General features: G+C 36.2%; 7 protein-coding genes, 1 long non-coding RNA gene and 4 other non-coding genes across 15 annotated transcripts; 3 read left to right on the top strand and 9 right to left on the bottom strand.

Moving 5' to 3' along the window:
* Positions 1–10,092: 10,092 nt before the first annotated feature.
* Positions 10,093–13,475, bottom strand: LOC119999484 (cyclin-D1-1-like). 4 transcript variants are annotated; one of them, XM_038847078.1, is made up of 7 exons: positions 13,042–13,475; positions 12,830–12,916; positions 12,236–12,334; positions 11,949–12,150; positions 11,707–11,840; positions 11,508–11,620; positions 10,093–10,225 (listed from the first exon to the last, which is right to left on the bottom strand). In XM_038847078.1, the coding sequence occupies exons 1-7, from the start codon at positions 13,291–13,293 to the stop codon at positions 10,204–10,206; spliced, it is 909 nt and encodes a 302-aa protein (XP_038703006.1). In that variant the 5' UTR covers positions 13,294–13,475; the 3' UTR covers positions 10,093–10,203. The 4 variants fall into 4 exon arrangements, with proteins under 4 accessions (XP_038703006.1, XP_038703007.1, XP_038703005.1 ...); XM_038847079.1 differs by having other exon boundaries at positions 10,112–10,229; positions 13,042–13,473; XM_038847077.1 differs by lacking the exon at positions 10,093–10,225 and adding an exon at positions 10,276–10,964.
* Positions 13,476–19,858: 6,383 nt separating this feature from the next.
* TRNAV-AAC lies at positions 19,859–19,932 on the bottom strand. The gene has a single exon. It is a non-coding gene; the product is annotated as a tRNA-Val (tRNA).
* A 4,035-nt stretch (positions 19,933–23,967) lies between these two features.
* On the bottom strand, positions 23,968–24,537 carry LOC120000935. Its single transcript, XR_005468697.1, has 2 exons — positions 24,424–24,537; positions 23,968–24,310 (listed from the first exon to the last, which is right to left on the bottom strand). It is a non-coding gene; the product is annotated as an uncharacterized LOC120000935 (long non-coding RNA).
* A 764-nt stretch (positions 24,538–25,301) lies between these two features.
* LOC120000646 lies at positions 25,302–37,085 on the top strand. The gene is made up of 12 exons (XM_038848769.1): positions 25,302–25,454; positions 25,610–25,994; positions 26,913–27,071; positions 27,927–28,010; positions 29,519–29,608; positions 30,180–30,272; positions 30,444–30,587; positions 31,135–31,242; positions 32,058–32,109; positions 33,401–33,694; positions 34,527–34,694; positions 36,571–37,085. Exons 2-12 carry the CDS (start codon positions 25,644–25,646, stop codon positions 36,792–36,794), a joined length of 1,767 nt encoding a protein of 588 aa, XP_038704697.1. The 5' UTR covers positions 25,302–25,454; positions 25,610–25,643; the 3' UTR covers positions 36,795–37,085.
* A 144-nt stretch (positions 37,086–37,229) lies between these two features.
* LOC120001145 lies at positions 37,230–37,344 on the bottom strand. The gene has a single exon (XR_005468751.1). It is a non-coding gene; the product is annotated as a U5 spliceosomal RNA (small nuclear RNA).
* A 6,022-nt stretch (positions 37,345–43,366) lies between these two features.
* LOC120001147 lies at positions 43,367–43,482 on the bottom strand. Its single transcript, XR_005468753.1, has one exon. It is a non-coding gene; the product is annotated as a U5 spliceosomal RNA (small nuclear RNA).
* Positions 43,483–47,729: 4,247 nt separating this feature from the next.
* Positions 47,730–47,845, bottom strand: LOC120001146. Its single transcript, XR_005468752.1, has one exon. It is a non-coding gene; the product is annotated as a U5 spliceosomal RNA (small nuclear RNA).
* A 1,349-nt stretch (positions 47,846–49,194) lies between these two features.
* On the bottom strand, positions 49,195–52,090 carry LOC119999593 (protein PLASTID REDOX INSENSITIVE 2, chloroplastic-like). Its single transcript, XM_038847259.1, has 3 exons — positions 51,764–52,090; positions 51,571–51,666; positions 49,195–49,656 (listed from the first exon to the last, which is right to left on the bottom strand). The coding sequence occupies exons 1-3, from the start codon at positions 52,067–52,069 to the stop codon at positions 49,462–49,464; spliced, it is 597 nt and encodes a 198-aa protein (XP_038703187.1). The 5' UTR covers positions 52,070–52,090; the 3' UTR covers positions 49,195–49,461.
* Positions 52,091–52,235: 145 nt separating this feature from the next.
* LOC119999592 (pentatricopeptide repeat-containing protein At3g14330) lies at positions 52,236–54,359 on the top strand. The gene has a single exon (XM_038847258.1). It carries the CDS (start codon positions 52,297–52,299, stop codon positions 54,235–54,237), a length of 1,941 nt encoding a protein of 646 aa, XP_038703186.1. The 5' UTR covers positions 52,236–52,296; the 3' UTR covers positions 54,238–54,359.
* Positions 54,360–54,605: 246 nt separating this feature from the next.
* On the bottom strand, positions 54,606–69,552 carry LOC119999850 (DNA polymerase lambda). The gene is made up of 17 exons (XM_038847618.1): positions 69,517–69,552; positions 69,324–69,419; positions 63,505–63,565; positions 62,303–62,446; positions 62,069–62,206; positions 60,949–61,290; positions 60,667–60,745; positions 60,421–60,551; positions 59,648–59,710; positions 58,532–58,711; positions 58,379–58,432; positions 58,171–58,259; positions 57,584–57,674; positions 56,168–56,248; positions 55,916–55,983; positions 55,089–55,173; positions 54,606–55,005 (listed from the first exon to the last, which is right to left on the bottom strand). The coding sequence occupies exons 4-17, from the start codon at positions 62,411–62,413 to the stop codon at positions 54,907–54,909; spliced, it is 1,611 nt and encodes a 536-aa protein (XP_038703546.1). The 5' UTR covers positions 62,414–62,446; positions 63,505–63,565; positions 69,324–69,419; positions 69,517–69,552; the 3' UTR covers positions 54,606–54,906.
* A 6,241-nt stretch (positions 69,553–75,793) lies between these two features.
* On the bottom strand, positions 75,794–82,681 carry LOC120001034 (DNA polymerase lambda-like). Its single transcript, XM_038849248.1, has 12 exons — positions 82,567–82,681; positions 82,334–82,471; positions 81,214–81,555; positions 80,932–81,010; positions 80,686–80,816; positions 79,909–79,971; positions 78,790–78,969; positions 78,637–78,690; positions 78,429–78,517; positions 77,842–77,932; positions 76,427–76,507; positions 75,794–76,242 (listed from the first exon to the last, which is right to left on the bottom strand). Exons 1-12 carry the CDS (start codon positions 82,675–82,677, stop codon positions 76,147–76,149), a joined length of 1,455 nt encoding a protein of 484 aa, XP_038705176.1. The 5' UTR covers positions 82,678–82,681; the 3' UTR covers positions 75,794–76,146.
* A 15,125-nt stretch (positions 82,682–97,806) lies between these two features.
* LOC119999497 (DEAD-box ATP-dependent RNA helicase 22) lies at positions 97,807–103,301 on the top strand. Its single transcript, XM_038847098.1, has 8 exons — positions 97,807–98,250; positions 98,860–99,147; positions 99,301–99,414; positions 99,532–99,998; positions 100,979–101,306; positions 102,262–102,414; positions 102,715–102,766; positions 102,997–103,301. Exons 1-8 carry the CDS (start codon positions 97,924–97,926, stop codon positions 103,044–103,046), a joined length of 1,779 nt encoding a protein of 592 aa, XP_038703026.1. The 5' UTR covers positions 97,807–97,923; the 3' UTR covers positions 103,047–103,301.
* The last annotated feature ends 16,997 nt before the right edge of the window (positions 103,302–120,298 follow it).

Below are 120,298 nucleotides of genomic sequence, written 5' to 3' on the forward strand. Positions count from 1 at the left end.
GCAAGCATTGAACAGAAATGGCTATACAAAAACAAATAAATTTTTTTGAAGCACAAAGGAACTGTATAACTGGAAGTAAATAATGGGGGAAAAGAATTACCTTTCTAGAACCTGTTTACTGAAGTAACTTATACAATTCTTCGCGTGGAAAACTCAGCCATCTATTTTGTTTTCATCATTAAAACAAATTGTACGTACACACCTTTTATAGATATTATCTATGCACCCAGAAACGAGTTTGCATATCATTTTTCAAAACAGGTCCTAATCATTTGACTCAACCCCACCCGACTAAGCTTTAAGATATTGAAATGGTCCCAACCCACTTGCTCTTGGGAACCATCAAGGAAGAGGCATGAAAAACTCACTGATAAACTAAATCAAACACCATATGAACATGAAGAATACAAAATCTGATATTTGAGTGAATATACCATACCAGTTGCTTTAGGAACATTACTTGCCATGGCTCTTCGTCAGTGCAGCATTGAGTAGCACACCATCATTTCATTGTTTCGAGTGAACAAGGACATACAAGTCATACATACCTCGACAATACTTTACTGTATCAGAAATCATGCACAGGAAGTTCATAAATTGAGTTCCTTAATCACCTCCAACCTTCCATAGGTGTGGGCACTTTGTGCTACTGTCAAGTATCCAATGTTCTCAAAAAAGATGTGACCATTTCAACGCCCAGCTACACCTCCTATTTATGTCAGGAAAAAAGAAGCTTCTGGGCGGTATAAGCCAGTATCAATCAATTTCAATATCTTGAAATATGAACACAGCAAGCAACTCAGTAAAGTGGATTGATTAATACAATTTGCAGTCAATAAGGCTCTTTGGCATCCTAAAATATTCATGTTCATACTTTTGTTTTAGCTGAATCTAGACAAGTTACTAGCTCATTTGGTATTGAACCCACTATATGGTTGCATCCTTGTCCTTCGAATAGTATCCTCAATACTCTTCCATCACATATACTGTCACTCCTAGGACCACAAGTGACATTGGAAATTAATAATCAATGACCAAAGGAATAAAACTCAAGAGCCAAGACAAAACTGCATGCATTTATGCCAATGATATTGATAGAGAATTCCAAAGAGAAAACGAGAATTAGATATGAATTTTTATGCCATGCAAAAATACACCTATTAATGATCTAGGATTTTGATTCCATTGTGACAAGCATACAAACAGACAAGGGTAATATCATCAAAACAAAATACAAAGTCTTCTACTATGATGCAAAGATGTTGGCAGTGAATCAAGGCCAACAGAGTAAGGTACTGGTGAAGGTACGTACAAAATACATGTACAAACATATCTCTAGCTCCAACCCAGAATATTTATACCAGTTTCTTCAATGCAAAATTAGTATTATGTCTCATTGTATTAGATCAAAATGACCCATATTTTTTTTTTACATGCTCCGTGCAGTTAAGAGTCTATAAAGAAACTGCGGAGGCAAAATGGTACACAATTCTAAACTTAATTAAAATTGGTGTATCTACGGAGACATTATGGCTTCTTTCATGACTTCCAAATAAATAGGTCATTGTAGCTCCAGAAAAGAATATCCATACACATTCTTGACATGCAACAGCTTCAAATATCACCATAATGTAAACGGTAATTAATATAATATAAACAGTAATGACTCAATCGACGCTGGAAATATCCACAAATTCATGGGCAAATGAAATAGCGAAATTCTATCACAAAGGCACAACTCTATATCCCCTGGTTGGATTTGATACTCCAGCACCCAGCATTATTTTTTCTCAAGCAATTTGATGCAAGAAATTGGAGGACATTAACATGAGCATTATAATAGCTCCCTTAATGGATTTCACACGAAATTATCATAAAGAAAACTGAAAATATTTGTTATGCCACAAAGATTGTGTAGATTACAAAACTGCTCTGGATGACAATTGACACATGAACTGCAATTTAGTTAGACAGCTTGTCAACAAATAAAAATGGACCTGCAAGGCTGCAACAGTGTGAAAACTTTGAGAAAAATGGAGCAGAAGCACATGAGAATGGGCTTATGATAGTGCAACAGCCATGAGGAAAGAACATATGAAGGGCTGTGCACAATTCGGTTTTAACCGAACCGGACCGACCGACCGTTAACCGAATTTACCGGTTAATGTTAACCAATCGGACGGTTCGGTTAAAGGTTTGTGAGTGTTTCGGTTTTCGGTTAATGGTTCGGTTAACATAAAAAATTAACCAAATTAACCGAACCGAACCGAAAATATAGCATATTATATAAATATATAATATATATAATTATGTTATTAATTTTCCACATATTAATAATTTAATACTTATATTCTTCTAAAAAAATCTATTAATACTTATATAAAAAATTCAAAATAAATATAATATACATCAATTAATAAGTATTAATTCATGTTACCAAGTACCAACTTAGTAACTTACCATGTAATGTAACACCTTCAATATATTATATATTTATATTTATCAAGATTAAATATGATAATGAAATTAATAATATGACAAAACAAATACTATAAAAACCATTAAACCCTAAATTCTAAGGTTAAAGGTCCCAACAATATAAAACCTTAAACCTTTTGTTTTTTTTTAAATGGGAACCCTAAACCCTATAAAACCTTATGAATGTAAACCCTAAACCTTATTAACTATATAACTATAGTCATATTATAAACTTAAACCCTAACTAATAAAACACTAAACCTATAAAACTATACTCTAATAATATAAACCCTAAACTCTAACACTATAAAACCTTAAACCTTTTGTTTTTTTAAAATGGGAACCCTAAACCATATAAAACCTTGTGAATGTAAACCCTAAACCCTATTAACTATATAACTATAGTCATGTTATAAACTTAAACCCTAACCGATAAATCACTAAACCTATAAAATTATACTCTAATAATATAAACCCTAAACTCTAACACTATAAAACCTTAAACCTTTTGTTTTTTTTTTAAATGGGAACCCTAAACCCTATAAAACCTTATGAATGTAAACCCTATTAACTATATAACTATAGTCATGTTATAAACTTAAACCTTAACCAATAAAACACTAAACCTATAAAATTATACTCTAATAATATAAACCCTAAACTCTTAACACTATAAAACCTTAAACCTTTTGTTTTTTTTTTAAATGGGAACCCTAAACCCTACAAAACCTTATGAATGTAAACCCTAAACCCTATTAACTATAATATAGTTATAAATTTAAACCCTAAAATTATAAATCCTAAACTCTAACATTATAAATCATATTATATGCTAAATTAGTAACATGACTTTGGCCCAAAATATTTGGAATTAACCGAACCCACCGAAATCCAAACCGAAATTTTAGGTTAACCGAACCGATGGTTAACCCTCTAAAAAATATTGGTTCGGTTAAATGGATGAAATTAACCGAAAAAATTTGGTTAGGTTAAAAACATGTCGATAACCGAACCGACCGACCGATGCACACCCCTTTACATATCTTTACCTTGACATTTTAGGTTAAACAACTAACAATTGTTAGAATTCAGGAGCAGAAAACAAACAAGAAGATTGAAGCCACAAAAATGTCCCTTCAGCAAACTTGTTTTAGCCATCATGACGTGACAATCTCTCTCTTTAAGCTTAAGAATAAGAAACATAACCTTAATACCAGGATAAGATGGAAGAAAACTGTTTAAATTTTCTATATAATGCTTTCTCTACAATAAACTCAACATATATAATAGATGAAACTTAATACAAAGGGAAAAACTTAAAGAAGAGCACCAAATAAGAAACATGTTTCTAACGTGTAGCCATTGGCAAATATGGTAGACAAAAATATAAGTTTAGTAAGAGAAGCCGTAACACTTATTCTCAAGTGTGAAAATGTATACATTGTTGAAGAGAAAATTTTCAGGTAGGCTGAAAATATTTGGTAGGTATTCTTCCACCTTACACTCAAGAAAGCAAGGGTGATTGCATATGCTTCTTTCACCCTCACCATCATATCCAAAGAAACCAGCACTCACCCATAAAGGAAAGCATACTGTAGCACAAAATGTTCAAAGAATTCCATCAGAGACTAAATACTCAATTTGTTTCACCACAAATTCCACTACCCTAGGACACACTCTGAATCAGATTAAAGACCAACAGTCCGTCTATGGAGTAAAAAGGTTGCTGCGAGATTCTTCAACCAAATTTCCTGCAGTACCAATCCACTGCCTTTAAACCTCTTAAATAGTCCAATTTAACCAAAAACAATCATTGAAGAAAAGCATTAGACAAAAATCTAATAATGACAGGAAGTAAGTAAGCTTTTTAGTCGCTCATTTCCTCGAATAGGTGGTGTTCAAGTTCCACTTCCATAACTTAGTCAATCCACGATCACAAAGCTGATATGAAAATTGCTGTATACATGACCTCCAGACACCGAGGGGGGGAAAAAAGCAAAATAAGTGCATTCAAATTCGTACCGATCTAGAGCCACAAATTTAAACTTCAAAAAAAAATTATATAACAAGTATGAGTAATAATCCCATACCCATCCACACAAATCCAACATTAATCAAAGATTACTATTTACCAGACTTATCACTAACTGAACAAAGAAAAACAATATCAAGCTACAATTCAAGACAAGCTCCAAAAATCCGCAACAGAAGAATTAAGAACAGAACAATTACCTCGGCGCAAACCTCTATTACAAATAATTACACACCATACACAAATAAAATCACATATGCACATGCATAGGCACGTAGAATTAAAATTACAGCTACATACATGTTCGGCAAACTCGATGATTGGGTCAGGATATACGTGTTTCGGGGGAGGAGTAGCTCTGAGAGGGTTCTTGGAGAGTCGGAGGAAGATAGTTCGAGAAAGGAATGACGAGGAGAATGCAGAACGACACGAAGGTAGCATAGGGCGGGAGTTATCGTACGAGAAATCGGATTTATGGCGGGAGTCGATGCAAATATACTAAACAATAAACACAGAAGAAGAAGAAGTGCAGAAGCAGAAGGCCATTACCTCAAACCCATTACGATTCATGAGTTGGGCTTTTAACTTCTAAGAGGCTCGTCTTATCTGGGGCTCATGGCTTCAGACGACCAGTGTTGGGCCGTTGGCCCACTTTCAATTTAAAATTGAAGGAGCGGCTCATAGACCGGCCCAGCCCAGAATATATGGAAGCAATTGGTTTTTGGGTAGTCTAAATTTAGGGTTGTTATTGGTACGGTTACCGTTACCAAACACGAAATACCGTTATCATATCGATTCCTTCAGTAACTCAAAAAATGCTACCGTTACCGGAAGATTCGGTATACCGATCGATCAATGGATAATGGTAAATCGGTAATTGATAAATTTATCAATTCTTAAAACCAATTTATAAAAGAAAAAAAATACCTCAAGTAGCATTGTGCTTAATAGCCATTGTATGAGACTCTACAGGCACAACACCTTCATTTTGCCTATAATACCATTAATTAAACATTGCAGTACAATTCCATACTTCTTATTATACAATACTGATAATTAAACACTGTAGTTCCTTACTTTAGGTGAACTACAACGACACAAGCATGCACTAAAAAAAATTACTTGAATAGGAACTCCATAGCAAGAAAGCTAGAAGCAACAAGGTAAATAAAAGATAAAGACCACGGTGGAAAGGGAGAAGAAAAGCCTGGAATCAATACTAACAAAGCATTTTGTTATGTAACAAACACTGCTTTAAAATTAATGAAATTGGTACATGAGTGATATATAAATGATAACCCTAAAAACAAGCAATGGTCTAGATTAAATTAGATCAATCTAATGTTCATAATTAAATAAACTAAAACTAAAAATATTATTAATATATATGTCGGTAATCGGGAAATTTATCGATTTTAAACTTTGTTTACCGTTACCGTTACCGTTACCGAAGTCATCAGTAAATTTATCATACCGAAAAATTAGTAACGGTATACCAATCTTCTGTTATTTTTGGTAACCAATACGTCGGTAACAATATACCAATGGAGAATTTAGTGTACCATAACATCTCTAAGTCTAATCAAGTAGCTTCATCCACAAAGATGTTTTTTCTTTGGAGCGTGTAAAATAATGAACTAAAGGTCGAAAGCAAGTTGCCATAAAGCCATTCTATCTTTAACCTAATTTCAAAAGTTACATGAAAGTGTGTGTTTCTAACTTTCTATAAAACATAAAAATGAACATACATACATATATATATATAATGTAATACACACCCCTTTTTAATTGTTTAAAGCAATGTGAATCTCATTTCATAACCTTCTCTTTGAAGTTAAAAAAATAAAGATACACAATATATATATATATATATATATATATATGTAATGCATATGTTGATTAATATTTCCATCAAGTAGTTAAATCGAACAATAATTCTCCATATTGTTTGTACTTTCTTATCGATATATGATATTTTCAAGTAGGGATTGAGATTGCATATTTGCATGTCCTTTGAGAATGGCATTCTCCAGTAGAAAAAGCTTTCGGCAATTATCTTTTGCATAAATCACATCTTTTTATACATGGTTTCCCTTTCTTAGTTTCTTTTACTGACAGACCAAGGAATATAGTGAATTCATATTCCAATTTTGGAAGCTTTTGCGCTCTCTCTCTCTCTGTCCTTGGAATGTCAGCTTTTGCTTATTAGCTTTTGCTTAGCTTTGTAATTAATTAAATAAATTGTGCATTGGGTTTTGGTTAAATGTATGTTGACAACTGATGATTGAAGAGAGGACTCTTTTGTCACCATTTTCAAAATGGGGAGGTCCAGGGGGCTGGCAGGGCACTATCATGCACAAAAGCAAGACAATAAAGAAACCAATACGTGACGCTCCCTTGAGGTCGAGGGTAATACCTAAACCCACTCCCATAACCTCCTTTTCATGGCATCCAAAGACACAAATATATTGTCATGAGTTGGCAACCCACATGCGTATATATATATACATACTATAATATAAATATATATATATATATATGTATATATAGTTTTATCTTTGATAGTAGTGCCCATTCGACAACTCACATAACACGAGGTGGTACATTCATATCATCACGAGTACTTAAACACATGATCTTACTCATGGTCTCAAATAATTAATTGAGAGTGAAACTTTTTTTGTTCGTAACTGAAAATTCTTCAACTCAATATGTCCATCATCAGTGAATCCGCTCTAAACTCAGATTATCAACTCAGTCTACAACACGTTGGCGACAATTTAGACTGAGTCAAAATTCGTGTAGGGAGAACCTCCGGTGAGGTCAAAAGGAAATAACATTGAAATTGTTGGGTGTGGGAGTTGAATCTACGACCTCTCGCATTTATATGGAGCTATCACAATCAACTTCACCATCCCAAACAAAGTTTCTTTATTAATTGAAAGTGAAACCATAAAGCATACGACATGTTATTAGCTCGACCCACCCATTGCCATCTATAAGAGTACCTAATGTTAGCAAATGATGTGCAGCCATCCAAGGTCAGAAAACCACTATTGAAGAGACAAAACATTGATTTTTTCCCCTATATAAAGGAATGGTGTATATATATATATACATATATCTTTTTTTGCCTTATTTTTTGTTTTTCCCTCACTAGTACCCCCAATATATGACACATGATGACAAGTTGGGACTACTAGGATTGGTAGTGATGCTGTCTTGCATTCAGCATAAAATCTTTCAAAAACGTATCGAAAAAAATTGTGTTGTGTGCATATGATCATTTCAGCTTTTGAAGACTTTATAAAGTTTTTAAAGTCTCAAATGTATGGGCCTATAGACTTATTCAGCAACCCCACGACCCTCTAGTTTTATACCAACTCTTTAAAGCTGGAATTTTTTTTTTCAAGGGGTCCTACATTTTTGTCATAGCTAGCCAAACTAAAGTTGAATTTTTCCCTATGAGAAAGAAAAAAAAAAAGAAGGTGCATGTGTTGGTATTAAAGAACAAGAATCTGTTCCCTATAATACCCAATATGCCTAACTTTGGATATAAAGAATTTTTGGCTTTTGGGTTTTACTCTTAGGATTCCTCACTTTAAAGACCCATTTTTGTTAACTTAGAAAAAGCAAATATGCGTGGTGGGGTGTATAATAGATGATATGGAAGTATATATAAAGTGGGGGTATGGACCCCAATATACATATATTTCAAGTTTAAACTCAATTTGTGATATCTTATAAAGTAACCATTGGTCCTACTAGATAATCAATGTCATCTTTTTATTTGTTTGCGTATTATTTAAAAAATGACTGATTGATTGTTACTTGCTAGTACTAGCTAGTAATCTAGTATGATGATCTTGTAATTACAATAGTTGGTGGACTAATTAATTAAATTATGGCTACAAAAACTTAAAAAACTCGGATTGGTATTTTATATTAATTATAATATATATGGTGGGATCCAAATTGTTCACAAAATCCAAATTCCTCTTGGGTTGATTACATATGTATTTTTCATGTCCAATGACAAGCCCTCACGTCACACAAAGAGGCAAGCCTCCTTTATCGTTGGGTTCATTTTCAAGAGGTCGCATGCCAAACTTTAATTAAGGCCCCCCCTCCTCTTAGCCATTTATTATGTAATTATATATAACAATAAAGTTCTTTGTCAGCCTAATTAAGCTGTCTATTATACCTATTTATGTTGCAAATGTATAGTTTTTATAAGGTTTTCTCCATCTAAGGCATCAACATCCATCACCAACTACTGAGGCATGGCACCAATTAATAATGTTTTTGATTTTTTTTTTTGAAATGGTGAGGGGGGATTCGAACCCTGATCACCAGGGTGATACATATCATCTTTATCACTTTAATTAATCGCTCGGGTGCAATAATCTTCTTGATTAATGCAAGCTTTTATCATCCCTTACATAAATGGGTTTTTCTTAAACGAGCTAATTTATGTGCCATTGGCGTAAATGAATGACTGAGTCCAAATAGTATTCTTGGTATTCAAGTTGCCCCTCTCTTCTATACTATATAGTTTGCATCTACAAGTAATTAGAAAGATTAATTTCCAACTTCTATCAAATTAAGTTGTTTTCTGATAAAGACTCGACCTTTTTAGTGGGGCCTCATCGGTAATGTAAGTCTAAAACTTTCAGGCTCCCACCGGGCTGATGAGCTAATGAGGATATGCCATATTGCGTGTACAAAATAAGATCAAATCCCTTTAATGAACTTGGAAGAAAAAAATCACAGATGATTCAATATTATCTTGAGGTTAATGAGCAAGACAGAAAATGAATGTCAAGTTCATGGGATCCACAGTATTTGAATAAACATGGGCTAATGAGGATATGCCATATTGCATGCACAAATTAATTAAGATCAAATACACTTCAATGGATTTGGAAGAAAACCACGGATTCAAGATTACATTGAGACTAGTGAGCTAGACAGAAAGTGAATGTCAAGGTCATGGGATCCACAGTATTTGAATAAATCAAGGGTAATGTGAATGGATGCCCTAAAAATACCTTTTCAATATTAATTACAACATATGGTAGTGGTGAATATTATCTCACCTATATATGTATATGTATACAGTGGTCCTGACTGTCGTCTTGATCCAGGGCATAAATAATTGGATACAGGAGACATAAAAAAAAAATGTACTGACCACCAATTATTGTCATTATATATTACCATTCATTTTCACATAGCTAGTATGGTCCATCCAAGCAGAAGCAGTGTGTGTGATTGGCTTATGATTCATGACCATAAGCCACGTGCATGTCACGAGTGAAGATTGCATGGAAACCGAGGTTACACACACACACACATATATATCGCCCCAAGTGCATGGCTTATATGTGTACCAGGAGCGGGGGGGCCATTAGGCCCATTACTCCATTAGTAGTTTAGTACTGTAACGGTACATGCAAATAATAATATATATACTTTTGAAGGTGTTGGCTTTTCAATGCATTTTATATATAATAATATATAAATATTTCAGAGTCGGTAGAGCTGTCTATATGGAGAATGGTCAGCCACGAGAGGAGTCGTGGTTCGTATTCATGAATGAACAGCAAGACTTTATGGCTCGCGGGACCGATATCAGTCCCTTCAACTTCAACTTCAACTTCAACTAGTCTGGGTCTCTGGGGTCTGAACTGTCACAGTGCATGCATTGCCTCGCTAGCTAAAATCCATGTACACATTAGAAAAGCTAATTTTGCAGTAATAAAACAAATGGAAAAACTACAAAAGTCTCTGTTCTCCATCACGTGCTGACATCAATTTAAAAAAAGAAGATATGATAGATTGATAGTATACATATAATTGGAATTAACATTATTATTATTATAGAACAAAAGCATGTGAAAAGGCCCCAAAGACCTTTCAACTTCATAATTTATATATATATATATATATGTTAGGGTTTTTTTCTTTCCCCCTCTCAATCAAAATATATATACATACGCTGATACACACACGTGTATATCCACCACACACGCGTGAACTCCACTTATCAAGAGTTAAAAAAAAACAGAAAGAAGGTATGGTTAGGCCATGGTGGATCATCAAGGCCATTAGAAGAAGAAGAGGCAACTCCCGCCAAAAAAACACACAAATACACACTCAATAAATAAAAAAATGAAAGAAAAAGATGATGGACATTTTGTCTATCTTCTCCATCATCAATTGGACTTCTTGTGGTAGCAGCTGAAGAAGCAATATTGGTGGTAAGCAGTATGGGAAGCTTGGCTTATAATTACAGCATCACAAAAATCTTCAACCTCGATCGATCCACCCCCTCTATATACAGAAAAGGGGGGTCCTACCATGGATCTCCTCTTCGCTCGCTTTCATTCACTAATCAATGCTGCCATTGAAGTCAATCACCACCACCACCACCCCCCACCCACTTGTTTCTCTGTCACACCATTATTATAATTATTAAAAACTCAAATCTTTTTTTTTTTTTTGCCTTATCTTTCCCCACCCCACACAAGAATTAAATTAATAATCTTTATTTGAAAACAAATCCCCTTCCCCTTGGGAATCTGCGAGAGAGAGCAATACCATTTAATTACTCATCAATGGCAAAGCTCACCAACAAAAACAAAACCCAAAAAAAAAAATAATAATAAATCTCTCGTCTCTCTCCCCATACTCCTAGCTTGGTGCACACATGAAATTATTTATACTAAATAATCTACACATCACTCATATGTCAAATTACTCTCTAAACCCTCCAAAAAAATATTTGAGGATTCTACTACACAACTTGGACCACCATTACTTTTTTTTTTTCTTTTTTTTGATTATTAATTCAATTCCTCTCTTTCCCATACCTCACTCGGAGTTTCCTTTGTCATCTTCTACCCACAAACAGTTATTTAATTTTCTTCTTTTATAAGATGATGATGAATATGAAGAAGAAGAAGAAGATGAGGATGATGAGTCACTACTGGACCTCATTCTGGCCCGGATTGTCACTCGTAGCTGCGGCAACATTTTTGCGGGATTCCTTCTTTTATTATCAACCACCATATCTTGCATTAAACTGTAACACCTCATGATTTTTTCCTGCAAAAATATGGATTCATATACTAATTATTTAACTAAACCATATTATATATATCGAACCAGAAATATATGGCTAATTTTCTTACTTTGTTGAGGCCATCACACCACGATTCAGCATGTTGAGGATCAACAATAAGAGACAAGTTTGGTATTTCATTGGCTGCACTGAGTATCGCTGCTGCAGCGATGCTTGACGGCCAATACTCTACAAAGCTAGCCTCTGCTCACAATACAAGAGATATATATAAGAATACTACACCTTCATATACGTATACATACGTACACGTATATCGTATTTACATTTGTGTATATGTATATATATACGTACCTTGGACATTAGAGAAAATGATTTCAGTGGCCCTTTTAATTAGAAAGGCGACATAATTTCCTGTTGGATCGAGCTTGCATGCAAAGAAATTTATGAAGGTAAATGGTGTTATGGAGCGCAGCCTCCAATCCAATACACTCAGAACCAGAAACTCCATCCTCCGGATTGTTCTTGGTTCAAATATATATTTTACACCTTCAACCTACACATCACAATTAGTACAATTAATGTTACATTAATTAAGGATTAATTATATAATTACAATGAAAAGCTATATATATATATACCTGAAGGTCCAATAAGGAAGGAACCAGAGGTTCCTCCATCTTAGCAGCTAATGACAAGCAAGCCACGGATAGGAGTTGCATTGGCCACCCATTTGTTTGCTGAAACAGTAGACAATGCAATTCACATCATTCATTAATCGCCACTTATTTTACCAAATCATCATCATAAAGTACACATAATAAAGCTAATTAATTTTGTAGTTAATACACTAGTACAAAACTTTATAAAGGCATAATAAATACTCAAAAAAAAAGTGCCAACATCCACCTCAGTTGGAGACACAAGTACTATTACTCATTATAATACATTAAATTTGTCAGTAATGATAAGGATCCCAGTCGTCGGTATCTCAATTATCCAAATTGCTGAGTTGAAGGTGGGACATGAGCTTAGCGAGTAGGATAACTGGAATATGAACTCGTGTGATCTTTTATAATTTACAGTTACGTAGAAAAATAAATTAATATACACTATGTATTTATTAAAAGCTACCCAATTCTGTCCTTTTCACGTTGGAAAAGTAAAATTTAATAAGCCAATAACGTTTACTTTCGATGATCCGCGCCGTTACGGTCACGGTGACGGTTACTTACCGGCAAACGGCGAGAATAAAGGAATCGATCCAAGTAGTTGACGGATAGATAAGCCGTTAGAGGTTGGAATCCATAATATGCCTGCACCTGCAGCAAAAAAACATGGACTTGCGTTACGCACCGATCTCCACCACATATGAATCAAACTCAGATCCATCACCACCATCAGCTTTTAAACACGTTTGAAGGTGGCATTAACGTAACCGACTCACCTTAAGAATCCACGCAACGGATTGTTCTCTGGCGGAGGCATCGAGAGAGCAAGATTGGAACTGAGACAAGTAATCGACACCGGGGACGAAGTGTCTCTCATCTTCAATGTAACCGGCGATCGATTCCTCCTCTACGCCGCATGAGGAAGAATCGAAGTCCGACGAGCATTCCGCCGGAGACTCGTCGGATAATATGCCGGAGTCCTCACAACAGAGAAGGTCCGAGAAACAATCGGAGTACGAGACCGACATGATCGCCGATGATGATACTTCCTCATTCTCTTCCCATCGTTAACGGTCGCGATACTACTAGCTCACAGAAATGGCGTTTCTCTGCTTGAGGCCTGTTTGGTTGGGAGAGGGGGAGGGGGAGGGGGAGTGGGAGGGGGAGGGAAGGAGTAATGATAATGGAATTGATGTTTTTGTGTTGTGAGGGTTGTTGCTATCCCTGCCTCCTCTTGTGTGATATAAATATGAGGCGATGATATTTTTATTGGATTTTGATTTAATCTTGTTTTTTTTTTAACGGTTAATTTTTAGTAATTGAAACGGATTAACGAAAAGAAAAGAGAGAAGCGGAGGTTGTTTTTTTTTTTTTTGGTTTTCCCCGGGAAAATTGATTTCTAATTCTTGGGTTAGTTCTCTCTGACTCAGCTATCAACTTGACGGACCAGTCAACTCATGCCATGTGGGATTCCTTTTCTAGAATTAGTAGGAATGTTTTGTGTTAATTTGTCTTTGTCGTCGTTATAACAATAATTTTGCTGAGAACCACTTGTAACTCAGATGGAACTCATATATGTAGCTCAAAAGGAACTCATATATGTAGTATTTCATAAAGGTCTCGAATTCGACTTCTTTCATCTCTCTACCTTGTATTCGAAAAAAAAAATTTGGCTAGCGATGATGATTGGAGTAAGTAAACATTTTGTGCAATTAATTGCGTCTATTTGAAACTTGGTAAATTCTCATATGCTGAAAGGTGTCAACATCCAATTAAATCTATTCATTTATTTTTTTTATGGTTGATTCATGAATTGATTCTGGTTTTCATACTGCGATTCAGTCATTGAGAATTGAAGAGCAGAAAAAGAAATGAAAAAGAAAAGGAGCTCTTTCCCGCGAAAATTGGTGATTTTTATAATGCTTTTTGTATTGCAGCCATTTTGTGTCCTTTTATTGGCTAAAGTTACATGAAAAATAGGCAAGCAAAAAAACAGTATATAAGTTAAACCATGCAGTCCGCCGCCGTACGCGTGTCTAAAATGAATCTTAGATGTCAAATTTGGTGGGGTACCCTATTTAGTGAAATATATATATATATAGGTTTATATACTTTTATATAGTAATTGATATTTGATAGATAGCATTCAAATAGTGTGTGAGGGGGAGGGGGGGGGGGTATGGCAACGCATTTAGCACTTGGTATATGACAGCGCAATAATGTGTGAATATTTTCTATGGTATCATTATTACTATTGGATAAAAGTGCCAATGAAATATGAAAGTTATCTACCCCCACCAATGAGAGATATGAAGTAATTTTGGAATAAGGGGAAAAAATGGGAGGTAGCATAGAAATAAGAATGTTGTGTGGGACCCTCTTCGGAGGTTGCGGCTCAATTGCTATGATGAGCACTACATGCACTCCATTTTTAACTAAGTATATCCCATTCTAATGTATTTTTAAAAGGTTAATGGGGTATACTTAGTAAAAAATATAGTGCATATAGTGATCATCATTAATTGCTATTGAGCATATGTGTGAAATTACGATGTGTTTGCTTGACACGCGTGATTTTTAAATTTTTGTGCGAATTTCTGTAAGTTTACTCAATATGTACCCGAAAGATAATGATAGTAAATTTATGTAACACTAATTAAGAGTAAAAATACAAAATTCTTCGCAAATATTTTCTTTTAAACTTGGTACCTGAAATAGGTTGAAACCCCGCACGACAAGTAAGATTCTGAAATTTCTAAGACCAAGTCTGCTCTCATTATCATTCAATATGTGGTTTCAAATCATGGATATCCGTATTGCTGAGAAGGAAATACTCTCGTTTATTCGTGGTAATTCATAGCCACCTACCAAAAAGGATGATAGATATAAGATGGGGTATGCAAACAATTAAAAGTCAATCGATGGTTGTTGATGTCAACAAAATTTTTTATGATGGAACAAATGAATTACAAAATTTTTCCTTAAATCAGAGGGTTTTTTCTGCCCACCAGAGTGGTAGAACCCTCTCTATACATTATAGAGAATTAATAAATAAAAAAAAAAGTGAAATGGATCATCGTGATAATTAGATGATTATGGAAAGTAAGAATGATGTTGCATCTTATCGAAAATCATTTCAACAACAAAGGGTGCATATTTTCTTGTTAGATTAGATGGTGAAGTTAAATAAATCCAGATGAAATTTTGAGAAAATATCTTATTCCTGAATTAGAAGTCCGCCATATATGAATCTGTTCGACATGCAACGATGAATGGAGAACTTGAAAAATATGAAACTTCAGCCATGGTGACTCAAAACCAATCCAATTAGAACTAGTCTTCTCAAAACCAATAAGATCGAGCAAGGTCTAACCATCATAAGACTATTAATGGTGTCGATAAATCTACTTACAAATGTACTCACTGGGATCAAACTGGTTATACCAAAAATCATCGTTTTAAACTCGTCGAGTATCTAGATTGTGGGATCATAGTCGTTATCCACAAAAGAGGAATTCCAAGAAGATCTCCATTGTTGCGGTCGTTGAAACAAAGACAGAGGATGATGTTGTTGGTAAAATCTCAGCATTGGTAGTAGCTACAGGTAATGGTGGTAAATTTATTGATAGAAGCTCATATACCGCTATCCTATTGGAGAGAAGAACTTACCTCTGTAGCATTTTTTTATCAACCAAGTACCCTTTAGCACTATTGATTTCCAAACACCCCCCCAAGCTCTCATTGAAATGGTTGTCGTCCCAGCCATCCTAAATTTAGCTTCTCATGTATTTAGTTGTGTAGAATTTGTACACCTCTGTAAGTATCAGCACAAGTTGACCCCTCGAACATTACGATGTGTTTTTTCTAAGGTATGCTTCTTATCAAAAGGGGTAACCCAAAATTATCATCCTCCAATTGAATAGAATGTTGATGCTCTTGAAGTATACATCGCAAGACAATCCCATAAAACATGTATAATGGTCTCGTCTGATGATTTATATATGGTACATTTTGGGTCTCTAACAATGTGCCTGTTGAAAAGGAAAGCTTGTATAAGTAAAATCTCATGAACTGCTCGCCATATAAAAATTTTTGTAGACAGTCGAGTCACAAGGTTCCAAATATTCTTCCACATCGTAAGGGTGTTCAGTATAGCTGGATGTTGACGTAGTGGTCAAAACACGACTCCTGATCTCCATTGATTTGTGATACCCACTCCTTACATAATAAAATTCCATTATTTTTTGTAATGAAGGTGTCTATTTCAACGATTTAGCTACTTCTATGTTTTTGTGTTTTTTACCATAGGCAATCAAACGTGTTTTAGCGGTTATTTTTTGTTTTCTGAAAAATAAAAACAAATGCATGAAAAACAAGCATACCAATCACATATTTGTTTTGTGTATATCCTAACCAAGCAAGGTCAACATAATAGTCGTGGTTAATTTTATCACAAAGCATGATCATCAATTAGTACTTAAATTAGTTAAAATATTTGAAAATGCATGTATAGACTCACATTTATATAAAAAATGAGTTCTCATATGCGTACCAACTTTATGCACTTATTTTTCAATCATAAATATAGCGGGTCCCACAACAAATGCGTAGTCCCCATTTTATTATACTTTATTAAAGCTATTGAATTTTGAGTGCGTAAAGTTGATGCGTATGTGATAATTATTATTATTTTTTTATATATATATCTCGATGATTTTGAACATTGATTTCTCTCTCTCTTTTTTTTAATAATTGATTCTATCCTTGTATATATTAACTATTTGCCTGGCTTTTCAAAACTTAGATGTAACTTTAGTGCCCTCTTTAGACTTGGCTTCGAAATGGACCCATGAAAATCAAATTAAATGTGGTAAGAGTCTATCTTGTTAGAGGACCTTTAAGGATGATTTTGGTATTAGTTACCATCTAGGCATAGACCTTCAAAATGTATAATATAGGACCCATTCAATTCTTTTGAATTTGGTCGGTAAGATATAGATTGAGACCGATGTAGTAGAACATCCATTTGTTGCCCAATTAACAATGGCTTTGAATATTAGGTCTATATAGCTAAGCCTATAAGGATGTTCATGTTTTCTTCTTTCTTCCTTTCTTTTTTAATTAATTAATGGTACTAATAACGATGAGTTTAGACAAAGCAGTAATTAATCTAATTAATGTGTGGACTCAATTGTTTAATTAATTAACATATATCAACCCACATTCATGCATTTTATTTTGGCTCCCATGTTTGGTAGCTAAATTGTTTTAAGTCCATATGGTTCCATTGTATATGCGCCAACAATAATGGACCTATCTCCCTTTTTTGAAGTGGCTAGAACATATAGAATATTGATTCTCACTAATTAATTGAAAATGTTAGGTAAGTTTTATTGGGCAACTTGTGGTGATCTTACTAATGAAATTTCATCTTTAATATCCTACTCCATAATTATTATTTTTTTGAAAGAGCAAGCTAGAAATCGAATCGTATCTCATATATTTTATAGTGGTATATGCCCCTAACTTCTGATGTTTGATAAAGAATAATGTTCATCATGCTCGGCCGAAGCACGTTGACATTAGATTTCATTTTGTGCGTAATATCATTGATAAGGATGACGTTTCTTGAAGAAAGTGGATACAAAGTACAATCCAATTGATATGAAGAGGAATGCCAGATACCGACAATGAAGTTTAAGTATTGCTTGAATTTGATCAATATTCTACAAGCGTGAACAACTTTGAGGTATTGGTGGTGGCGGCCGTATCATGAGATTATTGATGATTGAGCTTTGAGGGAAGTTTAGTGTGAGATGGAGAATGTTGTATATGACTCTAATTTCTGATTTTAGAATGGTGGATTGAACTTGTTTGGGTCCCGACACGTATTCTCATTGTAAAACCCTATTAAGCAAAATGAATCCATGTAGTCATCAATAGATTTATCATCGTTGCCCGTGGATGTAGGTAAAATTGGCCGAATCACATAAAATCGTTTGTCTCTTGTGTGTGATTTATCTTGTTTTTCGAATTTTTTTTTTCGAATCAATTATATGCTAATCATAAAGATTGTGAACATCTTGGGCTGTTTCTATACACAATCATTATAAGGAATAACTCACTACTTATGCTTTTGGACATTGTGTTGGTCTATATATGATCTGACATTTTTTTACTACTTATTGAAGAGTTCCTGTTGATAATACAAGTCAAGAGAGAGCTTTCTTTTTCCCCTCACAACTTGTTTATGTGTCAACTTCATTGTTTTCCTCCTTTTTTAGTATATATATATAACCTTGAATCATATTGTCAATATTATTGACCTTGCTTATATATATAAATATATCAACGTTGAAAGAAAAATTAATTAACAAAATAAAACATGTAAATAAAAAATTAATCGGCTAGCTTGTCCGTCGTTAGAGCTCTTTTCTCACGTTTGGTTTAGGTTGGAGGACTAAATAAATAATTAATTAATTAAAAATTTTTAATTAAAATCCTATTAAAAGTTTTTTTTCGTTATAAACCAACTTACATAAAATGAAATCACAACCACCTTGAAAAAAAAAGTAAAAAAAATTAAAAAAGAATAGAGAAATTAATAGTATTAAAGAAAACACAACAATATAAGTACTTGAATGGACAAAGTGCCAACTACCAAAATATATGTACATGGTTTGACTATTCAGAGAGCAAGACTGTTCAATCACCTTGAGAAAAAAAAAAGAAAAAAAAGAAGGGATTGTAAAATCAGTAGGGCACAGCTTTTAGAGAAAGCTCCATTTACCTAATGCCAAAAACCATGGAATAATGTCCCCCCATAAGACTGTTAGTTATAGAGATTTTTCAAGCCAGCAAAAAAATGGGTAAGGTCACAAGAAAACAGGGTTAGTGGGGTATATTAACAGCCTAGCATATATAGTATTTTTCTTCTTTATATTAATTTGTATGTCTTACGTTAACATCAAATCAATGAGGGAGGTGTATTTGTGTATTGTGTGTATGGAAACAGGGGCATAGAGAATAGATAGAACATGTGGTGTAGTAACGTATTGACAAGGGAAAAGAGATGGATTCTTGGGCCTCCGAAATTGAGGAGATTGATTTGTTAGGCGGTGGTAAAGTTGTGGCTGTAGGGTATATAATCACATGAAATTAAAAGAAATATTCCTTGCAAATTAATATGTGTAAGCTGAGAACCACAAGTAATTCATAGGCAGTCATGTGTGTGGTATCTCCTAGAAATCTCGAGTTCGAGCTTCCCCATCCTCTTCTCCTGTAATAATATATATATGGGTAAGTTTGCCACTTGTAATCAGAAAGACCTACCAAATTTGAGATACTTGACCGTCCAAAAGATGGCTAAAATGATTGGACTTTTTGTGATATGGCTTGGCCCATGGGCTCAAAAATAAGTGGGCTGGACTTGGGTTGAAGGCCTATTTGGTGCCCATAGCAGTTGCCAGTTGTATCGCTCAAGCATAAACGGCCTGGCCTGGGCGTTAAGTTGCTGAGGTGACCCATTTTTGAATTGGGCCTTAAGTTCTTATAAAAAGAAGAAAATGCTTAAGAAGAATAAAAAATGATATTTGGCTTCGCCCGGGTTCGAACCGGAGACCTTCAGTGTGTTAGACTGACGTGATAACCAACTACACCACGAAACCTAATTGTTTATGGGGTTTCAAATAAAATTATATTGTAAGAAATTGTTTGCGACTAACGGGGTTCCTTACTTGATAACGAAAGGAAGAAAACTACAGTGTCTGAAATGAAATGTCATGGCAATTCTCGTTTCTGTAATCAGTTAGTGATTGAAGAAGAGAAACATAACGAAGAAGAAGCTCCAACGAGGGCAATGATAATGCTCAGCTCAACAAAAACCGTCTAATTTGTAACTCACTCTTGGATAAAAGAGTCGAGTATTGGCGACGAGTGTCTGCTCTAAGTAAATGAGATGGCGATGACGAGAAGGATGCGGGATTTTCTTCGACATTCGAGTCGATGGAGAGCAAGCCGAGTGGGTTCGGTGAAGGGAAGGTTTAAGATACTTCTATTGAGGACAAGCTGCTTGAAGAAATAGAGAATAGAAGGCGGGGACAACTTGCCAACAAGCTCAAGCACAATCCTATCCAGCCTGGCCCCAAGAAAGATGGTCCAGAAAAGAAAGGTCTGTGAATAGTTGCTGTAAAGTTCCATTGAATTGCAGTTGTTTTGTGTATCTGTATAATTCGAAGTTACAATTATGTCTCTCTTCTATATGTAACACTACTACCACCGAGGTTTTGCGTTTGCAAATTTAATCCTTCTTTGTTAAACTGTAGCATCCACAGTCGTGGCTCCAATTTCTAAATACTTGTGCAAAGTCTATTTTCACAAGTACTACTAGCCTTTTGTTTCACTGTGACAAATACTTTCAAGCACTCCAAAAAAATTGGGAGGGGAACAGAAGGAGAAGAAAACGGGGGAAAGAGAGAGAAAACTCGAGTCATATACTTTCGGCGGCATTTTCGGTTGGTCAAGGGCTGGGTTCAGCTCGTCTCAGGTCGGTGAGTCTAATGGTAGTGGCAGTGCACAGCGGTGAGGTCTCTGGTGGCCGAATTGGCCACATATGTGCATGGTGGCACCGCACGTTTCTGGTGCGATTCCGACGCTTTTAGCGTCTGTTGGCAGTGGATGGTGGCTGGGATGTGTTCATGGCAGTCCGACAGTAAGTTTCAGTGTAACGGTGGCCGAATCCATCATCGGAGGAAGAAGATCGCACATTAGTCAGAGTGAGAAAAGTTTTGGCCAAGAGAGGAAAAAGGAGCAGAAAGAGGAGAAGAGAAACACGTGGTATCAATTGATTGGTTGTGTGTGTGTGTGATTGGACCTCTATTTTGAGGTTCCAATGTCCTTTAATTAGGATGTTCTAGCACTTAGCTAATGTATTTGATTGTATTTTAGCTTAGTTTTACACTTACAAATGTTTCCCCTTGATTTTGTAGGAATCGGACTTTGTTCGGGCAAGTTTGAGCATTTTTTTGCCACTTTTTGCTGTGAGGTGTCGGGACACCTCCCAATGTGTCCGGACACTTACTGTCCGAACACCCACATTAGGTGTCCGGACACTTCCTTTGAAAAATGAGACAAAGCCTATAACGAAGACTTGATGAAGCCTAGGTGTCCGGACACCTTCCGAAGCCGTCCGGACACCTATCGCGGATCTACAATTTTCTGCACCAAAATTTCAAGGGCATTTGGGGTAAATCATTTATGTAACCAATGGGGAACGATTTTATAAGGGTAGTTAGGTACTTTCTATTGTAAAAAGAGGGGAAAACCCTAAGATTGAGGTTTCTTTCTCATTCATACACTACACAACATCTAGCCTCCATAGTTTCTCTCTCTCTCTAGGGTTTTACTTAGTTCTTATGATCTTGATTGTAAATATTGGTTTTCATCTATAAAATTGATGTTTATTCTCATTAAAATAAGTGGCTAAGTTCATTTTCTAGTTTCTAGTCCCGAACGGTGGGTGCAAAGTTTCGATTACTCAAGATATGCTCAAAGAATGGTAGCTTCGATTTTTCTCTTTTAATTTCGTGATAGTTGTGTGATTGGATACATAAGAATGACATATTTGATTGTATTCTTGAATTGTCTAGTCTAGGGATTGCATCTAATGTGTTTAGGGTTTAGGGAAATCCATTGCATGATTTCCTTAATTAATTGAGTTTTCCATTGTATAGCTATTAATTATGTGTATTGATGATGGGGTTTTGGGTTAATTTAGGAATGTGCATGGTAGAGTTATGGTTAATTGATCTTTGAGTGTGAAACTAGGGTGTTAGCCAAGCCAAGCCCCAAGGGGGAACATTAATCCATAATATTAGGTGCTTATCCCTTTGCGTTCATCGTAGATTAAGAAACCCGATGGCCTACATGTATGAATTGAAGTCTTATATCGCAATTCTCCTTGCATATGCATGATTGATAGTATCACACAATGCATTGTGTATGGTTGTGTGTGTTTGCAATGGTACCTTGAGTACGAGAACCGAGTAGCCACCAGGACATATTAGAGACTAGGTTTTTAATTAATTGTTTTAAATCTCTTATAAAAGGAAAATGATTAAATCTCTAAACAAGACATTACTTCGTATAATTTAGTGAAATAAATTAAATATTTATATTTTCATTTGAAATCATTTCAATCATTCAACTGAATTTAATATGTTCGAGAATATTACTCTTTTTTGTTTGATTACATAGAGTATTTCTCTCTTTTATAATAAAATCATTTATCGACATAACTCTTGATATAACCATGAAAAATGCTTGTAACATGTGATCCGCAAACTACATGCTAGTAATTTTATAAATGAAAAGGAAAAATGCATATATTATTTTGTGTGACAAAGTCGCTTAGAGTGTGTTTGGATTGAAGGATTTGGAGTGGAGGGAAAGGGAGAGAAAAGAAGGGGAGGGAAGGGAAGAGAATGAAAGGAATAATAATTTTTCCTCTCTCATGTTTGGATGGATAAAAAAATAAAGGAAAGAAAATTAGTTTAATTCACTAATTTATCCATATTTTTTTATGTTAGAGTGTTATGTACAAGGGTAAAATAGGTTTTTAACAAATAAATAACTTAATAAGTCATCCCTTCTCTCCAAATGACTCTATTTTGTGGATGAAGAATTTTAACAAAAATTTAATGAAATCTTCCCTCCAATTCCTTCCAAATCCCTCCCCTTAATTTTTTCTTAACTATCCAAACAAGGGAATTGGAAGGAAGCTCCCTTTCCCTTCCCTCCCCTCCAAATCCCTCAATCCAAACACACTATAAATCTATTTTTTTTTAAATTTAAGCATGTAAAAAGAATAGGCAAAATAAAAAATCACTAATTTATAAATACTTTTTCTTCAGACACCAAACTGAAATTTCTTTCGATATATTTTGTTTTTCACTTTTTCCCTATCCCTTATGGCGAGAAATTATTCAGTGGTTCGGACACACTACGTGACAAACTGATGTGGTGTGCTCGGGCCAATAAATTTAGGACACATAAGAAAGCTGTGACAGCTCAGCATAACACGTTAAATGAGCTACGGAGATAACGGAGTAGAGTCTCCGTCATGTTCTAAAGTTAAATTAAAACAAAAACAAAAATATTTCCCACATCAGCCCGCCCTTTTTCCCATTTTTTGCACCCATCTTCTCTTCTCTCCTCTCCTCTCCTCATCTGCCTTTCTATTCTCTGCCTCTCCTTTTGTTTTGGGATGACGAGTGGCACCCTTGTTGATCTGTTGGGGCTTCGACAGATTGACATTGATAGATCGATAGAGCTTCCCCTTCCCCTCTTTGTCAACTTCGATTTCATCATTTGATAGGTCAAAAGTCATCCGAGCTTTGGTTTGTTGTTCTTGTTAGGTGAGTTTGTTCTCCTATTTATGATTGAGCCCCGTTCTTAGTATATGTATGTTGTTTTTAACTACAATGGTTGTTCTTTCATGAATAAGTCTAAAACTAACTGATTATTGGCTTTATTTTTGTCCCAGATAGTAATATCATGTGTGATCAAACTCCAACTAGTGCAAACAACCAGAATGGTGAAGTTCAAATAAATGTGGGAATGATTTTCAACAACGCAAATGAGGCTTACGATGCATGTAACATGTATGCTATCAATAAAGGGTTTGGAGTTAGGAGGGGGAAAAATATCATAACCGTAGGAATGATTGTTGCACCAATTATATACAAGATTGTTGCCCACAAAGATCAGCCATGGAACAACTATTGGTTTACCAGAGTACATGTCATATGTATCTCCTATAACAACCATGTTCAACTATCACAACAATAAATTTGGCTAAATTTAAAGGATTCCTAGACTTAGAATCCATCTATTGTCACTCAAAATTTCCATCAGGCATTTCTCGGGCTTTTATTCATCCGGTTCAACGAGATTGACACCTTGAAAAGTTTCAACACAGAATACCCATAATCGCAATACAGCTCCAGAATCCCCAAAGAGTTGCACCCCAAAAAATTGTGGAACAATCTGCAAGAAATTAAGCCAAAAACATAAACCTACCATGGAATGGTTCAAATCAACCCAAAAGAAATACATAAAATCGCCACGAATAAACACCAAAGTTTCAAGACTTGTTGTACCTTGGGTCTCATAGAAGTAAGGTCTGGAGTCAAATCCACAGGTTCGTCGAAGCGATGGATTTTAGTAATGAAACACTAAAAAGGGAGAGAGGAAGAGGAAGAGGAAGAGGAAGAGCTGATTTTTGGTGGATTTCACTAACGAAACAAAAACACTGGAAAGAAAGCGAGAGAGGGAGGAAGAAAAAAAGGAGGGGATTGTCAACGGAATCACAAATGAAAATAGGTGGAATTGTGTGATTTTATGTTTAGATTTTGTGTTTTTGAATTTTGAAATTGACGGAAGACTCGTTCCTTTAGAGTGTGTTTGGATTGAGGGATTTGGAGGGAAGGGAAGGGAAGAGAAAGGGAGTTTCCTTCCAATTCCCTTGTTTGGATAGTTTATAAAAAATTGAGGGGAGGTATTTGAGGGGATTTAGGAGGAAGATTTCTTTAAATTTTTGTCAAAATTCTTTCCTCTCAAAATGGAGTCGTTTGGAGGGAAGATATTACTAATTAAGTTACTTATAAGTTTAAAACCTATTTTACCCTTGGACATAACACGTAAACATAAAAAATAAGGATAAACTAGTAAATTAAACTACTTTTCTTTCCTTTCTTTTTTTATCTATCCAAACATGAGAGAAGGAAATGCATTTTCCATTCCATTCTCTTCCCTTCTCTTCCTTCCCTTTCCCTTCCCTTCCCTTCCCCTCCCCTCCCCCCAAATCCCTCAATCCAAATACACTCTTAAAGTGAGAGGGGTTTTTCCCTAGGATACATGAGCTGTCAGAGCTTGCTTATGTGTCCTAAATTTATTGGTCCGGGCACACCACATCAGCTTGCCACGTGATGTGTCCGGATTATTGAATAATTTCTCCCCACACGGCGAGTCCAATTACAACCCAAAACCCACATCCATGACCCGAATTCTCAAAACCCACCCTAAACCCAAATCCTTGTTTCTTTCTTGAGTTCTTCCCCTACCGTTCTGGTTTACGAGGCTGGAGAGAACCTCCTGTTCTTTCCACGGCTTCATCAATTGTTCTCAACAGGTATTCTGCTCTTATTTTTACACTGTATAAAAATTTTCTCCCTCTTCTCTTCTACCTCCTGATTCTAGGGAGAATTGATTTTTGTCATAGTTCAATTGCTGTTACATTCACGCTATATGTTTAGGACATTTTTATGGGAATCGATTTGCTTTCAGAAATTCCATAAAATCTGGGGAATACTACTCGCTGATGAACTGCTTGTTACTCTTGTCTTCATGTGCTGCGGCTCTATTTAGAAAGAACACTGTCACTCATTTAATCACAAAGACTACTTTGAATCAGTGCTCTGCTTCAACATTGAAAGGGAAATTTGGGTGCGCCGGTCTCAGAGCAGAAATCAACAAGGAGTTCGAGTTTTCGAGATTTCGCGTTCAGTGCTTCTCTTCGAAAAGTAGAAAAACGCCTCGAACACGAAAGTTGGAAACCGAGCCAGCAGTGATGGAACAAGACAAGGACGACGGATTCTTTGTTGTGCGTAAAGGAGATGTTGTTGGTGTTTACAAGAGCTTTGCCGATTGTCAGGCTCAACTTGGATCTTCGGTGATTTTCTGCTCCCCTTATGATCTGTTTATCTATTCTCTTATGTCAGTATCGTCAGCATTTTTTGCTAATTTAGAGTCGTGTTCTCTATGGATACGGTAAACTGGCTACTTATATTTGCTTGCTCTTTCAAAATTCTGCCTTTGCATCATTTTTCCCACATTATTTTGGCAGTCTCTTGGGCAGGAATTAACTTCCTGGTCATTATACTACGCATTTCGAGTTTCTCAAGGTAAAACGAAGAGAAAAAGAAGCTCATCTGTGTTATGTTTGTCAATGCAGCAGTTCTGTTATATTACTTTTTTCATAGATAACTTGGTGATAGATGATTCTTTTCACAAGAATTTTACATAATGGCATAAAACAAAGAAACACCATAAGACTGAGGCTGGAATGCCAAATATCTATCATGTTTGGAGGAATTTAAAGCCTTGCCTCAGCCTTTATATATCATCTGCTTTGTGACATAAAAATTGCAGAAATGCTTGCGGAGTGGGCACAAATTGACCTTTTTTTTAATTTCGTTTCTTCCTTCCTCCCTACCAAGAAAGTAACGATAACACAAGTTGTTTCTTTTAAATCTATTACTAGCATGATTTGATATACTATTATCTACTAAAATTATATGATGATCCCTTTTGGATAATTCACTGGTATGCTTAGTATTTTGGAAGAGAAAAAGCCATAACTGCAAACTGAATTGTACTATTTTGCATTTGTTTCGAGTTTCATATCTTTTTGAAGATTGGTATATTTTTTTGCTTTTCTTTTTTTCTTCCTTTTTTTGCGTTTCCTGCATTTCTTTCATGAGTGATTTGGATACTTAAAATATATGTTCCGTATATATGTGTAATGTTCCTCAACAATTTGATATTTGACTTCTTATGGGCTAACAAGATGTTTGCACTTTTGTGACAGATATGTGATCCTCCTGTCAGCGTGTACAAAGGGTACTCTTTGAAGAAGGAGACTGAGGATTATCTGACGTCCTGTGGGCTTAGGGATGCTATTTACACTATCAGGGCTGCAGATTTGAAAGATGATCTCTTTGGTACACTTACGCCCTGCCCCCTCCAAGTAAGATATCAAAAATGTGGTTTATAATTGAAAATTACTTTGTTATTGTTTATCATCTAAACAGTTAAGATAATCTCAGTCCACTGCTTATCAACCTCCCTCCGTCCTTCCCTCCCTTCCTCCCTCCTTGTATACTTATTAAGATTGAGTTGCAGGGGTGCAACTTATAAGTCACAAGTTCAATTCTTGGAAATCACCTCTCCACATATTATGTGGAGATAAGATCTGCGTACATCTTGTCTGTTCCCGACCCCTCCTATTGCGAGAGTCTTGTGCACGAGTGTTATTTACCTTCTTTTTTTCTATAAAAGGTACACATTATAGGCGAACATGTGGCCCAGTGGTAGAATTGAAAGAGTGCAACCTGTAGGTCTTAGGTTTAATTCCTGAAAACAGTCTCTCCACATATTATGTGGGGGGTCTATGTACATTTTGTCTGTCCCGGACCCTACCCACTATGGGAGCCTTGTGCACAGGTGTTGTTTACTTTTTTTTTTTAATTTTTTATATAAAGGTACACATTAGTTTTGGGTTTAGATAGGATTATTAAAGGTTTCAAACATGAAAATTATTTCTATTCTTTTCTGTTTTAAAATATTGTTTAGTTCTCTTTTTAAAAATATTCCCTGACCCCCATATTTGAGCAAACTTTTGATTATTTATGAAGAAGTACCAGGGGCAGTTTTTTTCCGCTTGTTTTGAGGACCTATAGTGGTGCATCCAGAAGTACAACATAGAAAATAAAGTAGTGTCTTTGTCATGTTGGCGCAGTCTTAATTAGAATTACATGCTTGTTAGTTCAACAATGAATTTTTTAATTTGGTTGCTGATGATGGATCTTTTCCCTTTAAACAGGAGCCAGCCTTTTCCAAAGATGAGACATCAAGCAAGGATAGGTCTAAAAAGAGGCCTTACGAGATGGGTGGATCACAAAACATCGTAAGTAGGGATTTTCAATTTTTTCTGAGCCATATATGACATTTGGGCATTGTGAGGAGTCTCCAATGTCAGTGGTAAAATAAGATGGTTGGAAAATCACTATATTCTGTGCATGTGAGTCCCTCTCTATGTTTCTACATTGTATGTTGTTGCAGCCATTGATTAGTTTCCATTTGAATCTTAATATTGTCAACCTGAATTAACTATGACGTCTGCAATACTAATGCCTTCATAATGATTTAAGAGAATTATAAGGTTCTTTTAAGCTGCCATAATCGTTTCTCCTTGTGATAGTGTAATCCCTAAGGAAACTCGGCAATCTAATTTTGTGATTATTGAAGCCTATATTATTTGTTAAAAGATGTGGGTATATTATTTGGCATCTTAAGGAGTTATATGGAAGGGATGAAAAATTTAGGAGAATGTAAGTAAAATATAGAGACTGAACAAATATTGTCAGTATTTGCATGACAGAGGAAGCAGCAAATGACAATACACGCAGCAGTATAGCACGGAAACTTATTAACTGCTAAAATCTAGGCAGCACCGACTCGGATACGGTGACACGGGATGCGGGTGCGGGGACACAGCCCTAAGGAAACTTGGCAATCTAATTTTGTCATCATTCTCCACCATTATAGTTTACTCTAGGATGAGTAAGGAAGAACTTGCATTCGTGTTGTTGAAGTTCAGGATATAGTTTTTTTACTTATATCTTTTTATATATTTTACCTTTGTTTAGCTAGGATAATATATGTGGTGTTACATATGTAGTCTATGATTTAATACTACTCAGGAAAAAAAAGATGATCGACTGCTGAATCCTTCTCCTGCTAGAACTTTCTGCTGTGTTCTCTGCTGTGCCTTTCTCCACCTCTCTTTCTTACTCTATTCTGGCCATCTCTTTGTTATTCTTTCTCTACTACTTGCCAGTTTCTTCTTCTCTGCACATCATCTGCTGCTGTTTTATTGTTTAACTGATCATTTGATATTATGGATGACTGGTCATGGAGGGACTATTTCAGTAGCGGCTTTTGGTCAAATGGTTGCTCTGTTTTGCAGCCTGGTATACTATTTTCTATCTGCTTTTGGTGTTGTCGTTGATTTCCTACAATTTCATCATCAATTTAGAAGCTACATTAGCTACTTTCCCCTTTCTTTCTTTCTTCCCCTTATCCGTTCCATAATCCCTCATTGTTTAGTGCTCTTACTAGTGCTGCTATTGAATATTATTGGTAGTTTTCGTTTGATATTTATCAAATGTTACTTGGCTGGATATTAACAGTTTGTGTTCTGTTTGGTTTATGCTACTGTAACTTTTGGAAGTTTGAATTCTATTCCATTAGTTCTCCATTACGTATTCTAAAACTAATATTGCATTATATTTCCTGCTCAAAACTAGCAATCTATTATGAATGACTATGGAACCTGTCCTTTGCTTGTTGATCTATTTATGTTTCTTATGCATTTGCAACTGAGGAATATCACGATGTAATGATGATTTGCAGGATCCAGTTTGCACAACATCTTTTTCGACTGATTCTTTAAAAAAGCATGTGAAGATGGATGCTGAGGCTCATGAACCTTCTTCTGATATTGTAGGTAGATAGAATGGCATTGTCTGGTGGACAATAACATAATTTTTTTATGGCGACAAAAAAAAAAGAATTTATTTGCTTTTGTATAGTCTTATTCCTAGCCAAAGTTATGCTGCATCAGCTCCGTCCTCTGCCCTTGTGCACTTTATCCTGCAATGTCCAGATCCCGCAAACCCCATGGTGTATAATTAGGGTGTTTTTGGAAGTTTAGATATTAACATAGAAAAAAATTCGTACCTCTACACTTCCCCTACGAACATGTGGCTTAGTGGTAGAGTTGCATGGTGCAACCTAGGTCACATGTTCAATTCCTGGAAACATCTTCCCACATATTATATCTGGGTAAGGTTTGCGTAAATCTTGTTTGTCCCCGACTCTGCCCACTGCGGGAGCCTTGTGCACGGATGTTGTTTAACTTTTTTCCTCGCTACATCTCACCTGCCTATATGCATTTGCATGTCATTGACAGAAGAATATTTCCAATTGCATGAATTGGTTTGCTGATGTGCGTTGTTATTGAAAGATGCTTCTACATAAAAACATCTGACCCTTGTTTATGTATACAATCAAGCGTTCCTGTATTCTCGAGTTTGATGGTGCATCAAAAGGGAATCCTGGACAGGCTGGTGCTGGAGCTGTCCTGCGAGCTAATGATGGAAGTGTGGTATACATTTATCTTTTGGCGTTCTTTTTTTTTTTTTCAATTTTTTTTTCTGGCTTTATCTTGTGGTATTCGTGCATATGTTGTGTAACCATTCAAGAAATGCTTTCTTTTCTGCTCAAAAGACGTGTCCTTTTTATGAAACCTGAATATAAGTAACAATTTTCTAAACAGATCTGTAGGTTGCGTGAAGGTTTGGGCATAGCTACGAATAATGTTGCTGAATATCGAGCCATGATTCTAGGGTTGAAATATGCTCTTAAAAAAGGCTATAAAAGTATCCGCGTCCAAGGTGACTCCAAGCTTGTCTGTATGCAGGTTATCTTTTACTTTCCTCGATACAATTTACTTGTGAATTTGCTGCTCGTACTTTCCTGTTTTTCTTATCTTTCCTATTAATATTGATGGGGAAAGAAATCTGGCTGCCAATGGAATAAGATCTAAACGAATGATCCTTCCCCAAAACCAATTTATGCAGAAACATGTTTAAGTTGAGTCACTTCACATGCCCATTTATATAAGTTCTGGTTACGGGGCAGATGTCTCTGATTCATTTTTGTTCCTGACATCCTCTACTCCTAATGGTTTGAGCTATAATATTCAAATAAAATATATATGCTGGTTTAAGCTTCTTTTGACTTGTAAACTTGTGTCAACTCATGCTTTTAGTATTCTAACTTCTAAATGTATGACTTCTAACCTACAGGGCCCAGTACCAAAGGCTATATAGTCCACATCGGATTTAGTTCCCCACAGTTTTTATTATTTTTCATCTTCCACCCCACTCTCTCTCTCCTCTCCTCTCTCTCTCTCTCTCTCTCTCTCTCTCTATTAATATTCGTTTGGATGATACTTCATGGAACAGATTCAAGGTTTATGGAAGGTCAAGCATGAAAACATGTCCTGGTTGTGCAAGGAGGCTACGAAACTGAAGGATAAATTTCTTTCCTTTCAGATTGGTCATGTTTTCAGGGTACGTTTTCATAATTATGCCTTAATTGTTATGTGCTATACTGCTATGTTAACTTTTTGATGTGTGTTGAATACTGGTTTTTGTCAGTAGTGGCCTTTAAATTGCCAACTACAGATTCTTAACGTTCAAAATATTGTTGTTAATGTTATGCCACCCTTCTTGAACCTCATATCCAACTTGCCCTTTTGGAGTGCAAGTCTTTTTACATATCGACTGTGAAGGCATAATCAGCCTCAGAGGCTCAAACCGTTTACATTTGCACTCGAGCCATTCATTTCATGGCTTGTCATAACATAATTTCTGGTTTCCAATCAATCTAGTGAAATACTACAGTAGACTTATTTTTATAAAGGTTTATTGCCAGTATAAGCATAAATGGCACAAACGCTGTGCTTCCGGCACCATATAATTGGTTTGTAATCAAAATGGCATTTTCTTACCTGCTACTTTTACTTGGTCCTTATATTGAATAGGCCTCTTTTTCTCGTGAGTTTCAACTTCTTCTGGTCTCTTACTACAATCCATCTGATGCTCTTAGGTTCCTTCTTGATGCATATCTAAAATCATTTGTGGTCATACTTTTTCACACGCATACTGTATGTCTTTTCATTCTTGAACAAAACCTTTATTGAAATGGCCGTTCTTTATTGATTTCTTAAGATAGTAATGAAGTAATGATAGTGTGTATTAGTGGACATATATGTCATTAGGAGTTTCTGTGGCTGCTGCTAGTCCTGCCTCCCCTTCTTTCTTGCCAAAGTTGTTTTTTTTTTCTCCTGATTTTTGTATCATTTTTTTTTATGTGCATATCAAAGGATCTGAACTCCGAAGCAGATGCTCAAGCAAACTTGGCCATAAGTCTTGCCGGTAAGGTTGTAGGATCTATAAGGCCTTTCAATTTTAGGCTAAATTTAATTTAATTGCTTTTGTCATTCAAACAATGCATTGACGTTTTTGGGATGCGTTTTGTGTTACAGATGGTCAAGTTGTGGAGGAGCTTGGAAAGTAATTGAAATTATGATGGGTGCGGATGTGTTTCAAATTCGTATTAGATTTCATATGTAATGCAACCGAGGATTTGCAGTACTCATGGGCTCAAAATTTCTTCGCCATGCAGGTGATCTTTGAACGGGGGATCAAGCTTGAGATTGCGGTAAAGAAAATATGTTATTTGAAGTGACAGGAAAGCATGGCTTGTTAACCACAACTTGATTATTCTTTTTAATATATATATATATATATATATATATATATATATATTCGAGGGATGATGAAACAATCTTTTAAAAGAAAGGCCTTCATGGTTGCTAGGCCTTCTCATATTTTTGTGACACAAGGGATGATGAAACAATCTTTTAAAAGAAAGGTCTTCATGGTTGCTAGGCCTTCTCATATTTTTTCAACTATAGCTTTGGTTTCATTTTTGTCCTTGGACATTTTTTTTCCTCTTAAAATCGTTTCCAAAAACCTAAATTCCCAAAATCCCTAATTCTCCTTCTCCCTTTCTGTCGCATTGCTACCTTTCTCATCCCTGGACCCTTGTCTTGGGCTCCATATACGTCGGCACGTTACATGCTCCCTTCCTTGTCGATTAAGCTTTATTCAAATGAATAGTTTAAGCATATAAAGTGTTGACCTTAATAGTTTAGGGATACATTTTTTCGTTTGTCAAACTTTGTCAACTAGGAATCTAGGATTACTTTGATATGTCAAATAGATGATATGTTAGATTTTTCAGCTACTCTTCTCACTTGAAGGATGAACAAGATGTTTTTCAATAGTTGAAGGAAAAAGTTCAGAGCAAAAAAAGTTTAATGGTATAATTGAGGGATCAAATGTTATATTTTGTCAAAAAAAAATTTCTTAGCTAGCCTTCTGAATCTTCACTTACTTCACGAACTCCAGAATTTTGGGCCCAGACTTGCCCTCAAAAGTTACCAAAATGGTGCTAATGAGAATCCATATTGGATCCACAACAAAGCCCAGGCCCAAATCCTGGTGATAGTTATTGCAACGCATCGAGTGCTTACTTTGGTGCAACGGATCCGACTTGGAAGCCAAGAAAAGTAGCAGAGTATCATAACAATGCCTCCAATTAGTCCATTTTTTCACGCACATAAAAACAATGGTTTGAATTTCGAACAACTTTTTGTCTGAGATTGGACGATCAAAATGAGAACGAAGAGCTTGATTCGAGGAGTTCGCTACTTGACAACTACACCACCTCCACCTCCACCTCCATTTTCTCATCGTTCTTTCTCTTCAACGTCGTCATCGTCTTCCTCACCATTACCTTCAGGCGTTCTTTCGGCTGATGTCGCCGATATCTCTCCCGAGGAAGCTCTGTTGTATCCGGTCTCGCCTGTTTCTTCGGTCGTGAAGCTGGAGGTACCCTCTGTCCTTCAGCCACGTGTCGTCGTCTATGATGGTGTCTGCCATCTCTGCCACCGCGGTACTCTCCTAGCCCCTTTGGTTATCCTTGTGAGAGATAGGGTTTTTTGTTTTCGTTGTTTGATTCTGTAATCGAAATGTCGATACGATTTTATTCTCCATTTTTCATCCTGAAAACCATTAATTCCCCTGTCGTAATTCGTAATGCGATTTTATTATCCTTTTTTCTTGTATTTGGTATTGGAATTTTCTCTTCCTGTGTTTTTGTCATGCTTTATGATCCAGAGGCTCTTATTAAACTGAAAAATCCAAAAGCCATTCCCTGTCATTGCTATGATGTATGATGAGAGACTGTTACGCGACTACAAAGGTACCAGGGCAATTGGTGCCTTCTTGTCCATTGTGCCATGATAAGTATCCCACATCGGTTAGGGTGAGTGGGGAAGTGCAATAGATAAGTGAGGGCTCTCCTCTCACTAGTATCCAAGGTTTTCAGGGGGCTTAGCCCACTGGGGCCTTGGTACAGCCGGCCCATATGTTGGGTGTCGGTTGGGCCTTGGTTATGCGTGAGAGGGGTTGGTCTGATGATCCTATCATGCAATATTGAGAAGAATTGTTTCTTCTCTTTGATCTTGTTTCCTTTCTTTTTCCGACCCAGGGCATCTTCATGTTTGGTATACAAAAATATGCTATATGTTCATCACATTCTCACCCTCTGAACATTCTCACCCTCAATTGTCAGATTCTTTATCTCATGCATGAAATTTCTGCTATGGCATTGAATCTTGTGGGCATTAACGTAAACTTTTCTTTCATCTTGTGGATATTTTTATGTTTTCATCTTCTTCTTCTTCCTTTTTCCTGTTCTTTTTCTTAAAACTGTGTATATACAGGGGTGAAGTGGGTCATTAAAGCTGACAAGTATAGGAAGATCAAATTCTGTTGCCTTCAGTCAAAGGCTGCTGAGCCATACTTGAGACACTGTGGCCTCAAACGTGAAGATGTTCTCCGTCGATTTTTGTTTGTTGAAGGCCTTGGCTCATACCACCGAGCATCCACAGGTCAGATTTCTTGCCATAGAATTTTCTAAATTGGTTTTGACTTGCCCTGCTGTGCATTTTACTGTGTTTATGTTTTACTTGCACGTTCACCAAATAGTTAGGGTTTCTGTGTAATGTTACATTGACATTTTGTGACAAGCTTGTAGTTTATATTCTCATTTAGTAATGGAGGTTTCTCTCTTTGTGTTTTTATCTTCTCTCTCAATCATCAAAAGCTTGCTAGAGGAAAAGCAAAGTAATCCATCTACAAAAAGATCCCTACTATCGGCATCTTCAATGATCCTATGTCATTCTTTTTATTTGTTTCTTTTGTATAAGGAAAGGTTGGTTGAGCTGGAAGGTTAATGAGAAAAGCTGCCAGGGTCACCAAGTTTAGTTCATTTAACTGTCAAGTTTATTCTTGTCTGGTTGGGCAGTCCTGTTTCCAATCTATCTGTGCCTAGTTGAATATGTATGTGTTTCAACCGGATGGCCAATGAAAGCCGCGTAGGGATCATTGACGATTGAGAGTTTGTTGAGATTCCAAATTTTCTTCATACAGCTTTTTTTTTTGTCATTCACTGTTTGTTTTTCAATTACTTTTAGTACATTAGGAAGGAAGATGTTCCTAAACCTTGAAAATCTAAGGGAACTATGCTGTCAGTTATTGAAAAGAACAGAGATAAGATTAGAAGGGTAGGTTTAGTGCTTTATTGCGACATAAATGAACATTTTTGGATACTTATGCTTGTTTTTATCTAAGAAAACAGAAGAAATACTTCTTTTCTTTCCAGGGATTCTATATTTCTATTGTCTTCAGCTCCTCATATATATTTGTTTAAGAGAAGCTTTTCCTCATTGCGCAATTGAGACATCTTGGAATTAGTCCTCACTGTGCTGATGGCTCTATAATGGACGAGAATATGTGAATGGGAAGTAATCTCCCTGCTACCCTTTGTTTGGCCTTAGGTAATGATTATTATTATTTTGTTGGATGTAATAGGTTAGTATACCAATGAATATAGGCCCATAAGAATCTAATGGAAAGAAATAAAACATCTAATGTAGCTGGTCTGGGGATGGTTCTTTGAATAACTCAGGGATTCTGTACCAAGGAGAGGGTTTGGGGAACACACAAAGTGCATCCACCGAAGAAACAAGGACACGCATTCTATCAAGTATCAACCATGCTGCTCTATGTTCTAGGCTACTCCCATTTTCGCTTCAAATAGGAAGTTTTAGATATTTGAATCTTATGTCACAAGAGAATGTGGCCTGTGCTGGTTCCATAAATACCACAGCTTTTAGTGATTGTGATCCCCCTCTAAATAACGAATAGGTAGTTTGATACCCTTCTATTCTTGTATTCATAGTGAACTGATGGGGGAATGTGGGGCAACGGGTTGAGTTACCATATGCAGAAAAAAAGGTGTAAGCTGTAAGACCTGTAATGCCCCAGAAAGAACTACTGAAGCTTCAATTTAGATTAACAAGTCCCTGGAAATGCTGTTTCAATCAGTCTGCTAATGCATATGAAAGGTGCCTGCGATTTAACCCTCATTTTTCTGCTTTTGAACATGTGCAATTATTATGTATTTTAAAGGTAGCTGACCTTTAACAGTCATTCCTTCCCCAAGTCAAACTTGATAAATTGACTGGTTAAATTTGTGGAGCTGCATGCCATTTTCTAAGCCAATATGAAGTTCTTTCGACTTCTGTTTTTTTCTTTTTTAATTTCTCGGTCCATAGAGATTTGAAGAATCAAAGTTTTTTTTTCCCAATTCTCTTATAGTTTTAAGAATGTGGCAGTCTTCTGGCAAACTTGGGGAGGACCCTCTTTTAGACTTATCTGCAGAACAGACTACTCATAATACGTCCATTTTGTATGATTTTGCAGCTGCGTTGAAGGTGCTGTCTTACCTGCCACTTCCTTATTCTGCTTTAAGCACTCTCTTGATAATTCCTAGCCCTGTTAGGGATGCCATCTATGACTATATTGCCAGGCGACGCTATGACTGGTTTGGAAAGAGCAATGACTGCATAGTTCTGCAGGAGAAGGAGCTGTGTGAGCGATTCTTAGACAGGGACGAGATGGTGGACCGTAAGCCATCTGATATGTAGTTAGGTTATTGTTAGAGAAACCCAGCAGCCCTGTTCTCGTGGGAGGCCTCTCCACATGTATTTCTCATTAGGATGTTACAATGTTAACTGTAAAGAACATATGCAGTCCGGTATGCTAGTTTCAAAGGAAATTTAGCCTCTGAAATCGATCCTCCTAAACCCCAAACTAGTGGCAAAGAACCTCTACAGTTTTGCCTCATCAAGGATATGGCAGCTTTGGGGAATGTAGATTACTGATTACATAATGCATTCAAAATATCCATAGCTTTGTCTGTGCCATGGCACCTTCAATCGATTCGAGTAACTTGAATTGTGTGGTATAAGTAAAATGATAAAAGCCAATATAGGGAGAAAACAAAGAAATTGTTGCAGAGTTCTAACCAACGTAGGCCAATCATAAACAAATCAATCTTTCAAACTTAATTTTTAGGGCTAATCCAGTAAAGGAAAAACCCTCCAAAAATTGGCGTATGCCTCTTTTAGCAATGAACACACGGTATTCTTTAGTAAAAGGCGAAAGAATAGTTCGCTTTGTGCTCATTGCGAGGCTGCGTGATTTGAAAAGATTGTGAAAATTTCATATATATAAGAGGATCTTCCACAGCTCATTTTCATCTGTTTTCGATGTGGGATTCAGCGTTTGCTTGTCTGAGTTAAGGGCCCTAGCTGTTGCAGACCGGCCCAGCCCAATAGCTGAAGTAAGATTGCGTGTATTCGTACATACAGCTTTCATCTCCAATAACTAAACTTTGGTTACACGTTTCTATAGTCCACATCTGTGGTGTAATATGAAATCATTTAGCGCACTCTATACATACCTCATACTTGTCATGGTATTTGGCTTTCATAAGTCTTATTATTATTTTGCGACTTGTTCAAAGTTAAATGTATGTAGAGATAAAGAAACAGCTTGATGTTTATATGAATTCGATCCCAGCCAAAGTAAGAGCATAATATTATTTACGAAGAATTTCATTTTGAATAAACTCGCATTGAAAAATTCATGTGATTACAAGAAAAACATAAGGGTTGTCAAGCAAAGTTTTTCATACATGCAGCATCTTGGACTTACTCTCTTACGTTTCCTCACTGTGCTGATGACTACTCTATAATGGATGAGAGAATATGTGAATGAGAAGTAATCTACCTGCTACCTTTTTTTTTGGCCTTAGGTAATGTTCATTATTTTCTATCTTGTTGGATGTAATAGTTTAGTATACCAATGAATTACACAGGCCCATAAGAATCTAATCGAAAGAAATAAAACATCTAATGTCACTGCTCTGGGGATGGTTCTTTGAATAACTCAGGGATTTTGTTGCAGGTATGAGGGTTTGGGGAACACACAAAGTGCATCCACCGAAGAAGCAAGGCCACGTATTCTATCAACTATGCTGCTCTATGTTCAAGGCCACTCCCATCCCCATTTTCGCTTCAAATAGGAAGGTTCAGATATTTGAATCTTATGTTACAAGAGAAATGATTTTTTGATAAATTTTTGTCTTGTAAATTGTGTTTAGGTGAGAGTTAAAACTGCAATCTTAAATACAAAGAAATGATTTTTTGGTAATTGATAATTAAAAATAAAAAAATGAAAATGGATTGATTTGACAATTGCGTGTACAACTTGTTATTGTGAAGGGGAATAGGAGTCTAGGAGACTTCTTTAACTAGAAGACAACTTACATAATAGGTTAAGGGAGCGGTTAAATACACCGTATTTTTGTTAAATATCACTCCAAAAACTGCGGTGTATTTAATCGCCCCCTAGGTTAATAACTAGCTTTTTAAATACCACTCCAAAAACGATTTTATTGGTCATTTAACAAAAATTACGATGAATTTAACCGCGCCCTAGGTTAATAACTAGCTTTTTAATTATTGTGGGCTCACAAAGTCACAATTGTGTATATATATACAAAAAAAAAAAAAAAAAGTTTGGGGCTCAAAAATTTGGGGCCTAGGCGACACCCTTAACTGCCTAGGGGTTGAATCGTTCCTGAATGGGTTGAGTTACCATATATAGAAAAAAAAACAAAAAAAACAAAAAAAAAAGAAGAGTGGGGTGTAAGCTATAAGATCTTTAATGCCGCAGAAAGAACTACTGAAGCTTCAATTTATATTAACAAGTCTCTGGTTTGCGATTTCTGTCAACCTTCGATATGCAATTTCAACTTTCAATTACTTTGTTAATGCATATGAAAGGTGCCTGCGATTTAACCCTCATTTTTCTGCTTCCTCAACATGGACAATTATTCATTCTGTTTGGCGGAGTGGATCCGCTTTGCAGCCCTCCCCGCCAAACAGGCGAGATTCGCTATCATAGTAGCAGCAGATTTGTTATGTGTTTTTTTTTGGATGGTTAAATGCATTGTTGTTTTTGTTAAATATAATACCACGTTAAATACAGCACAACATCAATTTAAAATATATGCGTTTTTATAAATATACTACACTAAACTAAACTAAATTTATTATTATACCCTTAATTATTTTGATTAAAGAGAGAAGATGTAAGAACATAACTTGAGAGAAAGAGGTGTCTTTTCAACCTAGGTCATTTTCCATCTTCAATGAACTTGCAAAAAATCACAACATGTTTTTGATGAACCCGAGAAGAAAAGCTCTAATTGAGTACTGAAAAATTCTTTGCATTGAATTTCGAATTTCGCTAAAATTAGACCAAACCCAACTGCAAGTTTACTTACATGAATGCTTAGGAAACATGAATGCCTAGGAGATAAGCAGCAAAGAAATGTCCACTTTCATGGAAAATAATTATCGTTGACAACATAGAAACCACCTCCAACACAGATTGAGCATTCTCGAAATTTTCATAATCCAATCCAGGAAAAGCTCCTTATCTGAAATCAACCCTCCCTAAACCAAGCGATTTTAGGAGTTGAATAATCAATCGAAGAGGATAAAGATTTTAATAGGTCGGTTTTAAGTTTCAAAGATGTAGAAAAAGATTCCCCACTACCAATGAATTTTATGATCGACAGAATTTAGCGTTAACATCAAGTCCTTCTTAAAATACTGGGTTTTTAATCATTTTGTAAAAAGGTATTATTGTCCAAAAATTATAAAAAAAATTTAGTGGTGTATTTAACTGTCCTCCTTTTTTTTTTTGTTTTTCTTAATCATGGGGCCCACAGGAGGGCCCAGTGTTTATACTTAAAAGGGGCTAAATCATATTTTATGCCTTTGAAGAATCCTGGTTTTCTCGTTTATGTCCTTCAAGTTTAAAATTTTTCTTTTCTATCCTTTTTTTTATAAGCAATAAGCATTTTCTTTTCTATCCTTGATGGTACATAAATGATAAACCTACCTATTTGTGTCCCAATTTTACTATTCTGATAAATGATTGCTGGAATTTGCACATGTGGCAACCGGAATGTATGCATGGTTTTTACTTAAAAATAAATATTTAAATCCAAATTCCACATCATTTTTACAAAATCCAAACTAGCAAAATCCCTAAAAAAAATTCCTCTTCCCTTTTCAAAATCCAAATCAACAAAATCAAAATCAAAATCAGCCATTGCAAAGCCATTTTCATCATCTCTCTTCCTCATCTTCCCTCTCTTACTCCATGTTGTTGTCCCCCCAAACTCGTAGGACCATTTCTAGTTGCAGCCAGAGATGGAAGAATTAAGGTTGGATGAATCGATTCTCACAAATTAGGGCTTTCAATTGGATGGCGAGTCTAGTGAGTCCGAGGGTTGTGGATTTGTGGTCGCTTTGAATGGATCCTCTATGTGAGCTGATAAGTGCCCATTTTATTTCCTTTCACCTCTTGTAATGGTGGCTGACATCATTATACATGGGCAGAGGAAGCAAAATTGAGGATGCAGTGTTCGACGATCCCTGAGTCTTTGTGTGGTCTCCACCATTGCAAGGGAGAAAGATGGTGGAAGGGTAGAAGTCGTTTCAGTCAAAGATGATGAACTTCTTGTTATCGAGAACCTATATTCTCATGACAGAGAGAAAATCAAATGGTTGCCGCTTGTGTGTCAAGAGAACTACGAGTTGAACTTCGTGTTTTTGGCAAGAAGATGACGAATTTTAGAACTTTTTATCTGCTGAGGTGTTTTTTGGTTTTTGTGATGTGGATATTCTAATTAATTTTGGTTTTTTTTAGTATATGACACGGTGACTTTTCGGTTACCACATATGCAAAATCTGTTAAACAATCAATAGAACTGTGAAGTCATGATAGATTTAGGTTGATTTATGTAACATCAAGGATGAAAACAATAAATTTTAAACTTGAAAAATAGAAACAAGAAAATCGGGATATTTAAGAGCATAAAATATGATTTAGGCTACATAAAATTATATTTTTAATAGTGGGACCCACTTTATATTAATATCTTTACTAATATATTACGCGAAAAAATTTCTTTATATTATTATTTTACTTAACCAATCTTTTTTATTAACATTTCCTTATTAATTTTACTAAAAAAATTATATTATTTTTTATTAACATTTTTAATCTCATATTACATAAAAATATATTTAATTTTAAAAATACATTATTCATACGAATTATATAAAAAAAATACAATTATTTGTTTATTTACTAAACACTATACAATTTAATCAGCAACTTATCCACTAGCATCAACTTTTAATTCACCAAACACCAAATAACATATTTCACAATTTTTCCATTAGCATTACAAATCAATATTTCCGCTCTACCAAATGCACTCATTATGTATTTTAAAGGCAGGTGGCCTTTAACAGTCATTCCTTCCCGAAGTCAAACTTGACTAATTCTTGTATATAGGCCAAGGGATAAATGGACTCATTAAATTTCTGGAATTGCATGCCATTTTCTAAGCCAATATGAAGTTCTTTAGATGGTCCCCCACACTTCTCTTCATACCACCTAGATTATGGACACTTATGGACATCAAAATTATGGACATGTAATGCTTCCGTTTTGAATAAACTCGCATTGAAAAATTGATGTCAATGATGTCATTACAAGAAAAACCTAAGGTTGTCAAGCACCAAATTTAATTCGAGGCTTCGATCCATAGTAACACATAAAATGGGTGAGGAAATTGGCCTATAAAAACCTATATAAATACTTAGTGGCACCAATTAGAGCATGCCTGGCATCTTTATTGTCAGTTATATAGCTAAAACCATTCCATTGATTGTCCCTCCAGAGGTTGAATTCTTTGCCTGCACCTTGTTACACAAGAGTATGAACATTAGAGATCGATTGGCGGAGAAATAAAAAAACCCATAAAAACCTAAATCCAAATCTCAAGTACTCATGAAAACTCAAATCCTCACCCATCTCTCCATAAACTTAGGCCGTGCAAGTTAATGGAGTAGGTTGGGTTGCCATCGTTTGAGAACCAAAGGCCTATTGGCCATATGCAACAAACCTCTGTTACCGCCAATCTCCTAAAAATGTCACTCGTTATCAAGATCTCTTCCTTCATTGTCATCGCCTTCGCCTTCGCCTTGGTACGACGGCTATGAAGATGATAGAGAGAGAGAGAGAGAGTAGAAGGGGGAGAGGTGGAGAGAGTAGAGAGAGAATGAAGGGATGTGTGGAGAATAGAGAAAATATTTGAGAGAGAACAAAAATAATTTACTTTTTCTTTTTTATGTTGCTTTTACTTATATGCCTAGCTAAGTGTAATTTTTTATTTTCAAATCTTTTTAAAGTTGTCATGTCAGATTGCTTATGTGGACTGTCACATAGGTTATGAAGGTTCATGGATGAATAGTTTAAAAACATGTAGCACTACTGATTTTCTTTTTTATTATGTATTTGACCATTTTGTAATGGTAAATTCGATTTAGAAAGAGGTCAAATTGCTTTTCACACCATGAAAATAAGAAAACTTTTAGGTTTGAAATTTCGTTAATAAATGTTTCACATATGCATGCATATAATATTTACACAAGTCTTTTTTTTTCTAGCCTATGTATCCAAATAATGAAAATGTACAAAATTAAAAGCATGAAACATTTATTTTTGGTAAAAACCTAGTCGCCTCCTCTCTAAAGTTTCTCTCGTAATACAAATATGAGGAGGAGGAGACCACCATCTCCATAAGTTATTGTTAGAGAAACCCAATGGCCCTATTCTTGTTGGAGGCCTCTCCACATGTATTTCTCATCAGGATGTTACAATGTTAACTGTAAAGAACATATGCGATCCGGTATGGTAGTTTCGAAGGAAATTTCGCTTTTCAAATCGATGCTCCTAAACCAAGTCCTAAACTAGGGGAAAAGAACCTCTACAGTTTTGCCTCATCAAGGATATTGCGGCTTTGGGGAATGTTGATACATGATAGTCAAAATGACCTAGTGTTAGGAAGATGAGCCAATTTAGGTCAGGAAGAAAACAGAAAAATTAGAGGTCTTTTTAGCAGAGTTTCCCACGAAAGTTTGCCAATCAAAATGTTTTAACTTCAACTTTTAGGGTCAATCCCATTAAGGATTAACCCTCCAAAAAGTGATATATCTAAATGTTTTAACTTCGACTTCTCCAAAAAGTAGCATATCTAAATGTTTTAACTTCAACTTTTAGGGTCAATCCAATTAAAGATTAACCCTCCAAAAAGTGGCGTATGCCTCTTTCTGCAACAAACACACGGTATTCTTTAGTAAAAGGCGAAAGAATAGTTCGCTATGTGCTCATTACGAGGCTGCGTGATTTTAACAGAGTGAAAATTCCATTTATATATAGGAGATCTTCCACAGCTGCTTTTCATCCATTTACGATGTGGGATTTAGCGCTTGCATATCTGAGCTATGTCTTCCAAGGGCCCTAGCTGTTGCAGACCGGCCCATCTCATCCATCACACTGAAGAGCTGGAATTTGACAGCGGGGAGTGAAACAACTCCCCTCCTTACAATGGATTCCCCCTACTTGTGGGAAGATGAAATGGAACGTGGTATGTGGATGCGTCAGCGGGGGGAAACCAGGACCAACTGATATTTTGGAGGTATGAATAGAGATGATAGAGGAACCTTGTTGTGCCTATTCTCATGTAGTGTGGATGTATGTGACTGAATGAGGCAGAGTTTCGAGCTATCAGAAAAGCAATAGCTCAAAATCATAAACTATAGAGACAGACTCGAAGAATGCATATACGTGGACTGTTAAGGATGATTTGGTGCCATGGAAGTTTAATCAGATAAGCAATGCCATAGTGGTGGCAGAGATTCGGCTAGCAAATGTTGAAGTGAAGCTTATTCCCAGGCAAAGAAACGACGTTACTGATATCCTAGTAAAAGAGGGAGTCAGAAGGAGAGTAGATTTTGTTCTACGGCTATGATGGGTTGAGCTTCTGATTGTCTCAATTGTGTTATTTTTTGCTTTTGTTATGGTTCTATTGTTATTTTCAGGCCATCTCTTTGCCCTGTTATTCTGTTCCTCCTTTCCTGTTAATTATATCTGGTGTTTAATACGTGTATAAAAAATAAATATAAATTCTGAAACAGTTTCAAAAAAAACTATAAAACAATTAAAATATCACAACACGTTCTAATTAAATTATTTTAAAGACAACAATTTTTTATGAAAATGCTAAACCTCCCTAGGCTTTTTATCTATAAGCATACATAATGTAAGTGGCATGCCAACTCAGCATGTCACTAGATTATTTTTAAAAAAAAATAAAAAATAAAACTTAAGTTTCCTACTTCTCTCTCCTCAAATATTGCATTTTTTTTCTCTCTACTCAAAGATTTCATACCTTTTTCTTTTTCTCTCCCCATCATCCTCTCTCTTTATTCCTCTTTTCTCTTATCTCTCTCTCCTCACCCAAGCTCACAACTACCCAAATAGCATATTTGCCGTCCAACCACCGTTCGTGACGCAAAACCCAACAAACATCGACGAGTTTCGTTCATCGTAATTTCCAGAATCATGATTGAAAGTCCATGACCACTACTAGGAAAATTGTTTGATCTAGACAATGCGACCATCTTTGGAGGAAACCGACACCACCAATGGATTCATCTCTTTGAGGAGTATCTGCCCGAAAATATCGTTGGAATTCAACGAGTCGTGTGGACTCGAATTTGTCCATTTGGGACAGTGTAATAAGACAGTGTCTATTTGAAACAGTGTAATAAGGCACTGTATTCATTTGGGACAATGTAGTAAGATATTGTGTCCATTTGGGATAGAGTAATAAGATAGTGTACCTAGCCAATGCCTTATTACACTGCCCATTTGTGACAGTGTAATTAGGCACTATGTCCAATTTGGGACGAGATAATAAGACACTGTTGGGGACAATCATCATAAAATCTTATAAAATAAGTATATAGAAAACAAGTATTTATGATTCCTTGAAATTTGAATTTAGTGTAAAGAGGACAGTGTAATAATTTGGGACACTATAATAAGGCATCGTGTCCATTTATGACAATGTAATAAGACGATGTCCCAAACAGATAATGTCATATTACATTGTACTTTACTACCCTATTTTGGTATGGCACAATACTCTATTACATTATTTTTAAACGTAATTAAAAAATCCTTAAATAATGTAATAAGAAGACAAAACATAAAATCCCATAAAAATTCCCACAACAAAATGTCTTAACAATTAACAATTATTCCCAAAATGTCATATTCAATAATTTGTATACTTCGCTCTTGTTATTGCTATCTTGAAATAAAATAAAGTATACCAATCAAAACACAATGTAGTTAAGACAGTCAGAGGCAATTTATTGGACAATTATCTAATTACACTGTTGTCACCAACAATGTAATTAATTTACAACCACTATCAAAATTTCATATAAAATTAATTTCAATCCATACCAATGGGTTCACAATGACATTATTACATCACCTATGAAAATCCAAACTGAGGTATCAAAAACCATGAAAACCCGAACCGAAATCTCAAATACTCATGAAAACCCAAATCCTCACCCATGTCTCCATAAACATAGGCTGCGCAAGTTAATGGAGTAGGTTGGGTTGTCATCGTTTGAGAACCAGAGGCCTATTGGCCATAGCCTATTGGCCATATGCAACGAACCTTTGTTACCCCTAATCTCCTATTCCTTCACTGTCATCGCCTTCACCTTCTACTTGGGCTTGGTACGAAGATGATAGAGAGAGAGAGAGAGTAGAATGAAGGGATGTGTGGAGAATAGAGAAAATATTTGAGAGATAACAAAAGTAACTTACATGTTCTTTTTTATGTTGCTTTTACTTACATGCCTAGATAAGTGTAATTTTTTATTTTCAAATCTTTTTGAAATTGTCATGTCGGTTTGCTTATTTGGACTGTCACATAGATTATGGAGGCTTATGGATGAACAGTTTAGAAACATGTAGCACTATCGAATTTATTTTTTTTTATGTATTTGACCATTTTGTAATGGTAAATTCGATTTAGAGAGAGGACAAATTGCTTTTCACACCATGAAAATAAGAAAACTTTTTAAGTTTGGAATTTCGTTAATAATGGCTCCGTTTGACAGATAATTTTGTCAATAGCATATATACTAGCATATATGATGATAGCAGACGTGCTACGCAATAATAGTAGCAGATATACCGTCTGAATGGTTAGTAGTGTTTGGTTCAATTTTTGCTGGTAACATATATGCTGGGTAATAGCTGGGTAATATTCTAAGGCAAATTATGCACAAGGGTATTAGGCATTTTAGTTATAACAGATGCATATAAATGTCAGAATAAATAACAATTAATTTATAAAATGAAGATAATTAATTAAAATATTTATAAATAATTAAATAGAAGAGTGTCATAATATTCCGTCCTACAAATATAAAAATAAATTCAAATAAGTCCAATCAAAGTTGGTTTATCAGAGACAATAAAATTTCCCCAATAACCCAGAAGTACGTAAGACATCATTTTTGTACCAAAAATTCCTAAATCAAAAAAACAAAGAACCCTAAATCGCACATCAAGAACACTGTCGATTAACAATGTCAGAACCAAAAAAAGGGAAATAAATTGAGAAGAAAGAGTGGAGATGTGAGAATGAGGCAGGGATGAATGAAATCTCACCAGTTGTTTCCAGTTGATGGTCGCTAGCGGCGCACAGAGGTATGCAAGCTTGGTGCCCTAAAATCCAAAAGTGAGAACAACACGAGAGTGTGAGAGATTCATAACGTGATGTTACAGATAAAAAGGTAGGGATATTTTTGGCTATTCAATAAATAATTGGGGACAATCTCGATAGAAAAAACGAAATGGTCTCAAAATTGTATGAAAAATGATCATTTTCAAAAGACAATATTATTGTCTCAAAATTGCCTCGGTTTTAGGGCCATAAAATGACTGTTTGTTTGCATCAAACAATATATTGTCTTATATCGTCTAGTAAAGCATATATTGCCTCCATAATATCCAAATAATGAAAATGTACAAAATTAAAAGCATGAAACATTTATTTTTGGTAAAAACCTAGCCGCCTCCTCTTAAAGTTTCTCTCAACCAAAATTTCTCTTGTAGTCCAAATCTGAGGAGAAGGAGACCACCATCTCCTGTAAGTTATTGTTAGAGAAACCCAACAGCCCTTGTTCTTGTTGGAGGCCTCTCCATATGTATTTCTCATCAGGATGTTACAATGTTAACTGTAAAGGACACATGCGATCTGATATGATAGTTTCGAAGGAAATTTCGCCTTTGAAATCGATGCTCCTAAACAAAGTCCCAAACTAATGGAAAAGAACCTCTGCAATTTTGCAGCTTTGGGGAATGTAGATACATAATGCAAACTTCAATCGATCCTAGCTTGTCAGCGCCATGATAGTCAAAATAGTGTTAGGAAAATAAGCCAATTTAGGTTAGAAGAAAACGAAAAAAATTAGAGGTCTTTTTGCAGAGTTTCCCACCAAAGCTAGCCAATCAATAACAAATAAATCTTTTAGACTTCAATTTTTAGGGTCAATCCAATTAAGGATTAACCCTCCAAAAAATGGCATATGCCTCTTTCTACAACGAGCACACGGTATTCTTTAGTAAAAGGCGAAAGAATAGTTCGCTTTGTGCTCATTGCAAGGCTGCGTGATTTAAAAAGAGTGAAAATTCCATTTATATATAGGGGATTTTCCACAGCTGCTTTTCATCCATTTACGATGTGGGATTTAGCGCTTGCATATATGAGCTATGTCTTCCAAGGGCCCTAGCTGTTGCAGACCGGCCCAGCCCAATAGCTGAAGTAAGATCGCGTGTATTCATACAGCTCACCATTCAGCTCCAATAACTAAATTTTGGTTATACATGTTTCTTTACTTCACGTCCGTGGTGTAATATTATTTACGAAGAATTCATTTTGAATAAACTCGCATTGAAAAATTCATGCCTTCACAAGAAAAACCTGAAGTTGTCAAGCCACCAAATATAATTCAAGCCATGGTAACATATAAAATGGGTGAGGAAATTGACCTATAAAAACCTATATAAATTACCACTGACACCAATTAGAGCATGCCTGGCATCTTTATTGTCAGTTATATAGCTAAAACCATCCTATTGATTGTCCCTCCAAAGGTTGAATTCTTTGCACGGATCTTCTTACTCAAGAGGATAAACACTAGAGATCGATTGGCGGAGAAAGGAATCTTGCAGGTGGTAGATAACTACTGTCCATTCTGCTCAAATTATCCAGAAACAGTGGATCATCAATTCTGTCAATGCAGTGGACCATCATTCCTCTGGTATAAAATGGTAGAATGGTAGGGTCTGTCGTGGTGCAGCTCAGGGGATATTTGCAATTTATTTGAGCAATGGATTAGTCAGGCAAAAAATGGACAGTAGAAGAAGATATGGTCTGCCATAGTGTGGTGCATTTGGTTAGAAAGGAGTGAAGTTCTATTCAGAGGCAAAATGGTGGATTGGAGTTCAGTGCTGTCGAGCATCTTTGCTAGATTGCACCTTTGGTTGTCCTTCCTTAATGCTATGTTTCCCATATTCCTGTTATCAGCTAAGCATCTCATCCATCACACTGAAGAGCTGGAGTTTGGCGGCGGGAGTGAAACAACTCCCCTCCTTAACAATGGATTCCCCTAGTTGTGGGAAGGTGAAATGGAATGTGGATGGGTCAGCGTGGGAGAAACAAGGACCTGCTGGTATTGGGGGGGGGGGGGGGGGGGGGGTATTAAGAGATGATAGAGGAACCTTCTTGTGCCTATTCTCATGTAGTGTGGCCGTGTGGGTGTATGCGACTCAAATGAAAGAGTTTCGAGCTATCAGAAAAGCAATGGAACTATCCATCGGATCACAGGCAATAGCTCAAAATCACATCACTATAGAGACAGACTCAAAGAATGCATATACGTGGACTGTTAAAGATGATTTGGTGCCATGGAAGTTTGATCAGATAAGAGAGAGACTCGAAGAATGCCAGGATGATTTGGTGCCAAAATTGAACAGCCTCTTTGATGGCTTCCAAGTTAAATTTCATTCCAGGCAGAGAAACTATCCTGAACATAATGTCACAAGACTGCTAAAATCAAGGTTTCACTCGCTATTGTCTAGCATCACAATCCCTTGACTTTATCAGAAATGCACAATAAGGATCAAAACTGCTTTCATGAGCCCTTAAACCTCCTATGTTACAACAGAAAGACACAAAATCTATTGTCTGCTATCACATAAAATTACAGGAGCAGCTCCTTTTCAATTGCTATCTCCTCCGGTCCATTCATCCCAATCATCATCCAAATGATCCTGAGCCCATTTGACAGCTGCACGAGCAGCTTGTGGTCCTCCTGGCAATCCACGCTCATCAATAGTATCAGCCATGTCAATGAAAGTTACCACTAAGAGTGTCCCAGGACCACCATACTCAGTGTGCAAAAAAGTACTGAATATCTGTTACAAAACAAGTTAATAAGTTAACAAGTTACGCTAAGGTAGTCTTCCCAAAAATATATGCAAGTACACATGGTTCAATTATCCCCTCCCAAAATCAATGGTATAACCAATAACTTATAAAAAAAGGGGGGCATGAATCAAAGTTATACAAAATGCATACACAACAAGTAGCTTCTGAAGGAAACAGGTTATCGCCGTTCTGTTTCTAAGCAGGACCTATACTGAGTAACTTAACATCTGAGAACCTCAGAAATCTCTGTATTGTGATGCCTTCAAGACTTCAAACTGAGGACAGCGCTGTAGCAAGAGAGCTGACCCCTGACATGAATGTCTTAAGAACTAAGTAGCTCGAATTCTCACCATTGTGAGGCCATCTAGTCATCCAAACATGAAGGCACCTGATCTGGTGCAAGAACATATTTGACAGACATATTGGCAAATCAAAAAAGTAAAGGGCAAAACCAGCAAAACCGAATGACCTAACATGAGCCTCAAGCACACCATTGTCTATCAGAAGCCATTTGACGATCCTCTATTTATAGTGATTTACAACTATCTAACTATTTTTCGCCTCACGGATCATTCTTTCTCCTAATTTTTTGTAATTTGTAAGAAATGCAATTTCAAGCTACATCTCTTTCTTTTATAGGCAAGGTATTTGGAGGAGGGGACTTGAACAAACAAAAATACTACAATACTTGACACAATTCTTGAATTTAAGTAAATATAAACTTTACTTCTGCATCTTAAGAATTTAAATATAAATTTTAAGGCTCGCAGATGATAAGAATTTACGTACAAGGCACGATACAGTAAAGGTATCATATACTCCAAAGATTGGTGACCCCAATTTCAAGCTATATATCAAGATTGCCTTTTTACTCTGTGTTTTTCCTTCTCATATCACTTGCGAGCCTTTATCCCAAAAGTTTGGGGTCGGCTATATGAGTCTATGAGAAAATCAATGGGAATCCACTGCAATATATTCGTTTCGCCATTCATTTCTATCTAATAATCCATATCCTTTTGTACTATGTCAAGCCATGTAAGATCTATTCTATTTATTCTCTTTTTGTCTCTTTTCATGATGATAATAAACGAAAAAACAGGAGAAAAAAAGAAAGAACTTTTTGGTTACTGGGCATCATAGCGCATCAAAATCCGTTAAGTTATGGCCAGATGTTAGACTATTCTTAAGAAGGTTTTTTCAATTGTTACTTAAAAGCTATCCAAACAGTTAACCAAATTAGCTCTTGCTGCTACAATGCTTCTTATTTGCCCAGTCATGAGAAATCTGCTTAGGAACTGGAAAACAAGAAAAACCACTGTTTAATCTTCATTGAAATGGCTGATCAGATCATCCTAGCGCTTACAGACAAGGAAAGTTCTCTTAATAGCAAGTTTATGCTTAATAGAAACTAATAAGTAGAATCAGCTCCAGCAAACATAATTCCACCTTCCAAAAAACAGAATAGGATCCTTGACAATTGGGTTGTTACGAATAGTGAATGTAATCACTAATATTGAACTCATTGCCACCAGCATTTGCAACGGTATGTTATTACCTAAGTTAATCACAAGTTACCAAAGTTTCCTTAGATACACTCAAACTCCATCAATCATAAATAACATGCCTTAATTTCCCTTCCTCCATCCATAAGGCCAAAATATTGATATAAAGACTCCTATTTCTATGCACCCTAATATAAACAGATTGATATACCAGGTGAAGATGAGGGGAACATCAAATCACACCAAAACAGAACAAATAAAATGCCCAAAACCAAAAACAAAAAACCTATTTTTCCGACTAAACTTAGAATCATATGCATCCCCATACTCTCAGCATCTAGAAATAAAAGAAAACGGATTTTAACAACTACGAAAAAAACATTGCAGAAATGTAAGTACCTCAGTGCAGATTTCAACCACCTCTCCGAGTGAATCTCCAAAAATATCTTTCTTAGAGAGTCTCTTGAGGAGATGAGCCTTAAACTTCTCCGTCTCCTAAAACCCCAAAAAAACACGGACCTCCATCAATTCGAAAACAACAAACAGAAACATCATAAATGAGTTATTGGGCGTTGTTATTGAATGAATTTACCGCATTAGCAAACTCCGGGATTGGGTCAGGAAATTTGAATTCGGTTACGCTACAAATTTTCTTAGTGGATTTAGAAGAAATAAAATGAGTTTCTGGGTGTTTTGTTATGGTGACTGAAGGTTTAACACTAAGAGAGTGACTAAATGTAAAGGAACCTGAATCCCTAATTTGTGAAAAAGAAAACGAAGGAAAAGCAGAGTAGCTACACAAAAATGAAGCGACGGGTCGGGAAGAAGAAGAAGATGAAGAAAAGAGAGCGAATGGGTTGAATGTCGGAGACACGAGAGCTCCGCTCCAGTAAGCCATCTCTATCTTCCTTATCTGTTTGTCCCCCCGTCAGGAAGGTTTTCTACTAGGCTTTCGTTGATATCGTGGGCCGCTCTACACCCTTCAGCCCAGTTGGCCGCCTGGATAATTGGGCCAATCTGGGCCATAAATCGGGGCGCTAACTCAAATTTCCCCAACGGCCAACACACAACTACACAAGGCACACAACTCTTCCTTCCTCCTTCGAAGGAGAACAGAAACTGATAATGATTCCCGCCATTTCGCTCTCAGGCGTTGTAACTAACATAACCGCCATTTCAGTCTCCATAGCCCCCAAACCACAAAAGCCTCTTAAGCAAACCCTTAAATCTCTGGCAAACTCTGGAAAACTAGACGAGGCAATTCGGCTGATTGAAGATTCGCCCTCCAAATTTGTAGATACTGAGGCGTACTCCACCCTCCTCCATGCCTGTATCTCTCAAAAGTCCTTAAAACATGGCCAACGACTCTATCTCCAACTGCGTCATCGCAGAGACCGAGACAAAAATCGACACAATAATCTGCTCAGTGATTCAACCTTGCAAAGCAAGTTCATTACCCTTTTCGCTGTTTGCGGCCGTGTCCACGAGGCTCGCTGCATATTTGACGATGGCCTTGAATATGGAGACGTACCCGAGTCAGTATGGGTGGCAATGGCTATTGGGTATGCAAGAAATGGGTATTTTATGGAGGCTTTACTTGTTTACGGTGACATGCTGTATCACTTCATTCAACCAGGCAATTTTGCGTTTTCTGTGGCATTAAAGGCATGTGCAGATTTGAATGATTTTCAGGTTGGGAGAGGGATCCATGCCCAAGTTGCAAAGTCTAACGAAGAACCTGATCAAGTGGTGAATAATGCTCTTTTGAGGTTTTATGCAGAGTGTGGGCGTTTTGATGAGGTAGTTAAGGTGTTTGAAGAAATGCCTGAAAGGAATATTGTGTCTTGGAATTCTTTGATTACAAGTCTTTTGAAGCAGGGTCGATTGTTTGAGGCAATGGATATGTTTAGACGGATGCAAAGAGATGGAATGGGATTCAGTTGGGTCACTCTCACAACAATCTTATCTCTATGTGCACAAGTGACGGCATTGCATAGTGGGAAGGAGATACATGCGCAAATTGTGAAGTCAGTGAAGAGACCAGATATGCCAGTGCTAAACTCTCTCTTAGACATGTACGGAAAATGTGGAGTCATTGATTACTGTAGGAAAGTATTTGATGGCATGAGTGATAAAGATTTGACATCGTGGAACACCTTGTTGACCGGTTTTGCCATGAATGGCCATATGGAAGAAGCAATGGAATTGTTCAATAAGATGGTCGAGTATGGGTTGCGGGTTGATGAGGTCACTTTCATTGCGTTATTATCAGGTTGTAGCCATGCGGGGCGTACAGATGCTGGACAGACATTGTTCAATAGAATGAAGAAAGATTTCGGAGTTTCACCAAGTGTGGAGCATTATGCTTGTCTGGTGGATACATTGGGTAGAGCTGGAAGAATTGACGAGGCATTAGAGATAGTGAAAAGCATGCCTATGCAGCCTAGTGGCAGCATATGGGGATCGTTGCTTAATTCCTGCAGACTCTACGGCAAGGTCTCTCATGCAAGAACTGTTGCAAAACATTTGTTTCAACTGGAACCAAACAATCCTGGAAATTATGTGATGCTGTCGAACATTTATGCAAATGCAGGGCTGTGGGAGGATGTAAATGTGGTTAGAGAGATGATGCAATCAGAAGGCTTAAAAAAGGAGGCTGGATGCAGTTGGATACATATAAAGAATAGTGTTCACACATTTGTGGCTGGAGGGAGTAATGAGTTTCGTAATTCAGCAGAGTACAAGAAAATTTGGAGCAAAGTAATGGAAGCAATGGACGAAATTGGATACGTCGCTGATACAGGGGTTGTACTTCATGATGTAAACGATGAAATGAAAGCAATGTGGGTTTGTGGGCATAGTGAGCGACTTGCAACCATGTTTGCACTCATCCACACCGCCGGTGGAATGCCTATTAGGATTACAAAGAATCTTCGCGTTTGCAGAGATTGTCACGCTTGGATGAAGATTGTTTCAAGAGTAATGGGAAGGATAATTGTTTTGAGAGATACGAACCGATTCCACCATTTCAAAGAAGGTGAATGCACTTGTAAGGACTACTGGTAACACCAGTAGAGAAATTACCTTTTAGATGTCCGTAAGTTCCTATGTAAAATATCTTCTTCATTTATTTTTGATAATACAAATTTCATCAGACTTGAATTCACGACTTCCCACTTGTACTAAGAGTTACTGTGGTCAAGTTCACCATCCCAACCAATGACCCGTTATTTGCTTATTGAGACACATTGTTTAACATTACCTTGATGCAAACCCGGATACAAAATGCCAAGTGGATCTTCCCATGAGGATCACAATCTCAGGATTCTAATAGTTCTTGTTGCTACATACAAATAAAGAAGCAATTCACCCATCAATAAGGGTTGAGCAGAAGGCTTGGTAAATCACAGTGCGAACACTGCTGCACACACAAATTGCTAAAATTACAACTGAATATATATTTATAAATCAAGTATTCGCAGGAGAATAGAGATGAACCATTATCATCCACTACGGTACTATTTACAGGCATTAAAGAGATACATGCTGCAGAAGACTTAGCTACTAGTACTGTACATGTAGAGAGAGAGAGAGAGAGAAAAAAAAACAAAAACAAAAACTTTCAGCAAAATGAACAGATTTCTCTATATACTGATGAACTGCCTCTGAGGCTCTTGGATGCTCCTATGCTCCTTTATGTGTGCATACAGCATGTCCGACTGAAGAATGTGCATGTCACAAATTCCTCTCATGTGGCTCAAGCCAAGGAAATCCCAGGAAATCAAACACCTCCTTCTCCGTCTCAAATCTTAGACTTGCACTACCTCTTGCACCCTGCAACAGGTTTTTGCATCTGATGTAAAGTAACCGTGAAAAGTAGTTACGAGGAAAATCCTGAAACTGAGCCAACTTAGTACCTTTTTCCCGCTAGACCCTTGAGTAGCTGGAAACAACCCTGTGTCATCAAGCCGGTATCCTTTGGAGTCTGCCAGTATTCTCAACCTGCACTTGCACAGTACAGTTAAATTTTTATTGTATTTCACTAAAGAAAAGAAAGCTTAAAATTCATCAGCTAGCAAGAAATTAAAGGTCTCGAGAGAAATAAGCAAATTATGCTTCTCACCCCTACGATGAAGATATACTGAATTTGGAACTCATTTTCAAAATCAAGGTGGTCTTATCAATATCGTGTTTTGTGCATATCTTATGCGGGAACCGGAAAAGGAAATGTTTCTAGATATGCTCGAGTATACGCAATGCTTTATTAATGAAAAACCATGCCAATTCAGCCTCCACTTCACCTCCAAACCAAAGTACCTGCATAAGGTACTTGGAAATTTCAAAGGACTTAAAAAAATCCTTCCCTCATCAAACCTGATACTTGGATGCATACGCATCCAATACCTCCCAAGTCCATGCAATATAGATCAAACTAATAAATTGCACTTAACAGGACATCAATTCTCCAATAATTTGAGGCATACTGCCATGCAATATAACATATTCTCTTCACCTCAAAAAATGTTAAGCATAAGTCTAATTGTTTTATGAAAGCACAGAAGCTATCTTCATCTTCAAACATCAACTGTTGATACCATAAACAAGTAAGGGTAAAATCTGCAAGAATGGTGCAGAAATTTAAGGACGCTGACTTAACTTTCATCCCTGGAAGAGAACTTCAAAACTAAGATATGTCTATTCATCTTTTGGCCCTGATCAAAAGCAAAAAAAACTTTGAAGGTACCTTCTATTTAATACGTCATTGCCAGTCCATGCTATGAGTCCAAAAGCATATATGTCCCTTGGATATACCTACAAATAAAATAAATCAAAAAGAAAAATACTCAAAGAAGACTAAGAAGACGGGAAGGGAGGGGGTATGGATAATACTGCAAACAACAAAATGCTTTATTAGAGCTATGTTCTATTGTTACTACTCCTTAAAATCCTTTTGTAATACATAACCCATTAGTGTGATAGAGAAACATCAAATCACCTTGAAATCTATGCGATGGCGTAGCTCCCGTCCTGGATACGTACAAAGACCAAAGTATGTGTCCACACCTGAATTGGTACCCTGTGCACATCGTAACATAAAAGTTAAACAATAAGATCACTGTAATGGCATGTACAAGACACTAAAACTTTCATTGCTAAAATATATGACTGCCTCGAACTTATCAGTTCCCTGTGCACATTGTAACATAAAAGTTAAACAATAAGATCAATATAATGGCATGTACAAGACACCGAAACATTCATTGGTACAAATATGACCGACTTGAACTTATTATAGAACAAAGTCATATGGAAGAGATTGTTAAGATTAGTTACTTAGTCATTCAACCCAATAAGTTAACTTGTTGATTTGGGATGTTTCACATCATTTATAGATATTCTAACACTCCCATCAGGTGTGGGCTAGGAATCCAACGGCCCAACACGTGCAGAACAAATGAAGCCCAATACTAGGGGCTCTCACAAAGGTCCACACTTGGGGCAACAATAAATTGGGGTATAAATTGCGGAAGTTAAGGTTTGAACACAAGACCTCCTGCTCCAATACCATGTTAAGATTAGTTACTTTGCCATTCAACCCAATACGTTAACTCAGGCATTTCACATCATTTATAGATATTCTAATAGAGATTAAACTAATTTCAACCGATTGCAACTTTGGATACTACAAAAATACTAGTTATTCACCTCTTCATAACAAAGTTAACGAAAGGTCGCTTGATGCTTCTCATATAAACACAATTTTTTTTTTGAACCTTGACGTTTTTTCCGAGGAAAACGAAGAACAGACTTAGTAGGCTAACTCAAATTCCCACTATAATGAGGCACAACTTCACAGCCCTCATGGCTCACCAGATCATTTCTGGTTTGCAGGCCATCACTGAATAGATTTTAATATTTTCATAGATATCTCCATGCTTCTATGTTCGATATCTCAACCAGTGGGAGCAAATAAACAATGCCATGAAAAGGATTCAAAGCATTCAAGGATTAAACTTCCAGCAAGTCCCATATATAAATCCAGCCGAATGCTGGAAATGGAAAAAGTTTCAGCTATTATTAAGCACTAAAATTTAAATTAATGAAACATTCCATTCATAATGGTTATAGTACAGGTTCAGACCTCATTAACAAATGATAATATCAATTGCTAAAATGGCAGTAATTCGATGAGTGGTAACAAACCACTACTTTTCTGCAACAGCATCTGATTACATAGAAAATAAAATCCTTTTCAAATAGGCTCCACAAAGAAAGAAAAGTGGATTCATTGTGAAGTTCTAATTCGATTCCCTACTCAAGTAGCCTTGATTATCCTCCCGTTTGTTTGTAGGCATGCATAAATATACAAACACATGACGAAACCAATTAAGTGGAAGAGAAATAACATTACCTCCTCACTATGGGTACTGAAAATCAAATCCTCTCTTAAAAATTTCATATCCTTTAAACACTTCACAAATTTTGCCAGAAAACCTTTATGACTGCAGATATGAAGCAAACTAATTCAGCCCTTTGTAAAAAATACCAAGAACATATCTCACAGAAACCAAAAAAGTACTTACAAACAAATTAAGAAAAATGGTAACCAGCAGCATATATGCATAACTGAACCATGATTCAGAAGAAGTTGTACACATCAAGGTAAATACTTCATTATGAACTGAACTGTACAGTAACATAAACTCTAGCATCTAAGAATATGCTTCTATGCCTTTCCCCATATTATATTTAGGAACCTTCATAAATTATATTAATAGAAAGTTCATGCATCTGAATCTAGACATGTTGGTGCACAATCTATACTACTGACCATAAAAGTGAAGCACCTTTCAAAGCAAAGGTCCCTGGAAATTTTCTGAGAATATTTGATGATTCGCTTTCTATTTTCTTTCAACCGTTAAAGATAAAACAGAGGCAATATTTGCAAAATGACAGTCCCATCTCACTGGAATTTTAATTAAAGGTTGGACTTTAGACCTTTTTCCATCAGGATGTGTTGTTATAATGTCCATATCCCCGCAGGAAGCTTTTCCACGCCTATAGGACCCTCCACATACAATAACCACCTTCAACACAAATGTCAGAAGATTAGAATAAGAACCAAGATACAAATGTGTAGGTGAACTTGGGATTATAAACAACATTAATTCCAATTAAACCTAAGTCAGACGAATAGTCTGCTCACCCCAGGCAAAATTTCTTCGGCAACTTTCTCTAGGAGTTTTTCCATTTCTTGAACCTAAACAACCATAGGTATATTAAACAATCCCATGCTAAAGCAAGTCTAAAAGGTACGGTCATGAACTGAAAATTACAGAAAGATGCAAGATAATCAAACCTCATGGCGTGGAATCCTTGAATTAATATCATCAAAGTACTTTAATCCTATCTTCTGTGAATTTGTTAATGAGTCATCTTTCTTTAGATCATCTAATGTACGATGCCCTTTCTCATATAATTTTGCAGCTGTGGCTGGACCGATACCCCAGACTTCCCCAAATAACGAAATTGTTCGCACCTGCCAAGACAGAATATGGAAAAAGAGAGAATAGAAATTATAAAGATTTCAAAAAATGCATAGCTCAAAAGTTAGTAGAACTGTTGGTATTCCACATAATTTGAGATAGACAAAACATAAACAATAGCCTCAATAGCTAAACAATTGCAGTTCTTCCCCTTTCCGTTTCCCTGCTAAATTTTATGAGTACCCTAGAAATACTATACAAATTATAAAATTAGTGCCATAAAAGTATTATAGAAAACTATATGTGTGAGGAAAAAAGGAAAACAACTCACTTGCACAAGGCTCCCATGGTGGGTGGGGTCGGGGACAGATATGATGTATGCAGGCTTTACCCCCACATAATACATAGAGAGGCTGTGAGCAAAAAATTAAAAAAAAATCTTGAAAGAGAACAAATTCTCACTGGAGGCACAGAAAGGCGAGATGTACAACACCTTAGCCCCACATAGGAAAGATTTTATTTCCAAGAAATGAAACCATGACATCTAGGTTGTGGTGAAATAACATTACTACTAAGCCAAAGGTTTATCCTTAATTCTTGCTAGAGATGCTACTGAAATCATTAAGACGACCCCGCCTTCCAATGTGGGAGCCTTGACCAAAGGAGCTATTTACCTTTTTATGCAGCTAAAATGATTAAGAAAAGATTATCATTTATCTTCAAGATGGTCAAGTCAAATATTAATACTACCATGTCAAAGAAGAATATCAAGAAATTAAAAACTTCAGAAAGCATTAGTTTGAGAGATGTGATATCCTCATTCAATTGCAAAACAGATTGCAGGCAACAACAGAGAGCAAACTATAGAAAAAGAAAATTCACTCCAAATTGAGATGATAGACGAGGAAAAAATATGACCAGAAAAATGTGCAATGAAACATGAAGCAGTACATAAATGGGATTGCAGGTTACTGAAAACTTCACAGTACCTTTTCATCCTCCTCGAAGTGCTCTAACTTGGACAACTTCCCAGTCATGACTATCTCCCGAATCTGCATTGAATTTCATTGGACTCCATCTCAAATTGATAAGAGGAAAATACATTCATTGTAAAGGCATAGGAAATTATACAGCTTAAATTTCTCAACATCCAGATTGAGGTCAATGGAAGGTTTCGAAAGCGATGCTGTCAATTTTTTAAATCATTCATATTATTTGAATGCATCACATCATTATTATTTAAAAGTACATTTGTGTGACGAAAAAGGATGCGGCACGACTTGATGCTTCATAACAGACCACAAAATCAGCTCCAAAATTGACAATAGTTCATGACACGCAAAACCTGAAATGACAAGGAATCTTCACCAATTTATTTTATTTTCTTATAATTTGCTCATATTTTAGTGTCGGAGAGATGATGAGTTGCGTAAGATTGGCAGGAAGGAGCACCATCATATGGCATTTGCCACAGTGCCACTATGCTGGGAACTGGGAAGTATGACAAACGGGAAGCGGAATCTAAGGATGACAGGTGGAGCTTACTGCTGATGAAATTAAGCAGGGATATCAAGAACATTTTCCCCCAGTTTTCTTCTTGTGCTAATGCTCTAGCGCATCTATAACTCATTTGAGAGAGATCTCAATTATACCACATATGAAAAGCAAACTGAAGTATATTGTGAAACGTAAGATGAGTTGGCAGGTCAACGAAGGAAACAAAATGGAAAATTGTAACTGAAACATACAACGGTCAACTTACATGGTCCTGCATTGATTTTCCAATAGATGGCAGATGTTTGACCTGGTCCACACTTTCGATTTTAAATGGCAACTTCTCAATAACTGGAATAGCTTTGTGATAGCTAAATGACCTCCGATCATCGCCCAATGCTTTTCACAGGCAGGTTAGCCACATTAGACAATCTGGAAAGCAATAAAACCAATAATGCAAGCAAAAGAACTTAGCAAAAACATATGCATAACACACGAGGAAATCTAGTCTCACCTCTGTAAATATTTATAAGTTTCCCAAATATATCAGTGATATTCCTGTTTAAATCTGGTGGACTGTATGGCAAGGATGACTACAACAAATAAAGCTGATTAGTAAAATAATAAAGCTGCAAAAGATATCAGCCTTATCAGGTGATCAAATTCTGATGCAACAAAAAATGACCCTCCAAGCAAAGCAGCAGTTATGTACTACGCCTCCAGAATTTGAAGAGCAGAAGTCTACTAAATAAGCTAAAAAATATCACTAGTCTTAATAATTGAATGCTACTCTTACATTCTTGTTTGGAGTATCATAGGGCTTCAAACTATTGTTCGCAGGGTCTTGAGTATGGAAAGAGCTACGATGGTCCCCTTTAGAATTTGATTCCTCACGTAAAGAATCATTTCCAGAATTTTGTTCTCCTTTCAAATTCTTCGAATCATCTGAGGACGATCTTATCTTTTTGGAAGGTGATGGCTCATCATCACTAGAACTGATTCTATTGGTTGAATGAGAAGTCAATGACTTGTCTGCAATATTCTCCCCTTCTGCATCCACTTCCAGATGATATGGATCTTCGGATACCTTTTCTCCTAACCTCAAGCAATCTTCTAGCCATTGATAGAGTAGAACACTCTGCAGCAAAGTTGTTAATATCAAGCATAAGAACTCCAAGCAACCTCTTAGATATGTGGTAAGCAGGGAAATGAACTTCAACATAAAGAGCAACACATCATGTCCTCTGAGGTTACATTTCAAGTCTCCCTTTGTCCCTTCTCTTATAATAACCTACGTGGAAATTAATCAAGGATTCTAGATAGTTAAGATGCCTGAGGCAGTAATTCTGGAAAATTTAACCATCAGCTGAGACAAAATCAACGCTTCCAGGGAAAAGACTAACAAGAAACTATTAAAATGTCCTCGGACCAAGCACTGGAAAATTTCAAAATTCTTCAAATTAAACATCATCAATTGAAACCTTGATCCTCAGAGAAACTTGAGAACTAAGATCAAAATTTTGCCATGCATAAGTAGAAATCCAAATACAATTGAAAAATATCACATTCTTCTTCAAATTTATAATTTATTTGGCCTAAAAGCAACCTAATTGTATTAGAATAATCACATATCAAGTCATCCTTCAACACTATAGCCATTTATTTCAATGGGGAAAAAAGAGATAGAAAAACTTTAAACATCTATTTCATATCACAAACGGCATACCAAAGTTGAGCTACACCAAGATAAAATTCATAATACAATAAGCAACATTAATATGCAGAAATCTTGTGCCAAAAACTTCAAAACAATTGATTGTGCAAGGCCTCACAGCAATTCAAAGTTCTAATTACAAGCTTATGGTGTAAGGAACGCTCGCAAAGACATAGCTGTTTAAAACAGCACATGAACTTACTCCTTTGAAGCGTGCCAGGCGTTCTCTGCCTACTTCTTCGAGAAGCACATCTAAGTTCATTGCAAACACGTGAGTTACCCTTTTGTTTAGAGCCTCCTCAATGGTAGCACCCATTTGCAGCAGCTTCTGCTTCCAAATCTTAATAATAAAGAGAAAAAAAGAAGCAACATTAAACAAATAAACCCTCAAATGATTAGATGAATCCGTTGGAGGCTAAGAAAACAGTGGCGAGACCTGTAATCGACGAGGCTGTACTCTCTTATCAGTCAAGAAAGCGAAGATTCCGGCAAAAATGCCATCGGGATCGGTAGAGGGAGCTTTCTTTCTGGTTGCCTTTGGCGCCATTGAGTCTCGTCTGTTTGTTCTTCCAGTCTTCTTCTGCAAGAACCCACCGTTTAGAGTTTGAATTACGTGTAACCGAACGGGGGAGGACTCGGGTATTGCTCGACCCTCCTAAATCAATGATCCTGATAATTAATCATTTTAATTTGTAAAATTATTTTTTAAAACATGCATGATTTTAAGGTTGTGTTTGGTATCACTTCCAAAAGTTTTGAAAACAAAAATAAAAACATGAAATCGAAACTTGTTTGGTTGAACACTTAAAATTGAAAACAACACTGAAAGCATAAAACTGAAAAAAAAAAAAAGTGTTTATGCTTTTATTTTCATAATAATGGAATATATCCACACCACTATATTTCTCATAACTGCAGCATTTGTCGTGTCTATTGCAATGTAATTCACCATTAAAATATCAGCAAAAAGGAAAAAAGATAAGAAATAAAACAATAACCCAAAGTATATTTGATCATTGTCTTCATATCTCTGTGCAACTTATAATCTGAAATCTTAAAGAAAGTGCAATATATAATAAGTATAACTAGTTCTGTTTCCAAAACTTTTAAAAACCTTTTTTTCTTGTTTACAAAAATTTTGAAAACCTGTTTTTGGTTTTCATAAAAACCAAAACAGAAAATACAAACAAACAATATTTTGTGTTTTTATTTTCTATTTTTTGAAAACTAAAACAAAAAACAAGAAACAAAAGTGATACTAATTTGACCCTAAGTTTTTAACTCGTTAGATTATATTTTTAAGTGTGAATATCCAAGAGAATCAAGAGTAGCTTAGATGACACTTATGTGTATGGTATCTCATAGAGGTCTCGAGTTCGAGTCTCCCCATCCCCTCCCCTGTATTAAAAAAAAAAGTGAAATATCCAAGCTCGGTCTTCTCGAAGAGTCATAGTAAACAAATATAATTAAAAATGAATTTCTTGATAAAAAGTCTCATTGATGCAAATGAGTATATTATCATTAGATGAGATCATTATTGATGCAAATGAATATAGTATAATACCAATACAAGAAGCCATAAAAACAGTTTATCTTCAAAAAAACAAAACAACAATTACAGGAAATGAATTGTATTACCTGTAATAGGGAAATATATTATTTTTTGCTACATCACTGAGAGTTGGCATTCACTTGATCCCTACACAAAGTAGTGGAAAGATAATATAATCTGAATTGAATGGTCTACAAAACATAGACATAATCTTCAAACTGAGATAAAGGCCTACCTATGGAGAGGAACAACCCTTCACCACTGACACAACCCAAAAAGTATTTCATAGACTACTTCTCAAAATTGAAGAGAGCTCTATGACAATCAATCTTATTCTACAACAACAAAATTGAAAAAAATAATTCCACAACTAAATAACGAATGTAAAGCCAGTGAAGGGTTACGTTATCACATGCCTCTTCTTGAGGAAGATTTGCATAGAAGAGAAGATAGAAGCGAAGACACCCACTTGGAAGAAGCTGTGATGATATCAAGGCCAAGGAAAAACATAGCACAAACCTTGGTCGGAGTTTGATATTGTTCAACTCAGAGAAGTAGAGAAGCCTACCTAGCAGAAGAGACCATGGACCTAGGAGATGCATGCATCGAATTCGACTTTGACTGTTAGAGCCAAAGAGATAGAACTAGAGAAGTATAGAAATAGCACCAAAAAAATGGAATCAGAGAGATTGAAACAAAGAATGACACAAGTGTGTATAGATTACCTTCCAAGAACAGAACTAGCAAAGGAGGATGAACATATTGAGCAATATCTCCCTCTTCTCCTTTTGTTCTTCTCTCTGGCGGCTACTCCCTATTTCCTGGTTTTTGATTCCTCTCGATTCCTCTCTGGTTTTCCCGATTTCTCTCCTAGCTCTCTCTCTTTTTCTTCTCTTTTCCTCTCCTTTTTTCTCTCTTTTGTGTGGCTAATCCTCCTAACAAGCAATCGAGTTTTTTTCCAATATAACACTGTCAGAACTAATATTTTCGAATATAACACTGGGATAAAATTATTTCTCAATATCACACTACACGCCATTTAGAATGGCGTGTCTTTACAATTTTTTTATGATGGCGTGATCAATTTTGCATCTAATGGAATTTTTTGTTCAAACCATCACAGATGGCGTGAAACATGATTTCGTTCATTCACGCCAATTGGAGTGGCGTGAATGAACAAAATAAAAAAATTAAAACCAACTTGCCATAAATTTAACTCAACAATCCATATCCAACAAAATACATAAAATAGTCATCGTTTGATCCAACATAAACAAACCATCATCAGGGACACAGTAAAAATAAACACATAAATTGTCATATGATTCAAGCAAATGCAAATATCATATAGTCCTGTGCATAAATCCTTGTTCATATATTCATAATGAAAACAATGTAATTACATGTATATCATGAGAAATTTCATTGTTTATTTTAAAAACATTGAAATTTGAAGTTTAACATCTATACCTATATATAAAGCAGAGGCTCTAACAATAACTCTTATTTTTTTGACACCTGACCTTCTAAAACTCCCTGTTTCTTCCTACGTGGACAATCTACAATCCCTTTATTTGTTTTTCAGACGATCTCAGCTCTCTCCCTATTTCTCCAATACACTTTCTCTCCAAACGTCTCTTGCGGCAATAAAAGAAGCAGAAAAAAAACGGACAATCTGAAAGCCTTTTTTCGTTCTACGTCTTCTGCTCCCCTTCTCTATTTCCATCTTCCAATTAAACATGTCCGTTTCCATATCCCACAAACCAAAATCGGCAGGATCTGTGGAATCTGAACGGATCAGATCCGATTGGATCTTATCGTAGAGCTGTTGTTCGTTTGTTGTTTACGTGCTTCATCTCCATTCCCGTCGACTCCACATCTCGATTCCGATTTCGTTTCTCCTCATATCTTGTATGGTTTGGCGATTGGCTCTTCTCCTCTGATTGTTGTTACATTTAATTTGACTTATTGTTTATTTTATTCAATAAACCTGGATAGTCATTATGTATTGATTGAAAAACAGAAGCGACGCTTTCGATTATTGTTCTGATGCATGTATTGCCCGAAGTATATAATAGTCGGAGCCGAATCGAAGGCAACATTCATTCCTTCTCTTATCTAACTTGAATCCGCGTTTCTGGTCATCTGTCAGCAGAGTATCTAAGTTGATGTGGGTCTTTGTTTTGGACAAAGTAATCTGCTTCAAACGGTGTCAAAATTCAAGTGGATGAGAGTCTCTTATTGAGCCTGAGGTTATAGCTTGCTGGCCAGTGAAGTCTTGAATAAATAACTTTTGGGAGTTCAAGGTTAGTTTTTTTTCTTATTTTGTTTTGGGAATGGATTTGCGGTTCTTTTTCAAATCCATAGTTTTTGATGTGAATTTCAAATCGCTTATTGGATTTGAACCTCAGGCCAAATAAGTTGCATATACATAACTGAATTTTCTGAATGTCATTTGTTCAAGTCTCTGATGCACCCAATCATGTTAAATGAATAAGTTTATTATTAAACTTCCATGTATTTAAATTGAGTTGTTTTTAGTGTTAAAAGATTCATTGTTTGTATTAGGATGTATAAATTTATTTGGAAACACATTAGTTGAAATAACTTTTGAGAGTTCAAGGTTAGTGGTTTCTTATTTTGTTTTGGGATTGGATTTGCGATTCTTTTTCAAATCTATAGTTTTCGATCCGAATTTCGAATCGCTTATTGGATTTGAACCTCAGGCCAAATAAGTTGCATATACATAACTGTAATTTTCTGAATGTCCTTTTTTAGAAGTCTCTGGTGCACCCAATCATGTTAAATGAATAAGTTTAGTATTAGACTTCCATGTATTTAAATTGAGTTGATTTTAGTGTTAAAAGATTCATTGTTTGTATTAGGATGTATAAATTTATTTGGAAACACTTTAGTTAAAATTTTTGTGCGAAATTCTTCGTGTTTTGGTAGTGAGGACTGAAAAAAAAAGAATTTTTAACAGAATGAGATGTTAAATCGAATAAAGTTTGTGGTGATGCTAAATGATTCAAGTAGTCTAAACTTAGAAGTTTTTAGGTTGCTTGGGGGACATACTTCTTTAATATTAACATTTCTTTAATCCAACATTTTTTTATAAACTACTATGGTACAGCTGTAGCAATACTGCACTATAATTCATTTGACTCAGTATGTAAAAGTTTAAAGCCACAAAAAAATTGGTTCGAGTAGTCTAAACTCAAAAGTTTTTAAGTTGCTTGGGGGACATACTTCTTCAATATTAACCTTTCTTTAATCCAACATTTTTTTTTAAACTACTATGGTACTGCTGTAGCAATACTACACTATAATTCATTTGACTCAGTTTGTAAAAGTTTAAAGCCACAACAAAATTTTATTAATGTAAATAATTAGAGTCCCAGACAACCATTAACCAAAAACATCTTAGCACTATGCCATATTCTAATTGAGCATAATTGTGCATAGTTGCTGTATTGTTAGTTGTCAATTGGTTATTGAAACTTATTCATTGCAGGTTTTGATAAAACATATTGACATGGTTTCAAACACTTTGATATGCCTGCAGGTTTTGAACTTTAATAATATCTTTCTTTACATTATATAGCGTTTTCAAATGGAGTGCACCCAAGAACGAGATACAAGGTAACACTCTAATATTAGAAAACTCTTGATGATGTCTATGTGCTTATTTTGTTATTTTTATATATTTGACGTTTCCTAATGTTAGTTGCTAGATCTGTGGTTTTTAAAAGTACACGAATGTTATCTTTATACCTTATAAAAATTTAAATGCTTTCAATAAAAAGATTGTATTATTTGTGGTGAGTGATATTTGCATTGTTGTTTTTGAATCGATATTTTTTTTTTCATTTCAATATATGTTGTTGATGGGTTAAGTCCTATATTTGTGTATTTCAGATTTTCTGTTGCCGTGTGTTCTGGAGTTCGGCAACATAGGCATGCGAGATTGTTTAGGAGATTTAAGTTACAACAATGTAGATTAAGAAGGTTTGGATGGATGTCCCACCACTTTTGTTTTTTGCTGTTGTACTGCAAAATTTAGTTATGGTTTTTTTAATATGTTTTTTGCAGGATCATTTTGGGGATCGCCGTTGAGCAGAGGTTTAAATTTGCTAGGTATAAGAGAAGTATTTCTGAGGCGAATAAGGTCTGGTCGTGCCCTTCATTTTGGAGGTATTTTTTATGTTTTGTATTGTGAAATGGTCTTTCATGTTCTGTCTTATTTTATGTGTATTTGTTTGTTATTTTCAAATAATAAATTCTAGGAATTGGTTTTTCAAGTTTAAGTTTATAATTTTGCAATTGTTTTTCAAATTAAATTTTATATATATAGTTTATTGTGAGATTTGATTTTTTATTTTTTTCCCTGTATTTTTTGTATTTTTTAAATCTCCAAAATTAAATTAATTTCTAAAAATTTATATTTTGAAAGAGAGGGAAAGGGACATTCTTGAGATGATTTTGGAAATGGCTTTTCATGGATTGAGTGGATGGTCGTGTCTTGGATGTTTGCTGCCTGAATCACCTGCCTATGTATTTCATGGAGGTATTTTTCTTGGTGAAATTCAATGTTCTTTGTTGTACAAACTTTACCCCTATTAAATACTAATGCATTTACCATGCTTTCGTGTACTTTTCGAAGAACATCTTTCTCCTAGCTGTATTGGACTTCAAAATCATATTCTCAATAATTTACATCTACAACATTTGAGGCAAAAATACCAGGATGCGAGACATAAAAGAATTTCGATATTGCATCAGAAAAGGTTGCGATTATTGGCTTCAGTAAAGGTATCATATACTCCAAAGATTGGTGACCCCAATTTCAAGCTATATATCAAGATTGCCTTTTTAAGCTGTGTTTTTCCTTCTCATATCACTTGCGAGCCTTTATCCCAAAAGTTTGGGGTCGGCTATATGAGTCTATGAGAAAATCAATGGGAATCCACTGCAATATATTCGTTTCGCCATTCATTTCTATCTAATAATCCATATCCTTTTGTACTATGTCAAGCCATGTAAGATCTATTCTATTTATTCTCTTTTTGTCTCTTTTCATGATGATAATAAACGAAAAAACAGGAGAAAAAATGAAAGAACTTTTTGGTTACTGGGCATCATAGCGCATCAAAATCCGTTAAGTTATGGCCAGATGTTAGACTATTCTTAAGAAGGTTTTTTCAATTGTTACTTAAAAGCTATCCAAACAGTTAACCAAATTAGCTCTTGCTGCTACAATGCTTCTTATTTGCCCAGTCATGAGAAATCTGCTTAGGAACTGGAAAACAAGAAAAACCACTGTTTAATCTTCATTGAAATGGCTGATCAGATCATCCTAGCGCTTACAGACAAGGAAAGTTCTCTTAATAGCAAGTTTATGCTTAATAGAAACTAATAAGTAGAATCAGCTCCAGCAAACATAATTCCACCTTCCAAAAAACAGAATAGGATCCTTGACAATTGGGTTGTTACGAATAGTGAATGTAATCACTAATATTGAACTCATTGCCACCAGCATTTGCAACGGTATGTTATCACCTAAGTTAATCACAAGTTACCAAAGTTTCCTTAGATACACTCAAACTCCATCAATCATAAATAACATGCCTTAATTTCCCTTCCTCCATCCATAAGGCCAAAATATTGATATAAAGACTCCTATTTCTATGCACCCTAATATAAACAGATTGATATACCAGGTGAAGATGAGGGGAACATCAAATCACACCAAAACAGAACAAATAAAATGCCCAAAACCAAAAACAAAAAACCTATTTTTCCGACTAAACTTAGAATCATATGCATCCCCATACTCTCAGCATCTAGAAATAAAAGAGAACGGATTTTAACAACTACGAAAAAAACATTGCAGAAATGTAAGTACCTCAGTGCAGATTTCAACCACCTCTCCGAGTGAATCTCCAAAAATATCTTTCTTAGAGAGTCTCTTGAGGAGATGAGCCTTAAACTTCTCCGTCTCCTAAAACCCCAAAAAAACACGGACCTCCATCAATTCGAAAACAACAAACAGAAACATCATAAATGAGTTATTGGGCGTTGTTATTGAATGAATTTACCGCATTAGCAAACTCCGGGATTGGGTCAGGAAATTTGAATTCGGTTACGCTACAAATTTTCTTAGCGGATTTAGAAGAAATAAAATGAGTTTCTGGGTGTTTTGTTATGGTGACTGAAGGTTTAACACTAAGAGAGTGACTAAATGTAAAGGAACCTGAATCCCTAATTTGTGAAAAAGAAAACGAAGGAAAAGCAAAGTAGCTACACAAAAATGAAGCGACGGGTCGGGAAGAAGAAGAAGATGAAGAAAAGAGAGCGAATGGGTTGAATGTCGGAGACACGAGAGCTCCGCTCCAGTAAGGGTTTTTTTGGAAAAGTAACACTTTCCAAAACTCTTTTTTGAAAACTAACTTACCTTTTTCAAAACATGAAATCTAACACTTTTTTGAAAGGAATTGTCTCAAATACCCTTATTCCACATGATTTCATTCAAAAACTTTTTCCCCTCTTCCTGCGACATCACTTTTCAATTCGTTCTTCTTTCTCTTCGTTCTTCTTTCACTTTAACCTGTTAATCTACGATTTTTGTCTCATTCGACCACCCCTCTGCACCTGATTATTCATGGGTATGTTTTATTTAATTTTGTATTTGTGATTTGGGTTTTGAGTATTCATTCGAGCAGTTTAGGATACTTTGTGTGTTATGTTCCAGTATTTCATATTTGTTGTTTCGAGTATTTTGTTGTATCTGTTCGAGTATTTCGTTTTATTGTTCGAGTATTTCAGATTTTGTTGTTCGAGTATTTTGTTTTAGATGTTCGAGTATTTAAGTTTTCCAACTTTGACCGTCCGTAACTTTTGATCCGCTCGTGTGTTTTCTTATTATAATATGTTTCCGAGGATTGATTTTGAAGACCTAAAAGTCGATTTGGGGTTTACCCCAGTTGAGATTCGGAAAGAGATCGAAAAGGCATCATTTTGAATTACATGTTAGAGTAATTGTATTATTTGTTCGAGTAATTGTAATTATCTGTTCGAGTATTTCAGATTTGTTATTCGAGTATTTTGTTTTATATGTTCGAGTATTTCAGTTTTTCAACTTTGAACGTCCATAACTTTTAATCCGCTCATGTGTTTCCTTATTATAATATGTTTTCGAGGACTGATTTTGAAGACCTAAAAGTCTATTTGAGGTTTACCCCAGTTGAGATTCGGAAAGAGATCGAAAATGCGTCATTTTGAATTACATGTTAGAGTAATTGTAATTATTTGTTCGAGTAATTGTAATTATTTGTTCGAGTAATTGTAATTATCTGTTCGAGTATTTCGGATTTGTTGTTCGAGTATTTTGTTTTATATGTTCGAGTATTTCAGTTTTCCAACTTTGATAGTCCGTAACTTTTGATCCGCTCGTGTGTTTCCTTATCATAATATGTTTCCGATGACTAATTTTGAAGACCTAAAAGTCAATTTAGGATTCACCCCAATTGAGATTCGGAAAGAGATCGAAAAGGCGTCGTTTTGAATTATCTGTTAGAGTAATTGTAATTATCTGTTCGAGTAATTGTAATTATGTTCGAGTATTTTGATTTATAAAGTGTTTCTGAATGAATTTTACATTTTCTTTTACAGAAATGAGTGTTGTTGACCTTGTTGTTATATACGGCGAAGACTAAGAATTTTCAGGAGGAATTTATAAATTCATTGGTGTTACTAGGAAATGTTTAGTAGTGAATGAGTCAATTTTCTATGATGATTTTTTGGAGAAGATATACAATATTACAAGAATTGATCGAACTTCGAATGAGGTGGTCATGAAATTTTTCTATAACACACATTTCCATATGAAACGGTTGATTGTATTACTCGAACCAAATATAGTATTACTCGAACATATACACCATTTCCATTTAGAAAAAAAAATGTTTTACTCGAACATATAAACTATTTACTCGAACAAATATTTGTAATACTCCAACATATACACCATTTACTCGAACAAGAAAATGTATAACAAAAAAAATGTTCTTCACATCTCTTATTGACTCCGTTAGACTTCAAAATGATGCCTTTTCGATCTTCTTCGGAATCTCAACTGGGGTGAACTCCAAATAGAATTTTAGGTCTTCAAAATCAATCATCGAAAACATATTATAATAAGAAAACACGAGTGGATCAAAAGTTACGGACGGTCAAAGTTGGAAAACAGAAATACTCGAACATATAAAACAAAACACTCGAGCAACAAATCTGAAATACGCGAACAGATAATTACAATTACTCGAACATGTAATTCATAGCGCCTTTTTGATCTCTTTCCGAGTCTCAATTGGGGTAAACCCAATATTGACTTTTAAGTCTTCAAAATCAGTCCTTGGAAACATATTATAATAAGGAAACACACGAGCAGATCAAAAGTTACAGACGATTAAAGTTGGAAAATTGAAATACTCGAATATATAAAACAAAATACTCGAACAACAAATCTGAAATACTCAACCAGATAATTACAATTACTTGAACAAATAATTACAATTACTCTAACATGTAATTCAAAATGACGCATTTTCGAACAAAAAAATGAAATACTCGAACAACAAATATGAAATACTCAACCAGATAATTACAATTACTCGAACAAATAATTAAAATTACTCTAATATGTAATTCAAAATGACGCATTTTCGATCTCTTTTCGAATCTCAGTTGGGGTAAACCCCAAATTGGCTTTTAGGTCTTCAAAATCAGTCCTCGGAAACATATTATAATAAGGAAACACACGAGCGGATCAAAGGTTATGGACGGTCAAAGTTGAAAAACTGAAATACTCGAACATATAAAACAAAATACTCGAACAACAAATCTGAAATACTCGAACAATAAAATGAAATACTCGAACAACAAATCTGAAATACTCGAACAGATAATTACAATTACTCGAACAAATAATTACAATTACTCTAACATGTAATTCAAAACAACGCGTTTTCGATCTCTTCTCGAATCTCAACCGGGGTAAACCCTAAATTGACTTTTAGGTCTTCAAAATCAGTCCTCGGAAACATATTATAATAAGGAAACACACGAGCGGATCAAAAGTTATGGACGGTCAAAGTTGAAAAACTGAAATACTCGAACATATAAAACAAAATACTCGAACAACAAATCTGAAATACTCGAACAATAAAATGAAATACTTGAACAACAAATCTGAAATACTCGAACAGATAATTACAATTACTCGAAGAAATAATTACAATTACTCTAACATGTAATTCAAAACAACGCGTTTTCGATCTCTTCTCGAATCTCAACCGGGGTAAGCCCTGAATTGACTTTTAGGTCTTCAAAATCAGTCCTCGGAAACATATTATAATAACGAAACACACGAGCGGATCAAAAGTTATGGACGGTCAAAGTTGGAAAACTGAAATACTCGAACATATAAAACAAAATACTCGAACAACAAATCTGAAATACTCGAACAGATAATTACAATTACTCGAACAAATAATTACAATTACTCTAACATGTAATTCAAAACAACGCCTTTTCGATCTCTTCTCGAATCTCAACCGGGGTAAACCCTAAATTGACTTTTAGGTCTTCAAAATCTGTCCTCGGAAACATATTATAATAAGGAAACACACGAGCGGATCAAAAGTTATGGACGGTCAAAGTTGAAAAACTGAAATACTCGAACATATAAAACAAAATACTCGAACAACAAATCTGAAATACTCGAACAATAAAATGAAATACTCGAACAGATAATTACAATTACTCGAACAAATAATTACAATTACTCTAACATGTAATTCAAAACAACGCCTTTTCGATCTCTTCTCGAATCTCAACCGGAGTAAACCCTAAATTGACTTTTAGGTCTTCAAAATCAGTCCTCGGAAACATATTATAATAAGGAAACACACGAGCGGATCAAAAGTTATGGATGGTCAAAGTTGAAAAACTGAAATACTCGAACATATAAAACAAAATACTCGAACAACAAATCTGAAATATTCGAACAGATAATTACAATTACTCGAACAAATAATTACAATTACTCTAACATGTAATTCAAAACAACGCATTTTCGATCTCTTCTCGAATCTGAACCAGGGTAAACCCCAAATTGACTTTTAGGTCTTCAAAATCAGTCCTCGGAAACATATTATAATAAGGAAACACATGAGCGGATCAAAAGTTACGGGCGGTCAAAGTTGAAAAACTGAAATACTCGAACATATAAAACAAAATACTCGAACAACAATTCTGAAATACTCGAACAATAAAACGAAATACTCGAACAACAAATCTAAAATATTCGAACAGATACAACAAAATACTCGAACAACAAATATGAAATACTCGACGAGATAAAACAAAATACTCGAAACAACAAATATGAAATACTGGAACATAGCACACAAAGTACCCTAAACTGCTCGAATGAATACTCGAAACCCTAAGCATTACTAGATTGAAAAATTCATACCCTAACCATTGTAAACTCGAAGCACAAATACAAAATTAAATAAAACATACCCATGAATAACCGGGTGCAGAGGGGTGATCGAATGAGGCAAAAATCGTAGATTAACAGCATCGAATACAATGAAAGAACGAAGGTGAAGAAGAGCGAAGGTGAAGAAGAGCGAAGACGAAGAAGAACGAAGGTGAAAAGTGATGTTCTGGGAAGGGAAAATGGGTTTTGAATGAAACCATGTGGAATAAGGGTATTTGGGACACTTCCTTTCAAAAAAGTGTTAGATTTCATGTTTTAAAAAAAGTGGGTTAGTTTTCAAAACGGAAGCACTACATGTCCATAATTTTGGTGTCCATAAGTATCCATAATCTAGGTGGCATGAGGAGAAGTGTGGGGACCATTTAATACAACATGGTCTCCCACACTTCTCCTCATGCCACCTAGATTATGGACACTTATGGACATCAAAATTATGGACATATATCATTTTGGTTTTCAAAATTGGGTTTTAAAAAGGGCTACTTTTCCAAAAAACCCCTCCAGTAAGCCATCTTTGGGTTTTTTGGAAAAGTAGCACTTTTCAAAATTCATTTTTGAAATCTAACACACTTTTTTAGAAACATGAAATCTAACACTTTTTTGAAAGGAATTGTCCCAAATACCCTTATTTCACATTGTTTCACTCAAAAATCATTTTCCCTTCCTACAACATCACTCTTCATTCTTTTTTCTCTGCATTCTTTTTTCTCTTCGTTCTTCTTTCACTTCGACGCTGTTAATCTACGATTTTTGCCTCATTCGACCGCCCCTCTGCACATGGTTATTCATGGGTATGTTTTATTTAATTTTGTATTTGTGATTCGAGTATGAGGTTTTCAATCTAGTAGTGCTTAGGGTTTCGAGTATTCATTCATTCGAGCAGTTTAGGGTACTTTGTGTGCTATGTTCGAGTATTTCATATTTGTTGTTTTGAGTCTTTTATTTTATTTGTTCGAGTATTTCATATTTGTTGTTCGAGTATTTTGTTGTATCTGTTCGAGTATTTCATATTTGTTGTTCGAGTATTTGGTTGTATCTGTTCGAGTATTTCAGATTTGTTGTTCGAGTATTTCAGTTTTTCAACTTTGACCGTCCGTAACTTTTGATCCACTCGTTTGTTTCCTTATTATAATATATTTCCGAGGACTGATTTTGAAGACCTATAAGTCAATTAGGGAAGGAGATCGAAAAGACGTCATTTTGAAGTCTAACGGAGTTAATAAGAGATGTGAAAATCATTTTTTTGTTATACATTTTCTTGTTCGAGTAAATGGTGTATATGTTCAAGTATTATAAATATTTGTTCGAGTAAATAGTTTATATGTTCGAGTATATAGTTTATCTATTCGAGTAATTGATGATATGTATTCGAGTAATTGTAATTATCTGTTCGAGTATTTGGATTTATAAAGTGTTTCTGAATGAATTTTACACTTTTCTTTTACAGAAATGGGTGATGTTGACATTGTTGTTATATACGGAGGAGACTGGAAATTTTCAGGAGGAATTTACAAATTCATTGGTGGTACTGGGAAATGTTTAGTAGTGAATGAGTCAATTTCCTATGAAGATTTTTTGGAGAAGATATACAAGATTACGGGAATTGATCGAACTTCGAATGAGGTGGTCATGAAATGTGTCTATAACACACATTTCCATTTGGAACGGTTGATTGTTAACAATGATGATAACTATTTACTCGAACAGTCAGAGATATTTACTCGAACCAAATATAGTATTACTCGAACATAAACCAAAGTACCTGCATAAGGTACTTGGAAGTTTCAAAGGACTTAACAAAATCCTTCCCTCATCAAACCTGATACTTGGATGCATACGCATCCAATACCTCCCAAGTCCATGCAATATAGATCAAACTAATAAATTGCACTTAACAGGACATCAATTCTCCAATAATTTGAGGCATACTGCCATGCAATATAACATATTCTCTTCACCTCAAAAAATGTTAAGCATAAGTCTAATTGTTTTATGAAAGCACAGAAGCTATCTTCATCTTCAAACATCAACTGTTGATACCATAAACAAGTAAGGGTAAAATCTGCAAGAATGGTGCAGAAATTTAAGGACGCTGACTTAACTTTCATCCCTGGAAGAGAACTTCAAAACTAAGATATGTCTATTCATCTTTTGGCCCTGATCAAAAGCAAAAAAAACTTTGAAGGTACCTTCTATTTAATACGTCATTGCCAGTCCATGCTATGAGTCCAAAAGCATATATGTCCCTTGGATATACCTACAAATAAAATAAATCAAAAAGAAAAATACTCAAAGAAGACTAAGAAGACGGGAAGGGAGGGGGTATGGATAATACTGCAAACAACAAAATGCTTTATTAGAGCTATGTTCTATTGTTACCACTCCTTAAAATCCTTTTGTAATACATAACCCATTAGTGTGATAGAGAAACATCAAATCACCTTGAAATCTATGTGATGGCGTAGCTCCCGTCCTGGATACGTACAAAGACCAAAGTATGTGTCCACACCTGAATTGGTACCCTGTGCACATCGTAACATAAAAGTTAAACAATAAGATCACTGTAATGGCATGTACAAGACACTAAAACTTTCATTGCTAAAATATATGACTGCCTCGAACTTATCAGTACCATGTGCACATTGTAACATAAAAGTTAAACAATAAGATCAATATAATGGCATGTACAAGACACCGAAACATTCATTGGTACAAATATGACCGACTTGAACTTATTATAGAACAAAGTCATATGGAAGAGATTGTTAAGATTAGTTACTTAGTCATTCAACCCAATAAGTTAACTTGTTGATTTGGGATGTTTCACATCATTTATAGATATTCTAACACTCCCATCAGGTGTGGGCTAGGAATCCAACGGCCCAACACGTGCACAACAAATGAAGCCCAATACTAGGGGCTCTCACAAAGGTCCACACTTGGGGCAACAATAAATTGGGGTATAAATTGCGGAAGTTAAGGTTTGAACACGAGACCTCCTGCTCTAATACCATGTTAAGATTAGTTACTTTGTTATTCAACCCAATACGTTAACTCAGGCATTTCACATCATTTATAGATATTCTAATAGAGATTAAACTAATTTCAACTGATTGCAACTTTGGATACTACAAAAATACTAGTTATTCACCTCTTCATAACAAAGTTAACGAAAGGTCGCTTGATGCTTCTCATATAAACACAATTTTTTTTTTGAACCTTGACTTTTTTCCGAGGAAAACGAAGAACAGACTTAGTAGGCTAACTCAAATTCCCACTATAATGAGGCACAACTTCCCAGCCCTCATGGCTCACCAGATCATTTCTGGTTTGCAGGCCATCACTGAATAGATTTTAATATTTTCATAGATATCTCCATGCTTCTATGTTCGATATCTCAACCAGTGGGAGCAAATAAACAATGCCATGAAAAGGATTCAAAGCATTCAAGGATTAAACTTCCAGCAAGTCCCATATATAAATCCAGCCGAATGCTGGAAATGGAAAAAGTTTCAGCTATTATTAAGCACTAAAATTTAAATTAATGAAACATTCCATTCATAATGGTTATAGTACAGGTTCAGACCTCATTAACAAATGATAATATCAATTGCTAAAATGGCAGTAATTCGATGAGTGGTAACAAACCACTACTTTTCTGCAACAGCATCTGATTACATAGAAAATAAAATCCTTTTCAAATAGGCTCCACAAAGAAAGAAAAGTGGATTCATTGTGAAGTTCTAATTCGATTCCCTACTCAAGTAGCCTTGATTATCCTCCCGTTTGTTTGTAGGCATGCATAAATATACAAACACATGACGAAACCAATTAAGTGGAAGAGAAATAACATTACCTCCTCACTATGGGTACTGAAAATCAAATCCTCTCTTAAAAATTTCATATCCTTTAAACACTTCACAAATTTTGCCAGAAAACCTTTATGACTGCAGATATGAAGCAAACTAATTCAGCCCTTTGTAAAAAATACCAAGAACATATCTCACAGAAACCAAAAAAGTACTTACAAACAAATTAAGAAAAATGGTAACCAGCAGCATATATGCATAACTGAACCATGATTCAGAAGAAGTTGTACACATCAAGGTAAATACTTCATTATGAACTGAACTGTACAGTAACATAAACTCTAGCATCTAAGAATACACTTCTATGCCTTTCCCCATATTATATTTAGGAACCTTCATAAATTATATTAATAGAAAGTTCATGCATCTGAATCTAGACATGTCAGTGCAAAATCTATACTACTGACCATAAAAGTGAAGCACCTTTCAAAGCAAAGGTCCCTGGAAATTTTCTGAGAATATTTGATGATTCGCTTTCTATTTTCTTTCAACCGTTAAAGATAAAACAGAGGCAATATTTGCAAAATGACAGTCCCATCTCATTGGAATTTTAATTAAAGGTTGGACTTTAGACCTTTTTCCATCAGGATGCGTTATTATAATGTCCATATCCCCGCAGGAAGCTTTTCCACGCCTATAGGACCCTCCACAAACAATAACCACCTTCAACACAGATGTCAGAAGATTAGAATAAGAACCAAGATACAAATGTGTAGGTGAACTTGGGATTATAAACAACATTAATTCCAATTAAACCTAAGTCAGACGAATAGTCTGCTCACCCCAGGCAAAATTTCTTCGGCAACTTTCTGTAGGAGTTTTTCTATTTCTTGTACCTAAACAACCATAGGTATATTAAACAATCCCATGCTAAAGCAAGTCTAAAAGGTACGGCCATGAACTGAAAATTGCAGAAAGATGCAAGATAATCAAACCTCATGGCGTGGAATCCTTGAATTAATATCATCAAAGTACTTTAATCCTATCTTCTGTGAATTTGTTAATGAATCATCTTTCTTTAGATCATCTAATGTACGATGCCCTTTCTCATATAATTTTGCAGCTGTGGCTGGACCAATACCCCAGACTTCCCCAAATAACGAAATTGTCCGCACCTGCCAAGACACGATATGGAAAAAGAGAGAAAATGGAAATTATAAAGATTTCAAAAAATGCATAGCTCAAAAGTTAGTAGAACTGTTGGTAGTCCACATAATTTGAGATAGACAAAACATAAAAAATAGCCTCAATAGCTAAACAATTGCAGTTCTTCCCCTTTCGTTTGCCTTGCTAAATTTCATGAGTACCCTAGAAATACTATACAAATTATAAAATTAGTGCCATAAAAGTACTATAGAAAACTATGTGTGAGGAAAAAAGGTAAACAACCCACGTGCACAAGGCTCCCATGGTGGACGGGGTCGGGGACAGACATGATGTACGTAGACTTTGCCCCCACATAATACATAGAGAGGCTGTGAGCAAAAAATTAAAAAAAAAAATCTTGAAAGAGAACAAATTCTCACTGGAGGCACAGAAAGGCAAGATGTACAACACCTTAGCCCCTCATAGGAAAGAGGTTATTTCCAAGAAATGAAACCATGACATCTAGGTTGTGGTGAAATAACATTACTACTAAGCCAAAGATTTATCCTTAATTCTTGCTAGAGATGCTACTGAAATCATTAAGACGACCCCGCCTTCCACTGTGGGAGCCTTGACCAAAGGAGCTGTTTACCTTTTTATGCAGCTAAAATGATTAAGAAAAGATTATCATTTATCTTCTAGATGGTCAAGTCAAATATTAATATTACCATGTCAAAGAAGAATATCAAGAAATTAAAAACTTCAGAAAGCATTAGTTTGAGAGATGTGATATCCTCATTCAATTGGCAAAAAAGATTGCAGGCAACAACAGAGAGCAAACTATAGAAAAAGAAAATTCACTCCAAATTGAGATGATAGACGAGGAAAAAATATGACCTGAAAAATGTGCAATGAAACATGAAGCAGTACATGAATGGGATTGCAGGTCACTGAAAACTTCACAGTACCTTTTCATCCTCCTCGAAGTGCTCTAACTTGGACAACTTCCCAGTCATGACTATCTCCCGAATCTGCATTGAATTCCATTGGACTCCATCTCAAATTGATAAGAGGAAAATACATTCATTGTAAAGGCATAGGCAAATGAAATTATACAGCTTAAATTTCTCAACATCCAGATTGAGGTCAATGGAAGGTTTCGAAAGCGATGCTGTCAATTTTTTAAATCATTCATATTATTTGAATGCATCACATCATTATTATTTAAAGGTGCATTTGTGTGACGAAAAAGGATGCAACACGACTTGATGCTTCATAACAGACCACAAAATCAGCTCCAAAATTGACAATAGTTCATGACACGCAAAACCTGAAATGACAAGGAATCTTCACCACTTTATTTTATTTTCTTATAATTGTTCATATTTTAGTGTCGCAGAGATGATGAGTTGCGTAAGATTGGCAGGAAGGAGCACCGTCATATGGCATTTGCCACAGTGCCACTATGCTGGGAACTGGGAAGTATGACAAACGGGAAGCGGAATCTAAGGATGACCGGTGGAGCTTACTGCTGATGAAATTAAGCAGGGATATCAAAAACATTTCCCCCAATTTTCTTCTTGTGCTAATGCTCTAGCGCATCTATAACTCATTTGAGAGAGATCTCAATTCTACCACATATGAAAAGCAAACTGAAGTATATTGTGAAACTTAAGATGAGTTAGCAGGTCAACGAAGGAAACAAAATGGAAAATTGTAACTGACACATACAACGGACAACTTACATGGTCCTGCATTGATTTTCCAATAGATGGCAGATGTTTGACCTGGTCCACACTTTCTATTTTAAATGGCAACTTCTCAATAACTGGAATAGCTTTGTGATAGCTAAATGACCTCCGATCATCGCCCAATGCTTTTCACAGGCAGGTTAGCCACATTAGACAATCTGGAAAGCAATAAAACAAATGATACAAGAAAAAGAACTTAGCAAAAACATATGCATAACACACGAGGAAATCTAGTCTCACCTCTGTAAATATTTATAAGTTTCCCAAATATATCAGTGATATTCCTGTTTAAATCTGGTGGACTATATGGCAGGGATGACTACAACAAATAAAGCTGATTAGTAAAATAATAAAGCTGCAAAAGATATCAGCCTTATCAAGTGATCAAATTCTGATGCAACAAAAAATGACCCTCCTAGCAAAGCAGCAGTTATGTACTACGCCTCCAGAATTTGAAGAGCAGAAGTCTACTAAATAAGCTAAAAAATATCACTAGTCTTAATTATTGAATGCTACTCTTACATTCTTGTTTGGAGTATCATAGGGCTTCAAACTATTGTTCGCAGGGTCTTCAGTATGGAAAGAGCCATGGTGGTCCCCTTTAGAATTTGATTCCTCATGTAGAGAATCATTTCCAGAATTTTGTTCTCCTTTCAAATTCTTCGAATCATCTGAGGATGATCTTATCTTTTTGGAAGGTGATGGTTCATCATCACTAGAACTGATTCTATTGGTTGAATGAGAAGTCAATGACTTGTCTGCAATATTCTCCCCTTCTGCATCCACTTCCAGATGGTATGGATCTTCGGATACCTTTTCTCCTAACCTCAAGCAATCCTCTAGCCATTGATAGAGTAGAACACTCTGCAGCAAAGTTGTTAATATCAAGCATAAGAACTCCAAGCAACCTCTTAGATATGTGGTAAGCAGGGAAATGAACTTCAACATAAAGGGCAACACATCATGTCCTCTGAGGTTACATTTCAAGTCTCCCTTAGTCCCTTCTCTTATAATAACCTACGTGGAAATTAATCAAGGATTCTAGATAGTTAAGATGCCTGAGGCGGTAATTCTGGAAAATTTAACCATTAGCTGAGACAAAATCAACGCATCCAGGGAAAAGACTAACAAGAAACTATTAAAATGTCCTTGGACCAAGCACTGGAAAATTTCAAAATTCTTCAAATTAAACATCATCAATTGAAACCTTGATCCTCAGAGAAACTTAAGAACTAAGATCAAAATTTTGCCATGCATAAGTAGAAATCCAAATACAATTGAAAAATATCACATTCTTCTTCAAATTTATAATTTATTTGGCCTAAAAGCAACCTAATTGTATTAGAATAATCACATATCAAGTCATCCTTCAACACTATAGCCATTTATTTCAATGGGGAAAAAAGAGAGAGAAAAACTTTAAACATCTATGTCATATCACAAACGACATATCTAAGTTGAGCTACACCAAGATAAGATTCATAATACAATAAGCAACATTAATATGCAGAAAGCTTGTGCCAAAAACTTCAAAACAATTGATTGTTCAAGGCCTCACAGCAATTCAAAGTTCTAATTACAAGCTTATGGTGTAAGGGACGCTCGTGAAGACATAGCTGTTTAAAACAGCACATGAACTTACTCCCTTGAAGCGTGCCAGGCGTTCTCTGCTTACTTCTTCGAGAAGCGCATCTAAGTTCATTGCAAACACGTGAGTTACCCTTTTGTTTAGAGCCTCCTCAATGGTAGCACCCATTTGCAGCAGCTTCTGCTTCCAAATCTTAATAATACAGAGAAAAAAGAAGCAACATTAAACAAATAAACCCTCAAATGATTAGATGAATCCGTTGGAGGCTAAGAAAACAGTGGTGAGACCTGTAATCGACGAGGCTGTACTCTCTTATCAGTCAAGAAAGCGAAGATTCCGGCGAAAATGCCATCGGGATCGGTAGAGGGAGCTTTCTTTCTGGTTGCCTTTGGCGCCATTTGAGTCTCGTCTGTTTGTTCTTCCAGTCTTCTTCTGCAAGAACCCACCGTTTAGAGTTTGAATTACGTGTAACCGAACGGCGGAGGACTCGGGTATTGCTCGACCCTCCTAAATCAATGATCCTGATAATTAATCATTTTAATTTGTAAAATTATTTTTTTAAGGTCATGTTTGGTATCACTTCCAAAAGTTTTGAAAACAAAAATAAAAAATAAAAACATAAAAAATAAAAAAAAATGAAAACATAAAATCGAAACTTGTTTGGTTGAACACTTAAAATTGAAAACAAAACTGAAAGCATAAAACTGAAAAAAAAAAAAAAAAAGGTGTGTTTATGCTTTTATTTTCATAATAATGGAATATATCCACACCACTATATTTTTCATAACTGCAGCCTTTGCCGTGTCTATTGCAATGTAATTCACCATTGAAAATATCAGCAAAAAGGAAAAAAGATAAGAAATAAAACAATAACCCAAAGTATATTTGATCATTGTCTTCATACCTCTGTGCAATTTATAATCTGAAATCTTAAAGAAAGTGCAATCTATAATAAGTATAACTAATTCTGTTTCCAAAACTTTTAAAAACCTTTTTTTTCTTATTTTCAAAAATTTTGAAAACCTGTTTTTGGTTTTCATAAAAACTAAAACGGAAAATACAAACAAACAATATTTTGTGTTTTTATTTTCTATTTTTTTAAAACTAAAACAAAAAACAAGGAACAAAAGTATACCAAACAAACCCTAAGTTTTTAACTCGTTAGATTATATTTTTAAGTGTGAATATCCAAGAGAATCAAGAGTAGCTTAGATGACACTTATGTGTATGGTATCTCATAGAGGTCTCGAGTTCGAACCTCCTCATCCCCTCCCCTGTATTCAAAAAAAAAAAGTGAAATATCCAAGCTCGGTCTTCTCGAAGAGTCATAGTAAACAAATATAATTAAAAATATCTCATAGAGGTCTCGAGTTCGAACCTCCTCATCCCCTCCCCTGTATTCAAAAAAAAAGTGAAATATCCAAGCTCGGTCTTCTCGAAGAGTCATAGTAAACAAATATAATTAAAAATGAATTTCTTGATAAAAAGTGTCATTGATGTTGTTCATTAGATAAGATCATTATTGATGCAAATGAATATAGTAAACAACTACAATTAATTAATAAAGAGTCTCATTGATGCAAATGAGTATAGTAAACACATACGATTAAAAATGAATTTCCTGATAAAGAGTCTCATTGATGTTGATCATTAGATAAGATCATTATTGATGCAAATGAATATAGTAAACAACTACAATTAATTGATAAAGAGTCTCATTGATGCAAATGAATATAGTAAACACATACGATTAAAAATGAATTTCTTGATAAAGAGTCTCATTGATGCAAATGAGTATATTAAAAAAATAAATATTATTCATTAGGTAAGATCATTATTGATGCAAATGAATATAGTAAACAACTACAATTAATTGATAAAGAGTCTTATTGATGCAAATGAGTATAATAAATGACCGACACCAAAGTGTGTGTGTACTTACCCCAAGTGTAGGGTATCGTCAAGTAATAAACCGGTGAGTCCGGTATCGATCCACGAGGAAGCAATGCAAATTTGAAGTGAATGATATGCAAATGACTAGCTAACACTAATAAACACAATGAATATCAAATAAAAGCAAGTAAAAGAAATGGGCCGAATGACTCGGTAGCATGAGCGATTTTGTAATCAAAGTAAGCACAAATTGGATTTAAAACAATTAATTAAAAACCTAGTCTCTAATCCGTCCCGGTGGTTACTCGGTTCTCATACTTAAGGTATCATTGCAAACACACACAACCATACACAATGCATTGTGTGATACTATCAATCATGCATATGCAAAGAGAATTGAGATATAAGACTTCAATTCATACATGTAGGCCATCGGGTCTCTTAATCTACGATGAACGCAAAGGGATAAGCACCTAATATTATGGATTAATGTTCCCCCTTGGGGCTCGGCTTGGCTAACACCCTAGTTTCACACTCAAAGATCAATTAACCATAACTCTCCCATGCACATTCCTAAATTAACCCAAAACCCCATCATCAATACACATAATTAATAGCTATGCAATGGAAAACTCAATTAATTAAGGAAATCATGCAATGGGTTTAACAATTCTCAATCTAACACATTAGATGCAATCCCTAGACTAGACAATCCAAGAATACAATCAGATATGTCATTCTCATATATCCAATCACACAACTATCACGAAATTAAAAGAGAAGGATCGAAACTACGACCCTTTGAACATACCTTGAGTAATCGAAACCTTGCATCCACCATTCGGGATTAGAAACTAGAGAAGAGAACTACCCACTCATGATTGTTGCAATAAACATCCAATCTATTGTCATCTAAATCAGAGTTTATACAAAATCAAGAGAAAGCACCAAAAACAACAAAGAAAACTTAGAGAGAGAAACTAGATCTACACTACTCCTATGGTGGCTTCATCTTGGAGAAGTCAATGAATAATTCATTAAATCTCAACCTTGCAATATGTAGCCGTTGCACTTGCATTATTTTCCAAGTCTAGCTTTGCAAGATTTGAGTTGTCATGTGCACTTGCAGCCATCTTTGACCATTTGATTAAACTTGCACCAAATCTTGACCTTGGTATCTCCAACAATTTTGTCATCTTTGACCATTTGATCAAACTTGCACCAAATCTTGGCATTGGTATCTCCAACAATTTCATTTTAAATGTGTAGCAACTTGCAGCCATCTTTGACTCCAAAAATCAAGTAAGATCTTCTTTTAAGTCAAAAATTGCAAGCAAGAATGTTGTCTTATGCACAACCATTGGATTCACCTTTAAATGATCATCTTAACCCTTCAAGTCTTGTTGTAATCTAATCCATTCATAAAACAATTCAATCTCGGCCATAGATTAGTGTACCGTTGGAGCTTGTAGTCTTCAAGAATATCTTCATAATCTAAGTCCCGACACCTCACAGCAAAAAGTGTCCAATTCAGTCATTTAAGCCCGATTTCCTACAGAACCAACGGGAAACATGTATAAGGGTAAAATTACTTTATTTAAACACAAATGAATTACTATAAGCACTAGAACCTCCTAATTAGATAGTATTAGGACCTCAAAATAGAGGTCCGGTCACACCCCCCAACTTAGACGTTGCTAGTCCCTAGCAATGCAAACACTTCTAAAAATAAAATCCTAACTCACTGACGTAGGCATCACGGTTGCATTTAGCGCATGCAACAAGCCTTTAAACCCCTAGGTCACCCTAGTGGACGAGTTGTAGTCTCGTGAGGGCTTATCAGAGCGATACCCACAAACACTTACCAAGGGATCCACTATTACTTTGAAAGCACCATAAATTATTCTTAAGTTCTCACATGCAAGAAATAGAGCTAATCCCCCAATTCCCCCGTTAGTCGAAAACATGCAAACTCTTTGGAAAATCAATCTCAATCCCCTTAAAAATGACCAAGAACATTTTATACTATGAAAAATATATGTGCAATCAAACTAGCAATCAAACTAGACAACTCAACACATTCACACAAGCAAAACCTTGTTATGGACCCTTTTGGTGTTCATAAATTCTCAATCCCAAATGTACACAAAAACATGAAATCATTGTGCTAAGTGAATGACTTACACAATTGAATTAAATGTATGTGTTTATGAAAGATAATTTTGGATGGGCATAGCTTTGAGAAAGAAATCACCTACAAGAGCAACTAATGCATTCACCAACTCACTTGCTTACCTTGGATCAAATTCATCAAAAGGTTAACTGGGTTGTAATGTGGTCATGGGACAAGGTAGGAAGAATTTGAATCTAGGTAACAAGTTGCAAGGTTAAGTTCAAACACGTGAGCTAAATTCTCATTTTGTCACCCCTTCCATTGTACCACAAATTCAAACACTTCTCATCCTTTACACACAAAGGATTAACTTTATTGCATATACCCTTTTTTTTTTTTTTTTTTTTTGAATGTAACATCATTTATACAACAACCCTCATAATTTTTTTTCTCATAATAAGGAGGGGTAATATCACTACCGATTTATTTTTCAAGCTCCTACTCAACCTTGCAACCAAAGATGGGAAATAGAAAATAGCTCACAAAAGGCATGTAAGTGAAATCAAAAGGCTTAAAGAAATTTGGGGCTTATAATCACTCACAAATGAATAGGCTAAGCTCAAATCTCTCAACCTAGTGAATCCTTCAATCCTAAGTTCATAAGCAAGTGGCAAATACAAAAATCACACTTCTCAGTAATCAAATATAGTATTTGCAAAGCTATTGAAGAACACGCTCATAGGATGTCAAATGAATATCAATGAAGAGCATCACCCAAAACCCAATGTATATCAATGAAGAATGGTTCAAAAGAATGAGAAGGGTAAAAAGGTAATTTTTCAGACAAAAGAATCCAAGAAACGCAGTCATACAAATGCTTCAATGCCAAGATGTCTGCTTAACTACACAATTTTATATCAAACTAGGTCCCAATCATCCAAAGAAAGATTGATTACAATTATCCCACTCAATTGCATGTATCAACTTCACAAAAGAAACCAAGAAACCTACTCTACACTTGCACGTTTGAACAAGAATAATAAATTAACGTTCAAATTGGTAGTGAATCTCAAAAGCGTCTACCCATCCCCTCCTAAAGTCCATCTAGCATGTATGAACAACAAAGCACAACACAATAGGATAGAGGGTAGGAAATCATACCATACTCTTCAAAAGTGGTCGGAATCATGAGAAACGAAGCATATCCTGAAAAAGTTAATACCAACCACACTATCCAAGCATGACACAACAAGACTTTTTATTTTTATTTTTATTTTTTTTTCAAATTTTTCAAATTTTTGATATTCACAAAAGCACACCAAAATAAAGCAAGTTTCACAATGAATTCACAATTCACTCACCCCCCAACTTAAATGAGACATTGTCCCCAATGTCAAGAATGAAAAACAAGGCAAGAACAAATTGTGAGATGCATTGTGAACATACAAAAACACACCAAAATTGAAATCAAATCAAAACTAATCACAACCATACTATGGTACAAGGGTGGAGTCTAACCATGACACATGGGAGAATTGGGATCCTTGAGATCCCAAGAACATCCTCATAATCACTACTCCCATGTTGAGGAACATGACGGACCACGCATGATTCGGTCCCTTTTTCCCGAAACTCACATGGAAAAAATTGTAATTGGGATTTGGGACGCCATACTTTTTTAATTTCTGTAAAAAATTTCGGTGCAAAGTAGCATTTAGAGGACTTTGTAAATCCACTTGGTAAAGGTATTTTTTTTGGTTTTTGAGGATGCACTTGGTATGATTCAACTTTGAGTGGGGAAGGCTCTAAAGCTCCTAAAAGAGAGGACAAAAATCCCACACCGTAAATAGTTAAGGATTTCAAAACTCCTTTCATAGCATCTCCCTCAATCAAAAGTTTACTACCTTTCTCAACCAATGCTAGTACAACCTCAATTGAATCATGTGCAAGTGTCAACTTTAATTTGTCCTCAACATGAGAGTGAATATAAAGCTTAGGGATGTACTCAATTGCCCTCCCAAGGTGTAACTCATTCCCTTTTGGTCTCACTTTGTTCTCCTCTTTCTCTTCATTTCTCTTCTCTTCGCTCTTTTCCTCAACCTTTTCAACTTGATAATTGTCCTTGTCTCGACATGATTTATCTCCAACTACAACATTTTTCACCTCACCACCCACTTCTTCCACTAATTTCTCATCCTCACTTACCTTAGGAGTCATGATATTGTCAATTACTATCCCACTCCCTGAGGTAATGATGGGTTGTTCTTGTTCTTGCACATCCAACCCCTCACTTGAAGTTTCGAATTGAAATTCTAATGTTTGAGTGATCTTTGTCAATTGGCTTCTTAAATCTTCCAAGGCTCTATTGGTTTGCTCACGAAATTCAAATCTCCTTTGATTAACCTCCAATTGAGCTTCCATGAATATTTGAAGCGTATCCTCAAGTGATCTCTCTTGGGGTGGGGTGCATGGTTGGTAAGATGGTGGAGCTATACATTGGTGTGAAGATTGTGCTTGCCTAAAGGGTTGGTACTCATGTGCATGAATGTAGTCAAAAGGAGGAGGTGCATGTAAATTTTGTCCGAAGGGAGCATATTGTGGCACTTGTGGCATTTGATAATACATAGGTGGGTGGACATTTTGTGGGGCAAATTGCGCCGCATTGTCTTGTTGAAGTGGTTGAGGTGCATTTTGCAAAGCATGCTCAACTTGAACATTTTGCAAATTTTGGGCATTGCCAATTTGGACATCTTGCCCTTGCACTGGATTCATCAACTCATCAATATTCACATGTTGCAAAAGACGACGCAATGCATCAAGATTCATATCACCCCCACGTACACTCCCCACATCACTCACATTTATATCACCACTTATCCCATCTCTATTAGACCCATGCCCACTAACATTATCTCTAGGTTGAGACATGATGGCAAGGAACAATAGCAAGTAACACACAAAAGTAGCAATCAACCACGTCAAGTAACACAAGATTTTTTTTTTTTTTATTTATTTTTTTTTTTTTCAATTAATGAACAACCAAGAACAATATTAAGCAAGAACAAGAGCAAGGATAGGAATAGAGCAACAATCAACCTTAGGAACAATAACACACCAAGATGTAGGAAGTAGTGATAAAAATAAAAATGCACAAAGCTCTCTTAAACAACGTATCACTACCAAGCAGCAAACAAGGTGGCATCCATCGCCCACAGGAATCTAAGTTAGCCCCATCCGCCAAGTTCTCCTCACAAATTTTTTTTTTTTTTTTTTCAGCAACTATACTAAATCAACTACTCTAGAAAGCAAGGAAAATGAAGGAACGAAGTTACCCTTGAAGCGTGACCGTGCTCCTTCCTTATTTGATGGCGTTTAATAGCATAAAGCTAGCATCTACAAGCCACCCAGCTCCGTCTTTGACACTCGCTTCCCCGGCAACGGCGCCAAAAACTTGACCGACACCAAAGTGTGTGTGTACTTACCCCAAGTGTAGGGTATCGTCAAGTAATAAACCGGTGAGTCCGGTATCGATCCACGAGGAAGCAATGCAAATTTGAAGTGAATGATATGCAAATGACTAGCTAACACTAATAAACACAATGAATATCAAATAAAAGCAAGTAAAAGAAATGGGCCGAATGACTCGGTAGCATGAGCGATTTTGTAATCAAAGTAAGCACAAATTGGATTTAAAACAATTAATTAAAAACCTAGTCTCTAATCCGTCCCGGTGGTTACTCGGTTCTCATACTTAAGGTATCATTGCAAACACACACAACCATACACAATGCATTGTGTGATACTATCAATCATGCTTATGCAAAGAGAATTGAGATATAAGACTTCAATTCATACATGTAGGCCATCGGGTCTCTTAATCTACGATGAACGCAAAGGGATAAGCACCTAATATTATGGATTAATGTTCCCCCTTGGGGCTCGGCTTGGCTAACACCCTAGTTTCACACTCAAAGATCAATTAACCATAACTCTCCCATGCACATTCCTAAATTAACCCAAAACCCCATCATCAATACACATAATTAATAGCTATGCAATGGAAAACTCAATTAATTAAGGAAATCATGCAATGGGTTTAACAATTCTCAATCTAACACATTAGATGCAATCCCTAGACTAGACAATCCAAGAATACAATCAGATATGTCATTCTCATATATCCAATCACACAACTATCACGAAATTAAAAGAGAAGGATCGAAACTACGACCCTTTGAGCATACCTTGAGTAATCGAAACCTTGCATCCACCATTCGGGATTAGAAACTAGAGAAGAGAACTACCCACTCATGATTGTTGCAATAAACATCCAATCTATTGTCATCTAAATCAGAGTCTATACAAAATCAAGAGAAAGCACCAAAAACAACAAAGAAAACTTAGAGAGAGAAACTAGATCTACACTACTCCTATGGTGGCTTCATCTTGGAGAAGTCAATGAATAATTCATTAAATCTCAACCTTGCAATATGTAGCCGTTGCACTTGCATTATTTTCCAAGTCTAGCTTTGCAAGATTTGAGTTGTCATGTGCACTTGCAGCCATCTTTGACCATTTGATTAAACTTGCACCAAATCTTGACCTTGGTATCTCCAACAATTTTGTCATCTTTGACCATTTGATCAAACTTGCACCAAATCTTGGCATTGGTATCTCCAACAATTTCCTTTTAAATGTGTAGCAACTTGCAGCCATCTTTGACTCCAAAAATCAAGTAAGATCTTCTTTTAAGTCAAAAATTGCAAGCAAGAATGTTGTCTTATGCACAACCATTGGATTCACCTTTAAATGATCATCTTAACCCTTCAAGTCTTGTTGTAATCTAATCCATTCATAAAACAATTCAATCTCGGCCATAGATTAGTGTACCGTTGGAGCTTGTAGTCTTCAAGAATATCTTCATAATCTAAGTCCCGACACCTCACAGCAAAAAGTGTCCAATTCAGTCATTTAAGCCCGATTTCCTACAGAACCAACGGGAAACATGTATAAGGGTAAAATTACTTTATTTAAACACAAATGAATTACTATAAGCACTAGAACCTCCTAATTAGATAGTATTAGGACCTCAAAATAGAGGTCCGGTCAATAAACACATACAATTAAAAATGAATTTCTTGATAAAGAGTCTCATTGATGCAAATGAGTATATTAAAAAAATGAATATTGTTCATTAGGTAAGATCATTATTGATGCAAATGAATATAGTAAACAACTACAATTAATTGATAAAAAGTCTCATTGATTCAAATGAGTATAGTAAACACATACAATTAAAAATGAATTTATTGATAAAGAGTCTCGTTGATGCAAATGAGTATAGCAAACAAATACAATTAATTGAGAGATATTTGGTATTAACAAGATGAATATTGTGACAAAGAAGAATGTGGGTGATTACTATATTCTGTTATTGCCTCCTCTACTTGCAAGACTCCGATACTACCTAAAACAACTGAAAATATAGATTGCTCATATGGAAGTTACTCCGATACTACTTCGTTTGAGGGTTATTCGTTGTTGAGTGTTAAAACTTAATCTCTTTGTTAATAGAGGAACCAGAGGAGTCTATCATTGAAGAAAGAAAAGGGATCATGATTTCAACCACAGAAAATTGCCTTTTATTCAAAACCCACCACCAAACTAGTGTTACGTGCCGGATTTAAGTCGCGGATTTTCGATACCTTCTCTCTGCCTAATGCCTCAATGTCCCCGATTCCATCTCTACCTACACTTTCTGTCTCGCGTACTTTTACCTCCTGCTACATCTCTCTTTCTCTCAAATATAAATGGGGTCAGTAATTATGATTGATGTTTTCCAAGAAACTTTATTCTGCTCTAGACCATTAAACAAGCTCAAAATCTCTTAGCAATTCAATTTTTGTTCAATACTACATCTCTCTTTCTCCACTACTACATCTCTCTTTCTCTAATGAATTTCTTGATAAAGAGTCTCATTGATGCAAATGAATATGGTAAACAACTACAATTAATTGAGAGATATTTGATATTGACAAGATGAATATTGTTCATTAGGTAAGATCATTATTAATGCAAATGAATATAGTAAACAACTACAATTAATTGATAAAGAGTCTCATTGATGCAAATCAGTATAGTAAATAAATGCAATTAAAAATGAATTTCTTGATAAAGAGTCTCATTGATGCAAATGAGTATAGTAAACAAATACAATTAATTGACAGATATTTGGTATTGACAAAATGAATATTGTGACAAAGAAGAGTGTGGGTGATCACTATATTCTGTTATTGCCATAGAAGTGATAGTTGGGAATTGGTGGGTGGAGACTGGTTTGTGGAGAGTTGTAGGTGGAGAGTATAATGTACTCATCTAAATATTGTGAGAAATGATAGGTGAAGAGTGTAGCCATGTGAATTTTGTGGATAGCGTTAAGTGAGGAGTGTAGCCATGTGAATTTTATGGGCAGTTGTAGATAAGGAGATTAGCCATGTGTGAATTTTGTGGAGAGAAATTTTTTATTTTTCAATAAATGAATTCACATTAATTATTTTTATTATCAGGCCAACACTATGTACTTAATTATTGATAAAAATTATTACTTGTTGTCTTATTATAAAATTTAATAAAATACTAATGGAAAGAGAGAAAATTATTATTTTAATGAAGTAGGGGATATGATAGATAATCTGATGTAATGATGATTGATAGGGAATGCGTAAAATAGAAAACAATGACATATTGTCTGTATTTTATAAAATCTGTTAAGAAAAATTGGTGCAGATTCTCTAAGCTAGTTTAGAGCAGCTCCAACCGGAGCATCAAATGAGACATCAAATTGGCTAATTGCCAATTTGATGCCTCAATATGTTTTTTAAGGTCTCCAACGCAAACATCAAATTGAGGCATCAATTTGATGCCTCAAGCTTTTGGATGCAAATATACCTCCAGAGGAGAGAGAAAACCAAAGACATCAAATTTGTGGGGGTCACCAATGGCTTTCATCAACGGTTATTTTTTTCTCCAATGGCTCTATTCAAATCTTTAAATCGTCTTCCAAACTACGCGTACATCAAATTAGAGGAAAAGTCATTTTGGGAATCCATTTTGAAATTTTATGTTCCAACCAATATCTCAACATAACCCGTAAAATAGAAAAAAACTGCTCCCAACCTCCAAACTTAGAGATATTTTCACCATCCCCAAAAGTTCAAAATTAGAATTTTATTCTCAAATCTTCTTTCTTCTCACTCCCGCGAAACCTAACTTTCCCTCCCGCATCTCAATCCATGCAGGGAGCATGTGAATTCTTATGTTTATTGTAAACTTGAATGAATAGTTGTTATTTTTTAAAAAAATAATTTTAAAAAAATATTCATTTAGATGACATATATATCTTATTTTGAAATTAATGTAAACTGAAGACATTGTTAATATTACTCCAAAATTCGTTGCATTTGTAATAATAAGTTAAAGTTAAAGGTAGTTATTAATAGTTATGTTGGAAAATATTAAAATATTTGATGTGATGTTAGAATGAGGATGTAGTTAGAGTACTCTTAAATTAAGGTTCCTTTAAGCCATAACAAAGAAGGGGAAATAATTACCCTAAAGAATAAGGTACAGAAGCTGAACATCTTGGTGGCAACAAATCCAAGCATAATAGGCTTCAAATACTTCTCCTTTGATCATTGTTGGAGAATTTTTTATCTTCCTAGGTTGCTGCGGGTCCTACACTTCTAGAAAATAAGATACACAATCTTTGAAAGAAGACCAACATAGCACAAATAAGTATTCAAAATTCACATAGTATAATACCAATACAAGAAGCCATAAAAACAATTTATCTTCAAAAAAACAAAACAACAATTACAGGAAATGAATTGTATTATCTGTAATAGGGAAATATATCATTTTTTGCTACATCACTGAGAGTTGGCATTCACTCGATCCCTACACAAAGTAGTGGAAAGATAATATAATCTGAATTGAATGGTCTACAAAACATAGACATAATCTTCAAACTGAGATAAAGGCCTACCTATGGAGAGGAACAACCCTTCACCACTGACACAACCCAAAAAGTATTTCATAGACTACTTCTCAAAATTGAAGAGAGCTCTATGACAATCAATCTTATTCTACAACAACAAAATTGAAAAAAATAATTCCACAACTAAATCACGAATGTAAAGCCAGTGAAGGGTTACGTTATCACATGCCTCTTCTTGAGGAAGATTTGCATAGAAGAGAAGATAGAAGCGAAGACACCCACTTGGAAGAAGCAGTGATGATATCAAGGCCAAGGAAAAGCATAGCACAAACCTTGGTCGGAGTTTGATATCGTTCAACTCAGAGAAGTAGAGAAGCCTACCTAGCATAAGAGACCATTGACCTAGGAGATGCATGCACTGAATTCGACTTTGACTGTTAGAGCCAAAGAGATAGAACCAGAGAAGTATAGAAATAGCACCAAAAAAATGGAATCAGAGAGATTGAAACAAAGAATGACACAAGTGTGTATAGATTACCTTCCAAGAACAGAACTAGCAAAGGAGGATGAACAGATTGAGCAATATCTCCCTCTTCTCCTTTTGTTCTTCTCTCTGGTAGCTACTCCCTATTTCCTGGTTTTTGATTCCTCTCGATTCCTCTCTGGTTTTCCCGATTTCTCTCCTAGCTCTCTCTCTTTTTCTTCTCTTTTCCTCTCCTTTTTTCTCTCTTTTGTGCGGCTAATCCTCCTAACAAGCAATCGAGTTTTATTCCAATATAACACTGTCAGAACTAATATTTTCGAATATAACACTGAAATAAAATTATTTCTCAATATAACACTACACGCCATTCAGAATGGCGTGTCTTTACAATTTTTTTATGATGGCGTGAATGAACAAAATAAAAAAATTAAAACCAACTTGCCATAAATTTAACTCAATAATCCATAGCCAACAAAATACATAAAATAGTCATCGTTTGATCCAACATAAACAAACCATCATCAGGGACACAGTAAAAAAAAACACATAAATTGTTATATGATTCAAGCAAAGGCAAATATCATATAGTCCTGTGCCTACTCCATGCGGCGGGAGTAGTTGATGGACTAACCACATCATGCGTCAATTGGGATGGTGCATAGTAAAGTCAGTTGCACGGGGAATGTGGCCACGTCGGTGTGATAGACCTACAGGATATCTACCACCATGCAGGGGCGTAGCTTCAACATCAAGGCCCATAACCTCTTCAAATCGATGTCCCTCACCAGCCTCGTCTAGAATGTCGTGGTAATTTCTCAACCAATTATTTGTAATGGCAGTAGTAGAGTCATTAAATGTATCACGTAATGTAGCATTAGAATAAACTAAATATTATTTAATTTATACATATATATATGTATATAAGGTCACGCCAACTAGGTTGGCGTGACTGATATTTTGATACTATTCACGTCACCATCGATGGCGTGAATGGATAGGGATGGCAATCCGACCCACGGGGACTTGACCCGAAATTTCTGGTTGGGGACCCAAAATTTCTGGTTGGGGACCCAAAATTTCGGGTACGGATCGGGTGCCACTCGAAACAATTATTGTGGGGATGGGTAGGGTATGGTAATGCCATATCCGACCCCGAACCCGACCCGAACTTAATACTTTAATAAATAAATATATATTTACATAGATATATCATATATAATATATTGTACATATATATAGGAATATTAATTTGTATTTAGTATACTTATATTCTTATATTTTTCATAATGAAAAATAAGATATGCTCTCCTAGTCCATATTATATATAATTATAAATTATAAATTTTTTGTTAAAACATTTGATCATTAACTCAAATACTCAATAACTCAAATATATCTTTTATTAAAACATTTGATCATTAACTCAAATACTCAATAAGTCAAATATATTTTTTATTAAAACATTTGATCATTATAAATTTATAATCATATAAACCCTAAACCCTACTTCCTAAACCCTAAGCCTAACTAAATAACAAAACCAAAATATTTTTTTTTTGTAATTTGGATCATTATAATCATATACGTAAACCCTAAATTCTAAACCCTATATAGTCAAAAGCCTTAAGTAAACACTATACATTATATAGTATAAATAGTTAAGTACTTTATACTACGATGTATATATTAGTATAATTTTTTTTAAAGTTTATGACAAATTAAATATTCAAACATACTAGTTTTATAATCTCGACACTCTAATTCTCTAAATACTAGTTTAAATATAAAAAAATTGAATTCTCCCCATCGGGTCGGGGTCGGGTATCCCCATCCCAGACTGGGTCGGGGACGGGGATCTCCCGAATCTCAAGGGGCGGGGATGGGGTTCGAGGATGGGGATGGGGATGGCATACCCGCCCCCGCCCCGTCCCGTCCCGTTACCATCCCTATGAATGGATGGCGTGATCGTATAAAAATTGTAAAGAACACGCAATTTTGAATGGCGTTTAGTGTTATATTGAGAAATAATTTTATCCCAGTGTTATATTGGAAAAAAACTCCAAACAATCCCGCTAAAACCCTACTGTTTCTCCTTTTTATATCCCTAACACGCGTTTTTTCTCTTTTCTTTTAATTCTCTTTTTATTTTCTTACTTTTTATTTTTTTTCCCTTTTTGCCTTTCTTTGTGCGGCAATTTCTTTGATTTTTATCTTTACCTCCTCCCTTTCTATTCAAAACCCTAATAAGACTAAAACCTTACTTTTTGTCTTTTTCCTGATTTTATTTTATTTGGAATCTGGTTGCTACATTAGTATTGTATTGTAATTATGCAAAACTGTAAAATGACTCTTTTAATATATGTTAGATATCCTAGTAAAAGCAATTGCAATGATCATTTTTTTTTATTGAGGACTACAAAATATATTCGGATATGTGTTCTGTTGATTTTTTTTTTTTTTTTGAGTACAAATACAACATACGACACACCACCAGATCAAGCCTATGAAAGTACAGGTGTCAACAGGCCCCACGCAGGAGGCACAAATCAAGCCCACGCAGGGGCAGACTAAACCCACACACCTCCTTATAAATATTCGGAGGAGGTGAGACTAGAACCCATGACCTCAGTCAGGGACATGCAAAGTCATTGCCACTCAACCAATGGCTCATTTGCATGTGTTCTGTTGATTTGATTGTATCAACAAAATATATTGATATAATAGTATAAATTTATTGACTTTATTTTTTACGTGTAATAGAGGTGTGATCTAATATTGATTTTAGTGTAGATGTAATTATATTTGATGTGGGACTCAACAAACAAGCCAACATAGAGGGTCAACCAAAGTCTTTTCCCCCATTCTTGATCCAAGAAAAAGTGACTAATAAAATGTGATTGTTGTAGCATCATTTTATTTCGTGACTCATCAAAATTCACTTTTTCCCTATTGTGCCGCCGATCTTACTTCTGTGCCCAACCCGGATCCAACTCGGATAAGAAATTAAGAACCCCGAACGTATTGTCCCGGACTGTTTAATCCGCTTACTATCATCCACACAACAAGGGTTTATGGTTAAACCCTGAACCCCATTTTCTCTTCCAAGAACCAATTTTGAAATCAAACTCTGTCCTGAATTTTAATCTTCATAAAACCCGATGATTCTTAATCGCTCCGCTTCGATCCTCCATTTCTACAAGCTGTCATCTCCGCCGAAACTACTCCCCCACTTGGGACGTTCATATTTGTCTCTCACTAGTTCTACATCATCCTCTCCTTCTATTATCTACTCATTCTGGTTTAATGGGTCCCGAGGGTCACGAACTAGGCGATTCGCTTCCGCCTCTGTAGCGCCTGCTGCTGATAAAAGAGGAAGCGACACGTTCTACGCAGATGAAAGCGTCTCGTGGACGTCGCTTGGTTTGTCGGACCGAATCTCTGGTGCCATGTCTAATGCCGGTTTCGAGAGGCCATCTTTGGTTCAGGTGCCTCTTACCTTATCCCTTCTGCTTACTGTACTTACATGGAAAATTATATGTATGTATTTTGGGGAAAACCCTTGCTTTTGTAGACCTATGTGACTATTTATGTTTTGGGTGGCTTTGGTTCTGTTAAGGGCAGACAGATGTAGAAAAACACAATATGGAAAAGAAAGATAATCAATCGGAAATTAGATTAAGGTTTGTTCATTTAATCAGTTATTTGCTGCTATTATTTTGAACATAATCCTATTTACTCTTAAATTTTCCTTTATTTAATTTTAACATAATTGTTTTTTTTTCTCTTTACAATTCACTAGCTCCTAGCCTCGTACCAGTTGGGGTGTTATAGCAAAATGTTAATATAGACTAAGTTAGTTGGTTGTTCACAGGATGCCGTCTTGCTATATGCAACTGTGTGTAGTTTTTGTTTATGATTATGTGTTAATTTTTGAGGTTGCATTTCGCTTGCCTTCATTTCGCTCAGTTTTAGTATGACCTTATGACGTGATAAGTTTATTTCCCTTATTTTAACATTTCTCATTGGTTTTGGAGTTTGCACCCCCTTTTGATGTTCTTATACTGGTCAATAAGTTATCTTCTTTTGCATTTTAGGCTGCTTGTGTACCATTAATACTTTCCGGAAAGGACGTCATAATTGCTGCTGAGACTGGCAGTGGTAAGACACATGGTTACCTGGTCCCTCTATTTGATAGGATCTGCACTGAGCCGGATGGTACTGGGAACACAACCAATGGTCAAGAATATGCTCCTCCCCATAAGCTTTCTCTGGTTCTTTGCCCCAATGTATTGCTGTGCGAGCAGGTGGTTCGCATGGCTAATGGTCTTTGTGGAGATAACGGTGAACCACTTCTCAGAGCTGCAGCTGTCTGTGGTCGACAGGTAGCAATGTTCTTGTTTCGGATGCAACAAATTTGCACATTTGGGATTTATGATTTTATTTGTTTCTTATGCATTATTGAGATATATTGTTATCTTTCTGCTCTTATACATGTTAAAATATTCTTCTAATGAATTAAGGAACTTAAAATGCAGGGATGGCCTGTCCAAGAACCAGATGTCATTGTCTCAACACCGGCAGCTCTTCTGAATAATATTGAGCCTAACAAACGGCATTTTCTGCATTTTATGCGTGGTGTTAAATATGTGGTACTTTTCGCTACATGATGTTTTGCTCCATTGTCTGCGTATATGTCTTTTTAATAACACTTGTTACATGTGAGATTATAAATTTGTTGTTAAGATGTTAGTTATTATGATTTGCAGGTGTTTGATGAAGCAGACATGCTTCTATGTGGGGGTTTTCAGAATAAAGTCATCCGCCTCATAAATTTTCTCCGTCACAGTGAAAAAAAAATGTCTCAAATGAATATAGCTGCTCTCGCGAGCCCAGTGGAATCAGATTCTGAGTCTCTGTCGCAGTTTGAGTCGGAAGATAAGGAAGAGATTCAAAATGATATGAAAGAGGAACATTCTGAAAGTGATTCTGAAGTTGAGAGCTTGGCAGAGGAAACGGAAACCAGTTCCATCAAGACAGAGGAAATGGAAACCAGTTCCATCAAGAAAATGGACTGGAAGAGAGTAAGAAAACATTATGAACGCAGTAAGCAGTACATTTTTGTTGCAGCCACTCTTCCGGTGAATGGTAAGAAAACTGCTGGAGCAGTACTGAAAAGGATGTTTCCAGATGCAAAATGGGTCAATGGAAACTTTGTTCATCGTCACAATCCTAGGTTCCACATCATCTTTCTTAAACATTATCACTTACAATTCTGCCATGTTAATCTCTTTCAGCATGTTAAAAATGGTCCAGTTAAGGACCCTTTGTGCATGGATATTGGTCATCCAAATTGTAATTGTATTCCTAGTTCTATGACCCAAAAATTCAATTTTCTGGTCTCCTCCAGTAGTCCTCCTGTTAAAAGTTGATCACCATGCACAAATACATGCTTATGCCATTTTGCTGTTGCAATGATATATGCATGAAACTACAGTTGTCATTATGTGCAAAATAATAGATTTTGAACCTTAACAGGCGAGTGATGATAATAGCTTCTTTCCTTTCTAGACTCTGTTTGCATTTAACAATGATGTTAGAAGCCAAAAAAAAAAAAAACAAAAACAAAAGAAAAAAGAAGAAGAGAAAAGACATCTAGTCCTGAAGGATCTCACTGTGGTGGTAGGGTCACCTATGATGCCTTCGTTGTAATGGTGTTCATCCTTGGTTGGGTATTAATTGCAAAATCTTTTAGATTTGTAGTACAGGTAGTGCTGAATCATTCAAGTAAAGCCTTTTTTTACCAAATTCTAATATCAGTGAATCATATAAGGAAACATTGAATGATTTCTTATGTTGGATTACGCTGATGCAGTACTCTTGAATTGGAATATGAAGACTCTTTTGTTTTCTTTAACTGATCTGCCAGGGTGTTGGTTGGAACTTACTCTCTGATTAAAACCATATATTTGTTTGATGCTATCAGAGGTGGAAGTCCCCGCTTTCTTTGTTTTATGACCTTGAACTTGAAACGGGAGGACTAAATTATTATTTATTAGTGAAAGTGGCTGACATGACTTGAATTGCTAGCTTAATGGATATTCAGTTAGCTATACCAAGCCTTCTATCAGAGTGATATAATGCAATTTGCTACATTTTACCCCTTTCCACATGATGAATATTTGTTTTTGTAATATTTGGTTCTTTTCCCCTCAGATTGAAAGAAAGGTGGGTTGAAGTTACATTTGATACACAGGTCGATGCACTCATGGAGGCTGTGAATCAAAGATACGCATCTGAAGGGCATTATCACGGTGCTGATGCACGCTGCACTATGGTGTTTGCAAACACTGTTGAGGCTGTTGAAGCAGTGGCTAAAATATTGCAGAGTTCTGGGATTAAATGTTATCGTTACCACAAGGACAACTCTCTTGAGGAGCGTGCAAAGGCATTAGTTGATTTTCAAGAGAAAGGTGGAGTGCTTGTATGCACTGATGCTGCTGCGCGTGGCATCGACATTCCTAATGTAGCACATGTCATTCAGGTTCTTCTCTTTGACATTATCAGCTATGCACTTGTCTATGTCTGTTGAATTATTGTGAAGAGCAAATTAACCCTTGGCATAGCTGTTATAAAATATGACACGGCTTATTAATGGTATGGTAAGATATTAAGGTATCATCCACTGTCCGCCACTTTGCGGTCCTCATGCACTGCAATACGTTGCCATAAATAAACAAGTTTCTTCTATTGTTTTTTCCGTATATTTTCACTCCAAAATTGATTTGTAATTTGCCGATCAGCTATTTGTTATTTCTCTTCTAAAGCAGCCAGTGGAAATGCCTCCATGTGCTGTCCTGATTTTTCCTCAAGGCCAATGCACTCCTTATGCCCTAGGTACCCGGATTTTTTTACATACACTTCCTTTAAAATTTTCACCTGCTGTTCCCTGCTCAGCTCTTTTATCCACTGGCCAGCACTTGGCCACATCAACTTTCAACAATCAAGTGTCAACCAATGCTGAAGGTTGTCATTTTTCTTTTGATATCCAATTGCGACTAAGCCAAATTTAGTTGTTTCCATGACAGCCTCTGAGCATAACCACCATTAAGAATTATCATGGTTCTATACTTCTAGTAGCTAAAGCTGTGGCTACATCTGTTTGTAGCAGCACTCTATTGGAAACTGTTAGGTTTGGCGTAAAGATCTTTCTAAAGCAAATGCTATCAATTAACTGCCAGTTAGACCAGTACTTCCTGAGTGAAGTAGAATGTTTGCGTAATTCATATTTCATCAGTCATCCCTGTTACTTGGACTGAGTGAGGATTTTAAGCATGGCACGGAACCAAGTTGCCTGTAGGCCATCTTCATTGTTAATTTTTCGACTTTTGGTATTATTGCTGCTCATATCTTTCTGTCTGTCTTCCTTATATTCTTTCAAATTCATGTCCTGGGACTTAATTTAATGAAGTTAATCTAGAATTTTTGGTTTCTTGCAGGCGGACTTTGCCACTTGCGCTGTAGATTTTTTGCATAGGGTTGGTCGCACAGCTCGAGCTGGGCAATATGGACTTGTTACTAGCATGTACACTGAAGCCAACCGGGAACTTGTTGATGCAATTCGTCAAGCGTGGGAACTGGGTCAGCCAGTGGTAATTCTCGAAACTTGCAGATTTCTGGTTCTATATGTACTATATCTGAGTTGCATGTTGGTTTATTGAATGCAGTTCAACGTGATCAATCCATTATAAACAACCTGCTAAAGCAAATCGTAAATAATTATCACAAATACATAACTTCAGCTTAGCTTAGGGCTCCAATGGCTGACTAGGATCACTTGTCATTAGTAGAGTGAGATATTATAAATTTATAATCTATAGCAATGTCTATATTAGTTTCGTGTTATATGCATCTTGCAGAAAAAAGGCTAATATGTTTTCCTATGGCTGCAGGAAACGGCATTTAGCAGAAAGAGAAGCTTCCGTAACAAGCTTAAGAAGAGAGGTAATATTTTTGGTTTTCATTGGCTAGACATTAACATATGAGCATAAAAGTTAAAATGATGTAAACATGTGCTTGCTTTCAATGAGACCGAAGCTCGTTTGTAATTCTAATAAAAAATCCATAGATTTATCATTTTTTGTGTTCTGGCTGAAATAATCTGTGGTGGTACAGATTTGTTATGATACAGAAGTTGAAGTTGGGGGGATATAACAGTTTCCTTGTCTTACCAGGTTTGAGAAAAGTCAAGGACATGTCAAATACTGAGTTGGCAATGGCATGAGGAATATGGTATGTGATGAAGCCGCGTGACCATCCTATATTGATTTTGTACTTCCATTAATTTGATGTGTATTTTGATGTTTTTGTTATATATTTTTCATTTAACTCTACGATCTAATGAATCCCATTCCCCCCCTCCCTGAAATCTGCACATCTCTACTTAGAGATATAATACATTTGATATATTGATTACTCCATTTTCTATTTGGATATGTGGAGAGTTCATACTTCAGTATTTCAGATCGGGTTTGTAGTATGGATAGTCTTTTGCTTTGTTACTTGTTTGTCACTCTCTCTACAATGCTGTATGCACCGATTTTTGACTCCGTATTAAATATTATACTCTCATTAGTAAACCATTTTGTTTAATGGCTACATACTGCACCATGGAAAGTTTACTTGTAGAACGTTATCTTAGGATACCCGAAGGTTCCATCAGTGATGGTGCTTTTGTGTTGATTCCAATAATGGGTGTATTGGAAGATGGATATTGGCTAGGAGAGTGGTTCAGGTTGGTTAGACCTTGGAACACAAATGAAATAGATAAGCAGAGATACTCTTGGCTGCGATTCAAGGGTGTACCCCTACATGCCTGGATAACGAGCTGTTCATTGAAATTGGTAATCTATGAGGTGACAATTATCACAACAGATGAAGAACCAGTGTATAAGAGGAGGTTTGAAGATGAGCAATTTGTAATCAAAGTTGTAGAAAAACCCAATCAATGTTTGTTTGCAAAACCTTTTGAAAGGGCAAATAAATGTTTGTTTGAGTACATTTTAGTTTGAGCTGCATGTTTGGTCCAAGCCTGAGGTATAGCGGGACTAACAACTTACTAAAGGCCCAGGATTTTCGCAAGGTGGGATTGAATTGCAAAAATGTTATTGGAATCCCAGGGATCCTAATAGTGGATTTTGTTCATTGATTTATGTAAGTGAAGGGGGCTCAAAAAAACCTGGTGATTGAATCAGAGAATGACGCATTCACTATTGTGATGACTGAGATCCTTAATTCCTTATCACTTCTGTTGAAATTGAATCCAGTTTTTGTTGGACTCTTAAATCGGCCCAAATGAACGGTCCATAATTGTTGACATCAATGGGCCTACCATTTACATCAACTTTGGAGGAGGGAGAGAAAGTAAGGCCCAAGGACCTCTAGTGGGCTTATTTATTGACGGTGTTTTATATTTTAATCCCAATCGCGGTGTTTACAATTAATCTCCCTTGTAAGTAGTCTCTTGACTTGTCTTCCTTACAGTCTTGAGTGCCTAGCACGACCATAATAATCTCCAATGAAAAGTCAACTCGTTTTAATGGTCAATGCAACAAGGACACATGGTAGTGTAGTACAATTTCCGAAATTCCAGTACATGTACACCGCATTCCTAATTTTCTACAAGGGCCGGCCTTGCATTCCCATTCATGGATATATATATACACACACATATATAGAACTATTCAAGACACCAAGGTAATCGATTAATCAGATATCAAAGATGACTTGTTCTATCAAGACTTTTGTTTTGGGTGTGTGGCTGGTCATGTTGGCCGTGGTTGCCGCTGCTCATGAGGGACACGATCACATGGCGCCTGCACCCGCTCCGACCCATAGTCTGGGCGCCCACGTCTCTCCTTCGATGATCATCACTGCCTTCCTTGCTTTTATCGCCACCTTCTTTGTTGTCACTAAGCGGGTGTAAGGTTATAGATTTGTCATAGATATAATATATATGTGTATGTTTTGAGTCATATAATTTGGTGCAAATTGGTTTACTGTGTTCCTTCGCTTGTGTTATACACACATCGAGTCCATTTCAATTTTTTTCAATAAGGCAATATATATATATATATATATATATATATATGTATGTATATGTTTGTTTCTGCCATGGATCGGTATGAATCTCATAGAGCTCATAGAGGTTGTATTGATCATATTGATACTTTTTTTCATTGATTAATAATACATTTGTTGAGAGAAATTTCTATTTTTTTTGTCTTGTATTAGATGATTGTACAATATTGTTTGGTTTTGGTGATGATTGTGGTTGTGTGATTTTGTCGTCTGCCCCGATCCCTATAACTAAAGTTGACAATTGGCCTTTGTATAATTAGCTCTAATTGACTTTCTTTTTAAATTAGTTATAAGAATTTTATAAATAGATAAATATTTATATATATGCATAGAGTCTATCTCTAGTAAGGACGTCTTTCTTTTAGCAAACTTACGGACGTTTAAGTTTGTTTTTAAACCATTGAATCTGTGACCAACTGACATTAAAACTGATTAGACAATCATAACAAAAGGCACCCGAGGTATGTGTCCCCTAAACCACAAGAGATCTCCTTGATCAAAACTTATCCCAACCTGACTTGATGAACAAGATACCTTATCCTTCAATGGAAAAGGAAGAAAATAAATAGTGTTCCAAATGGAAAGTAGAACACCAGGCCCATTTGGAAGGTTCCATTCATTTGTCCACAATAATTCTGTTGACCTTAGCATTCAAAAACTGTGGTTTGGGAGTATACATGTGAGCACGAAACAAAACCTAAACCCTAAATCCCTAAAAAAAATTTGAGAAGGAAAATAACTTCATTAACAATAAGCTTTGTCTACATTTACATAATGTAGGAGAGAGATAGGACATTCCTCAATAAACAAACCATCCTTAGAAGAGAATTTTCCAAGTTTGACTTATTCATGAGCCACCATATATATTGGCCGACCTCCTCACATGCCTAATAGCATTGCCACGAGGTATGGGGAGCGATCATGTGCGTTAAGTTCTGAGATGACCTGTAATGAATCACTCTCCACAGTAATAGAAAAAAATTTCAATAGAAAGAGCAAATTCAAGACCATAGAAAATGGGCCTCGCTTCTGCATGGAAAGTTCCTTACCCAGCACACCTGCCAAAGAAACCAGAACCAAGGATATCACCGTATGAATCTCGTAGTACCACCCCAAATCCTGCATTATTCACTCTCGATTGCTGCATCACAGTTGAGCTTAATTAGTCTTTCCCGAATTATTTAGTTGCCAAGAATGTGGAATGACACCCACTTGCGGGACAGGTCTTAAAGATTGTTGCTCAAAGTCTTGTAGAATATTTTCAGCCTGAGTCACTAGACTCTATACTGAAAAGCTCTTCCCATAAGGTATTGTTTCTGTTGTACGTAACCATAGGCTCCAGCAAATAAGAGACAGTAAACCCAGCTCTTTTGAATTAAAATCTTCACAAACAAGCAGAATGATAAGGATCTCCTTACAACCAAAGCCCAACCGACACCCACCTAATGGGCCGGCTGTGGCCAAGGCCTTCACGCAGGCAAGGGGCCCGTTCCTACCCACGCATGGGCTGCCCAATCCCTTGTGAAAACCTTGGTTGCAAGGGAAGGGAGCCCAAAGCCCATTTGCCCTTCCTCACGCCCAAAGCCCAATCGACATCCCACGCATGGGCCGACTGTACCAAGGCCCCCGGGGAGCCCTAAGCTCGATGCCCCGAGAAACCTTGGTTGCAAGGGGAGGCCCATACCTCCCCCTTATATTCTGCACTTCACTCCCACATCTGGACGATGTGGGATTTATGCACGTAACATACCCCCGCTCTTACAAGGCCAACGCCCACGTTGGCCCACGCTGTCCCTAAGACAGGTCGCCCCTTCCGTGAACGCAGCCCCGCCCGGCCCATACCGGGACAGAGGAGCACAATGCATAACCCACAGCCGCCCAGCTGGGTGGCTCCGATACCAAATGATAAGGATCTCCTTACAACCAAAGCCCAACCGACACCCACCTAATGGGCCGGCTGTGGCCAAGGCCTTCACGCAGGCAAGGGGCCCGTTCCTACCCACGCATGGGCTGCCCAATCCCTTGTGAAAACCTTGGTTGCAAGGTAAGGGAGCCCAAAGCCCATTTGCCCTTCCTCACGCCCAAAGCCCAATCGACATCCCACGCATGGGCCGACTGTACCAAGGCCCCCGGGGAGCCCTAAGCTCGATGCCCCGAGAAACCTTGGTTGCAAGGGGAGGCCCATACCTCCCCCTTATATTCTGCACTTCACTCCCACATCTGGACGATGTGGGATTTATGCACATAACACAGAAATAAGTCAAAGAAAGAACCACCCCCTCCACAGTGCAGCTGAACCTCCCACCCAATAATGAATTTGCAAGCACCTCCTGGCCATACAACAATCAACCAATATATGTTGGACAGATTCCTCGGCAACTTCATAAACAACACATAAGCAAGGCACAGTTATACCACGCCTTTGTAGACCAATTCGAGTAGGAAGACTGTTTTTGCACCTTGTGTGGGACCTGCAATCTCCAAATCTTATCCCAATATTTCCTCAAGACTGAAAATGAACGGTTAGTAGTGTCAGATCTCATTTGCCGTGTGATATGCCAACGATGAGAAAGGAGAATTTTTATAATATCAGCCACTTCTGTTGTATGAAAAAGAAAGTTGACAAGATTCACATTATATTCCAGCTTGTTGGAAAATAATGATATTAAATATCATTAAGTGTAGTTGAATGAAATATACTTCATTCCAAGACACATTTTCCTGTTGGATAAATTGTATTTTGGGGTTTTGTCTTATGTCTTTTATTTATATGTCCTGTTTTGTCTTTTCTTGATTAAGGACTGATATGTCTTTTCATGTTATTTGTGTTTTGTTTTTAGGGTTGTAATCTTTCTTTTGTTAAGTACTGGTTGTGAGAAAGAGTGCCGTCAGAGCATATTTTGTCTTGAATGAAAACCTAGAGATACTGGGTACTGGTTGATGTGAATCCTGTGTTGCATCTCTAAGTGATTTGTGTATACAGGTTGTATCAGTGGTATCGGAGCAGGCAGGACCTGGTTCTTGAAGTTAATTGAGACAGAGTGCTCTACAATGGCATCTTCTAATGAGAGGAATTTATCGTTTCTTCCTGTGTTCGACGGAAGTGACTATCCGACTTGGAAAGTGAAGATGAGAACATTTCTCATGTCAGAGGGTCTCTGGAATATGGTTATTACTGGGTACAAGGAACCTGAATCTGAAAGTGGTTTGAAGGATTCTGAGCTGAAGGAACTGGAGAGTAATCGTTTGACAAATGCGAAGGCCTTGTCTCGATTGCAGAATGGAGTTGGTTTAAGTATCTTTCCTCGCATCATTCGAGCTACTTTTGCCAAGGAAGCCTGGGATATCATCGCTAAGGAGTTTGAAGGTGATGGAAAAACAGTAATCATTAAGCTACAGAATCTGAGAAGGGAGTTCGAGAACCTACGAATGAAGGAGACTGAAGTTGTCAAAGATTTTTATGATAAGCTTATAAGTCTTGTGAATCAAATGAGGACCCTGGGTGAAGATATCTCAGACCAGAGAATAGTTCAAAAGATGTTAATTAGCCTTCCAGAGCGCTACGATGTGGTGGTTGCTGCAATTGAAGAATCGAAAGATCTGACTACTTTGAAACCAGAAGAATTGGTGGGCTCACTCGAAGCACATGAACACAGAAGATTACGGAGGGAGAACAGAATCAGTCTCTGGAGACAGCCTTCCAGGCAAAGGTATCTGTTAGAGAAGACACCAGTAAGGGCAAGCAGTCAACCTGGGGAAGTTCTCAGAAAGGTATGAATTCTGAATCAAGTTCGAAAACTCCACAATGTGAAATCTGTAAGAGAATTGGTCATCTTGCAAATGATTGTTGGTACAAAGGAAAACCCCAGTGTCACAATTGTAAAAAATTTGGGCACATTCAAAGAAATTGTAGACTGAAGCAAGCTCATACTGCAAATTTTGTCGAACATAGTGAGTTCCCTGAAGAAAATTTGTTCTATACTGCTCAGGGAAAGTTGAAAATCACATCTGATGTTTGGGTATTGGATAGTGGATGTAGTAATCACATGACAGGAAATGAAGCCTTGTTTGATTTTGTTGATACTACATTTACTAGTAAGATTACTCTGGGAAATGGAACAATTGTTGAAGCAACTGGGAAGGGGAAGGTGAAAATCAATTCTTCATCTGGTGTAAAAACCATATGTGATGTTCTATTTGTACATGCATTGAGTCAAAATCTGCTTAGTGTGGGTCAAATGATGGAAAGAGGATATAGATTGATTTTTGAGAATGATGAATGTAAAATTTTTGATAGTGAAGGGAAGGATGTTATGGTGGTTAAGATGAAGGGTCGTAGAAACTTTCATATTGACTTTCAGGGTGGAGAAGATGTGGCATTCCAAGCACGTGTAGAGGGAAATAACAATCTGTGGCATAGAAGACTTGGGCATTTAAATTCAAGTGGTATGAAGTTACTTCAGCAAAGGGAGATGGTTATTGGATTGCCCACGAAGGTGGATAATATTGAGTTTTGTGAGAACTGCATTCTTGGAAAACGGCATAGAAATTCTTTTCCAAAACAGGCCACTTGGAGAGCAAAAAAGGTGCTGGAACTAGTTCACACAGACCTTTGTGGTCCTATGAAAACTGAATCCTTCAACCAAGGTAAATACTTTCTTACCTTCATAGATGATTACTCAAGGATGATTTGGGTATATTTTTTGAAAGAAAAATCTCAGACTTTTGCTGTGTTCAAGTTGTTCAAGACCTTGGTTGAAAAACAAAGTGGTGAGAAAATTAAAAGAATTCGAAGTGATAGGGGGGAGAATATACATCAGCTGAGTTTGAGCAGTTTTGTGAGAATGAAGGGATATGGAAACAATTGACAGCAGGGTATAGCCCACAGCAGAATGGGGTGGCCGAAAGAAAAAATAGAACCATCATGGAAATGGCAAGATCCATGTTAGCAGAAAAGAACCTACCTAATATCTTCTGGGCAGAGGCAGTTAGTACAGCAGTGTATACTCTGAATTTGTGTCCTACAAAGGCTAATTATGACAAGACTCCTATGGAAGCTTGGTGTGGAATTAAACCTACTGTGGATCATCTTAAGGTTTTTGGGAGTGTTTGTTATATACACATTCCAACTGAGAAAAGAACAAAGTTAGATATGAGGAGTAGAAAATGCATTTTTGTTGGATATAGCTCATCCTCAAAAGCTTACAGAATATATGATGTTGAGAACAAGAAGCTATTAGTTAGTAGAGATGTAGTGTTTAATGAAAATGATGCCTGGAAATGGGATGATGTTGCTAATCAACCCAGTAAGACTGATCTGGATACTACAATTGGAGAAGAGTTTGTCCTTGAACTAGTTCCAACTGAAGATGACACGGAGTTTCCACATGAAGTTTCAACTGAAGATGACACAAAGTTTCCACATGAAGTTTTTCTCCAGCAAAATGAAGATGGAGAAATTGAAGAGGAAGAGGAGTCACCACCTCCTAGAATGAGGAATTTACAAGACATCTATGAAACTTGTAATTTGGCAGTCAAGGAACCTGAAAATTTTTATGAAGCTAGAGCTGATCCTGTTTGGTGGAAAGCAATGCAAGAAGAAATCCACATGATCGAGAAGAACAACACATGGGAGCTGGTTTGTAGGCCACAGAATAGAGAAATTGTTGGAGTCAAATGGGTGTATAAGGTAAAACTGAATCCTGATGGCACCATACACAAGTACAAGGCTCGCTTGGTTGCTAAGGGATTTACACAGCAGCCAGGGATTGATTTTCATGAGACCTTTGCTCCTGTGGCAAGGTTAGAAACTGTGAGACTTCTGATATCTGTTGCTGCTCAATTGCAATGGAAAATCCATCAACTTGATGTAAAATCAGCTTTCCTCAATGGAATTCTTGAAGAGGAAATCTATATTGCTCAACCGGAAGGGTTTCTAAAAGAAGGGGAAGAAGACAAAGTGTACAAGTTAAAGAAGGCATTGTATGGCCTAAAGCAATCTCCAAGAGCATGGTACTCAGAAATTGACAAATTTTTCCAACTCAGAGGCTTAAACAGAAGCAAGAGTGAAGGGACTTTGTACAGTTTAAAGAGGGGTGAGTCTGTTCTGATTGTTTGCATTTATGTAGATGATCTTCTTATAACTGGCAATAATGAGCATCTAATTCAGGAACTTAAGAGAAGTTTGATGAGTTCTTATGAAATGTCTGACTTAGGATTGTTGAAATTTTTCTTGGGAATTGAGGTGGAGCAGTCTGAGAAAGGAATCTTTATTTCGCAGGAGGCCTATACAAAATCTGTGTTGAAGAAGTATAATATGCTGGGATGCAACCCAGTAGTTGTTCCACTTGTTGTGACTGAGAAGTTGAAGAAGGAGGATGAGTCTGGGAAGGCAAATGCTAGTATGTACAGAAGTCTAATGGGCAGTCTACTTTACTTAACAAATACCAGGCCAGATATAATGTTCTCAGTAAGCTTTCTATCTAGGTTTATGCAAGAACCTACTCAAGTGCACTTTGGTGCTGCCAAAAGAATTCTGAGATATCTTCAGGGAACTCTAGACTATGGAATTTTGTATGAAGCAAAAAGGGGTTTGAATCTGGAAGGATATTGTGATAGTGATTGGGGAAGGTCTCTGGATGATTTGAGAAGTACAACTGGTATGGTGTTTGGTCTGGGAACAGGAATGTGTGCATGGGGTTCAAGAAAACAAAAGAGTGTTGCTCTTTCATCCACTGAAGCAGAGTACGTGGCTGCTGCTAAGGCATCCACTCAGGTAATCTGGATGAGAAGAATTCTGGAGGATATTGGCTTTCCTCAAGTTAAACCTACTGTGACATACTGTGACAACAAATCTGCAATTGCAATTGCAAAGAATCCGGTTGATCATAAGCTGACTAAACATATAGCCATCAATTATCAGTTTGTTAGGGAAGTGATTGCTGCTGGGACCATTGACTTGAAGTTTTGTGGAACTAATGAGCAGCTTGCTGATATAATGACTAAACCCTTGCCAAGAGATAGGTTCTGCATGCTGAGGAGCTGCCTTGGAGTTATATCCAAAATACAATTCAGGGGGAGTGTTGGATAAATTGTATTTTGGGGTTTTGTCTTATGTCTTTTATTTATATGTCCTGTTTTGTCTTTTCTTGATTAAGGACTGATATGTCTTTTCATGTTATTTGTGTTTTGTTTTTAGGGTTGTAATCTTTCTTTTGTTAAGTACTGGTTGTGAGAAAGAGTGTCGTTAGAGCATATTTTGTCTTGAATGAAAACCTAGAGATACTGGGTACTGGTTGATGTGAATCCTGTGTTGCATCTCTAAGTGATTTGTGTATACAGGTTGTATCATTTCCAGTCATGTGTAATTCACATATACATTGGTGCATAATTTGACCAATTCAAAGTTAGTTAAGGTCCTCCCACAAATTTCTTGGTTTGTTTATGGTCAATGATTAGTGGAGATAATTTCACCATGAAAATGGGTCAATAATGAGTCCTAAAAATCAGTCCATATTGCTGATTTTGTGCACCATTTTGTTGAAATGCTCTACTATAAATAGAGAGCTTAGTTGTAGAGTTGAGAGACTACAAAAACCATTATTCTCCTCTTATTCTTTCGTTCACAAATCTGAGAGTACATTCATTTTCTTGATTCGAAAGTGTTGTGTGGTATTGAAGTGTCACTTACCTACACAAAAAGAGCGTTGTATCTTGAGAGGTGCTTGTCCGAAAGTGTTGACACCAAGTGGCTGGGGCAAATTCACCTTAAGGAGATTCGGTGCACACCGTAACTCGCTCTTCCTTGCTGTTCTCCTATCAATTGTCTTGACGTTTTGGTTTGGTATTCTTTAATATAAGCAATTGCATTTATGTTACTGTTTTGTTAATGTATGTTACTGTTTGTGTAACTTGGTCATTGTTTATGCAATTATTACTATATTGACTTATGCATGCTATATATATCCAACAATCTTAAGGTGAATTTTGGCTTTTGTATCTTTGTTAAATCTGGCATGCTTGCATATATTGAAAGTGTATTGAACAAATTTTGCATCTGGTAAAACGTGTATCTTCGCCTATAAATTGCTATATCATTTATTTGTATAAAATTATTGGTGCATGCATATTGAACGAACTTTGCATCTGTCCATCTTTATATGTACGTGCATATCAACTTGATTAAAAAAACCGATTAGTGCAGAATCAATGAATTGTCATATAAGTTTATGCATGTGAATTGTCATATAAAATTACTATTGTTGTTGGTTCGGTGCAATTGTTATAGTTGGATTGATTTCATTGGAACAAAGCATGCTATATGCTTAACTGCTTCTCTGCCAAATGAAAAATTAAATTAAAATTTTTTTTAACCGTGTATGTCTCAATATATGTGATACACAAATTCAATCAAGTACTATTAATCGGTTTTTATCATTACTTTAGTTATTACAACTGAAAATTTTTGTTGAGTGTTTATTATTGATTCTGGTTCAATATTCTTATATACTGAATTTTGTCATTGTATGCAAATATTTTGGTAATCTTTTTAGTGATTTAACGATGACTAAGCAATGTCTAGAAAGTTCTGTCTAGGAAAGAGGTTATTTAATTGAGCGTCGTAATATACGGAAGGCCCCCTCTTACCTGGGAACGATCTGGTTGCTAAAGTTGTTAGTCTCTAATTTAGAAAGCCGACAAAGCTTTTTTGTGACTTTAAATTCTGTGTTAATTTTGTGGTGTTATATCTTAGAATTATTTGATCTATTTGTGTTACTTACACTACACATTGATTTGTGTAGAAAGACAATGGCTGAAAATCAAAATAATGAGAAATCCACCGTCCTTCCTGGAGGTGATGAGAATACCACTGGTGGTCTGACCCCAGTTGGTTCTGTTGCCCAAGCTGGCGTGACTACTCAAGGTAGCCCTGCTCTTCCTACCAACGTGACTGGTATGGTTGGCCCTAGTGGCGTTGGTGTGACCACTCCGATGGCACCCACTGTGGGGACAGCTGATCCCGTGACTGGTCGCGTGACTTCTGTGGTTTTGGGAGAAAAACCGTAGAAATTCAGTGGTACTGAGTTCAAGAGGTGGGAACAAAAGATGCAGTTCTACTTGTCCACTTGTGGACTTTCAAAATACCTCACAGAAGTGTGTCCTGCCATAAGTGCGGATGGGTCGGATCCTTCGACTGTTGCTACTGTGCAAGCATGGATGTATGGAGACTATCTATGCAAAAACCATGTCCTTAATGGATGGGTGAACTCACTCTACGGTGTGTATTGCAAGATACCCACCGCTAAGAAATTATGGGAAGCTCTTCACAAGAAGTACAAGACCGAGGATGCCGGCACAAAGAAATTTGTGGTGAGTCGGTTTCATGATTTCAAAATGGTAGACTCAAAGTCTGTCGTTGCACAAGTGGAAGAGTTTCAGCTTCTCCTGCATGAAATTGAAGCAGAAGGAATGAATTTGAGTGAGGTTTTCCTAGTAGGAACAGTCATAGAGAAATTACCTCCTGGGTGGAGCGACTACAAGAATAGCTTGATGCACAAAACCAAGGAGATGAATATGGAGGATCTAAGCCTTCATCTAAGGCTTGAAGAGGAAAATATGAAGAAGAGTGATAAACTTCCAAGGGTGCCCAAGGCAAATTTGGTGGAAACTTCCAAGCCCAATGGGAAAAGGAAACGAGATCACCAAGCCAAAGGCAAGCAGTCACAAAAGTTTCAGGGCAACTGCTATGTCTGCGATAAACCCGGACATAGAGCCAAAGACTGTAGAAAACGCCCAAACAACAAAGGAAAGGGCCAGGGAAAACTTGCTAATCAAGCTCATCTGACCGAGCAAGAAGGTGAAGAAGATGATGAGATGCTGTGTGCTGTGGTCTCCCAGGTGAATCTGGTGACAAATACCAAAGATTGATATGTGGACACAGGTGCAACTGCTCACATTTGCACCGACAAGAATCTCTTCGCCTCCTATGAAAAGAAAGATGATGGAGAGAAGATCTACATGGCTAATGGTGTTCCTGCCACTGTAGAGGGAAAGGGTAAGGTGATCCTGAAGTTCACATCCGGGAAATCCTTGGCCCTAATGAACGTGCTTCATGTTCCAGAGGTTCGCAAGAATCTACTCTCAGTCCCCGTACTGATCAAGAAGGGATTCAAGATGGTGTTTGAATCCGACAAGTTCACTATTAGGAAGGGTGAAATGTATGTAGGAAGGGGTTATGCTAGTGATGGCCTTTTTAAGGCTTGTGTTGCTGTAATGGATGAAAAATCCAAATTTGTGTACCCGAAGGCTGTTGTTGCCAATAATAATAAAGTAGAGTCTTCAGTTTACTTTGTTGTTTCTCCTTGTCTATGGCATGGTAGATTAGGACATGTAAACTATGGTACAATGAAAAAACTAGCAAACTTGGGGCTAATTCTCAAATTTAATTTGGATGACAACCATAAATGTGAAACATGTGTTGAAGCAAAGTTTGCTAAAAAACCCTTTCAATCAATTGAGAGAAGCACTGAGCCTCTAGCATTAATCCACAGTGATTTATGCGATTTGAAATTTATTCAAAGTAGAGGTGGAAAGAAATATTTCATCACTTTCATAGATGATTGTACTCGGTTTTGCTATGTCTATTTATTAGCGAGCAAAAATGAAGCTTTGGACGCTTTTATCAAGTATAAAAATGAGGTCGAAACTCAACTTGATAAAAAGATCAAATCTCTTAGGTCCTATAGAGGTGGAGAATATAATTCTGCCTCATTTGATGAGTTATGTACAAATTTTGGAATAATCCACCAAACTACTGCACCATACACTCCTCAGCAAAATGGGATTGCTGAAAGAAAAAACAGGACATTAAAGGAGATGGTTAATGCCATGTTAATAACTTCTGGTTTACCTCAAAACTTGTGGGGGGAAGTAGTTTTAACTGCTAATTATATTCTTAACAGAATGCCCCACAAAAAGACAGGCAGTATTCCATATGAAAGGTGGAAAGGAAGAACACCTTCTTTCAAATACTTGAAAGTGTGGGGGTGTCTTGCAAAGGTGGCAGTACCTCCACCAAAGCAAGTTAAACTTGGACCTAAGATAGTTGATTGCATATTTATAGGATATGCACAAAATAGTAGTGCATTCAGATTTATGGTACACAAATCTGAAATTGATGACATCCATGTTAATACAATCATGGAAACAAGAGATGCTGAATTTTTTGAGGAAACATTTCCTTATAAAAATACAGAAAACTCTCAGAAAAGAGTTAGAGAATCGAATTCTGAGAATGAGAATCAAGAGGCTGATGAAATAGAACCAAGAAGGAGCAAGAGATCAAAAATCTCTAAATCCTTTGGTTCAGACTATCTAACATACATGATAGATAGTGAGCCTCAGACATTCAATGAGGCAATGTCAACTCTAGAAGCTCCATTTTGGAAAGAAGCTGTAAACAACGAAATAGAATCCATTCTAAGTAATCATACTTGGGAATTGGTTGATCTCCCTCCGGGGAATAAACCAATTGGATGTAAATGGATTTTCAAAAAGAAGCTTAAAGCTGATGGTTCTATAGATAAGTACAAAGCAAGGCTTGTAGCCAAGGGGTTTAGACAAAAAGAGGGTCTAGACTACTTTGATACTTATTCACCGGTCACGAGAATTACATCCATCCGGATGCTAATTGCCATAGCCTCACTATATGAATTGCAGATACATCAAATGGATGTAAAAACTGCATTCTTGAACGGTGAACTAGATGAGGAGATCTATATGGAACAACCTGAAGGGTTTAAGGTCAAAGGACAAGAACACAAAGTATGTAGGCTTGTCAAGTCATTATATGGACTTAAACAAGCTCCTAAACAATGGCATGAGAAATTTGACCAAGTGATGATTCGGAATGGATTCCAAATCAATGAGTGTGACAAATGTGTTTACACCAAAGTCGTTAACGACGAATGTGTAATTGTTTGTCTATACGTCGATGATATGCTAATTCTTGGACGTAATATTGAGATAATCAATAGTACCAAGAAAATGCTATCAAAAAAATTTTGATATGAAAGACTTGGGTGAAGCTGATGTGATACTGGGCATTAAAATTTCCAGAAATTCGGAAAGTCTAGCTTTATCTCAATCACATTATATTGAGAAAGTGATTGAAAGGTTTAAAGGACATGGCATCAAGGATGCTAATAATCCTTTTCTCCCTCATCTAGTCTTACATAAAAATACTGGTAACAGTATTGAACAGTTGGAATACTCTCGGGCTATAGGCAGTCTCATGTATATTATGAACTGCACGAGGCCAGACATTGCGTACTCTGTCAGTAAACTAAGCAGGTACACAAGCAATCTTGGACATGAGCATTGGAAAGCTCTATTAAGAGTATTAGGGTATTTGAATAAAACCAAGGAGAATGCTTTGCATTATGGTAAATACCCGGCTGTTCTAGAAGGGTATAGTGATGCTAATTGGATTTCAGACTCCGAGGAGTCGAAATCAACTAGCGGTTATGTATTCACCTTAGGGGGTGCGACAATATATTGGAAATCCTCAAAACAGACGTGCATAGCACGTTCAACGATGGAATCGAAGTTCATCGCTTTGGATAAAGCTGGTGAAGAAGCAGAGTGGCTTCGTCACTTTTTAGAGGATATTCCCATATGGCCGAAACCCGTGCCTGCAATTTGCATTCACTGTGATAATCAAGCTGCAATTGCAAGGGCACAAAATATGATATATAACGGTAAGTCTAGACATATTCGTCGTAGACATAATACCGTTAGGCAGTTGCTCTCAAATGGAATAATTTCCCTAGACTTTGTGAAGTCTAAAGACAATTTAGCGGATCCGTTTACAAAGGGGTTGAGTAGAGAGCAAATTGACTGCGCATCGAGGGGGACGGGCTTGAAAGCCTTATAATAATGAGTTATCCAGATGGAAACCTAACCTAGCAATTGGAGATCCCATGGACTAGGTTCAATAGGACAACACAAGTTTGTGTAACTCAAGTGAGTACTTTGGAATTTTAATTCCAACCCATTCCTTGGATGCACTAAGTGCTAAGCGAGTATCAAGGTTAAGCAATGCTTTTAATGATACCTATATCTAGAGGATACTCTTTATAGGATATCACCTATGTGAGTGAAGAGTAAGGCCGACTCTATGAAAATCTTTAAAGGCGGAATTTTCTAAAGCACTCACTGAACCCAAGATGTTCAGTGACGAAATAATGAACACAACCGAGAACCAATTATGAATTGGATTAGTGTTGTGTGAGATTTATTGACTAGGCTTACATAAACAACTGGCAGTTCAAGGCATTAGTCCACTGACTAGTTAAGTGAGTCCGATAAGTTTTCACTAAGGAAGGTTCAAAGCCAAAAGCTACCTATCTCGATGCAGTACTTCTCCTAATGTACTCTCAGACTAACTTCCGTGTCTGAATTATCGTCTATTATCATTCAATGTGGGGGATTGTTGGAAAATAATGATATTAAATATCATTAAGTGTAGTTGAATGAAATATACTTCATTCCAAGACACATTTTCCAGTCATGTGTAATTCTCATATACATTGGTGCATAATTTGACCAATTCAAAGTTAGTTAAGGTCCTCCCACAAATTTCTTGGTTTGTTTATGGTCAATGATTAGTGGAGATAATTTCACCATGAAAATGGGTCAATAATGAGTCCTAAAAATCAGTCCATATTGTTGATTTTGTGGACCATTTTGTTGAAATGCTCTACTATAAATAGAGAACTTAGTTGTAGAGTTGAGAGACTACAAAAACCATTATTGTCCTCTTATTCTTTCGTTCACAAATCTGAGAGTACATTCATTTTCTTGGTTCGAAAGTGTTGTGTGGTATTGAAGTGTCACTTACCTACACAAAAAGAGCGTTGTATCTTGGGAGGTGCTTGTCCGAAAGTGTTGACACCAAGTGGCTGGGGAAAATTCACCTTAAGCAGATTCGGTGCACACCGTAACTCGCTCTTCCTTGCTGTTCTCCTATCAATTGTCTTGACGTTTTGGTTTGGTATTCTTTAATATAAGCAATTGCATTTATGTTACTGTTTTGTTAATGTATGTTACTGTTTGGGTAACTTGTTCATTGTTTATGCAATTATTACTATATTGACTTATGCATGCTATATATATCCAACACAGCTGCCATTCGCATGGTCAATGAGCTACCACACCTTAGCCCCGGGAATGCAGCATATGCGGATCGAGTCATCAAAACCCGACCTCTATTAACATGTGGAAGCCAAGTGTCATCCCAAATACCAATGCTCAAGCCATTATCAACTCTCCATTTCAATCCCATCAACTGAATTTCTCTGCCCTACATAAAACTCCGTCAAACATAGTTGCTATTAGGCCCCACTTGAACATTCAGAAAACACCCGGTAGGATGTCGTATTTTGTAACAGTCGCCATCTGTTTGGCAAGTAGAGCCAAGTTGAAAAGATCTAGATCTTTGAAACCCAGTCCCCCTTCTCCCTTAGCCGAACACATCTCATCCCAGCCAATCTAGTGATTGGAATGTTTATCCGCATTGTCCCACCAAAATTTTCTTATAATTCTATTAAATTCTTCGCTGACAACCTTTGGGATTCGCATACAACTCATCACGTGTGTTGGAATCGCCTTGAATCACTGCTTTCACAATAATTAATTTCCTTACCTGCCTGAGATAGATTTTTTTGCCACCTTCCTTGCACTTTCTGCCACATTCTTTGTTTGACAAAATCAAACAATAATTTCTTTGCTCTCCCTTACCAACATTGGTATCCCAAGATATTTATCTGCGTGACGTGAATGATGTTTTGCACCCCCAAAGCCAGTGAGATGGCTTGCCTAATGTCATCTTTAGTGTTAGGACTATAGAAAATAGATTATTTTTGCAAATTTACCTTCTACCCTTGAAGCAATTTCATACATCTTCAAAGTATTCCAAATATGCTTACATTCCTCTACAGTTGTTTTCCAAAATAAAAATAATCATCCGCATAATATGAGAGACATACTCCAAAAAAACCTAAACCTTAAATTCGTAAACCTTAAATCCTAAATCAACTTTAATCTCAATCATTTAATCAGCAACAACTTAAAAACAAATGTCCGTAAGTTCGCTAAAATAAAAATGTTCTTAATGGAGAGTTCCAGTATATTGTCATATATATGTATTAATTAATTGAGACAGTTTTTTCATACACATGGCACTACGTGGTGTCGATTGTACAAGAAAAAAAAAAGTCTGCCCTTAATACACTTTAGGTAATCCCATAGTTCTTTAACTCATGTCCTCAATACCAATGAAAGGTGGTTTAATTGGCAATTAATCGGTTGAGTTAGACATATGTGTGCCCTATGTTC

This window comes from Tripterygium wilfordii, chromosome 6 (assembly GCF_013401445.1).
Source record: "Tripterygium wilfordii isolate XIE 37 chromosome 6, ASM1340144v1, whole genome shotgun sequence".
Lineage (NCBI taxonomy): Eukaryota > Viridiplantae > Streptophyta > Magnoliopsida > Celastrales > Celastraceae > Tripterygium > Tripterygium wilfordii.

Bases quoted from the DNA above. Each gene is read 5' to 3' on its own strand.
- LOC120000646 (XM_038848769.1), top strand. From the start codon at position 25,644: ATGAACTGCTTGTTACTCTTGTCTTCATGTGCTGCGGCTCTATTTAGA. The intron at 29,609-30,179 runs GTAGGTAGATAG...TATACAATCAAG, and splicing joins ATGAACCTTCTTCTGATATT to CGTTCCTGTATTCTCGAGTT. The intron at 34,695-36,570 runs GTCAGATTTCTT...ATGATTTTGCAG, and splicing joins ATACCACCGAGCATCCACAG to CTGCGTTGAAGGTGCTGTCT.
- LOC119999497 (XM_038847098.1), top strand. From the start codon at position 97,924: ATGATTCTTAATCGCTCCGCTTCGATCCTCCATTTCTACAAGCTGTCA. The intron at 98,251-98,859 runs GTGCCTCTTACC...TTTGCATTTTAG, and splicing joins AGAGGCCATCTTTGGTTCAG to GCTGCTTGTGTACCATTAAT. The intron at 99,999-100,978 runs GTTCCACATCAT...TTTTCCCCTCAG, and splicing joins GTTCATCGTCACAATCCTAG to ATTGAAAGAAAGGTGGGTTG.
- LOC119999484 (XM_038847076.1), bottom strand. From the start codon at position 13,293: ATGTCGGTCTCGTACTCCGATTGTTTCTCGGACCTTCTCTGTTGTGAG. The intron at 12,335-12,829 runs GTAAGTAACCGT...CTACTGTTTCAG, and splicing joins TTTATTCTCGCCGTTTGCCG to CAAACAAATGGGTGGCCAAT. The intron at 12,151-12,235 runs GTATATATATAT...TGTGATGTGTAG, and splicing joins CTTCCTTATTGGACCTTCAG to GTTGAAGGTGTAAAATATAT.
- LOC120001034 (XM_038849248.1), bottom strand. From the start codon at position 82,677: ATGGCGCCAAAGGCAACCAGAAAGAAAGCTCCCTCTACCGATCCCGAT. The intron at 81,011-81,213 runs GTAAGAGTAGCA...TATTTGTTGTAG, and splicing joins ATGATACTCCAAACAAGAAT to TCATCCCTGCCATATAGTCC. The intron at 78,970-79,908 runs GTACTGTGAAGT...GTGTCTTGGCAG, and splicing joins ACTTCGAGGAGGATGAAAAG to GTGCGGACAATTTCGTTATT.
- LOC119999850 (XM_038847618.1), bottom strand. From the start codon at position 62,413: ATGGCGCCAAAGGCAACCAGAAAGAAAGCTCCCTCTACCGATCCCGAT. The intron at 60,552-60,666 runs GTGAGACTAGAT...GCCTGTGAAAAG, and splicing joins ACTTATAAATATTTACAGAG to CATTGGGCGATGATCGGAGG. The intron at 57,675-58,170 runs GTCTAAAGTCCA...TCATATCTGCAG, and splicing joins ACACATCCTGATGGAAAAAG to TCATAAAGGTTTTCTGGCAA.
- LOC119999592 (XM_038847258.1), top strand. From the start codon at position 52,297: ATGATTCCCGCCATTTCGCTCTCAGGCGTTGTAACTAACATAACCGCC.
- LOC119999593 (XM_038847259.1), bottom strand. From the start codon at position 52,069: ATGGCTTACTGGAGCGGAGCTCTCGTGTCTCCGACATTCAACCCATTC. The intron at 51,667-51,763 runs GTAAATTCATTC...TTGGGGTTTTAG, and splicing joins TCCCGGAGTTTGCTAATGCG to GAGACGGAGAAGTTTAAGGC. The intron at 49,657-51,570 runs GTACTTACATTT...GTTTTGTAACAG, and splicing joins TGGTTGAAATCTGCACTGAG to ATATTCAGTACTTTTTTGCA.